Here is a 143,781-nt window from a genome sequence, read left to right as displayed (position 1 = left end):
AATCATAGAATTAGCTAGGTTGGAAAAGACCTACAAGATCATCCAGTCCAACCATCCACCTACCACCAATAACCCCACTAAACTGTGTCTCTCAATACAACACCTAAACGTTTCTTGAACAGCTCCAGGGACAGTGACTCAACAACCTCCCTGGGCAGCCCATTCCAGTGCCTGACCACTCTTTCAGAAAAGTAATATTTCCTAAAGAAAAGTAGTATTTCCTAAGAAAATGTTTCAGGGGATGTTCTTGGATTATCTGGATGTGGAATACACAATGAATGATATGGAGATTTACACAGGCTTTCTGTTCTGTTAAATATTTTTTATTTTCTAAGAATAGCAACATGTCAGTTCACTGTTGGAGATAATGCTAGTCTCCATCTTCAGAAAATACTGCAGGATCCAGTCTACCATAACTTAAAATAACGGTAGTCTTCTCTGTTAAATGAGAGCTGTACAGGACTTACTCATAAATGCAAAGCTTAGAAGTAATTCAGTGAACTTTAGTTAATGTGTATCTCTGAAACAACCTAATTCTTGGCTCCACAGGAGAAGTATATGTTAACCTCCCAAGTCTTGCTCCATCAGTGTGGAAGAACCGTAGATAGAGTCATTTGTATGATATTACTTCCATATGACAGATGAAGTGCTTTGCATAGCATCCACTTATGATGTTACAAACTGCTTAATTGTTTGTTTCCCTGTACTTCCAATGAGGTCAGCCCTTGTTTATTCTACATGCAGAACCCCTTTAGCAAGTTTATGTGAATCTGTGTGGTAGGATGAGATCATTTGTTAGCTAGAAGTCAACTAAGCAGTGTTATTTTGCTAGAGAAAACAAATCTATATACTTACTACTATACATTTGTGGAATTTATTGGCACCTCTACTTCAGACTAGAGTTCTGATTACACTAAAAGCTTGAAGCATACTTAGTTCAATTGAAGCTTTTCTCATTAAAACCTGAATGCTATGGCTCAAGCCTTAGGTGTTTATTAGAACACTTTTCAGTGTTCAGCTCTAAATTACCAAACAGCATTTTTATCTATATGCTTTATTTTATATTTACTTTTCAATCATCTGCATATTAACATTTGATTAGCAACCACTTGTTTAAGAGAGCATATCAGGTTATGTGGCTGAAGATAACAAAGCCTGTTTTCCGTAGAGGCTTTCAGACTAGAGGCTACACAGATGTGCCTGAGTTAAAAGGATATCACTGTCTACTCTGAGAAGTGTAGATGATTTCTGTATTTAGAGAAAACTCATCTGAAGCATCATAAAATAAAATGTACGGAAAGTATAATATTCCATAATTAAGATTTCTAATGAATTGCCTTGTTAATCCATACAGCGTATGCATGTCACAAAATTTTCCTGGCTTAATTAGTGCACTTGCTGATTATGTTTATTTCCTGATGTACACACTGATTAAGCATTGTCCATACACTGAGGCTTGAAACAGGATCAGTCAACAAAATACTACCTAGTTGTTCAACTGGAGACTCAGAATGCAAATAGATCAACTTATGTAAAATTAAATTAGTTCTAATAGAACCCATTTTGACTGAGCAGCTGGTGACACATTATAAACAGAATTGTCTTGTTATGTGAAATAAAGGGCTTCTGCTAACAGATGCTTATATACTTTTAAGCCACATAAAATGTCTTAGTATGCTTAAGGTCTGAAGTTAAAGTCAGAAAATAAATTCTGGTCTTGTCAGGTAACACTTCTGCACTTGGTCTTAGCATTACTATTTAAATGTAGGGTCAGCCAGCCCTTTGCAATGCTCTGTACGGAAACTTAAGAGTGCAAAACTATTCAGTCATTAGTCTCACAGCCAGTATATTAAACATGGTCTCCTTAATAAGCACTTTCTGTTTTCTCTATTAAGAAGATTTTTGAAAAAACAGTTAAGCTGTTGGTACTGTCTCTTAAAACAGTAATTGTTTTGTTCTTTTAGTAGAAGGTGGCTGTTTTATCTGTATTATTCTTTGGGAACATCATTGTAGACTGGCTGTAACACTCAAACTAACCATTAAAAGTTAGTGGTGTACTGTTCCTGGTAAATACTTGGCAATGAAAAGAACTTTTTTTCCTTGGAATGATGTTAGCAACACTGAAATGGTTGAGGTCTCAGTGACAGGCCTTTTCTTAGTGACATAAGGTCTGATGGACTGTATAAATGAGGTAGATGTGTTTTTAACTCCACCATGTACAGTTTATTTGCAGAAAGTTTAAGCCTCAAATACAAAGAGCAGAATAATTTCAATAGATCTCAGTATTAAGCAAATGACTGTCATTTAAAGGCTGGATGTGCATTTTTTTCTTTCAATGGATTCACTCTGATCATAGATTTATTTGAATATGACTTTTTGTGAAGACATTCTATTGGAACTTATGTCTCTTGTTCTTGCTCTGTGTTTGAGTCTGCTTATGCCACCAGAATTGCTGTCTTTAGCAGACACTACCATGCAAATTAATGCACAGGAATGGTTTAAAACATCATGAAACTAGTCATATCTTTAGTAATTGAATTAGGAAAACAATCAAATGCTCAATTTTTACTCCATTCTGGGTATGCTTGTGATCTTGTTTTGTTTTTCTGAAACTGGCAACTGCTATGCAGAATTAACAATATTGACTGATCTATCCACAACCTGGAAGTTTTCTTCTGGCCTTACTCAATTCTAATTTAATATCAGTGGACTGTATGGAGATAGATGCCCACGGAGCTTAAACTGTAATGTTTTAGACAATTTTTGCAGAACGTAGACCAGTATAGATAGTTATAAATCTTAATAATTTAATTCTTACTATCGTTTGAGTAAATGAGTGATAAATGTTGATTCAAAGGATTGCATTTGTACTTTATTATTTTCTGAATGCAAGGCTGAATTATGAAGATGTGGATTTTCAACAAGTTTGAGTCTTACTCTATGCTTGTTTTTTTTTTTTTAAACCTGTAAGATACATTAGATTCCCATTTAAATAATATTATCTGAATGGATATACATTTATTCAGCTATCTACTTTGTGCATTTTGTTTGAAAAGTGAAAATGACTATTTATCCTTATAGTTTGTGTCAGTCTGTTTTTTTTACTGAAATGGGAAGTCGGTGTGAAACATATATAATCAGATGATGATTTTCTTTTCACTAGATGAAATTATATTTCATATACATTAGAAAAAGCGTTGAAAAAGTGTGTATAGAATTGATTTATCAAAAAATATGGTTCATATATGTTTTATGGCTAATGAATACTCTTTCGCATCTTTATTCACACACAGATCTGAAGAGAAAAATAATTCTTACTGCTTGTTCAAGACCCACTATATATATATATTCTTACTTTGTGCACCTAAATCAGAATGAAAATATTCTTCCCATATATTAAAAAATGTGTGATTCTAGTTTTCTTCACCTTAAGTGCACTGTTCTCAATAGTGTGAAATGATACACAATTATTTTCTGAATTTTATTTTTGATCAGTAATATTCTTGTTTTCAGTTTTGTAGTATATAAGTTTACAGTGAAAGACAATAGTCATGACTACATGCTAACAAATTAGATATGTTATGTAACAGTAGTGTTGGGAGACATTTAATCTTGAATCAGGTCTCAAAATGCAGTGTAGACCATCTTTCAGACCTCTTAGGTTCTAAAATCTTTTGAAATTCTGCTCTCAGATATCGTTATTTTTGCCCTGTGTCCCTAAATAGGTGAAAACCTTTATGTTCTGTAGGTTTGCTTCTAAGTACAGTAATCTCTTAAATATAATGCCATTATGAAAGGCTCTTACATTCATAAGGATTCTATGACCTATCAGTATAATGAAAGCATTTTAATGTGTTTGAATCACTAATTATGGGCATAACATAACTACTATCTTGATTGGCTTTTGCATATGTAAATAGCGATGGAGTGCAAGATATGAATGGATTTGCATCCACATAAAAGTTTTGGAGACTACAGCATATGTTTGGTTTTATATGCACTTAAATCTTTCTCCATCATTGTACGTATTATAAAATCTCATTTATTTGCACTTTCTTGAAAATATTGGGGAAAAAAATGTAACTTTAAATATTTGAAAAATAATTTAAATTTTTACATACATAATCACGTACTTTTACTTGCTGTTGACTTTATTTTTCAGCAGCCTTTATTAGTGAAGTATCCAGCAAAATAAAAAGCTTTTAATGCTAGTGAAGCCTGTGTACAATAGAAACAGTGGCTAATAATCTCATACCTGAGCACTAGTTATTATGATCAGTTTACATTCCTACCATTATCTTTGTGGTCTCCCCCATTTTATGCCCAGAAAGAGGAGAAACAGCCAGCATTCATTCCAGACTGAAGTTTAAACAGCCAAAAATCATTATACCGTTAAGTAAGAAAAAAATACAAAGCGAGAAAACTAAATCCAAATATGTTTAAATTACTGCTTTATCCTGTATGGCCTTTTCATGTGATTGTTAAAAAAAAAAAAAAAGAACACAGTGAAATAAATTAGGATCACAGCTCTGTCAAAGTGCAAAAGTTCATATTTTTACCCCATTGCTAAAATGTGTCAACAGCAAAATGTTAGTGCGCTAGATCAAAATTAAAACCACATGAATAGAAATATCAAACTTCATGCTCAAAAGAACTAAGAAAGTTCCGGAGACACAACCTTAATTTAAAGAAGCAAAATTACAAGAAGTCATGCAGAGCAGCATTCTCCTCCTCTCCATGGAAATGTGCAGCTCTTTATTATGGAAAGGCAGTAGCCCATCTATAGTTAGGGTTGCATTATAAAGCCAACTTCCATTATAAAGCCCTATTTTACCCCCCTGTAACTTTGACTTGAAAAACTGGAATACAAATTGCCATATTTTATCCAAAAGAAAAGAAGAATAGATGAAGATTTTTGATTGTTTGATAAGGTGGGAGAATTAGGTTTTATTTTTTCTTTTCTTGTGTGAAATTGGGGGAAAAAATTGTTTAATTGTTAAAAAATTTAAGTTGCTAGGAAAAACACTACCCTGATCCAAAATTTTTACTGTATCTGTTGTTATCATACCTGCTCTTATTTGTTGAAACAATTTACAAATTATTTAGCAAAACACTCTAATCATGTACATATATATATGATATATCTATGAAGAGGGTTGGGCCTAGATTTTGTTTTGGTGATGGGCCTATTTTTCTCTTGAAGATGACAGTAGAGATAGTCTACTTGTTACTTCTATAGACATAGAATTAGGAATTCTGATTGAATAGTTTCAAAAGCAATTCACATCTGGTAGTGAGGTATATATTCATCTCAAAGTGAAGTATAAAATATATATTGATGTACTTAGAGTTTTTAAGTAAGTGTTTAATTACTACAGCTCTTCAAATATTCTTTGTTGAAATTCCCAGCACAGAGGGAATGAGTGAGTGTTAAAGACTGTTTTTGGAAGGCTAGAAGAAAATAAATACTTGCTTACTCAGGGCTACTGACTGCAGTTTAGAGACTGCTTAATGACACTGTGGTGAACACTAGCCACTCCCAGCATTCAGTCTAATTTATCATGCTTGGCTCATTTCCTAGGATTAGGTCCAGAATAGCCTCTGGCCATGTAGGCTGTTCAACAAACTGTGTAAGAAAAGAAAGAGAGCAGGGTCCATGGAAACATACTTCCCTCCTCTTTCAGATAGTTGTTATCCCATTCTGTATCTAAGCATTTTAAATTCTTTATGATTAAAGACCTGGCATTCTTGCAGAGCTATTTAATTCACTGAGGAAATATACATATACATATATATATATATATACACACATATGTTGTTCTCTCTTAACTTTGTGTTAGCCATTTAGCAAAGGTCTCTAGTATTGTTTATTCTATTCAAGTAATATCTTCAGTATGTGATAGAATAAGGTTTTTCTCCCTTAAAGACTTAGTTGTATTGTGTATAAACTGCTGCTTATATGTGTGCATGTGCATATATGTATAAGGGGTGAGTTTGCATATAGATACGTAAAACCTGAGATTATTTTGCAGACTGCTATTTATAGTGATTTGGATAGCCCAAAGTTTGTTGTGTACTGTGTTGCAGTATTAAATACTATAATTATCTGGTGTATTAGAATGGCATATTTCAATGCTGACAAGATGCATCAGAAGGTAAATTTAGAACAAATTGTGACAATATACACACAATATATGATACACATTTGAATGTGACTTCTGGTTTTCCTTATGCAATGCTTAAATTGCCCAAATGCTACCACCTCTTTGAACGTACTATAACAACATTACACAAATGGAATATTATCAAAAACATAAAAACCTAAGCTTTAGAGATTTCAACAATCAATAAAATCTGACGATGCTTTAACAGTGCAATAGAAAATCTGTACTGGGAAGATAGTTCCCCTGAAAAAATCAGACTGTTTTCAGTAGGATATTTCTGTAAAATAAATCGTAAAAATTTAGAAGCAGCAGGAAAATTATTAGCCCTGTGCCGAATAACTTGAGAGTGAAAAAAGGGAAAAGATGCCAATATTTTCTGTGTTTGTATCCACACAAGATATCTTTAAAAAATTCTTTTTTAACCAGCTGACTTTTCATTATGATAATGTCCAGACCCTTTTGAATTTTGCTTTGCTGTTCAGATTTCTTAAAACCAAGCAACACAAAATTCACTATTTCTGCGGTGTAATTAGGACTTTCTTGATAATTTGGATGATAGGTATGTAAAGCATATAGGTGAGTGTGAGAACTGAAAACAATATGCAGGACTTCCCTGAAGGAAGCCAGTGTCAAGGATCACGTAAGATATTACTGACAATACCTCTTTGTATATGTTGCTGAGAGAGAAGCAGAAGAGGTTGCTTAGGTACTTTCCTAAGACATAGCTATCAGAATAAAAAAGGTCTGAAGAACCACAGGTGGAAGGCAAGGGAGATCTGGGGACAAGAATTTGGGTTGAAAGACTGGCATTCAACAGATGAGTGTTTACCTGTGACTTCTTTAATTTGGAGAACTATAGTACGTGAGCAAAACAAAGAAAGGCAGGGGCTTGCCTGCAAATGAGTACAGATTAGAGAAGGGAGGTTTTTCTCCCAGAGAGAATTGGAATGCTCCTACTAGGAGGATCATAGATGAGCTTGAGTAAAAAAGCTGTAAGGAAGTATATGAGAGGAGATGAGGGAAAGACACATTTGTCACAGAGCAGGATATTTCTATGACTGTGTTGAGTCTTGTACTCCTCAAAATTGAATGAATGGTGAGATAAATGAGCTTCACATTGAGATTCTTAGGATTCATTTGCTCTGCTGGAAATAATGATTTTTCCCAAACAAAATTTAGTTTGATCATAGAATCACAGAATCATCATGGTTGGAAAAGACCTCTAAGATCATCCAGTCCAACTAACTAACTACCAATGTTTTCCACTAAACTATGTCCCTCAGTACAACATCTAAACATTCCTTGAACAACTTCAGGGACGGTGACTCCACCACCTCCCTGGGCAGCCCATTCCAGTGCCTGACCACTCTCTCAGTGAAGAAGTATTTCCTGACATCCAACCTGATTCTCCCCTTGTGCAACACTCAAGTTGCGCCTTTCCCTCTAGTCCTATTGCTAGTCACATGGGAGAAGAGGCCGACTGCCACCTCACCACAATCTCCCTTCAGGCAGTTATAGAGAGCAATAAGGTCTCCCCTGAGCCTTCTCTTCTCCAGTCTGAACAATCCCAGCTCCCTCAGCCACTCATCATAAGACTTGTGCTTCAGACCCCTCACAGCTTTGTTGCCTTTCTCTGGACATGCTTGCTCCAGGGCCTCAATGTCTTTCTTGCAGTGAGGGGCCCAAAACTGAACACAGTACTTGAGGCGCGGCCTCACCAGGACTGAGTACAGAAGGATGATCACTTCCGTGCTCCTGCTGGCTGCACTATTTCTGACACAAGTTAGGACACCATTGACCTTCTTGGCCACCTGGGCACACTGCTTGCTCACGTTCAGCTGAGTGTCATCTAATACTACAAATGCTACAAATACTCCAGTTTTCAGGTAACTCTTGAAGTGACAGAGGTGTCATTTTTACTTTTAACCACATTTGCTATGGTATGTGAAAGATAGGAATTACATATACAGATAGAAATATATATCATTGGATCATAAACAGTTTTTTTTGAGTTGAGATGTAGAATAGCTTGAAAATTACTAACTTATGACAAGATCTGGCATGGTAACTTGAAAGAATTTTTCCAGATGACCAGCTATTTAATCTCAAATGAAAATCTGGTAGCTTTCATGATAGAAAGTTTCTTACTACAACAGCAATATGATTATTGCATCGTTGTTTATGCATTTAATAATACAATGATAGGAGAAATATGTGTTTGAGGGTTTTTTTCAATTAGCAGCAAGAGCTGAGAAAATGTGTTGATCTTAATATTTAGCTGTATTATGGTATTTCTTTGATAGGCTTAATCCATATTTGACATCACCTGCATCTAATTTTTGGGGCTTATTAAATAACTGTTTTCAGTAACTTATTAAAGCTATATATTAAAGTAAATAAGACTACAAAGAGAAAAATATTTTCATTTCTCAGTTTTAGTTCAGTCTGAATTGAAAAAGTTGTAACTCAAAACAAGGGCATTTTAATCTCCCTTTCAGTGAGGTACAATCCCAACAACAAAGCCCATTAAGGGTAAAATTTAAATATTCCTTAAATTAACAGTTGTCCACAATCCTTTGAGTATTTGTATGGAAAGCCTAAGAGATCTGTGTTTGAGCACCTGTACTAAGAGGCTTTAAGAAGACTCACCTGAAATGCATGTTTCCAGTGATAGAATCTGCTGGCAGAAAAGTAAGGCTCCAAAATTCCTTGACTTTCTCTGGCGAAGGTGGCCAGGGAGAAAACATAATCCTTTTGTCACTTCAGTGAATGAACTAATTCATAGAAGACATACTGAAAGCCTTAACCAGAATTCTGAAAGCCAGTGTATCATTTTCTTTAGACAAATCATTCTGTTACTAATGGTTGGTTAAGTATATTTTATTCTTCATCCTTTTTATTCCTCTAAGTTGAAACTTTTGAAGTAGTATGTTGTACAAACATGGTAAATATCTTTTCAAAACATCATTTCTAAATTAAATGCTTAATGACTTGTAGTATTGCCTCTACATATATATCTGGCAGTTTTCTTCAGCATGAACCTATTAACATTACTCACTCTAGTTTTTTTTTCAACCAGGCATTACATGACTTTGGCAACTTTGGCAGTGTTGTCTATAATGACTCTGCACTTGGTTCTTGATGATGCCCATGTGTGCAATGAATTTACTGGCACCAGCAGAGAATATTTCATATCCTTATCTCTTCATGAAGAATCAAGGTTTTATCTTCCATATTGCTTGTTATCAGTATGTCTCAAGTAATCTCTTTGATTTCTTTGATACCTCTCAATTTCCAGAATGCTCAGTTATGACTCTGCTCTGCTAGTAGCTGTTTTTAAATATAGAAATATATTTGTTATTTTGAAGTTCTGTTGAAGTTTCTTTATAATTGTATTTTCACTGTTTATTTTTCCCCTCAAAGTCTGTCTTAGGGATATCCATTTTGTTATATAGGGTGTTTTGGGTTTTTTTAAATGGATTTTTAATATTGTTTTGCAATATGTAGGACTGCAGAGAGTATATCTATATATTTTTGCAGAGGAATTAAAACTTTGTCTTTTTTTTACTGTAGCAATCTCTTCTTCATTACTGTGAAGATAAACTATATTCAAGGAAAATGAATGATTTTTTTTTAAATGCTATTCAGTACAGTATTCATTATAGTAGTTTAAAGTTTTGTTCTCTTTTTGAAATTTCCTCTGAACTCAAGCAGCAGCCAAGTAACTGCTGTATGGTCTGCAAGTAAGTTTTGTCTCTCAGTCTTTGCAGTGGCCTGTTTGGTATTTTACAACCATTAATTTACCATTTATTTTATTCTCTTTCAAGAGAATTTTACTTGTTAAATTATAAAATCTTGTAGCTGAGGATTCGTGTAAGACTTGTACAATTTCTTGCAGCTGCAAGTCTGAATGGTAGCTACTGCATATTGCAATATGCACTCATGATTCTGTATCAAGTCATCATTCTCCCATTAGATTTCACTGTTTCTAAAGTGAGGAGTTTGGGACATAAGTCAACTCTTTCTTTATCCTTTTCTTGTTATTCTTGTAAACTTGGAACACCCCGTTGATTAGAGAGTCAAAATAGAATGATGGATTCAGATTTATTTTAAAAACTTTAATATAACTAACTATATCCACAGTATATATGTTGTTTTAAAAATATATAGTCAGTGCAAACAATGCTCTCTTTGCCAGTACGTATTTGTTTACTGGATTGTAGGCTGTGCATAAAACAAAGTTGTGTTAAATGTGAACTTGATTAGGACTGATTTAATAACAAGGATAATTTTTTCTTACTTATGTGTCTTGGTGGAATTTAAGAAATATCTTCCAAAGCCTTTTTCAGCAAGCAGTTTTGAATATGTATGTCACTACAATTACACAGATAAGAATCAAACAGGAAAAGGTAATCTGTAAATACATATCCCATACTTGTCCATTGATGTGAGAGGATCTGAATAGTTTTGTTAAACAAGCTGTAACTTTAAGACGAATGAGACAGTTCACAACACAGAACTATACTTAATGGTGGAAAATATAGAGACAGTGACCTAAATGACAGTCTCACTCAATGATCAATTAGGGCCATGCACAGCAGATAAAAAAAAAAAAAAAAAAAAAAAAAAAAAAAAAAAAAAAAAAAAAAAAAAAAAAAAAAAAAACTAGAAAAAAAGACTCCATCTGGTTCTGAAGGCAGTGGCCAGACCCATAAATAACACAAGCTGTCAGGAAAACATCATTCCTATAGTACTCTGTGTATTGGCTTTCCAATTATAGATCCACTGCAAGGAACCTCAGGGCTTTGCATAGGTTTGTACCACACTTATGTCCTCAGCTCACTGTAACAGCTACATTCCTGAGTTATTTCCAAATTATCAAAGTAAAGAATGAAAAGTACAGAAGAACATAAACGTATACGTTCTAGAACCTCATTATACCCATGCACACACACATACAAATTAACAATAAAAATAAGAGCCCTAAGGCTTTAATTTTGGCTGAGATTTTCTAAAAGCGTAAAAGAAAACTCATCAGGAACATTATATTTGGCGATGTAGACACAAACTCCACACTAATACAAGGTAAAGATGAACAGTAGTCTTCACTTTACATTTGTTTGTATTTTATGTACTTCTATTGGTGGCTAGTAGTGGAGAATACTAAATATAGAAAATAAACACTTCTGTTTTCCATTTGGTTAAAACAGCCATATATTAGTTTTTATAGTTGGAAAGATGATTTAGTACTGAACTTTCAGTTACTGGTAGCTTCTGTTGCTAGGTCAGAAGGTGTGCTGTACAAACAGTGTAATAAGTACACTGTACAAACATATAATAAATAGGTCTAGAAGTTTAGAATAGTAAGTTTAAAATATAAAAATGTAATATATGGAAGTTTTACCTTTGTAGAAATTAACTATTGGAAATGCTGATACTGAACACAAGCAATGAAGTGGTGTTGAGCCCTGCCAAAACAAGGGGAGGATCCACAAGTTTGGCACTGCCTCTGGAGTTTCCTATTACTTACTTCAGTTGTATCACCAGCCCAGTTTTCTCTCAGAGGGTGTAGTGCTCGTCTCTGGCTTCAAATCTGCACGCGCCACTTGTTCAAGGTGTAGGGACTCCAATTTCATTAATTTTGAGACATATTCTCAAGCAATGTGTAGAAAGCTTCTTTGGTCCGTTTCTGTGCTATACCTCCAGCACACAACGGACAATATATTGTCTAGACTATTTCATCAGTTGTACCTAATTCTCCCCTCTACTGCAGAGGGAGACAAAGGAATCTCCATTTCTCTAAAATGTTCCCTGGGGAAAAGGACAAAAGACACATACTGTATATGTGTATTTCTGTATATACAGTTTCTTAGTTTAACATGACTGAACTTTATTTCTGAATAATCAAACGGTTATTCACATACTCAAAATATTAAGGAACAAGAAAGTAGTGGCACATACAGAGTGTAGCAGGGGCTTTGAATATTTTGTTTGTTCAGAGGTTAGATGGTGATCCTCAGTCCTTTCTGTTAAACTGTTGAAGATAAATAGCAAATTGCTGCATTTATTTCTTCTTCCTTGTTTGTGTTTGGAAGACGACACACAGAAAATTCACTTTGAAACATTTCCTTAAAGGCACATGCTAAATCCCTATGGAGAAATTCACAGCCTGAAGAGAGCCTTGTGCTCGCGTTTGATAGTGACAGATAGCAGTGGAAGCACAGTAGTCGCTGCTCTGAACTAAGAGACCATTATGTGTGCAACTCACATTGAGATCATTGCAGAATAAGGCTCCCCCCAGCCCCACCCAGAAGTGTGGCTGCCTTTGTAATTTTAATTGGTCTGTGTTTGTGGAGTGGGGCCTCTATTTACTTATGGCTTGGGGCTTGTGTTTACCAAGCCTGGTGGAGGCCAAGTGTCATATCACTGAAGCTTAGTTCCTGCAAGCTCTCCTGATATATCTTGAGGCACTTTTCTTTTCAGTATCTGTGCCTGTCTAATTCGCGAGCTTCTGTGAAACAAGCGCAGGAGGGTACAAGGCCTACAGGGAGGAATTACACCTAATTACTCAAATAATTGCTAGGCTGTTGCCTTCTTAGTCACTGAAAATAATTTCCAGGTCCCTGGCTTTTATAGATAGTCTTCTAGAGGCAGGAGGACACAGCCCCCTTTTTAACTCAGCCCATTCACTCACAAAATCAGAACACTCGAGCCTGCAAAATTAATAAGCACCACTTCCATTACATATATTTTAGGTTGTTGTTGCCGTGGCGATAAAGTCAGGGACATTGAATCTCCTCTGTTGAGCCATTGTTATCATCCCTGGCCATCTGCTGCAGAGGAGTGATATTCCATCTCATTTGCATGATGACTGATATATGGGAGGTTTGGAAGGACATATGCCACAGCAATCATGTGATGAAAATTAAAGTGAAAGTTTTGGGCCCAGAGCCGAAAAAAATCTGTGTATGCGCATGAGGCTGTTGATGTGCAAATGTGAATCATATTGAGAAGGTTTGAATAGGGAGGTGTGACGTAAAGAGGGGACACAAACGCAGGTGCTTATCTCTAGGCAGTCAAAGGCACTGGATGTCATATCATGGGAACTACCTTTCAAAGGCACAGCTTTAGTGCACAGTTCAGCACACAAGGGAGGAGAAACATATAAGTTTTGGAAACAAAAATAAAGTAAGTTTAACAACTTTTTCACAGTATTCTGAACCCGTTTATGTTAAAGCAACTTGTACTATTAGTAACTTTCTGTCTTTTCTATGGTTTGTGCTTTTATTTTGCAAAAAAAAAAAAAATTAAAATAAAAAAAATCCTGTCCATATATCAATGTTGAAAGCTTGAGAGATTTGTACTAAGAAGTTTGACAGTTTTTACTCAATGTTTAAAATGCTCTCTGCAAACTTTTCTTTTTGTTTAAATGACACTAATGCTGTTTCTTACACAATGTATGCTTGGTCATTATCTTAAATGCTATTTTGGGCCTCAATTAAAAAATAGCTACTTGTAACTGCTTTGAGAAAGCTTTCTGAACAAAATGTCATGGTGTAATTGCATTTATACTGCCTCAGTAAAGCCTTTGTTCATATACATTTTAGAATTGTGCAAATTTGCAGCTCTGGCTATTTAATTTGAGGAAACGATCACAAGGACACTTTTCCTCTCATTTTGAAAAGTTATCGAACTTAAATACTAACACTGAAAAAAAAATGAAGTGAGAAAAACGAGACGAGAGAGAAAGACAGTGGTGCCAGTATAGGGACTGTTCGATAGCTGCAGGTTCACTTGCAGATATGTATGACAAACCAAATAGGTTTCTCATGACATTTTAGGAAGCTTTAAAATCCTGCATAATGTTTCCAAAATGAAGATTGTTGATCACTGTATTTAACAGCATTACTCTAAATGAAAAAGGGTCTTTCAAAGTGTGACATTTAAGTCCTTTAAATTATTTGGAATTCAGAGTGTGAATTGAGAGCTTCTGATTAAAAAAGCGAATGCTGTACACTTTAGAATGAATGTCTCTGTCAGGAAAATCTTTAGAAAGTTAAATGACAGTAATATCAGGCAAGGCTGAAGAATGAAATGGACCTTCTGGGACAACGTTTTGCAGGATGATTTTTATGAAATAGCATTTGGTGCTAGAGAAAGTCTGCTTAACGCTCTGATCAGCAATAGCTCTCTCTCTGACTTTCTTTTGTCTTTAACAAAGCACTTAGTTCAGATGTTTGTCTTTCTTCATATGTAAATAACAAGACAATCTTTTGCAAGATGCTGTGAATTTTTCATCTAAAAGATTATAAAAACACAAATCCAAGATTTTATCCTTAAACTGCGTGGGGTGAACTTTGTCAGTTAAAGATCCTTTTTTGGAGTTGAAACAACCATTTATTATCTCTTTTGTCAATGAAATTAGTTGAGTTAATTGCGTAGATGCGTCTTCTTTGGTTTGGCTATGAAACGGTTTTGCAATTCTTGGGGAAAATTACAGCATTTGTGATTAAAGCTTTCACTGTGGCAAAAGCATATTTCTGCTATAAGGTGGCTAACAAGTAATCCAGATTCAAAATTAGGAATTTCTAAAAAAACACTTTGCCTCCTAAGTTTGGAGCATTTTATTTTTACTTGTAAATATCATCTGTGTATTATAGTACTTTCATGCCTGCAGGCTAAGATTACCAGTCTTCTTTTTTTTCTTGTCCTTCTAAATATTCAATTACTCAATGGTAATTATTATTATGTGGCCTTCTTGGCTTACTACAATATTAGATTAATATAGATTTCTTGTGCCAAATTAGCGGAAATCACTGTTATACACAAGAACAGGTCACTTTTTTTAGTTTTATTTACTTTGTTGAATAACAGGAAGACTTTTACATCACGAGGCTTTATTCTTGAGACTTTTAATATGTCTTTAGAGCTAAGAGGGAGAGGATGTATTTTTGCTTTGATTTTTCTTGTGTCAATTTCTAATTGACCCAACTTAGTTCTTTCAAAGATCTATAAACAGAGACTTTTGTGAATGAAGTCACAGTTACAGTCTCCTTGTCTCTGGTTATTGTTTCAGAGATGTGTAGTAGAGCTAAGAAAACTGAAAATGAAAGAAAAGGAGCTGTCCAGGGTACTGCAGCTGATGAACAAATATATCCAGTTATTATACAGGAAAAAAAAAATTATTCAGTAGAGTTACAGAGAACTGCCATCATTTGCTACTGTACTTTTTCTTTCTTTTTTTTTTTCTGTTTGAAAACTAGATAAATCTTACACTGAAGTTAACTGTAAGAAAAATGTGTTCGAAAAACTTGTTTCAGGGGCATGTCAAGTTTCCGTGAACAGCACAAACTCTTTCAAAAATTGTTTATTTACGCTAAATTTTTATTCTAAGTTTTTTTTTTCTCTCCAAGTTATAGACAATACAATTTTTCAGGTCTAAATTAATGTTTGAATATAACACAAATGGTTTCTATGGTAGTGTTGCAACATAAACAAAACAAACAATGACAACAACAACAAAAAAAAACAGACCCCAATCTTGCATTACTTGATTGCTTTTGAAATGAATTCTTGTCCTTACGTGACCTGAAATGTGTGGTTACAAAGCTATAGAAATCCAAACGATCATATTTGTTTGATATGAAATGAAAAAAATAGTTAAATTGAAAGTTTAACATCATGAAATTCAAAATCCCAAGCGGTATATAAACATTAAAAGAAACTTTGGACTGCTAATCCTAGGAAATGAGTTTTATGGATTGAATTCAACAAGGCTTCAGAAATGGTTCCATCTGCTGCCTAGCAGCTGGTGAAAGGATAAATTTAATTCATTAATTCATTTGGAAAAAAGGATCCAAGTAGTAAAGACTTCATTGCTCATAATGCACATAGGTGGAAATCAAAACTGAAATTAGGTCCAGTATCATCTTTGATAATGAGTAGCATTTTCTTTGTTATTTTTGTAATGATCTTGATCGTGCAGTTGACAGTATATCAACTATGTGCTGTTAGCTGTTATTTTTATGTATCAAAAACTTGAGAAAGCACAACTCCTCTTCCAAAAGTAATATCCCTACTTTTGGAGTTATAGATGATGTAGGTTTAAAAAGCTGGAATGTTTCACAGAAGAAATATTGTTGTCTCTACGAATATTTACAACTTCTTTCTTATTTAGTCAGTTTATAAATAAAGGTACCATTGTAATTAGAAAATCAGCGTATTCACAGTTAAATCATAATAAAAGTCCAAATTCAGATTGCCAAATACACAGAAATTATTGTTTTCCTTTACTTTTTCATTTGAGTAACAAGTTTCATCTTTGTTTTCTTTCCTGTCTCCACCTATTGTATATATATATTCACAATTAGAGCTAAGAACTTATATACAAGCAATAGGGAAAAAAATGTAAGTTAAATACTGAGAAATAGCAATATTGAAATATCCAGGGTTTTAAAAGGCAAAATTAATTGGACACATGCTTCAATAATAACATTTTTTCTAAGTCCAAGATATAAAGTTATCCAACTCGACACAAACTCAACTCCAGATACACTTTTTTAAAAAAAGCATTTGCCGCTACTTCTTTTAATCTAAATGACAACCAGTGAGTGCAAGTTATCTAAGGTCTTTGAACCTTGAGGTAATCAAGCAACCCTAGTGAGGGCTCTTGTTCACCTACTACCAGGCACACAGGTAAGTGTGCCCCTCATTACTTTCAGATAGATTCACAGGACTGAGGAACCTGTTATCCTGAAGCCAGCTAAATATCCTCCAGTGCCTATTTTCAACGTTTCTGCTAGAGATGATGATTTCATGAATGATATTTGGCTTTTCTTGTTTCCTCTGTAGCCCATAGCTCACTGTGGTGGGTTTGTTGGATTTACTATAAAGGTTCTGTTCGCACCCTGTGGGTTGGGTTAAGAATTAGGATTTATGCATTTACTTCTACTGTTGCATTGTTTATACAGCTTTGGTTTAGTTTTGATCCTTTTTTTTTTGCCTTTGAGGCTCTTCCACAGTGTCAGCTGCTGACTGATAGTAGGAGAACGGCCTCATGGTGTGAATGAAAGGGACCTAGCGGTTGGTAAACAGAGATAAGGAATAAATAGAGCACAGGCAAAAGGAGATAGTTCTGTGGGAGCCCAGATTGCCGCCAGTCTGTTCAAGTGAGATGCAGTGCCTGTCCTTTTCCCAGATTAAATTAGTGTGCGAAATCTCCAGTGACCTCCTCCCCTTCTCCCCATACTCTTTAGCCAAGCTGAACAGCCTCTGCTGTAAAGTATTCATTTTATCCAGGGACAAGTTGGACAATAGAACTCTCCCTGTTACTTATGGACAGCTGTCGTCATTCATAGGGCTTTTCAGCATTTCATTTTTCAGAGGAGTTAAAAGGGTTTTACCTTGTAACTGACGAGAGGTTAGAAATGCAAAGAAGCCAGCCCTGAGGTTGCTCGTAGTAAGTAAGTTAATAAATAAACATCATCCCCCCCCACACATATCCCCTCCCCAATGTGTGAAAGGCTGTGTATTTTGTTAGCGCTGCTCTTCTTATTTAAAGGGGTTTAATTGTGATAACATGATTACACTGAAGCATGAACTGCATGGAGATATTAACAAATAGAGACACAGCGATGTACAGGGCCCCCAAGGTTTCCCCAAATTAAAGGTGACCAGTGCAAACCCAGTGAGTACCCCTTTCCTTTCTTTGCCCTTGCTTTTGCCTGCATCTCCTATCACTTTATTACCTGCAAATAACTCCCAGGGAAGAGTAAACCCTCATGAGATACCTCTGTGGTCCTGTATTTTTTTAGTGATTTACTGCAAATATATTCAGCATTTTGACTGATTAAATAGACCTTCGGCAACCTTGAGGGTCACTGTGTAGAGTATGTACATAGAAAATGCATCAGCCCATTGTACCCTGGCAGCTAATGAGATTGGTCGTTAAGTAAATGACACAAAGCCTACAAAAAAAGCTTAGCAGCTCACTAGAGTATCACAGAGTGTCCCTGCACACCACACAACGACACAAACAGTGGACTAACCTAGCCCACCCCTGCTTTATTCTACATCACTGCTTCCCTGATGTCAGCGTGAGAGGCAGAACAAAGGCTAAAAGGCACACGGTAAGTCAGTCTGACAATTATGCCCTAGGGAGAAAGTAGAGCAAATCTTAGCCTAACCGTGGGGTTGAAAGTCCGTTTCTAGACAAGTAGGTCATAATGAACGGATTTTTTTCCTTGTCACTTCATGAAGGGGAGAAAAATGTCTCTGGAATCAAGGCTGTGTTTGTATCTTGTTTGTTTGTTTCCTTTTCTCTCTGTCTTGTTTGCCAGCTTAGAAAAGTTTCTGGAATTCTGAAAGTAAAGTGAAACCATATGTATGTGAACTGGAAATTGTAGTTATAGTATAATGAAATATTCTTTGTAAGAACTGTCACACAATAAGCACCACCTCAGATGTACATTAACATCTGATGAACTTTACAGACCAAAAGTTTCTTTTTTACTACTCTGTAAAAATCAGCTGAAAATGTTAAATGCAACAATACATATTTCTGTCCACTACCCAGCTACTTACTCCCCCGATACAGTTTTTAGAACTATGCAGATATAAATGAATTACTGTATTACTATCTATTTTTATTAATAGTTCTTTTTTATGATTTTTGTATGTTATCTCTCAATGTTGTCTTTACGCGAGAAGAAATTAAAGAAAGAATTGAAGATCTATCATTAAACTTTTATACAGTCATTACTTATTTCCCTTGCACAGCAGAGTAATATTCATCTGATATCTTATAATTGTAGGTGTCTGTGTATCCAATGATAAAATCTTTCCTAGCAGTGTTTCAGTTTAGTATTTCAGGACCCTTTATTTTGCTGAAAAATGGCAACAGGAAGTTGCCAGAAAGTCTTGTTTGCATTGCTAAAATGTTTCTGTCTGCTTTGTACTTTGGAGGCTCAGGGGGGTGTTAGGTTCAAAATATTATATTATTACAATATGCCTGTCTGAATTAAGTAATGTTTTTTCTTCACCACCTCCACTAAAATAAATAAATAAATAAATAGTAGTTACAGTAATAAAAAAGAAAACAATACCCAAACCTGAAAAACATATAAAAATAATGTTTTAAGAATACATTCTTAAATGCCGACGGTTAAAGAAGGTTCAGATATCAGCTTATGCTACAGTTCTTTTTTGTTGTTATCATTTTAATTTTAATTATTTTTGAAGTCTTATTTAATTTGTGAAAACATTTGCCAATATATGTTTATATAGACTTGCCAGGATAACCTGTTCACTTAATTATAACTCTTCATAGGTCACAGAAATCAATTCACTACAACATGTCTCTTACCCAGGGACATACTTTTTACTGCATGGATAAAAGAAGTAACATTACAGCCTATAGAAATTAAGATCAAATATGATATTTTAACATGTGCACTTGGTGATTCCTTGCAAAGATATGTATCCGTTTATGAGCCCACTTATGCATATTTATATAAACAGTGGATATCTGCAGTTTACTGAAACTCAATATATGCTAAGTAATAATTATTTCTGCTTTTTGTACTTCTCAGTATTTCCAACTTAGGAAATTTAATGAGGAAGCAAACACACACCAGTAAAATTGTGAGTTTGCTTTTATTTTTCATGTGTATATTTGAGGTGTATGCTTCTGAGCAACATGTTTTCCTTATGCTATCTTAGAAAGTGAGATACATCAGAAAACAAACCTGCTTTCTCAGCTAAGTCTTATATTTCACACCTAATTGTTAGATCTGCTGAGATTTTGCAAGCTATAGGGCTAGGAAAGTTTTGTTTTGAACTTTGCTAATTGTTATTAAGTTTTCAATTCATTTTAAGATATATGATTTGCGTTCATTTTAGCTCAGGTGCATCACTACAGCTTATGCAGATGGACACATCCTTATCACACCATCATCATGCTTTTTACATATCTGTGAAGGAGAATAAGGCCTATTTAATATTTGAGTATTTATTGTAATAACAAGCAAGTTCAGCTGTCCTTTATCGCATTAAAAGTAGAGTCATTTCATAGGGCTAACGCACATGTAGCACAGATACAAAATTAATAATATTACTTTAATCTGACAGGTTGAGCCGCAGTAGTTTTCAGTAGTTTTTGATACTTCATAAATTTTTCCCTTGTCTGTCATTTCTTTTGTACAGCTGAGAGAAAAGGCAAAGAAATCTTGATTTATGTCAACTAATGCTGTTCACCTGATCTCCCCCAGAACTATGTAACACACTACATTTTTAAAACTACTTTTCAACATAGACTTTTTGGACTTTATAAGCTGATATGAGGCCTTTTCTCTTTGCGTTCAGTTCCAGGAAACACCTGTGTCAGTTATGTGTATGGATCTGAGAAACTTTGAGACATTACACAGTTGATTTGAATAATTCTAATTCTTTTTTTTTTTTTTTTCAAAAAAAAAAAGTTTAGTTTTTAGTTATTTAAACATGAATCCTGAGGTATCTGGTATTCCTGATAATCAAGTATGTCCAAGGTCAGTGATAAACTGTTGTCCTGAAGGCTTGGCTTTATCACTCCCAAATAAAACATAGTAAATAACATGCAGAGTATACTTTATATTCTGCTACGTCCATATCTATTTGAAATGTCTAGACCAAAATGTCTGTTACTTGAACTGATTAATTTTGGAACCAGGTCATTTCTTGTAGTTTATGTGTGCGCATAGTTGTAGATTATTAAAAACTACATAAGCAGAATTAGTGCTTCTGAATTTTAATAATCTTGAATCACTTTGGACTGAAGATACTATTTAATTAATGATTAAAAAAAGATTCTCTTCCTCTTAACTTTTTTTAATAGTTACATAAAATCTCTTTGGAGGAGAATTACTCACATTTATGTTCATCAAAGTCTTTTAATAACACTAGCAAGTTTAAAATTCCTAAATGAGAGATTCCTCGTTCATGAAAGCTGATAACCTAACTGCGAAAGTTACTTTACAGTGGAAATTGGGCTTACCTTTCTGAGTAGGTGAACATTACAAAACATTTGTACACATGAGTGATCCCACTGAGATCGATGGCTCATTTCAATATACTAAAGCAGGTGTATAAGTGTTTTGAGCATGAGGAGTGTATTGATTTTCTTAATAGATTCAGGTAACATTTGCTAGTTCATTTTTCAGATTTGGCTTCAAACACTAACTTCTTCCTCCATGAAGAAACTTGCTTTTCATTTAAGATGTGTATCTGAACTCTGCTCCATAAAGTATTAGGAAAAAAATGCTTTAGAACTTTTCCAAAATATCATTTCGTTTGAGCATTGGAGATCCCAATTTCTTAATAGTGTTTCTTCAGGTGATAGTGAGAGTTGTGAGGTAAGTTCCTTAAAACTCAACAGACAATTTGACACCTTAATTATTCCCCCTGACACTTAGAGCACATGTACAGCAGCTGGATTGGCACAACAAAGTAGTAATGGCTCCAAAGGCACCGTTATGGACGATCAGGTCAATAATCCTTATGCTAAGAAGGATTTACATGCTACAGAGTAATGGCTCTGTCATTTCTGAAGTAAAAATACACTTTTTATGAGCACTGAAATACTGTTTTGCACTCTTTGCATCAGAGATTCTATGGTGGTTTAAAAAAACCCAAAAACTAGCACATGTTCTTCAAGTAAAATTTTGCATTAAACAGTTGAACAAAATGATGTTAAAATACTGTAAGTAGGCAGCTACAGTAACCCAAAAGGAGGGTTTTTTGAAAATGTACTTAGGATTGTTTTCAAATCTTTTCTTCTTTGCTGTATCAGAATAGTATAGGATATTCTTAAACATCATGTCATCGAGTAGCATTTTTATGATGCAGTCTAGAAAAAGCTTGGGTTTAGGGAGACTTTTGCTTGTTTTTCTTGTTCAGTGTTTTTACTGTCTGACTTTCTCCTACTTCAGACAGAACTTTAACACAGTCTAATACATTCAGCGTAGATCTTATTACAATTGTAAGCTTCAAAGTAAGGACAGAGGCTGTGATTTTTGTATTAATTTATTTTCTTTTAAATTGTGACCAAGCAAAAGCCCACACACTAAATGAATTTCACAGATTTTGGGAAAATTCTTTTTCCTCATTAACAATGCGGTCAACTCAACCTCAAGATATGGAAAGCCACCAAATAATAAACTGAAAGAACTACCATAGCAATAAAAATGAAGAGAGGGGATAGACATGGCATTTTCATTTTATCTGTAACATTTTATAAAATTAAACACCATTTTTAAGTACGAGTCTGATGGGAATCATCCTATATATAAGCATTAGGCATTAATGAACAAAGTGCAACTGAAGACATAAATCACTCTAAATAACACTGACACTTTGTCAAAAGAAACAAACATATTTCAGGTTGAAGTGTATGGTCATGTTCTTTATGGATAGCCTTTCCCATTATTTTTGTGAGAGACAATGGTGTCTACAAAAAGGGTTAAAGAAAATGCATTCTGTTGCATCTGCTTACTAAATCCCTTACTTTAGTAGAAATTCAAATTTTGTAAAGATTATTCGTTTTATTGATGCATATAATTATAATCACAAGCCATCTGCTGATTTGGCAGGCATGGTTAAAATTCTCTAACTCTCATAACCTTTCAAGTACAGTGCCCTTGGGACTCTATTTCACTTTTATATTTTGGAAAACATGTAGGGACAAACAAGAGAGGTCATCTGCCGAAAGTCAGACCTGTAAAACATTAAAAGAATAAAGATTCTGATAAATGTTCTTGTTTTAATAGCAAAGAAAGTATTTTCTATTTTATTTCTGACTTCAGGAAGGATTATACCGGTTTCCATCATGCACTTTGGGAATTTGAATTTTTTCTAGGGATTAAAGCTCTCTCCTAACACTCTAGGTTCCAAGTCTAAACTAAAAGAACAAATATTGTTCAGTTTGTTTGTCACAGGTGAATTAAACATATTTGACCTTGGCCCTAATTTTTCTTTTTTAAGCCATTTCCATTGCATTTCTATTTGAAATGTTTTAACAAACGCTATTCTCTCTCTCTTTTTTGATCTTGATCACACTGATTTTCATAGAGAGGCGCCTATTACATAGTTAGCTTTTCCAATGAAGTTCAAAGAGCATTTTAATTTTGAGGGCTACACATAAACCAGGCATAAAATGAGTGTCTAACATTCTTTTTATGCCTGAATTTTTATGAGCCTACCATCAACTGGTGGTCAGCCACAATTACAAATATTTGGACTTTTTTGCATAAGAAGTAGCCTTATTCTCCATTTTCTTACGTTCTTCGTCCCATTTAGCCAAGCTATCCATTTTATACTTGATTTTTTTTTTTTTTTTTTGATCACACAGTGTTAACTTTGCTTCTTCTAGCAGTAAACATCCATGAGTGGAAAAAAGATATTTAGGAAATCTTTTATATCATAATTTAAAAATATTACTTTTCATCAAGTTACGGGATATTGTCTATGCTCTGAGTTAGGGAAAAGGGCATTTTAGAGAGAAAATACATAAAGATGGGAAAAGTTGCATCAGAATGGGATTGTCCAGTGACTTCCTGATATTAGCAGAAGGTAAAAGACAATCATCTGTCAACAGAACTGTCTTGCTTAATTCTGTATTGACGTGTACCCTGCAGGAACAAAAGATGCAACTCTCACTTCTATCTAATTAGTGTGTCTGAAGGCCTGTATACAGCATGCGTGCTGCTTTACTCCTTTTGGAGGTTTGATTCTCACCCCACACCCTCATTATGACAAGCAGGAGGGAAATGCACATGTTTGAAAGTGTCTTCACAGCTGAAACTAGGGAAACAGGCCGAGAGTAGCTCTGGTTTATTTCACAACCAATTAAGTATGACATCTGTTGAAACTCAGGAAATAAGTCTCCCTTCCCCCTGTTCATATACTTACTTAAATTGCCAGCCTTTTGTTTGGATATGGTGAATTTTACTTAAAAGATTTTGTTGCTTTGGAGAAAATACATAAAAAAAACAACAACACAGAAAGGCTTTTTTTTAACTAAGGTTTCACAAAGTACATGTGAAAAAGCTTTGCTTTGGCACTCATGGATCAAGCAAATGATTGTGATAATAATTCTTTCCTTAAACACTCACTTTACATGCTGAAAAAAGGGCATGTTTGTGGCAGGCAATGTAGGCACAATAACATTTTCACTTTTGAAAATCTGGCTCCTGTTGTTGGCTCCCAAAGGCAAGCAAGAGTTGCTAGAAGGAATTTGGATTTAACTTTCTTTAATTTTGTGGTTCAAAACTTGGCACTGAAGAGAAGACACCAAACAGAACAGGACATGTGACATTACGGATGGTTAAAAAATAATTAAATGCAGAGCTGCTGTCATTGGTGCCATCAAGTATACAACAGTTTATAATACACCAAGCAAAAAAACACTGGTAAGCTTAAATAGCAAACTCAGACTTAAGTCATATTACTATAAAGTGAGAATAGTTCAAGCTGAAAGATGCTTCCTGTTTATCAGACACCAATCCATGTGATGTCTTTACTTATGAGAAATCTTATTTCTTATTTCATAAAATATTGTCCAATACAAACATTAAAAATATGATATTTCTGTCCACACCAACTCTTAGAGTTCAGTTTCTTTCTACTGTGCTTAAAAATTGATTGCACTCGTTCTTCTATACCTTGATAAAGAAATACCTGCCATATCATGCTGATATTTTTCTTTCTTTCCCTCTTTACTGTCACACTGAAACCACACTGCTCATACCAAAGCTGTGGCTTTCTCTATTTTACATTGTTTTATTTGTTCCTTTGCCAGTTCTTTCCTACAAGGACTGACACATTCCTGAAGGATAGTCCCCTACTTTATTTCTTTAGTTTTTTTTCATCTCTGTTTTATATTACTTCTCAGAACCACATAGCATGAGTGTTATATAAGTTTTAAGATGCTGCTCAGCAATTGTCATAGGTCCCTTGGTTAGGAATCCTCTAGTGAAATGTCAATGTGAGGAGTGTAAGTGTCTAGACCTAAGCCAGTCATCCACACTGCCTTTAGTGAAAAAAAAAAAAGAAAGAGATTTCTTGGATGCAATTAATCTCACCCTGGAGTAGACGTGTGAAACAAACAAGATGTATCACACATCTACATAGCAACAGAAACACATGCAGATTGTCTACAGGCTACCTAGAGACTATGGGAACTGAGTGGTCAGTACCTCAGAAATATATATCTGCATTTCAGGCATGTAAAGTTAGAGAAGTGTATCCTGTTGTTCCTCTCCAGCATTCAGACTGGACTGGATTTCTTCATATTTGACGTCTCTGTGTAAACTTACTTCTCTCCCAAGTTTCTCCCAATCCTGAGACAGTGATTAGAGTAATATGTTATACCATTTTTTTTCTTGCATATATGCAGCATCAATGAAAATGAAATTTGGTGTGTACTCAGATATAAATGGAGTAGAATAACTAAATTAAAAATCGCTATGCAGTTCAGAGAAACAAATTTTGCCCCTGAAAAGTCACATTTATAAAAGTGGAGGAACCAATTCTCTACCTTATTTTTAGAAGTAATTACTTCTCTTTTCAAAAATAATTACTTTTTTCAAAAGTAATTCTTAAAAATTAATGAACTTAAAGAAATATACAATAGAAATTTCTACACTAAACTAGTTAGATTTCTTAAATACTGAAGAATTTCCAGATCTTTCTCTTTTTGAAGAATTTCAAGGTTGTTTCTCAAGCTTTGAGATATTAGAAGTGTAGATTAGATCACGGTTTTGCACTGTTTCTGTGGGTAATTATCATACAGTGTTTCTCATGCTGTCATAAAACTATAAGTAAGGTCTCATTTCAAAACTTCATTTGCTGTGCATGCATTGGATAGATCAACATTTTTTGGGTATGTTTGAAGAAATTTGATGAAACACATTTTGATTTCTAGAGAATTATATATCATACCCATAGCTTAAGCATAAAGGCATGAGGTTTTCTAGATCTTTTTAAATCTTTGTTCTTTAAAGTTCTACGTACAGATTTTCAAAGTTTCTTCAGATGAAGGCAAAGTAATTAAATTGTATTACTACATTTAAACTACTGAGAACTCCATCAGGATTCAGAGCTGTATGGAGCTTCACCAAACTGTGCTAATGCTTATGTAGTGGATGGTCACTACAGGGTATATCTATACAGAATCTTATGGGATAGTATGTGGCCTTTCCCAACATTGCCTTAAAACATACTATGGCATTTGAAGCATGGAGACACAGCCCTCTGACAGTCTTTTGCCTTTTTGTACTATTCTCCTGAGGGGAGGAAACACAGAGTAATAAAACTTACCACAAGATTAGGTTGAGATTGATCTAATTTTATAACAATGATTTTTATTTTTTTATTGAAGGGTTAGTAAATGTGTATCTCCAGTAACATCTCCATAGATAGAACCAACATCAATGGCAACTGCACCCAAAATTATGGGCATATAAAGTTCAATATGTTATAAATTGACACACATATAACAACTGATGTTAGACTGATTTAACATTTATTCTGAAAAGCTTACCTTATTCAAATGTACTCTTTTTAGAGTTTTCTTCCAAACAGTCAGCATTTTAGTGGGCGTGATTAAAAGGTATCCCCTTAGATACTTGATTTTGAATAGCATGGGAGAATAAATGGCTTTAAGTTCCAACATTATTTATAGTAATAACAGTATTATACCAATTACTTTTATTGTTTTTAGTGTGAACAATAGTTGCTACTATTTTGTGATGACAGGGAATAATACTGTAATATTGCAGGTGTAAGTTGCTTTCAATAAAAAATGACAGACTTCAAAAGGCAAATTCAGCATACACCCTTCAGGTCATACAGCTTGCTTCACCATTTATGTGTGGGATTTCTGGTATTTATTTTGTTAGTTGCATGACCTGTCTTTAAAGTTAGAAGATATATGGCTCTTTTGGTAATATTTAAAAAGTAAACTCAAGTTTTTAAGTGGGAACTCTACAGAAGATACTGGGATTTCTGGCCTTTTTCAGGGAGACATTTGGGGTGTCTCCTCCCTCCTGAGCCTCCAGAGAGATCCCCTTCAGTAACTCTGTCATTAACACAACAGGCACTTCAGAGAAACTATTCTAGAATCCTAGCTGCTTCAGTGTACCACTGAAAAAAAAAAAAGTTTACTTCTAAAAGAGAGCTAGTAAGCTCTGTTACTGACAGAGCTCATTAGGCAGATTGCATCTCAGGAAAGGAAGAAACTCACTCCAAGGGCTTAGATTTTCCCATTCACTAAACGGAGACAAGTGGTTCTGAGTTTTCTTGCTTGTGGATGAAGATGTAATGGAAGAAGGAATCATTTCTTGAGCAGAGGAAGATTCTAGGACAAAAAGAGCATTACAGACTAACAGTAACATTTTCCCTGTCCCAGTGGTCAGAGATTTGTCTTGAGAGAACATAGGTTTCTGTGAATCATAAAGCTAATATAGTTAATACAGCTCTGGGAAATTCACTTTCATGTAAAATTCCATAACTAAGCAAGAGAGTTTGTTCTAATAAAGCAATAAAAAACTATATGCCTTTTAAAAGATTGTACCCACATAGCTTATATATTTTCATTGCTCAGAGTGTCCAAGGTTGCCAGTACAGCTTGTATAGCTTAAGGCACCTGGACGAAGGGATGTTTCTTTACAGCAGTGTTCAAAGAAAAGTACATTACTCATTTTCCAGATGATTTTCCAAGTGATCCCTTGGAATCCCACGGTTCTTTTGCCTTGGCAAGTTTATCGTATTTTGAGCTACCAACCCTGCAAGGTTAACCTGGACCTGGACAAGTTTAATTTTCTTCCACCATCACCATATTCAGAAGATGATATTCCTATCTTAGATTTTACAAGTACTGTCATTTTATACAATAGCTAACAAGGAATCTTCATGAACAGGCCTGTCGCAGATACAACTTTAAGAAACTGAGTTAATTTTCACATAACTTGTACTGTTATGTTCCTTTCGTGTCTTATGAAAATTAATTTTCTCTGCTAATACCTTCTGATCTTACCACAAGAAAATCTTCACAGATCAGGGCAACCATTGTAAAGACAATTTTAGAATAGATAGAATCACATTTTGAAGACCATGCCAATGTAGAGTCCTGCCCTCAGTTACGTGAAAATCAACAGCAAGCATTTCTAATTGATGGCACAAACAGGATTTGAACTTTGGAAGTTCTGTTACAGTGCCCCACAGATTTGTTGACCGCTCATTGTAGCAAAAAAGAATAACTTTAGTGACTACATGCAGGCGCTTGCTGCTGTGGTGGAGAGCCCGGCATCCTTACTTCCTTGACAGTAAAAGGAATCTAGATGCCTGTCTCCTCTCTGTTATTAAAGCTAGCTTTTCTAAATATCACCTGAGGTTTATACAGTCCTTAAAGAAGATGTATAAAAGTGATGTATTAGGATCGTCCTTGATCTTACACAGCTATAAAGTATATATCCTTTTCATCCCACCTACAAAATGATGTGTTCTATTTACTTGATATTGAATTGCCTTCTAGAATTATGTAAAAACATTAGCAGGAGGTTATTGAAAGCCTTAAATAATTATCTCATTAGGTTTTGACATAATAATAATACAAACTCTTTCCTTAAGCCCATTAGTTTTTGCACTATTATCTGTTTAAAACAGTACTTTATAATGTTTCCAGTCCATAGAGAAGCAAGTTGTAAATAAACATTCTTACCCCCAAATTAGATAGAACTAGCTAGGTAGTGGAATAGATATAATCTTCGTTGTACAGTCTATTATTCAATATTTTTTTAAAAAAAATGATTTTTTATTATTTTTTGTGTTCTTTGATTTCAGTTCTTGGTGATTAATTCAGCAGCCTTGAGAACACAATGTCAGCCTGAGAAGTAGGGTTGTTTCCATGAAACGAGACATGGAAATGGAAGATTTAGGTAATTTTTTTAAACTGCTTTGCAAATTCTTTGCACAACAAACCTCACCAATGTGTAAACAGGGCTCTAGCTACTGTGTTTGTCCACAGCTAGAGCTACAGATGAACACAGTGTGGTTGTGTGATGACAGGAACAGCTGACTCATTAGTAGAGAGCAGTGAAAGGTAATTAACCCTGGGAAAAGTACAGCTGCCATGCGAGCTGTTCCTTTCTGTAGGATCTGATTAGAAATTAGTGTTAAACCACTGATTCTTTAAAAAAATGTCATTGATAATTCACTTTCCCTCTCAGGTGTGGCCCCTAAAAGGGGCCTAGAGTAGAACTAGTGTACAAAAGGTCTTCTATCTAAAAAGGCTTTTTTTTTTCTGAGACAAGCGCACACCTGTTTGGCCACTTCTGGAGTTTTCTTAACTATGGATATTCAAAACCCCAGTTTTGAATATTCCAAATTTCTAGGCAATACAGAGAACATATTGTCAAAATGACTTAAAGTATAGCATTATTGTTTGCTATAATGTACTTCTTAGTGAGTCTGATTACATATATGTCATAGCTACTACTTCTCATATCAGGACATAATTATGATGCAAAATGATGCAGACCTCCTGAAAAAAAAAATATCTCCTGGGGTAAAGTTAGCTAAGCACATGAAAAAAGGATTGTGGCTTATGAGCAAAAGTAGCTCCCCATCCCACTCCATTTTCTGAGTGTGGCTTTTGATATGACAGCAGAAGAGACAGAAGCCATGATTTGACATGACATCCAAACAACAACCCAGCCTGTTGCGTACATATTCATACACCTGATACAAGCCTACTTATCAAAAATGACAGAACTAGCAACTAAAATAGAAAAATTTCATTAATATGCTGTGGAAATTTCTACCATACTGTTTATTATGCTCCCATTCAGACCAGGATGGGGTTTTGAGCAACCTGGTCTAGTGGGAAGTGTCCCTGCCCATCGCATGGGGGTTGGAACTAAATGATCTTAAAGGTACCTTCCAACCCAAACCATTCTATGATTCTATGATTATTTCACAGAATTGCAGGAGTTGGAAGGGACCTCAAGTGATCATCAAGTCCAACAATTTATAGCAATTGTTTCCAAAAGAATTTTGATCATCTTATTTTGTAAGATCTTTGGTCAGCATTGTATCTTTTTATACCTGTGCAATTAATGCCAAGTGTATGTGAATGTTTCTACTTGTAACTACTGTATATTATTGAGGTTCATTAAGAATATTCTGATTATTTTCAGTGGAGCCAGGCTTACACTAGGGAGTCTGAAGGGAAACTGTTCAAAGTAATCAAATGTGTAAGACATCTCTCCACAGGAAGATTTATTTTCAACTTATTCAAGTCAAATTCACTGCAATAGGGTAAATAGTGGATGGCTGTTATTTAACCAATGTAAAATAACAATAAAAATTTATGCTTCTGTAGTGTCATTTTTAACTCAATATTCTTTTGTGTTACAATTAGACATTTTTTACCATGTATCTAGCATGCTCATAGTCAAAGAAATTTTTCTCTTGTAGTTTCTTTTAAAGGAAATACAATGCTTGCTGGTTACAATATTTGAAACCAGCATTACCACAAATATATTTATATGTATATACAAGTGCTGTTCCAAAAGTAATGCCTCTTATTTTATTATGTTGGCCTGTGATGTCAGAGGCAGCTGTAGGTCGTATGGCAATAGAGGTTGTACCTTCCCACCAGTATTCCATTACATTTTGTTGCCATGTGACAGATGGCAGCAGAGAGGCAGTCTGACAAAATAGCATCTGACATGGAACTGAGTTCCTCCACGCAAAAAAAATTACAACCATTGATATTCATCAAAGTTTGCTGAATATCTGTGGAGATCAAACAGTGGATGTGAGCACAGTGAGGTGATCGGTGGTGTGTTTCAGCAGTAGGGAGAGTGATGTGAAGGACAAGCCATGTTCTAGATGGTCATGCACAGCTTTCACACCATTAAGTGAAGGATGTCTTGATCAGCTCATCTGTGTGAATCAGCTAATGGTGGTGGCTATGCTGAAAAATAGTATTTTGTAACTGTAAATTTATACTATAAAATAGTGTTATTGTGCTCTTTGTACCTGCTCTAGTTTCTATGGAAATAAGTAGGAGGTATTACTTTCAGGGTGACCTATGTTTACACACCTTATTGATATTTTCAGCATTAAGAACAAAAACATTCAAAGCAAAAAATATTTTTAGATTAATTTTCTCTTTAAAAGAAAATAAGTGAAACAGATTTATAAGGCAAAACCTTGACATGCCAAGAGTAGAGTTACTTTTGTATAGCCTAATTAAGAGATGAGCGACCCAAAATATGTTTTAAATTGTATTGCCATTCATCACGCATTACCTAGTAGGCATTCTTCTTGGAATTGTCCTTTATCTGTTCAATTGTTTTCAGTAAAAAAGCTTGAAGAGAAAGAGAAAACATTTTTTTCTTGGAAAATCCCAAATAATAGTGTACACTTGAAGTATCAGGTTGAGTTTCAGAGGAAGTGAAAGCATCAGCAAGCTATTAAATTGATGAATGCATGAAGATGAAAATAATATTCACTACCTTAAAGTATGGTTAGTAATGCACAACAGCACTTCGTGGCACTCTGTATCGTTATCCTCATTTAGCTGACAGGTTAAGAGACTTGCTGAAGGTCACAGAATAGATCAGTGGCAGAGGTAAGAAAAGTGAATTTCAGAATCTCTTGTTGTTGTTTTTAGTTCTTTTTTTTTTTTAATTTGTACAATTATGGTGCCTTATGTTTATGTCTGTGACAGAAAACAGATGTCAGTGTATGAAATAACCTTCACCTCAATGTAGAATCATGAAAGGCCCCCAAAAGAGAATTTCAGCTGCTGCTCCTGATATCACTGACCTCTTGATATATCTGATTGAGCACTCTTTTCCTTGCTCTACAGACTTGATCCAAACTTCCACTGGGTGAAACCTTTTCAGTTTGGAAGCCTGTCCCAGTGTTCATTTCACATGTACACTTCTGTATTTGTCAAATATTAGTCAGTGGTTTTGAATGTTCTTTCTTCTTAGAATTTCAAGGTGGTATTTTTTTTTTTCTTTTCTTTTTTTTCTGTGCTGGTCAGTAAGCTCCCAAGATCGTCAGGGCAATGCAGTAGTGCAAGCAAGTCCTATTATCTTGAACAGTTAGGGTCATTACAAGTCTTTTAGATGGTGGCAGACTGTACTTCACATGGCACTCTTGTAGTTAATGAACATATGTGATTTGCATGTCGAGGGAAGGCACACTTCCCTTTGTGTGACTTTCCCTTTCCTGGGACATGTCTGTCATGCCTAATGAAGAGAGCTTGTTTAGAAAGGGGACGATGAATGCATAGGTTAGCAGAATGGTAGTTGCATTTCTTTTTATAAAAATACATTGTATTTTTAGATTCATTGTTCCATTTGACTCCATGTCAGAGAACACTCAATGAGCTAATTAGCCATGCATTTTGTCCAGCATAAGAATTGTGATGCCCTAATTCTAGCTGTTAAATCAATCCCATAAAATTTGGACAGAGCAGTCAGAAATCACAGGGAAGGAACATAGCAACATAGATTAAGCCCATAAGTGCTTGAGAAGTGACCACTTTGTCTAAACCTAATCAACTCCAGCACTTCTGTAGATTCAGTAGAATCCCATCAATTCCTAACTAGCTTGCTTGAAACCATGTATTGTACAAGGACTGTAACAGTGGTCCCTAAACAGCAGGCGTGTAGCTGGACCAAAATCTTCCTGGTGTTGGAGGAGACTGTAACAGAGTAATTAAAACAGTACGATTTTGCTGCTCTTAGTTACACTGATCTGTGTGCTCAGGAGTCTCACTCTGGCCTCAGGCCTGCAGCTACTAAGCTCCTCTTCAGTGAGCGGAGCATGGTCATCCCTCGCTGAGCCAGTGGCTGTCCCCCTGCACAGTACCTCACCACAGAGATGACTCCATGCAGGAAAAGTCATCCAGGCTGTAAAAGAGTAAACATGTTTTAAAATGAAATAAACCCCGTGTTCCAGAATCAATGACGCATGCTCTTTGAACTTTCTTTTAAAATTGCTCTGAAATCATAAGGTTGTTATGGTGTGTTTTTACTCCAAATAATGCGTATCATTGTAACACAAGCCTTGAAGTTAAGTGGCTACTTTAATGAAATATAGTTGCCATAGCTACCGCAGGGGAACAGAGAATAACTTTTAGTTCTTTTGAAGCTATGAATTAGTTTAAAAAGAGGAAAAGGAATAAACAAGCATGCAGAAGTTTATTATTCAGTGTTTCATGCCTGATCAACTCTAAAAAAGAACTCTCCCTAGACTAGGACATTAACATTTTCCAGCTGAAATCTGTAATTGCTCATCAACAAACACAAAATCACATTTCAGCTCCTCAGTACGTCTGTTTCCATTTTTTTTTTCCTGAGTCAGAGAAGAAACAGATTTTTCCAAAGTTCTGCTTTCAGCATTTTGTTAATAACTGACAGCATTTTGGTTGCTAAAAAATGACATCCTAACGGGAACAATGCATGGCTAACCACAACTCATGAAATCGACAGTCTAACTTATTATTTGTTATAAGCACTGTCTTAAGTCTGATGGGAGGAAAATGGGAATTTATCATAGTGAAGATGTCTTCCAGGACCGGTCTCATTGTTTTTCAGTTTCACATTGAGATGTGCTCTATCCCTGAAGTGTTAATGGAGGTCACTGTTGTTGCTCTCCTTTACTGTGTCAAAGCAAGGGAGTTTCTCCATAGTTAACTACTGAGAAACAAAATGATGCTCCTTCCAGTATATCACCTTCAGCTTATAAGCCTCGAGAACAGCAGTGATTAACAGGACTTTTACAAAGTTTCTGTGTAGTTACAAGGACAGCTTCAATCTTCTGTCATTTTTTTGCATTAGCTATGATTATGCTTTTACCACCAAAATGCATTTATTTTAAAGGTAACAATACAGAGTCAGAGAATAGCTTATGTTTCATCTATATTTATCAGCACTCACTGTACATTTGTGTCTTCATTACCAGGAAATATTAAGGGACATTGTGCCATCTATTCCTGTTTACAGTTTATTATGCAGAGATAGGAAACACTTAGCATGTAAAATGAATGTAGAAATTATTCCTGGATAGAAACACGGACATTTCCCACTCGTTGGCTCTTTCTCCTCCATCACCGGATCAGAGTGTAATTGTCAGTAATCAGGCCTGCTTGCTGCTGATAAAACCACTCTGAATGCTAGCAGCCTTCTTTGTGTGATGACTCAATTATTCCAGAAGTGCCTCATCAAATCTGCCCCATCAGCTGGGCTAATAAATAAGGAGAAGAAACTGGCCCCCCAAAGCAAATTATAAATCCATTTGCATTAACCATTTCGCTGGTCCATGATCTAGGCAGAAATAAGCATGGCAGATTGTGTTAAGCTTATTTGAATATGTTTATAATGTTTACAGCATGCAACCTTTTTTTTCTTTTTCTTTTTTTTTTTCTTTTTTTTTTCACGAGGTGTTGGAATTATCGGTCATGAATAGCATCTAAATGCAGTTATGTTAATTACAGAAAAGCCTCAGGCATCTTTGAGGGATAGTTTGTTGCTTAAATCAGGTGAAAGTTAAACCCTTCTGCAAGGTGAAATGCAATCTTGCATGTGGCATTGGAATTACTGCTATGTTTAAAACAGAGGAAGGATGAAAGGGATGTATTTTTACGGGTAGTGGAAGGACAACTGAAAGTATTATAAGGCTGTATTGCACATGAGCTCCTGTGCATCTCAGGGTAGAACTAAGTAAGATAAAGTTTAGTCTTATAGTTGGGAAAGAAAATGCAGTACTGTAAGCACCTACAATCCTGATTCTCATCCCCTCACACTCAGTAAAACAAGTGTAAAGAGGAGTACACTGCCCCAAGGAAATTGCTTTCTGAAGCTCAAACCATTAAAAAAAACACCTGTCCAAGTAGTTCCCTTCTGATTTCCAAGGCTTCCCATGCCTACTCCAGTGCAACATCTAAAGACTGAATGAAATTCATTTGTTTACTTATGTGCTGAACATTACGCCTGTGTTTAAGTGTCTCACTGAGATGACCCATAAATCTGAGCAGAACCTAATGTGTGAAGTTATGTACTTCGCCCTGTATAAGCTGAAGATCTGACTGCAGTCAAGAGCTCAATATATATTTTCTTTTTGTAATGGCATCTTTTGTTTTCAGATATTTTCTCAAATACTAAATATTATATATTGAGAAAGAGAAATCATTGTCCCTGTAGAAAACACAAAAAATGTTCTGAGGTCATAGTGGTTAGCCCACTTAATTTTGTTTCCTTAGCTACTACTTCCATTCTGACTTAACAAATCACAAACTGTTGTGCTTGCTCATTTTCATATTTTTAATATATCAACTAGTGATGTGATAAATGAGAGAAAATCAAATTCATCTGCTGGAAGTTATATCCGTTGTATTAAAAAAAAGTTGTTCAAGGTCTTTTACAGATGTTGTACGCTTTTTTTTATACTGCAGGGCTGACAGAGAAAACATCCTCAGACTCCTGGTGACATAATTTTTAACTGTATGATATGTTTTTTCTCATTATTAAATTTTCAGGAATTCTCTAGTAATCTGACCGCAATGAGTGGACTTTTGCTCATAGCCAATGGGTCAATGAGAATGGTTGTTTGAAGGGATTTCTCACACATGTATGTGATAGTGAGGGTCCAAATCATGGTTCTCATCAACATGCTGGTATGACTCATGGATAATAGTAGGTTAACACTTCAGAATCAGTACAAAATCACGTTGCACTAGAAATGGCTATAAACCAAAGAATGAATTGCAAAGATTCCAGGTGACTTGACTGAATCATTACATTGGCAAATCAAAGAACTCATAGATTCCATTTTGGTGGGTTTATGAAGTTTATCATTCTAGTTGAAATGAGGTGCTGTTTGAAGGAAGAGGACATTCACATCCTTCAACCTGCATGAGAGTTGAAGACTAGGCAACAGTTATCATCTGTAAATCACAGGTATTTTTCTTTCTCAATTCTTTATTAAAATAGGTGAATGAATTCATGCACACTGTGAATAGATTGGGCCTACATCAGCGTATGTATGGTCCTAAGGGGAATGATCCCTTCAAAGAACCTTGGTTGACAAATACATAAATTATTTCTGTATGAGAACCATCAACAACAATCCTACCATCAAAGATGCCAATAGCCTAGATATAAGGTTTTTGTGGCCTGTTGAGGCTGAGATCTTCATTTTCCAGCCCTCGTTCCACTCATTGCTTTGCTCTTTATTCTCCATTCTCTGCTATACCTCAAAATTTGTCCCATGGTCAATTTTATAATGGATAAAATATACTTTAAAAAAGCATTTTTCAACAACATATTGTGTATGACTTAGTCGTAAATCAAATCTAACTTTTCCAAAATGTATTTCATACCTGAAGCATCAGATCCCTACGCTGTATCACTGTATTTGAAAAGTATGTTGCTTCTTGGCGTGTGGACAGGGATGACACACAGTTTATATTCCGTTTGGGGTATGTCACATCCCATGACACAGAATAATCTGACACAGCCTGTTTATAACATGACAGATGCATGACATTGTATTAGAGTTTTTATGAAACACTGTATCTTCAAATCTGGGTACTCACCCACGAATCGGCTGTACACTTGCCAGCACCCTGTTACATGAAAGGAAGAGAAAACAGCATATTTAAACTTACTAACCAATAACTTCTGCTTTAATTAAACAAGAAGAGAGGTCAAGTTTTTTGCTTTATATAAAGTCTTGCTTTTGTCCTTCTATAATGCTTTGCTTTTCAAAGATAGCTGAAGTTGCATATGTGCATACAAGGCAGATGGGAGTAAAATAGCAAATGGCACTTCTGCATGTAGTTTTCCAGCACAATTTTAAACCCTCCTCTCCAGCCCTGACCTATCCTGACTCATTTTCTTAAAAAGAAGACTTTCAATGTATTAGTTTATTATGTAAAGTTAAATGCAAAAAGTTCTGTATATTTTCCTGTCCTTTGTGCACTTTTCCAAGTGGATCTCAGCTGTGCTGTCTTAACTCTCGCTCCCTTAGGATGAGAAACAGCAGATGGGGTTAGGGCAGAGGGCTGATGCTTCTGACAGCAAACGGCCTGGTTGTTGAGTGGAAGCTGTGAGCGTCAGGAAGCTCCTTTTCCCCAGAGAACCAACAAACCACTGAAGAAAGTTGAAAATGAGCCCTTTGAGAAACGCTATTAAAAGTAGTAAAAAATCGCAATTGTGCAGATGATGTGCTGCTGTGTGGTTATTCGGATGCTAATGAGTTTGACATTAGGGAACTCAAAGGGTTTACAGCTACTCCCTTATGTGATTTAGTTCTTTATTGGCAATCTTTGAGAAAATAAATGAAAAATATATTGCTAATAAATGCATAACATGATAGGATTTTAGACCAAAACCTGCTAAGTTTTAGGCTTTAGAAAATGCTTTGTTCACCATTGTAGCTACTCTCAGAGGTCTTTTATTTTAGGGTTAGTGTATTTTGAACAAAGGCAAGACAAGGCAGGTAGATAGTGATAGCTTTAATACTCCTTTTGTGTTGCTTTTTTTCCTTTTTTTTCTTGTGAACGTTGAAAGAGAATAACTGGGAAAGAGGGCTTTGAGGGGTAAACAGCATCATTTTCCAGCAACATATTGGCTAAAAAACTGCTTTAAAGATCTTCTCAGTACTAGGCTGTTTTGTTCTGTTTTTTTCTTCCCCCTTCATCATGTTGCATCTGTTGTCTGTTTTGCTACTTGGTAAAAGCTTATTTATTTTAATTAAAAGTTATTGATGGGATTCAAATAATATTCTATCTACTGAGACTCAAGCTGAATTTAGTCACTCACTAAACTGTAGCCTCCCTGAGAATCCATTTAGAGTGAGGCTTTCCAATTTCGGAAAGGCAACATTACAAGTTTTACTGGCTAAGCTTCATTGGGTATCATTAAACAAATAGTTAAACTTTCACCTTGAAGTTCCAAAAGTTTATCTGCAAACTTTCTCATTAATCTATAAATGGAATAGATTAATCTGTAATTGGAATAGGTAGAATGAATTAGATATATCTTACTAAATATACTAGATACTATTTGAAAGCTACCCATAAAATTGTAAGTAAAATTTTATAATTTGATTATTGAAGGCAGGAGTGATGCTAATATAAAGTCTCTGTGTAATAACTAATTGCTGACAGATTTTATCAAGTTGCAAGTGCATTCAACTTTCTTTAAGGGTTAGAATGGTGTGGTTGTTCCTTATTTCTGAATACAAGGTTCTTGGTACTGTACACTCAGATAAAAATGTCAGCTCTTTTTCTCTTGCCGTTATTGTTAATTTAGCGGGAGTTTCCTTAAAGAAAGTAATAAATAGTAAGAATGGAGCAAAGTCAAAGAAATCCCATGTTTGGTTACAGTGAGAATGCTGTCAGTCTGCCCAACTTTAAACATTGATATTCAAAGCAAAATAAATAGATTAAAAAAAAACAAACAATGGTTTTATTTCTGTCATTATTAAAATAATTTAGAATGCTTATCATTTATTTCATATCATGTACCAAACCATTCTACACAGTTGATGGGGTACTGGTGCAGAAAAACAATTTGACTTCTGATTTCTACATAGAAACGGTGGTTTTCTGTCTGCGTGTTATGAAAAACTTAAGGTCTAAGTGATAAACTATTGGAGAAGGCATAAACCATATTTAAAAAGTACCATGAAAAAAGTAAAATTTTGTTATTTCTACTTGTTAAAAATGTCATGTGCCTGTGCCACATTTTTTGTGAAAAAAAGAAAAAACAGAAAAAAAAATGATTCTTTCCATGTTTAATATGAAAAGCATCCTGTTTCATCTGTTTTCCTTAGTATAGCTGGTTTTTGGTTTTCTTTTTCAGAGAATGAATTTCAGAAATATCTGTTAAATCGGGCAAGACATCTTGGGAAGAGCGAACCTGGTCCTTTGGAATCTGCACATATTTTCACCCGGAAACACGCAAAGGTGGGATAACTTCTTTAAAAGAATGAATCTGAATCAAAATGCATCTCCAAAGAAATTCTAGATTACTTTGTAGTGTTTTGTGCAATGTGTCTGTATTTCTTTCACAGCATCTGCTGCTTTAAGAACAGTAATTTTAGGAATCAGGTAAAAAAATAATAAACAGTTGAAAAAGATGGAAACTTTTGTAAGTATGTAGAAATTCTATTTTTTTATTTATGAACTATGTTTCTTAAAATTAAATGCCAGCAAGAACACGAATACCTTTGGATCTATATGACTCCAAAAGTAAGAACACTGCTTAAATTTAATCTGAAGAATACTTTATTTGTGTTTTTTTTTTTTAATGAATACATATTGCTTTTTTTTTTTTTTTACTACACATTTGCTGAAAGGTCTTTAGGTGTCAAGGCAACTCTTTTATTTTCTTTTCTGTTTGAATATTGACACTTTCTTCACTAGGAAGAAAAATGATATTTAGTACACAGTAGCCTAGGAAATAATTACAAGACATTGAAGTGAATTGGAAATAAAAAAAAAAAAACAGGAAACAAGCCCCCAGAAACTAGGATCATCTTATGCCAACCTGCATTTCACCATGGTATTCTATATAATTTTTCTCTAAATTTAAAAAGCTAGCAGTTGCCCCTAATTTCATAAAGCTGTAACTCTGCCCTCTAAAGCCTTGGTAAAGCAGACTAATAGAAATACTTGGCACACATTGGTTACCTAAGGGAATAATAGAACTATTTGCTGTAGTCGTTTGGCAAAAGGACATAAACATATGGCTTTGGTTTATGTTCAGCACTGCCAGTTGTGCAAAGTTGCATGGATGAAGTATACAACAGCAGTGACAACTCAGAAATCAGAAGTGAGAATCAAAATAAATCATACTCATTACAAAGTTATTCAGGCTTGTCTCTGACTTAAGGTTTATTTTGCCACTGCATGTTTTCAAATAGTGATTTCAACATTGAAACATTATCTGCATTTCAAAATTATGTATACCCTGCAGCCAGTTGTTGATAATTTATGTTGTACTTTAAGGTTTGCATTCAATAGATGTACTTGCTCATTTTATTTCCCAAGAAATGAATACATGTGACCTAATTATTTCCATGACATTCAACTTCCTCTGATAGAAATCATGAATAGCATTGTGTAAACTAAAGCAAAAGTTTCAAAAATTTCGAAAATAAAGATGGGATGACTACTTTTGTAAGATTAATCAATATCAAACAACAAGGTTTATTTTCAGTAGTAGTCTTAAAGAACATCCACTTTGTTTTTCTCCTTTCTGGCTATCAACACATGATTAAAAGAAAAGAAGAACATGTAACTTTAAGCCACAGTACAAATAATGTTCCTGAAAATTCTGTCTTCATATCTTCTATTCTTTTTCACTTCCAATAATCAGAATATATAATCTTTCTCTAGAAGTTGCTATATTTGTGCTTTGCATTTTCTTCTTGCTCTGTAATTATCACTATCAGTCTTTAGAGAATTCTTAATATAAAAAAAATGAAAGCTATCTTAGAGTGACAGAAAAATGCACTTAGCACACATATATACACAGACAATTGAATGCTGCTCTGTACTTCCAGATAGGCTGTAGGAAATCTTTTGCTTTATGATACTAAAAAAAAATATTTTTATTTATGACAATATTTCCTTTTATTGTGTTAGATTCTTGAATAAGTTGTTGAAAAGAAATAGTAAAATGTGGCTACTAACAGCATTAAAAAAATTTGCTGTAATGGTATTATCTGTTGTCAGGAGAGACACACACTGTGTCATGTCACCTTGGAGTACAGGTACAGCACAGAGATATTTGCAGTGCACAGGTCTGACTTCAGTTTTGAAGTCTGTGGCTTTAGAACTAAGGACAGGTTTGTGTGCCTTACAAGTCATCATTCTTTTTCTGACTAAGTTCATTAGTCTAATGATAGATGTAGACGTTACCTCTATACAAACATACGTAGATTACAAACAACAGAAAGTAGAGAAAAGCTCTTCTTCTTTTCAGAGCTCTCAAAATCAGCAAAGTTTTGTCATTGAGAAGGCGCCTTCCACATTTCCTTTTTGAAAATCGAACATAACTTTTTGTTGGAAAATCACAGGAAAATGTCAACTTTATACACCTTACCTCCAGCTAAACTGGTGATTTAGTTACACCAAAGGAAAGTGGCCACTCCAGGATCATGAAATGCGCTTAGGTGAAGTCACTCATGCTCGTCCAAAGAGCAGAGCAGAAATTAGAAAACGCTCTTTTAGGAAGGTCCATTTCACACTTACATGTATCAGTAGCATTGTCCTCACAGCATCAGCTATTTCACAGTAATGTGCTGTAAAGCTATCCTACCAAGACAGAAGTAACAATTTTGGTTCTGAAATTGAGAATTAAAAATGTGGAAGTAAATTGAAATAATTACTTTTATTATTATTATTATTATTAACATTTATTGCACATGCCCTGTTTCAGTTGTCATATTCTTGGATTCCATTGTATCAGTGCATGCGCGTGTGAACAGACTCTGGGCACACACAAAAAAAAACAAACTCAGAGCCAAATTCTGATTCTCTCTCTCAGGGTATTTTCAGGTGTTGCTTTTGAGACTTCTTATTGCAGTGTAAATAAAAGTAACATTTGGTTTTTGCAGCCAGGACCTCTTAAATAGTTTGCTGAGAATGTATGATTGATGCTTTTTCACCAGTAAATTCATCTGGGGAACATGAACACGCTGTAGCAGTCACATAGTGAGTTACTTTAATTTCAGCCAAGCAGAATTTGCGGTATCGTCAGTGACTCCAGTCCACTTAATGGGATCTAGTTACTGACTTACCTTTCTGTCTCAACCAAAAATGAAGGAAGGAGAGAGGGACTATCATACTGAAATTCACAAAATCAGACAGAAAGCATTCATAAACAGTGAAATTTGTCAGAACGTGCTTTTAGGAAAGGCATTCAACATTAACATCTACAATAAATTTCCAAATCACAGAAATATGGCATAACTGAAGGAACTCCAAGGCAGGCAGGCACTTATTTTTTAGCTGACTTTCCTAATGATTTAGGACTGTATATCTGCTAACTCTCTTTTTGTCTCTGTGTTTCTGACTATTATCTCCCACTAATTATTTTGAGTCCATTAGCCAGTTTCAGCTAAATTTGAAAAGAAAGTGCTTAGATGAATCTAAATCCTGTCATATCAGAGAATCTACTTATAAGATCATAGAAACTAGCTATATGATATAGTGGAATTAGTTCCACAGTTCATAGAATTCCTTGTTGTCATTATTGGATTTATTTCTACTTGTGAGTCTTGCCACTAAAAAATATGGGAATGCAATTCTCAATAAAAAATTCCTGGCTATCACTTAGATATTATTCTGATGGATAAAAACATTTGCAGGAGGACGTCACGTATGGATTTTTTGCAGACAAGAACAATCTATCTCTGATGACTGTTTGTCTCAAGACAGCATGTGTACTGGTAGGTAGGGCTGACCATCCCTGAATTTGAAAGCATGAATCACCATCCAGAATCCTTCAAATCTTTCCAGGACACAGCAGTAATAAGATATATCTCTCAAATTCAAACCCAATAGCAATTCCTTCATAAAAAAAAATAAATAAACAGGCAGAATTTCTTATTCAGTTTAACACTTTTATTGTTCCAAGGATGTTTAAAAGTTTGAAGCTGATACTTCTTGCTGACTTTCCGTGGCTGCAATTTCATGTAAAACAATCGCTATGCAGATAAAAATCAGAAATCAGAAACTCTGTTCTTTTTTTTTTAATGTCATGAAATCTCTGAAAAAAAAAACAATTAAAAAAGAATAACGTATTTACATTTTGAGAATTTTGATGACATACAGTATTCAGTTATTTTTCTATAAGTTTAAAGCTAATGATGCGTGGGACTTTCGTAAGTTGTTTTTATGCAATATAGGCATGATAATTCTTTTAGTATGTGGCTTGCAGTGGGCTAAACAGCACAATAAATTTTAGAGTTGAGTTGATTAAACATCTCTCATAATTTCAAATTATTGCAAGGAAAGAAAATCAATAGAAAAATCACCTACATTGATTTTATTGTTGGTTTTCACTCATTGTTCAGTTTTTAAATATTCATCACAATGTAACATGCTATTTAGACCAAAGTAACTGCTGTTCAGTAGGAGCAGTGGACACTTTCTGTTTCATAATTAAAAGAGCAGCACTGTGATTGGTGTGGTATTTATTATGAAATGATGACAAAGGAGTACCAGTGGTTTTAATAGTTTTAGCTTACAGGAGCTGTTGTTAATTTTGCCTGTAGAGTTGCAGGTGAAATAATGCACAGTGGATAAATAGTCTATATTGGTTTAACTGAACATAATATATAGTGTGTTCTGGAGTTGTTTGTCTCAATAGACTATAGTAATCAAAAGTAATGAACCTATTATGTGCAGGACCTTGGAGAGCATAGAATGGCAGTAAAAGTGTGGCACATAAAAGGTTTATTAAAGGAAATTAAAGTCCATCATTGCCACACCTGCTCCCCTATTATAAGTCTATGGCAGGTCAGTGCCTTCAATCACAACTCTGCATCAGAGAACAGAGCCATGTTTCCCATTACCATTGCAGTTGCATTGCTAAAACTCATCCTCCAGGTTTTAAGCATAGTGACAACTAAAGGCTGCCAGCAGCACTACTATGTAAACACAAACCACTTGTGTTACTTCCCTGCTAATAATCAAGATCAGATGTAAATTTAAACAGAGAAAAGATAACATTATCTGAGTTTGAGATGCATTTCAATCAATTTATACTTTCATTTCAGATATCACTAACCTGGGTTCTAGAATTAGACTTCTTCAAGTACACGAATAGCCTTTTCAAATACTTGTGTTCTCTCCTGCAAATAGGTATTTTGATTCCCGTTGTTGCATATGATGTGAAACCACAGCAAAAAGGAAAAAAACAGGAAAACAGAGAAATGTTTTCTAACCTCTAGCAAGGCTGACTTTATTCTTTCTTTCTCAGGACAAATTTGTCAGATTCTGCAATGCTCATTCAGATTAGACCTTCAGAACATCTCAGTTATCTGAGTCATGAAAAGCTAAAAATAAAGCATCCTCAGATCTTCAAACTCTATATATAGAAACAGGCAGAAACAGCATCCTGCATCTTCCCTCTGTGGGGCAAATCAATACTACTGATCCTCGGGAAAAAAAAAAAAAAAAAGAGTGAAATAATGGAGAGGGTCTGTCCACATAGCTTTTTGTCTTGCCACCTTTTGCAGGAAAAAAATTCACAGTTGTCAGGCACAAACAACTTCTGGTACCCACAGAATCTAGCTACCTATTGCCTGAAAGAGTTACATAAATCATATGCTGATGTATGTGGTTGTTCCTGCATATTGATCTGTGGAAAGTTGGATCATTACCATTTCACAAACGGAAACTGAGATTAAAAGCAAAGATAGATAGTAAGATACTACCATAATAATAAGAAGAATTACAGAGTTCCTGCTGCTTTGCCTAGACAAAAATTCCTCATGACAGATTCTTCCACACGCCTCCGTGGACGTACTCAACATTACATGGTTATGCAATCTGCTGTATACCACTGCAGCTCTTCATGAAATCTTAATCCCTTTGAATTTCAGAGGTTTGTAATAAAATCCATGGATTGAAAACCTGCCCCTACAATTATGGGTCTGGGCCAGATCCAAGACCAGAAGGTACATATTTCCACTGCTGGTTTAGATGTAGCCAAAAGTGTAAAAGTGTCATGCAAACAGCCATTCTTGCAAGGTCTCTCTTATTTCAGTTAGAAATCTGGTGGCAGCAGCTCATCCTTTTTTTTTTTTTTTTTTTTTTTTTTTTTTTTTTTTTTTTTACTGTGAAATACAAACCTCATGTTATGTTCCCCCAAAGACTCATACACATCTGTAATGGTTTCTTTCACCAAAAAATCTATGAGAAGTGTTTAAGCAATGAAGTGTTGCCAAACTGGACATAGGTAATAGCAGTCAAGCAAGAGGGTTTCATGCTCTAAGCATGAAGTGGTCAGACACAGGTTCGATTGCAGCTATTCTGATATGCTTCAGTTACAACAGTTATGTAGGATGAGGGTAGGCACCAGGGTTTCTGGGACCTTTTCTTCCAGGAGGTGGATGCTGAAAGCAGCAGTCACACAACATTGCCATTTCTAACCTTATGCCTTCAGCTAACACCTGTAGACCTCGTCATTAAACCTTAAAGAGTCACTCATTACCATCACTTTATTAAACAAATCTGTGCCATTAAAGGTATCTCCTAGGTATTTACTAGATATTCACAGATGGCTTTTTATCTCTTTGACAAGATTAATAAGGCATGATTATTCTTCTTTCTATTACTGTCTAGCCTTTGGAAATGTGAAAAAAAAGCACTGGAGAAATTTTTTCTCAATGGCAAAATGAATGAATTAAAGACTTTGTGTTAATATTACAGATGGATGCAGATGGGGAAAATAAAAAGCTGCGCACACGCTCAAAAGGAACCAAGGGTGAGTTAGCAAGCACATTCCACGACCCTGTGCCCAGCACACCATGAAATACGATAGTTCTGTGCACAGTCCGTAATGTGCAATAAGAGAGTGTGTAGCTTCCTTAGGGTTGGTTTTTTAATCAAGGCAGGACACAGACTGCTGACATTAAGAGGCATGATGTTATTAGCTATGGCTTAAAGAAAAGCAGAAAAAAAACCTACTGTATAGTATTTTCTTTGAGCTATTTCTAATGAAAATAAAGCTTATATGTTTTATTATGCAAACGTACATTTTCCATAGGGAGTAGAGATAGACAATGTTGGATGGATTCTTTCAAAATAACATACCAAACTTTGTCTCAGCCAAATGAATGTTACTCTGCCTATTGTCATTAATTATCAGTAAATTACCTGTGTAAATGACCCAGAAGTAAATTTACTTTAATCAAAAGGTGCAGATGTATTCAATACAGGAGAACCCTGTGCTTTTTTAAAGAGCTGGTACCTGTGTTTGATTTTGCAAAGTTATGACAGAGTTGTATTTCCAAGCTATTCCTCTCTTTTTGTAAGGAACAGATGGAAATGCAATACTGAGAGATAAACAGGCCCTTAATGATCTCAACATCTGGAAAACATGATTGACTAGCAATACAGTCCTTTCAGGAGAATAACTTTTTATATTAATTCATAACACTCTTTGTGACTCTTGATAATGATTGAAGAATTGAGATATGTAAAAATAAATGTCAAAGATTTGCCTTCCCTGCAAGCATTTTTGCTTATGACTGTTTTCAGAAGCATGAAGTATCCATCTTTCAATCTGATTTTAAAGGCAATTTTGCACTGTTGTTAGTATTGTAAAAAAGAAGGACTAGTTTGATTAATTGACATAACTTAGAAGTTCTAGGCGGTTAATATCATGCCTTCAGCTTGAAGCTGTAGTCAGAATGAAAAATTAAAATGTAGTTTGGCTTAGTTTTCTAGATTCAAATGACCAAAGGGATGTAACGTGCTAGACTCCACTGAGAAAATGACAGAGAGGATATGAGGTGGAATGCTACTCACTGCCCATAGATGAGGTGATAAGTACAAAAATGATAAAAATATCAGTTCTTTGAAGCATCTCTCAAAAATGTTCTCTGAAAGTAAAAAAGTAAAATCATAAATATTTCAGAAGTATTATAATAGAGGATTTAAAGTTACTGGATATTAAAGATACTGAGGAGGGAAGTTATTCAAACCTCAACATTAGAGTATATCTTCTCTGTAAAAGAGTCTCTCTCTGAGCTAACAGACAAATCAAATTAAATTGAGGATTTTATATTCATACTCTTTTCACTTAAGAAGATAATTACACCTTTTTAAAATTTATGGATTTTCTTTATATTTTTAATACACATGCACACACGTGTATATGAACCAGTAGTTCTCAAATGTTTTCCCAGAAGCAAAAAAACCCACAAAATCTGCCTGTGCAACATGAGAACCACCTGTTGGCTTTGCCAATATGCTGCATACCCTTGTGTGGGCAGGTATTTGTAAACACCCAGCCTTCGTCATTCGCAAATTTAATTAAAATTCAGAAAAAGCAGAGATTTCTTATGCTTTCAACAAACATGTGCCTTTCCTCCTATTTATTTTTTCTTATTATTTTTCTTTTTTTTTTCCAGTGAAGATTATGTTCCTAAAATAACTGTGAGAATTATATGTTCATTTAACATTTGCCACTGGTAGCTACAATCCTATGGTTAGCATGAAATAATCACCTGTGTTTTGATAGCTGTTCCTCAGTCATCAGATAGGCAGGTGCAAGGTCGCAGAAAGCACAAGTCTGGAAGTGTAAACTAATTCATTCTTTCCTTTTGCTTTTATTAACAGTTCAAGTGGACTCTATAGCTCAAGAGCTCAGGTAAGAACTCGTCATTTATTTTTTTCAATTTTATTTTCTGATTTTATCGATAAATTCATATCCAGGATATTGCTATAAAATAGAAAATCCAGAATGTGAAGACATTTAGCTTTGCTCTGACAAAAGAGTGTTCTGATGCAGATACACTTTTTAAATGCACAAAAAATAAAAGCAGAGTTTTGGGAATAATTATGCAAGCTTAATCAAACATAACGCAGAATTTGCAGGACTCCAGTGTGTTGTCTTTATCTGCAGCCTATGTCAAGGCACACAACAAAAAACTATGGCTTATGATCAGTCTTCAGTCTTATTTTTGTTGTAATAAATATAGTATTTTAACATCCGAACATTCCAAGAGACATAAACATTTATATGGTTTCTATTGGATGGCTTTTATAAAACTGATCGTCTCTGTATATTTCTGTAAAAATTCTAAATATGCTCATTTAGTACTTACTGAGTTTCAACATTTTTAGAGATAGCAGCAAGTACATTTCAAATTTGTGCAGAGAATGGCATTTCAGTCAAAACTATAGATTCCACAAGGATATACAGACCATCAATAATCTAGTAAAATTTGAATATTGCTTTCTAAATTTTATTAATATGGGCATCAGTTCATAATAGCTGGTCCAAGAGCATAAGAAAAATATTATGGAAAGACTGTTATATCTTCAGCACTCAATCTCCACAAAAAGAGCACGTAAGATTACATTCAAGTTTTCACTGATACAAATTCACTCCTTATTTCTCCTGAGAAAAATATTTACAGTAGATGCTAATCCCTAGAGTTATCCATCCAAACCACAAATACTGCACTATAAATACTGAAAACATTTTTACAAAAAGCTCTTAGAAGTTTTGCTCAAATTAATTTAACTTCTCATATTCAGTTTTCTTTATCACACGAAACTGAGCTGCATAGCAGGCATCTGAAGTATGTATCAGTGGATTCTTCTATCTAGGAAATAAAACCAGCATCACATGATTTATTTGATCAGTCAGAATGCCACTCTCTCTTAATATAGGGCATGAAATACTTAGAGGAAGTTTTTTTGCAGTTAAGAAATATGAGGGCTGGTCTGAACGTAATGTCTCCCATTTTATTATGTTGGCCCACAGTGTCAAGAGGCAGATTTTGGTGGTATGGCAGTAGAGGCTGAACCTTCCCACCAATATCCCATTACATTTTGTTGCCATGCAACAGTTGGCAGTAAAGGGGCAATCTGACAGAATGGCATCTGACATGGAAGTACGGATGAAGCAAAGGTGTGTCACTGAACTCCTCCATGCGGAAAAAAAATTACACCTATTGACATTCATTGGTGCTTTCTGAATATAGAGACCAAACAACTAATGGTGATGACTACGTTGAAAAGCAGTGCTTTGTAGCTGAGAATCTTTGCTATCAAATACGTTATTGTGCTCTTCGTATCCGTTGTCATTTCATGGAATTAAATAGGAAGAATTACTTCTAGAGCAACTTACATATAATATTTGAAAGTTTTGTTTTATAATAAAAATGAGGAAGTTGTAATCTTTTTATACATCTTCAGCAAGTGTAATGGTGAATCACTCATTCAGCTCTACGCTGAACCTCATTTTTCTGTATGGCTTCTGTTTCCTGAGATTTAGTGCTTCTCCTTTTTCCTCTGTTCATCCCTAATTTACACACCAGAAGGATGTATTAATCCAAAGAGGCAGTCATCCAAAAATGAGGATGGTCCATGTGTTCCTCAGAGAAAAATGTTTGAAAAATAGAGGATATGCAAGTTTCTGCAACATCAGAGAAGCTTTAATTCATGCATTATCAATTAATATAGGTTTTCCTAAGCAATTTTAGTTTTCTGTATGAAATACTTGTTTTAGGAACTACTATGTCACAGATTGCTTTTTCTGCCAGTAGTGTGGAATGCATCTGAAAAGAGAATACGGTGGTTTAAAACACTGAGTTAAGCATCCAAAAAGTCATTGTCTAGATGGTAACTTGGTATTTGCAATTTCTACAAGCCAAAATTTCATATTGTGTATCTCAGCAGTCAAATGGCTTTACTGACATGAGAGTCAACTTTTGTGTTTTTATTTGTGCATGAAAAATGAATCTGGAGGTGCAGGAGCTGCCTTTTGAAAACGTAGCCTTTGAACATATTCATATTACTCATACCTATATTATTATGGGAGAACTGTTGAATGTTCCTCAAGAAATAAAGAATGAAATGGTCTATTGTGTTCCCTGGATACAGATATTGGAACTACTGTCTTTTCTGACCAAGGTTCTAAACACTGTGTTGGATGAGAAATTTAAATCCATGCTTAATTAATTTCCCCTTTTCCCCTGGCTTATCCTATCTGACAAAGCACTTTTGCACTCCTTATTGAGTTTCTGTTACAAAGTGCCTTGGGATACTTCTACATGAAAGGCACTACATAAGCTTACATGCTCATATTGTATTATTATTAGTTTTGTAACATTGATTGGTTCTAGAGCATTTGTTAGCCTTTTCTTATTCTGCAAGTTTCACAAAAATAGAGAATGAAACAAATATAAAGTAAAACAAAGAGCTGCAATTACCAATTAAATTCAATAATGCATGAAAATGTATCTCAGCTACATTTCAAGGATTGCATTCTTGCTTGAATTCTTAATGGAATTCAACATTAAAAAAATAAAAGGTATTGATTTTAGGAAAGCAAAAATTTCACCAAGAAATCTGCCTAATGGTTTTGCTATTATCCATCTTTTCCTGAGAAATATGACCATCGTTCTGCTTAAAAATTAAGTTCTAAGACAAACAACAATTTCAGTTCCCAGGTGATTTGTTGTTGTTGTAGCTGTTATTCTGTTGAGTAAAATAACTAAATGTTCTCTTGCAGTGCGCTGAGTTTTTATAAGATAGTACTTTTCTTCCACCTACATTCCAACTATATACAACATTATTCCTATTTAAATGCCAAACTTGCTCTGATGTCATGTAATAATATGCCTTGAAGTATTTCAAATTTTAAAATCGTATAATTTTCTTCACACATAAATATTATTAATATTGTTGTCAGTAGTTCAGATTTATAAGACTTTTCTTCCTGTATCTACTGTATAGGTTATAGTGTTGAAGTGTAGTATGCTAAACTAATACGACACTAATAACCCTTCAGTACAGAACCATTCCTCCTGTCAGCCTTAATTATTTACTTACAAACTACATGGTTTGTACTTTTTCATACAGGAATGTAGTGCTTTGGTCATTCCATTGGTAGCTCAACAACACGCAAGAAGAGTTCAGTTTTTATCACAACCTAAGCATCACAAAACAGAACAAAATATAATGTGTGATAGAAATGAGTTCTGAAGCCAGGAGTTTTCTGTCTCATACATTCAAGTTTGAGTCTGACATTTTTCAGATGTAACATCTCTGTTGAACCCATCAACAAGAAGCAGAAAGAAGAGGTCTTCGCTTAGATTATTTATGGACCACTGAAAGGACCAGGACCTTCAGCTGTGCTAAGGATTAGAATGAAAACCAAAGGGAAGTGGGGAGTATTAGTATGATGCATTCTCATTACTGTGTTCTGTTTAACAGATGGGATACAGTATGATGAACCATCTGTAGGTTATGGAGTTGCATCTGGGTCAGACCAAAGAAGAGCAAATTGGATTGATCAAAGCATAGGATTACAAAAGCATGGATCAGTTTGGCCAGATCCATATCTGAATAGAAGGAGTTTGGTTTCAGGTTAGACACAGGTGAGAACAAGTCTTTCTGGCTTCTGTCCCTAATGATGAAAGAAGACTCCACCATACACTTGTGCTTCAAGTCATGGAGAACATACCTGCTTTCTGGTGACTATAGTTACACTTCCTGTTACTCTTTCCCTTACTATCAATAGTGTTAGAACATTTCTTCAAAAGGACAATTTCTTTAAAAGTAAGAAAAGTTAATTTTTACCTGGAGCCCTTGTTTCATATGTGAGACATTTTAGATATTCAGATTGCTTGAAACGTTCAATGTTAAAAAAATATAGATATGAATATCTTGAGTGCTTTACCAGTAAGATGACAGAGCAGAGCTGCCTTGGATGTCTCTTTGGTAGAAGAAATAACTACATTACCAGCTAATGTACTTATTTATTTTGCAATTTGGAATGTTTCACTGTTTTTGTCTAAGTACTGATAGATGGTATGTACCATGCTATATCTGAAATCTAATTTCAGACAGCAATGGCATGAAGATAGAGAGTTTGAAACATCAAAGAAGATTTGGCCACTCAGGAAGTTTGTAACATGAACAAAAAATGCCTAGCTGCATTTAAAAAGGAATGACTCACTGATAACTCTTTTTGTGAGCATCAGAAAATAAGCAGTTTTTATTAAAAGAATGTCTGTTAGATTACCTCAGAAAGAAGTGAAACCTCTACTTAGATGATGGAAGGAGAAGTGGGCACGTGAGATAAAATCATACAAAAAGGCTGAAAGACTGTCCTCAGTAAGAACTGCAATCATGATTGATTTGTGTAGCTATCACCCTTGCAGCACTGTTATCCCAAAGAACTGCCAAAAAGTGAAACACTGACAGAGAAAGCCATTTGTTCCTAGCCTGTATGTAAAAAACTCTCAGGATTCTCCTTAGTTTTTGGCTTCTGGTTCCACAGAAGTTGCTAGTGGACTTATATTTTTGGAACCCACTATGATAAAGCACAGTTCTGTTGGAGCATGTCCAGAGAAGGGCCACAAAAAAGATCCATGGAATGGAATACCTCTCCTATGAGGACATGCTGAGAGCTGGGGCTGTTCAGCCTAGAGAAGAGAAGGCGGCAAGGTTACCTGATAGTGGTCTTTCAGTATCTAAAGGGGAGCTACAGGAAAGAAGGGGACAGACTCTTTAGCAGGGTCGGTGGTGATAGAACAAGGGGAAATGGCTTCAAGCTCAAGGAGGGTAGATTTAGGTTAGATATAAGGAAAAAAATTTTTACAGTGAAGGTGGCGAGGCACTGGAACAGGTTGCCCAGTGATGTGGTGAATGCCCTGTCCCTGGAGACTTTCAAGGAGAGGCTGGATAAGGCCCTGGGTGGCCTGATCTAGCTGTGGTGTCCCTGTTCATAGCAGGGAAGCTGGACTAGACGGCCTTCAGAGGTCCCTTCCAACTCTAAGGACTCTATGATTCTATGATCCAATCATCACAGCATTTGATCTCAGACAAAAGTAAAGTCCATATCATGCTGGTTTTATTGATAACTGATTTTCAATTAAACAATAAGCATATACATTAATAACATCTATTCCCAGGCTCTAGTATCAGAGTTAAAGATACTTACTGTTTTCCCTACAGCTTGGAAAAGAAAATTCCCCCCTGCCCCTTGTAAACATTTAAATGACAATGAGTCTTTGCAACTGTTAACCTCGGCTTCTTATTGTATGACTTCTGGCATAATAAAGGTCGTAGTGCTGTCATCAACTGTATTTTCTTCAATTAAAAGTAAATTTTATTTCTTATTCTTTTATTATAGCATTGTTATGTTATCAAGGAATTCAGACTACCATTCTAGTCAGTGTTTTCCTCAAAGAACCTGTGGAAAACTGTTCTTTACTAAGGAAAAATTATTTTGTAATTGATGTTTAATGGAAAATATTGAACAGTTAAACATAAACAAACACTGAACAATCTGTATGTAGTACTGTTTAGAGTGAGGCAAAAGCAAGTACATGATGGTCACAGATCTAATAAAATATTAGTGCTGAAATTCACCTGTTCTTATAATTATACCCTGTACAATAACTGTTCTTATCATGATAAATAAAACTTTATGGGGCCGGCAAGCCTAATATCCTCCCATGTTTTTCCTTCATCTTCTAGTCCCACTTTGAGAAGCCACCAAATTGTGAATTGTGCTTTTTCACTTTTTCCTCTCCCTATGCCTTTATCTAATCTTCCTCTCTTCTCTCTTTCCCTGTGCTCTGATGAGTTTATGGACCCCAGGATTTTTGCCCTTTTTGTAGCCCCCATGTGCTTTCGTACTTTAGTATCGAATTGGTCTTTCAGTACTGTTACGTCGTATCAATTAAGCAAAAACATTAGCATGGGAATAAATTCAAAATTCAAATATTTTCCACCTTAGTTTTTCCACTTTCAAATGTTCAGGTAAGAGAGTTATGGCTTGCCTTAAGTGTTTGGAACTGGTGTATAATGAACACCAAATATTTTTTTTCTATTGAAGTTCTTTAAATGAAACTATAAGTTGTAATAGAACATTAATTCAAAAAATATTACCCTTGTTTTAGTGAAGAGAAATTAAGGGGTTTGGTTCTGAATGAGACAAGTAATGACGTTACCATTTTACAGGTAATCCTGAGATTGATAGTTATTTTACTTGACTGTTTACTGAACTGTTCTCAATAACCATTAATGTAGCTGAAATAGGAACTGTATCTTCTATTTCCTTTTATATGGCAATGGCTGGAGTTGTTCATTACAATGAATCATTTGCCTAAGTTATGTAGCTATTAAAACCTTTTGATTTATGCACTGTGACCTCTACTTTTTCTTCTGTATTTATTTAAAATTCACATTTCATGTTCTCTTTTAATGTCTACTATGCCCATTTCTAGCCAGCACCTGTAGTATCAATATCTTTTCTTGCATTAACATGACATTTTATTTGGGTGTAGTTCTACTCTTTTTCTCCTTAAAGTCTCAATTTGATATAAAAACTACAGTGTGTAATTAGTTTCAGTGTATATCTTTATGAAATTGTTAGTTTTACAATATGTGGCAAATCCGCACCACTTTAACTGTGGCTGCTAGACTGGCAGGCAGTTATTTGCAGGTTTTTTCTACCTGAGAGATTCTTTGCTAGGTTAAGTGGTGCCAATCAAGGCCAGGCTGGATGGGGTCCTGGGCAGCCTCATCCAGTGGGTGGCAACCCTGCACAAGATAGGGGTGTGGGAACTAAGGTCTTTAAGGTTCCTTCCAACCCAAGCAGTTCTATGATCCTATGATTCTGTGATTCTATGATTTTGTAATGTTCCTTGCTTTGAACGAAAAATTTTAGGTTATTTAATGTATTCCTGGAGACATTATCTATGCCATCACAACTTCAGTGTCGTAAGCACACAGTAAATTTTATCCTCCTAACCACATACTAGAATTTCAAGTTGTGTACGTCTTAATGCTTTCTGTTGAGTGACAGAATGTATCAGAACATTATAGTCCCAAGTGGTTGTTTCCTCTTGTGGCAGGTCTATTTTCTTTGGATGACCACAAGCTGTATAGGGAATGAAATGTCAGCCACTGACTTCTGCCTCACATATATCAATCATGAGTTAAATATTATTACTAGCTGCATTGCTCTGTATAACTGATGTCAAGGGTGGATTCAGCCAAGAAAAAGCAAGCCAAAACAGACTACATGCAGGCAGGAGACAGCAAAGAAGGGAAAAGAATAAAGACAGGAGCCTCCTATGTTAAACAGTCTCTGACAATGAATTACTCAGGATCCCATTGTCTGTTGTCCCCCCCCCCCCCCCCAAAAAAAAAAAAAAAGAAAGAAAGAAAAAAGAAGAAAGTCTTATCTTCTTTTAAATCTCTAACCAAACTGAACGAGTATGCTTGCTTTTTATTTACAAGTTTATGGCAGTTAGCAGGCTGACCATTCACATGTAAGGCTTTCTGGATCCAGAGATTCTATGGATGATCTGTAGTTTTACCTATGAACTTAATCTGTTCTAAGCTAAATTCTTGGCCTTGGTCCAACTGAAATTTATTGACCTACTGAACAGAGACAGATTGAGTGACTAAATGAAAAAGGGAGTAGGAAGACTGGATTTGGCGCAACTCTGAGGCAGTCATTCAGATCACTGAGTTTAAGAATTTCTTGAGTTCCAGTAAATAAAAAATAAGTTTTCTCCAAACTGTCTTTTAATAAACATAACTTACCTGTTGTTAAAGGGTCCAAACCTATGTCTCAGCTGCATAGAATTCTTGAACTATGAGCATTAGAATAAAATCTTGAAGTAGCCATTCATTTCTTTACATATTTAAATAAGGATACTAAGATGTGATTCATTATGATCCTACAAGCTTTCAAACTGGAACTTGAAACTCAGAAAAGAGAACTGGAATCTGTGCTGTCCTCTGAGTTGTGTTTTCTGTGGAGAGAATCATACTGAAATTGCAAACTGTAGTTTAAAAAAAGAGAGATTTAAAGAAAAAATGTGATTTATTGAACATGATAATTCCATTTTAAGTTCTTATTCTAATCAAAATGTGCCTATTGCAGCCTGAAATCCTTGTCTTTTAGCCTCAGGCATCGCATGGTTAGACTTCACCATAACTACATGCCTTTTCCGATGTTATTGCTAACTTACCATCACTCCACTCTTAACGTGCTTCATTTTATTTGCACAATCATTTCACAGTCCAGTTGTTCTCTTTGGTCAGGTGGCCTATAACATTTAGTTTACTGTCTGAAACATCTCCAAGCTCAGTATATAATGACTCAACACAATTAGCCATTTCTCCCCAGCCTCTTTTCATGGTGGCTAATAAATCCTCTTTTATCAACAAGGCTGTGGCAACTCTTTTGCTTTTCTTATATCTTTTAAAAATAAAATATATCTTTCAATATCATCTTCCACCCAGCTTTCAATTATGATATAATATTTTCTCCACTTTATTATCTGTCTAGTTCTGTGACATTTTTTCCTAGATGAATCTTTAATTTGTGTATATAGACAGACACTTTAATATCCTAAAGTTACTGAGCTTATTTTGCTCATATTAGTGTTCATAAATATGAATTCCCCTTTTATCTTTCTTCTCATCTATTCCTCATGTGCTTTCCTTTCATCTTGGCCCAGCTCTGGAGTGAACTTTTCACAACTCTGACATTTGAGAAAAAGAGCATTGCCCATGTATGGCAGTTACCTTTTCTATTTATGGAATGCCCTTTAACCCTGGAATGATTGCTACAATGCACAGGAACAAGCCCTGTCCCTTTCACAAATGCAGCTTGTAAGCCAAATGTTTTGGTTTCTATGGCTTTGTTAGAGACAGAAAGAGGTGAAATGCATTTTTGTGTTGTGTGTTATAATTAAAAATATGAAACATTTCTATTTTATTATTATCTTTGTCATGCTAGTTCTGAGCTTTTATCACCGCTTCAATGATATCAATTCACCAGATCTAAATGACAAGCTAGTTGTTTATTAGCTTGATCTCTTCCTATTTTAATGCTTAAAAATGTTGATGGAAGGAAATTACTCTTACCTGTTGAATTCTATTCCAAAAGATTTTTCAGCAGTTCTCATCTAGGGCTTTTTCTGGTCTCAGGCTGTCAGTGAATTGTAGCTCATCCTCTGATTACAGTTTTCTCAGTTGCACATTCTTACTCCTTGAAGTTCTTCACTAGACAATGTGTTGCCACCTCTAACTTGTAAAGCAAGCAGTTTTTTTCTGTTCATGTGTAATTTTCGCACATCTCAAAATTCACAAATATTTCTTACTTTTATTTTTGTAGGTAGGTAGAATGGTCTTTTCCTATAACCTGTGTTCCAGCACATTCCACTATTCAGTAAGAAATCCAGTGACTTACAAAACATCTTTTAAGTGTGCTATCACATCCCCAGAGTAGAATAACATTTATAAATTTTAGCATGAAGCATCAGAATGCAATGCTGTATAAATTTTGAGAATGTATGTAGTTCATAAAACAGACACAGTACAGGGATATCTCCTTTCAGCTTTCCAATATTTAAAGGGAGTTTACAAACATGAGAGAAATCAATTTTTTACATGGGTAAATAGTGATAGGACAAGGAGGAATGGTTTTAAACTAAAGCAGAGGAGATTTAGATTAGATGTCAGGGGGAATTTTTCGGCTGAGAAAGTTGTGAGGTGCTGGCACAGGCTGCCCAGGGAATCTGTGGATGCCCCATTCCTGGAGGTGTTTAAGGCCAGGTTGGATGGAGCCCTGGGTAATCTGATCTAGTACTTGAGCTAGAGGTAGGCAACCATGCCTGTGGCAGAGGAGTTGGAATGTGATGATCCTTGAGGTCCCCTCCAACCCAAACCATTCTGTGATTCTATGATGATCTTTTGAAGAATTTGATTTGAAGAGTTCAGAGATGGTGTGAATTCATTACTCTTCTCTTGAGCTGTCAGTCTCACTGATGAAAAACATCTCATTGAGAATATTCCTTGATAAATAAACACATAAATAAACAAATAAGTGATTGATCAAGAAGTCCTTATTCAATAGAAAAAGTCATTTTTAATGTCCTTTGATTGACTTTGCATAGTTTACTAGCTGGCACCTATAAGGATATTAGAGTGGAATATTGTAAATGGAATTACTATTTAATTTTTATTTTTCCAAGGGTATAAAACTTGTATGTTTTTATATTCCATTAAAATTGATGCAGTTTACTTTCTTCCATTAGAAAATTATGTTCTCTCTCTATTTGTAAAATCTAAAAGTAACCTATGTCACTTAAAATTATCTTCTATCAAGTTTTCTGAATTTAGGATTTGTCTTTGTATATAATCAGAATATATGGACTCTCTAATGTTCAGTAAGTAATTTCGTGGCATTGAAAACAACATCCTAGCCTTTGGATAATGAATAGTTTGTGCAGACTTGACTGATGTTGTGGCTTTTTAGTCTTTATGCGAACTCTAACTTCTGACTATGATGAGACAGTGTCATAATTGTCTTTCTGCCTCCTCTCATTGTTAGAGCAACCTGAACTGAGAATATTAACACTCTCACTCCAACTAGGTTATAAAATTTACACACAGTCTCTGCAAACAGTGAGGATTACTTAAGGAAACAGAACAAAAATCTGACTGACTTAATCTGAAAACAAAAAAGATAATTGTATTATAGTCACATTACACCTTCCTCCTCAAGCACTAATGTCTATCTGTAGATGCTGTAATTTACAGTATTTGGGTCTTCAGTTGCAGTGATGAGACAACCTGTGCTGTGTTTCTTTCAAGTCCAATATTGCAGATCCTTTCAGGAACCTCCAGCATTCTTAGTTGCTGTAAACAATTACATCAATGTCATTTCAATCAACATATAATCATTCCCTTCAAGTATCCAGTGCTAGTCATTTCTCCTGATTATCATCAGCTTATATGGAGCTCAGGATTTTTTGTTTGAATTTGAGGGATTAGAGACATATAGTTGTAGCCTAATCCCTTGGGAGCCACAAGGCAGTTAGTTAGAATCCAACTCATCTCTTTCTTAGGTAACTAGAAGATGTAGAAAAAGACTAAGTTAGGGAGACATTCAGGATTTCTATTCCTTTTCAGTACCTCTACAGCCTTAAAATTCTTAGAAGAAAATCCAACTGTGACAAACATTTGTAAGCTATAGGTTCAGCTGTGAGTAATGTGTTCCTGAATCCTAGGATATCAGCTTTTCCCACCTGTAAAAAATTAGAAGTATTTGACACAGTGTCATGGGATACCTGGAAGTCTGTGAACAAACTTGATCAAGCCCTAAAGAAGCCAAAAATATCTTTACTCACAATCTAATTAATGAGTAGCTAGGATAACCTTCTCCTTTTTCTGCTAGTGTGAAGTTAAAGGATTCTGCAGATCAGAAGAGATTATATCCTTTAACTGGAATTCAGTAGTCTTATGTTTACTTTTATAGCATAGCTAAGTTATCAGTCAAAAGGTAACTCATTTTAAGAATTCAATTATTTTCTCCACAATGTGAAATGTTCCATTAATTATTCTCACAAAATTGCATGAAGAGCCAAATCCTTGAACAGTATTAGACAATACATGAACATTCCTTGATATTCAAAGATGGTTATTTTCTGTCCTAATGCTAAGGAGCATACGTGAGAAGAAGTGTGTTCTGTTCTTATTATTTTAGATGGCATCCATTATAGACAGTAGTAAGCACTAGTTATGAAGCTAAATGTACCCCTGGTTTTAGCCACTATGGCAATTCTTATGTCTGTTATCATGCTTTACCAACCTGCAGGCTGCTTTGAATAATAAAAAAGAAAAAATCCCCCAGAGGTCTGGAAATCTTGCCAACAGATTAATGACAAAAATCTTTGCTGGCTACAAAGTGATTAAAGGTCAGGTTAAAGGTCTGACATACACATCACTTAGATGAACCAATTACAAAAAAAGATGGACATGACAATTTGACAATGTTCAGTATTAGGAAAAGCTATATGTTGTGAGGATTGCTCTCTCTTCTGATGCATTGCTTTGTGGATGCAAACCAGTGTACCACTGGTAACGGTGTTTGTCTCAATACATGCAAGTAGGTCTCCTATGCCTTAGGTATCAACTTTTTGGATCCTACTCTATACTGTAACACAAGATTGTTTTTGCTAGCTGAGTCAATGACTAAAAAAAAATAAGATTAAAAATCTGTTCATTATAACTAGTGCTAAAATTATTTATTATTCATAAAATATAAGTATATAAGTTAAAATAAAATGTAAGTTCGGGGAAGAAGTATGCATTGACTTTGGGCTCATGACAAAAAGAACTTCTCTGGGTTTATGAGCCTCGGATTACCAAATAACCTTGACAGCTGAATCAGTGTTCCATGACAACAAGCAAGCCATTGATAAATAGCAAGAAAACTATTAGACATTGAATTTATGAGATGAGTAATAGAGAAGCTAAATTATAGGTTTACCATTTGAAAAACTACAGCTTGACAAATCTGTGGTAACGTATGTGTGTGTGTATGTGTGAATGCACAGAGAGAAATGGAAACTTTTTAAGACAGGGAAAAAATCAACATGCCATGGATGTTACAAAGGCACAAATATATTATTTTCATAATAGTTAAATTCACAGTGTCCATTATGAAGAAATTAATCATGTGCAAGTGATTGAAAAAGCTACAACTTGTGAAGTTGTTTTCCTGGTTTTATTCTCATTTTTACTTTTAAGCTCTGTGATGTAGAAAAAAAAGGGGAATTTCTGGTAAGTGGTAAATCTCCGAACTGCCAATTGCAAACTAGTAGATTCCATTTAAAGTCAAAACCTGAAGTCTAAAGAGTCACCACCAAAAGCAAGAGCATATAATGCTGGAGTTGAAAAACCTCTTCTTGGCCCATGGAAAGTCATTTGCTTTTCGTAGGAAAGAAGCAAGAATTTTTTTTTTATCCTCCTGTAATCAGAATGAAAGGTATCAGGAATTATTTTAAGTAAGGTCGAATTTTATGTAGTCACTTATTTTAAATAATGGGAGCTATTCAGGAAAGCTGAATGAGTTCATGTACAGAAACAGGTATGATAAGAACAAGATAACAGGAAACCTTCTAACAGGACTGATGATCTTCCAGGCAGATCTCTAAGTTTTCTGTTCTGAGAGTGGTGAAGCAATTTTTGATTTACTGCAGTAAATTATGAGAGCAAAATTGAGGACAAAGTTTGATCAAAACAGATCTTGAAGTTACTTTTGCTTCAGAAAGCTGCTCCATTGTGATCCAAAAGAGCACATAGGGTACTGTGGGATCCTATGAGTAACCTTAAACAAGCTGTTGCTGCTCCTGCCAGACTGTAATAGTTATAGTTAAGTGGCATTCTCGTGCTCTTGTTTCTCAAAGCAGGACTGCAGGTGGCAGGTGGCAGCAGTACTCTAGGGCTCGTCTGTGGTCTGCAAATGTCCGAGTTTGGATGTCTTTCATGGTGAAACACCAGTGGGTTGACAGCTAACATTGAGTTCCTAGAAAAATATTGTAGGTAGTGAGCAAGGATAAAGCAATCACCTTCTATTCTGATTATTTTTTTCCTTACCTTGACTGGAAGATACACAATAGTCAGACAAGTTAAAGGATTAGTGCTGAAGAGCTAGATGAAGTCCTGTGACCTGTGTTAAAGAGGACAGCATACTAGATGATCTAATTGGATCTTCTGTTCTAAAAATCTATTAATTATGCTTGTGTAAGAAACAGCTGAAGCTTTGTCAAAGGAGAATTAAACACTGGAAATTCATATTGTCCAAATACTGTTACAGTAGCTACTGAAGATAAATTTGGAGCTTGACAAATAAATGAAGGAGATTCAAAGGCAAACTTAGTGAAGGTTTTGGTTAATAAAGCAATTGTGTGTGAAGGGTATTCAAACATTTGTCATTTATTCATTTTGCCTGAACCAGCATGAATGGTACTGTCATTCACAAATATTAATTAAGAAACATTTGACTGTACTTTTTTAGAAACTAATTATGCATATTTGTCTGTCCTACATCCATCTCTGACGTCTGTTATACGGCCATCATTTCTAATGGGACACTCAAACTCTGTTGTGATTCTGACCTTTAATATGGTATTCATGTTTTCCACTATTTGTAAACAGAGAAATAACTGAGAAGTCTTAGTATATTCAACCACAGATGGTAGTTAGTGTCCAGTAATGCTAATGCCCATAGCATTTTAGCTTTCAGATGATCATGAATATCCGCTGCGTTTAAGGTGCTCATGGTAGAATTGTAACATTCCTCTCAAACTGCAGATCATCATATTTCCATGTCCTTCATGTTTGCAATGATGGATTGCCAAAAAGATGCTTAGCCAAAAATGGGTATCTTTTTAAACAAAATGTTGAAGTTAGTCATATGCTTTCATCCAAAACAATCAGAACCTGAGCCAATTTAGTGCACATAAGATACCTTGGAAGGATTAATTTATGCTGTAGAGCTTGTAATATGTTTAACCAATAGGAGGTATCTGCACACATGGATTTTTTTTTTTTTTTGCAAATCTTGCAGCTAAGTCAGCGAGCCAAATGCAAAATCTAGCACCTAAGGGCATCTTGTAGATTTGTAATGCACCCTGGGGGTGCCTAGGGTTGAGAAACCATTGAGTGGATTACAAAGACTGATATAGTTATTTTTTCATCGCTGACAAACATAATATGAATGTGATCATTCATACTGCATAAATTTCTTAGAATACTGTGTATGGGAGAACAATAAAACTCCACAATATCACTTACCCAAAAAGTTATTTTAAAGAGTGAGTTGAAGGTTTGAGCCTCTTCAGTAAGGTACGGCATAATGTAACATCATTATGTATACCACACAGATCAGATGCATGGTGGGAAAAGGTGTGTTAAATTTCTTTAGAAGCAAATTAATATGCAGATCAATATTTAGGTCTTGTAGGAGCTGAAAGAAATATGTCAAATCTGCTAAAAATCTTCCTCACTAAAAATCAGTCATCTCATGTCAGTCGTACAAAAGTTAAATATTTGGACAAGGCCTTTTCCAGGGGATGGTTTGCACAATTTATCACAAGTAACTAGCTTTTAGTGGGATGAATAGCCCTCTATTGGAACCTCTTTCCGGAGTCTTTACAGAGACCTAAGAAGATCCTAAACCAGCCACTTATGGCTGAAGTTAATGAAATGAAACCAACGCTCGGGACTGATATTGAGAGACTCCTACTGAAAAAAATTCTGAACATGCAGTGTCTTTCAAATATGTTAGGTGGTTGAACTGCATGCTATGACTAAAATTGAATTCAGGAGATGTGGTTGGTTTTTCAGCTTACGTGAGTATGTGGAAAGGACTGGCTCAAAGCAAAGGAATGAAAAATATGATCTCTCACCTGTAATATTACTATGATTGTATCTAATATGTGTTGTATTTTCTGGTCATACACAATACCTGTTTGGGTCAAAGTCTCCTTTTTTCCCCAACATGGTTTTATAATAAACAGCTTTGCCATGTTTCTGCCTATAGAAATGACAAGGAAGCTTGTTCAAAAAGGTTGCACAAAGCAACAACAAATATACGTAAGAAGACACAATCTACAGACCTGGGAATAACAAGAAATTGGCATGTTCCAACTCACTGGCACATTCCAAGATGATGCTGCAATTCTGTTAGCACAGGCAGATATGGAGAGTTGCATTAAAGAGGGAAGCATTGCACAGCCTGAATGGGGCCTGATGATTGCATACGATATACAAATCCAAAAACAAAATTAGACATTAAAAGTATAAAATGTATTACATTCCTCCACCCCAATTCTGTGTGGATGTTTTTAGTCAACATCAAAGATAATAAAATCAAACATTAAGTCACACAATAACATGCTTATCTTAAACTTGAATGTTAACCAGTTATCAAAAAAAGAATGAATAAAATGTCTGCGGTCAACACCACATAGTGCACAAGCAAATATCCATCCTAGTGTAAAGACAGTGGAGCTAAAGTATATTGTAGTATAACTGGTGGTATATTTTTCCCATTAGCTGTTTTTTATGGGTTATCAGCCCAGCCTACATCTTTCTTCATCCCTGCCTGGGTGTATTTATTTTACTGCAGAGCTTGGATTAACATATGATTACTTAAGATTAAGCATGTTGAATTATGGGTGCTTTAGTTTTGTCTTCCTCTTCATTCCCCTTCCCCCAGAGAGATTTTGGCAGCATTCAGAAGAATTGTAAATTTGTCAGCATCCTGAAAACTTTGCGTACGTGAGCTAAAATTAAATATCCGCTAAACACAACTTGCTGCAACTGTAAGTGAATTGGTATTTTGTCAGTCCTCTCCTGTATACATGAAATGTAAACTAGAGGATAATTGAAGTTTTTTAACCAGTTTATCCCTCGCTTCTCTCACTTTTTTCTCTGTCATTGCCCATATCATTGCAGTGCCTACAAATGCTCCATGGCTAAGAGAAAAGCTGAAGAACAGATTTCAGGTGTTCCTGTCAACAAAAGGAAGTCTCTGTTAATGAAGCCTCGCCACTACAGTCCCAGCCTGGAATGCAAAGAGGAAAATGAAGACAGGACAGATTTACAGGAGGATGTCAGTGTCCTCGATAGCAGTTCAATTCCAGGTAATCATGTAATGGCAGCTCCACTCAAACCTGAATTCCACAGAACAGGAGCTATGAAACATTGTTTTCAGAAAGGCTGCAGAATGTGTTTGGCTTGTAATGGAGTTGGAATCGTGCATTTCTAACTAGGTTTAACCACCCAATTATTTTGTACAAACTCCTCCTAGGGTCTAGTAAATGCTTTGTAGGTCACACTGAGAGACAACTACTGCAGCAGGTCAGATATGGAGCAGCATCTGCTTCTACACTAGCTCTGTCAGAGAACAAGGTTAAGCCCACCACAGATAAAAACACATTTATGAAGAGCAGATTTTCACTGGTATACATAGAGCTCTTAGGAAAAAAAAATGCTTAGCAAAACATTGTTGACTTTAACATTTAGCAAAGCAATTTCATGCATGTGACTGCTACGTGTGTTCTGATTAACACAGTTATTAGACTCAGCACTTTTATCCTTGTGATTTAAACTCTGCTAAGCCAGACACATCTGACAATTTATTGAAACTTCTACAATGTGTATGCCACAAAAAAATGGAAGAGCATAGAGATACAGAAAGATATAGCTATAGTTTGTCTTTATGGCTCTTTTTTTGTAGTATGTTTATATATCCGTATATATATATATTCAAGATGAACAGTTAACATCAAACTAAATTGGCTGTTGTGTATCTGTTTAAATAGTAGTGCACAAGTTGATAATCAGGGAAGTGAGGAGAAATCAGTGGATTATATACTGCACTGTTTTAAAGGGAAGAGTCATCATTAGATTGCAACAGTCAAGATAAAAGGAAAGGGATTTGGCACTGGGAAATTAGTAATCATAGCTACTATGAAAACAGAATACAGAATGAACTTATATTTTACTCAGTTGTTCGTTACTACAGAAGTTTAAAGGTAATTTGTTTTCCTCTCCCATTATTAAGTTTCTTGTACAAACTTTTCAAATATTTTGGAAGGGAGCAGAGAAATGAGGTTAAGAATTTAGATCTTTATTCACTCTAAATAGATTTTTTTTAAGAGGAAAATAACTCGCCCACATTTTCTACATATGACAGCTACATATATGTATAAACAGAAGAACACAACTACTATCTTTCAGATTAGAGTCAAATCCTTGTTCTACTTAAATTAGTGGAGAAATATCTTGTTTCTGCCTGTTGTCACCCCTTAGTCTCCTAGGAGTCTCTTTCAGAGATTACGCATCCCACTGGTTTGAAGGTGTAGAAGGGAGCTCCCGCTTCAACAGAACATTAATTAGTAAGGTGATACCTAATGTCTCTGACTTCTAGGTGTCATTACTCCCCTCCTCTCCCTTCCTCTCCTCTCTTTTTTTTTTAAAGATAAATACACTATATTTAATTTATCTAGTATGGATTCAGCCTGGTTCCTGGAAATCTGAAGCTGCCCTCAGTAGTTTGTTTTTCTTTTCCTTATGTCTTTCTTCTGCACAGCTTGAAGAACTCACTTGAAAGGAAAGTATTTTGATGATTATAGAGGTAGAACTTGTGCCATATACAGATGAACATAACTTATGTAATTTTTTTTTTTTAAAAAGGGCAAGTGTTGAGCCAGACCATAGTCATGAATGTAGTAGAACCCTATTTGCACCCAGTAATTCAGTTATGAGAAAACAAATTTATTTCAAATAGGTGAATTTGATACATATTCTTGCAATCGCTTTTCTCACTGATAATGCAATCTATACCTTTTGAATTAATTTTACCAGTTAAAGTATCTATGAACAAACTTCAGCTAGAACATAAAAATGATTGGATATTTAGGTTTACTTTTAATTTCTTACTGGAATATTGCTAATTTTATTGTGAACTTTTCATTCTTGTTGGTTCTCCTGTTAATGCTTCAGTTCGTGTATTGATGCGACTGTAAACTGAGTTCTGATTATTTTTAAATTAAATGTACAGTCTATAAAGTGAAAAGCAAAGCACAGACATCTGAGTCATTAAAACCAGTTAACACATTTTTTAACATTGCATTTGTAAAATTCCTCATTTTAATGTCAATCATGATGGTTTAAGGAGCGATCACCTAAGTTATGATGCCTCTGTATTATTTTTCATCTTTCATCTAGAAAAATAATTGAAAATACCTACTATCATGAAACTTGTTTATTTATTTCTATTTTTATTTCTGAATAATGAGGAGAACTAACTTCTTACTTTTTGAAATGACTCATTGATGTTAATGTGTCATTTTCCAAATGGCAAAGAGCAAATAGTAAAACCCATTTGATTAAGTTTGTTATAGAGCCAAATGATCATTCTTACTTGCTGAGATGTGAAGACAACAGACTTCTTTATTCAGAATACTGCAATGTGTGTGGTACCAGAACAGCTGCTAAAAAGTTACACTAAGGATTACAGACTTTTTTTAAAACACAACTTCATGCACACAGCGCACAAGGCCACCTCTCCCTGCATGAGCCCAATTTTCTGAAGAATAATAAGAATTAATCAATATTTTCTTTTAACATATAACAAACAGTTGAACCAAACAATTATGTAAACTGGAAATGACCCAAAATGCTAACAGTTTGGCAGCAGTAAAGTGAAATGCATTGTGGTGCACATGTGCATTTTTGTCCCCCTTTTCCCCTCCACAATAATCTGCACTTAATAGGAATATTTTAAACTATGTAGCTAAGCAACAGAGGTAATTGTTGCTTTCTAGAGCTTTTGTTAGGCACTCTAACACAGCCCAAATATGCATAATTAGGTATAATGTCTATAAATCATTATTGTACACATGTGGGTAGTTAAGTGGATTGAGAGAATAGTTCAATGAATTGGACATATTCACTGAAAATGCTTTTTATTTGTTTTCTGTAGTTCATAATACTTTAAAATTATCATAACCCTTTACACTTTCTCTTAATAGCTCACTGTGTTATGGAGAGAAACTTCATTTGCATTTTAGACTATGCCTAATTTATTATTTAAACCTGGAGTTCTCCTGATTCGGGAATGAACAGACACATCTTGGGAAATAGTCTGTGCTTGTTTATTCATTCTCCTTTCTAGGAAGTAAAATGTTAAATTTTTCAGTTTATGTTGAATAGATCCCAACAAAAGAATGTACCCTATAATCAGCATTATTGAAGGGGCTAGTGTTGTGACTAAATTCTTCCCTTCATCCAAAAATGCTTTTAGTTACTATGGCAATATTTACTTGATCCTGGCAAACCAGTGTTGATTTTAGAGAGATAATTACCAGAAAGGAAGATGATGGAGATGTATTTTTGAGTGTCCTTGTCAGAGGAAATGTTTATAAAAAAATTAAATGAGATACAAAAGGCATATTGTCTTCCACACTGTCCACCTCTCCTACATGCAGCCTCTGTTACCATCTGCCTGCTGCTTTTCTTCTGAAGAAAGATGTTTATAAAGACAGGATGCACTTCAGTGGTGTCTTTAACAAGCCCTTTATGAGTCTGTACATAACAACCATTTCTGTTTGCCTGTGCATGACCTGATCTATCACTTAATGTGGCAGTTGCAATGGTGACCAGGAGCTTGCCCTTAGTGAAGTATGGATGTCTGTTTCCTTCAAGGTCTTTCACAGGGCTAAAAAAGTAATTAGGGTGTATTTTGAGAAAATATTTAGGAATCTTAGATGAAGGGAAAGTGAAAATGGATTTTAGAGGAATTTTTAAATGTGTGTTTGTATTTGCATATGTTTATGTGTATATGATATAGATTCTGCATATTTAGTATCTATGTGTGTGTATATATGTAGCACATTATATATATACAAATATCTGTGAAGGCGTATGTTGTAAGACAGTATATTTCTTTACCAACAGCAAAAAGTAGCAATAATGAAATAATGATATAAGGCAGATACAATTTTAGAAGGGCTTTTCCTGATGCTACAAGTAGTTATTTCAAATACAGCATTGGTGAATTCAATAATTTAAGGGTACCTTTTAGTACAGAAATGGAAATTTTTAAGTTAATACCTTCATATCACTTCTAAAAGATGCAAAAAGTTTGTCTCACATGTTTTTCTCTTTCTATTTTCTTATGCAGAGGAAAGGACTGCAAAACCATCTGAGGAAACCCCTCATTCGGGTGGGCAGGAAAATTCCAGTCCAAGAAAAGATAACTACACCAGTTACCAAGATGCCATGGCCAAATCTTTGATGAACAGTGGAAAAATTGCAAAAGATGCACCCAGTCAAGCAGTGGCAGAAAATCTTAATGATAGTGGCATTCAATCCTTAAAAACAGAAAGTGATGACACTGATGAATGTTACATGATTGACTCAGCTGAAGGAAAAGAAAAGACTGTTATTTCTGACCCAAAATATTGTTCATCTGAGGAAAATGAAAGTAACTCTGAAATTATGGATAATGAGTGGGACAGTTCCTCAAATTTCTCAGAAGAAACTAGTGTAAAGCCCCATGTAACTCAGAAATATGTTGCAGAGTGTAATCAACCTAGCATCTTGGAAGTCCCAGAAATTAAGAAGGAGGAGGTAGAATTTGACCCTTGTGAAACACTTTGTGATTCAGAAGCAGAGCTAAGAGCACCCCAGGAGTCTCACCCAGATTCTTTTGAGAAGAGAATTCAGAATGTGTTCCCTGAAAGTGAAGAAGATGACAACGAGTGCCTGTCAGAAACCACGGAAATGTCGGTTGAGCTGGACAAAGCAAAAGGGAACTTGAGTTTGCTAGAAGAAGCAATAGCTCTGCAGGCAGAGCAAGGGCATGTGTTTCACAGCACCTACAAGGAACTGGATAGGTTTCTCCTGGAGCATCTAGCAGGGGAGAGGAGACAAACCAAAGTTATTGACGTTGGTGGGAGACAGTTATTTAGCAACAAACGTAAGGAAGTACTTTTGGCTGTTCTTACTGGCTTAAGTATTTATCCTGTGTCTGATAGAGGACTCTGAGCTAGGTTTTATAGAAACAGTAAAGAATCTGGAATTTAGCTGGTAATTTTGCTAATTATGTACCTTCACACTAGTGCCTTACGTCTGACCAGGTTAAACACTGGGTACTTGGCTTCCTGCCAAACCACAATGTGAAATGATCAGTAATGGCTACTAAAAGGGCTGTGTAGCTGGCACTGACACTCCTCCTCCTTCTCCTCCTCCTCTGCCTCCTCCTCCAAAGAGTGCAAATACATACCTCCTGAATTTCAGCAGCCAAAAAAGAAGGCATTAAAACAGTGCTTAAGGATAGGTTAGAGTGAAAAATTGGCCTCTTACAAACATATCACCTAATTCCTGAGCCACGTGTTTTCTGAGCTCTGTCTACTTCACGTATCAACATTACATTCTACTACAGCCAGCACATCAGAGCCAGGAAAGCACACGTGTGCTCTTCTGCCTCATTCACCATCAGTAGAATTACCAGTAAGTTCCAAAATCTTTATTGCTTCTGGTGCTGTGTGACATCCTACAAAACTGCAGGAACATTGTTCCATCTTCTATATCTAACTAGGCTTCCAAAATTGGAGATTTAAAAGATCCAGGTTTGATTTGTAAACTGGGTTGTCTGACATGAAAATCCTTGACTGATGGTAATTACAGAACATAGAAATATGTCATTTTATAAGCACATTTTCTGCTGTAGTAAGTAGCAATATATTAGTCTATCCTTTGACCTTTCCTTCTTGGCTTCTAAATATGGCAAAGCCACCCTAGCATAGCTGCATTTTCTGCTTTTGTTAAACAAATGGATTTGGTGTTTCTAGAGTTATTTTAGGGTAACTCTTCAGACTGGCACTGTAGATTCCGTATAGATGATGTTGTGGCATTTGCAAATATTATAGTTATTTAGTTATCTAAAGCATTTAGTCTATAAGATAACTTTCATTTTTTTCAATATTTGCAACTATACTATATTTTGTATTGCTTTCAGGCTGAAAATACATGCCATGCATCTCATTCTTCTGTCTTTCCATTAACATATTGTAAGCTGTATGTGCAAGGTATTGGTCTACCTCCTTGCAAAACTACATTTACCTTTATTTGTTCAGATGACTGTGAAATATACAGAAATTTTGCAGGTACATTTTTTTACCCCGAGATCAGGTTTGTTCACTCTGATTCACACTGGAGTCAATGTGACTTTCTCACAGCTCACAAAGAAAGGACAAGTGATGGTAAGCATGGCAAAATTTGGCCCTTCCTGATTTACCTCATATTATCATTAGCAGTAGTTTTCAGGTGAGTTCAGTGGTTACGTTCATACAGGAACAAATTGAACCATCTTCAGGCTGGATAAACACTGTATGATTTTAGTCAATGTAGCATCAGGCACAGATTCTTTTTTTATACTTTTTTTTCACATAAATAACTGTTTTTTTATTTCTAGTGCTGAAAATCCACCATCAAATCCATCAGCTCTTAATTTTCTTTCTTGGATGCTACATCAGAAGAACATGGCTTAAATTTACATTTTTCTATCTTTTTAATGATAAAGCTTTCCAATTACTGCAGGAAAAATTAAATCATATTTTAGGGTCTCTCTTTATTCTCTGTCCACTACTGCAGTACTTTCCATTTGCAGTTATTCTAAAAAGCATGTGGTCTCCTGTTGATGCTCATTCTATTTGCTTTCCTCCCCGATTTTTAATTTTTTGTTTTTTACCTAAAGTCTTGCCAGGAAGTTTAACCCTCAGCTGTCTCTGGCGATCCTGCTGCTGAGCGCATCCTACCTCGCGGTCCAACAAAATGAGCTTGAAGAAGGCTGCTCCCTGTGCTGGCTGCAGCTGTTTTCTCCCCCAGCGCCGAATGCTGTTGGCAGCCAATCACAGATTGAGCTAAAACCATCCTCAGCAATTTATGCAGCCACTTCCTGCAGATTTCTCACAAGAGATTTTCTGGACCAGAATTCATTCCTTTCTCGCCCAGACTTCTGATCCTGCATTGGAAATCAAATAAAGGCTTTTTGACCAGAGCTTCTTGCACAGTTCTAGGTGCTTGAAACAAAAATTGGGATTGCGCTGTGGCTATTGCAGAGTGGTAGCTCTGGGGCTGGGCTGAGACCTCCTCTTTGAAAGGGTATCGGCTGCTCCATGCTTTCACTGTCATTGTGGTCTATTCCACAATGCAGCATTGCCATGTGTACCAGAGGGAGCTGCTTGCCTTGCCTCTCAAATGTAAAGTGGCATGTATTCAGTTTCCTAACAAAGGACCTACAGCCTAGAGATCTGCGATATTTAAGGAATGGCTTCTGGTTGAAATGCTTTTTTGTTTTTGTTTGTTTGTTTCACACCTCATCTTTTATTTGGTTGTCCCAGCTTCCTGCAGTCTGACATTATCAGAGTAAAAATTGTTTTTGTTGTTTGTTTGTTTGTTTGTTTTAATTTATTTATTCCTTTATAGATCTTGCTGTTGGCTGATGCTGCCAGTTTTCTGGCTTATTGGATTGTGGCTTCTGTCTTGTTTTAAGCTCTGATTGGAATAAATGACACTGCAATCCTAAAGCTATATAGTTTACCAAATAAATGGCTTACTAGGAGTGAGGAGCCACTGGTTTAAGGACACAGTCTGTGAAAACCTAAAGAGATGCTGAAATTACTTAAGCCTGTGTTAAAACTTTTTGTAGGAGTTATGTCTGAAGATCAAAAGAGCAATTATCGTCCTGCTAAGTGCACTCAGCTGAGTGCAGGCAGGGTCTAAAACCAATCAAAATCCTTGTCTGATTTCTTTGCAGACTCACCCAGGCCTGAAAAGAGAGAAACCAAATGTCCCATCCCAGGATGTGACGGCACAGGGCACGTGACTGGGCTCTACCCCCATCACCGCAGTCTCTCAGGCTGTCCTCACAAAGTTAGAGTGCCACTAGAAAGTGAGTATCGTCGCCCAGAAGTCTAGAGTAACTGGATCTGGACTAGTACTGCAGGTAGCATGTGTTCTTGCTGGAAAGGAAACCCACTTTTTCTGAGTGAGATTGCAAAATGGGTCTGAGAGCTGTCATCCAGCTCTTGGTCATTCCCACTTCCTGCACTCATGATATTCAAGCTCTGGTTAGCATCATTACAAATAGCAATAGACTCCTCAGATGGCCTGGGAAGACCAAGATCAGAGCCAAACTGTCCCCATTCTACTGGAAGACTAGCACACAGTAGCCTTATGAATCTTGAGGATCTTTCTTGCCTGTGTCTTTCCAAAAGGCACACAGCACAGAGATTACCTGTCCACTTCAGAGCTTTAACTTGGTTTGGTTTCCTGTAACCACTCACCATGGCTGCTGCCTTCACATCACTAGCAACTTAGAGTCCTGGGCATGACTATCCAGAGATGTTTCCAGTACCCTTCTTACCACTGAGCTCAATGAGATTACTTCCATCAGCACATCCCAGTGTTGGTCCACAGCAAGTCCCTCTCCTAGAGCTGTATCATGCTAATATTTGTGTGGCTAGTCTAGCCTGAATTTCCCTCTTTATTTCTAACTGTACTGATTTGTTACACTGGTATGCGTGTGTGTAATCTTGCAATGTGATGCAATGAAGTGTTGCATAATAAACCAAAATATAATGTGAAATTTTGTTTAAGTAACCTAGGTAGTCAGATTGTTTTCTGCAGTAGCATGCAAGACAGTAAATTAAAAGGATACCTGACAGAACAAATCATTTGACTGAACAATCAGTTCATTCAAGGGGTAATGAAGACGTGAGAAAAGACATACAAAGATGTTTTCTGCTTGACACAAACATATGTCTCACTCTTAGTAAAGATGGTTCACATTGCAGCACATAAGAAATGTGCATGCAACAGGTTGTAATCCCTGCTGAGAGCGTAAATTGCTGCTTGGGGGATGACCAGTTGATCAAAAGTAGATTCAGAACAGAGCAGACGATCAGAAGATATCAGGATTCTAAAGGACGCCCTTGGAACAGATCATTTTACATAGTGGAAGGCGTGAAAATCCTTTCTGTACCTGAGAGCTCTCCCTTCCTGGGCCAGAGAGGACTACAGTTTAAGTACCCCAAACATGGTTCTCAGGGGTTTTCTATAGCCTCACTTTTTTCATTTACTGTGTTAGTGGTGTGTGAACCAGAGGGCCTAACATCCCTGCTGAATTCCACCTTTGCTCTTCTGAAGTCGCTAGAAAAAATGATTTGCATGTTGGAAGCCACACTACAACCAAGTAGCGGTAAAATGGTCTGTCTTGGAGACACTGGTCTTGCTGCATTGCTTCTTTTCTTCTTTTGAGGCCACAATATGACAGAATTGAGAATCTTCTGAGTCTGAATAAGAAATATTCTTATTTTTTAACATGTATGTTTTTCAGTTATGTATGTTATCAATTGTTTTTCTTCCTTAGTTCTTGCCATGCATGAAAATGTTTTAAAGTGCCCCACTCCAGGATGCACTGGAAGAGGACATGTCAACAGCAATCGCAACACGCACAGAAGGTAGTTCAGAGCAGTTGCTGCCTGCTCTAAATCTGACATGTACTAATGAATAAATTGATGGTCATGCCTTGGAATTGGATGCTATACACTCTACTGCAGAATGCCTATGAACAAGATTAGTCTGTATTATTTATAACAGAACAAGTGTGTTTAATTTAATTATATAAAAAATGGCTTCAGCACTGTAGATAGCAGATTACACTAGTCTTTTTCACAGATGAGTATTCAAACTGTAGTATCACTATAGTGTTCATGGTGAAACACCATAATATAAAAGTAGGAATGAACGTATACATTATTAACGCTACAGCTAGAAATCCCAATGGAAAACAAAGCCTTTTTGTTTTGTACTACATGCATAGTAGTCCTTGGCAGAAATTAACTATGTAATGCTTCAGCAAAACATGAAATTATATGGGCAACACTTTAGAATCTCTGTAAAAGCAAACTCCATTCATTAGTTTCAGGAATGTCATCTTCCTGCTTGGAACACCCTTCTCTGTTTAACTTTCTGCCTGCAGGGAGAAAGTAAAACTGAGGAAGGCTTTCCAGACAGGCAGCTGGGGAATCACAGCTGGGCTGCAGGTGAGGCAGAGAGCTGAAGCCACTCTTGTCAGCATGGCTCCTGTGAACACTGCTTTCTGCTGGCAGGCAGCAAACCAAAATATGCCATTATAGTTCTTATAAAGGGCCATTCCTCTGGAAGAATATGTTGTCTATCTAATGATCAAACTTGGGGCAAAAAATTGTCAAAAAAATCTTGGCTGACTTGAATTTTTGTGGGATTTTCTTTTTTGCTTGATTGATTTTGGTTAATTGGTTATAGTAAAAGGGCAACAAAATCAAGTATTACCATACCATGTTACCGTCTCTGATGCACAAAGGTAGCATCGAGGAACCATTAAATATTTTCTCAATGTTTTACCTGTTTTAAATCCTCGGTCATCTTAGCAGCACATCGGGTGTATCATAAGCAAACCATGAATAGGGTAAGAAAGCATCGTTTAATGTAATAAAGAAAATAGAGAAAAATAAATATAAGAAAAGAAAGCTCAGCCAGAAATGGCAAAATGTGCACTTTGGTAAAAGCCATTGTTTACATACAGCTATTTTTTCCCCAAATCCACTTTCTTTGTAATCATTAGGAAGTTTACACCTATGAATTAGCTCATAAAGTATAAAAAAAACTTATTGTGACTTGCCAGCCACAAAATGTTAAAGCTCAATGCTGGAAAAATCCTACATGATTCAGTTTCCATATACATCATCTCTAATATGCAGATTTCACAGTTTTGCAAATGAATCAGGCTTTAAAGGGCAGCTCCTATTCCCATAGATGCACAGGGTCCCAGAGAAATTTGAAGCCATTGGTTTTCACAGCACATTTCTCTTACTTAAAACTTCATTTTAAGGTTTTTTTGTTCTTGTTTCTCTCCTTCACCTTGTTTTTAAACAGCCTTTCTGGTTGTCCAATTGCTGCAGCTGAAAAGTTGGCAATGTCCCAGGAAAAAAACCAGCTCGAGTCTCCAAAAGCAGGGCAGTGCCATGATCAGACTCACAGGTAGGAGCCTACAAGATCTAGTCTGCTCAAAGTATTCTGCACAAACTCTATCAATCATTCCTCAGGTTTTTCACTCTTGTTTGGGTCCTAGCTACAGAGGTATTTCAGTTTTGCAAAATGAAGTTCTGTGAAAGTAAATAACTTGACTGTACCTCGAAATTGTCAAGTAGCATTCTGCTGGCCATTGTGAGTGTGGCTGACACTAAAGACAATAGACATACGTTTCAAAAAGCAATTCAATTTCTTCTACTAAATCTTACTTCAGCACAAGTATCCTAATGGGTGATTCTCAGACGTCTTTTTCCTGTAAACAAAATCTGCTATCTTTGCTGAAATGTAGTAAATAATTTCCTTTGCTGCAACATTTTGGCCACTGAAACATTATTAAAGATCTTTTTGAAGTTATTGCACTTCTAGCAGCAGAGAGCTAATTTGTTTTGTGATTCTTTTCAGAGGTATCTTTCAGTGATCCCAAGTAGTGGGTTGTATTGCCGATGCAGTTATCTGAAAGAGTTGAGAACTCTGCTCTGTCAGTTTCCCCACTGTTGATTAATTCATGTTATGAGTTTCTTTATTTGAAGTTTATTGATTTAATTAGTTTATTTTTTATACAATGGCATCAAAAAAAGAGAAAACATTTTTTATTGTGATTGTATTTTGTTCAGAGTTATATGGACCCTACAGACATGCATAATTTGCACATCATTGGCACCACGACCATTACAACCTATTATATTCAGGTCTATTTGGGGACACTTTAATTTGTGGATTATTGACATGATCAGCTCTAATGGTTCCTTCAGAGCCATTATAGAATATTATGTCCATGTGTCTGCCAACTGCACGTGCCTTAACTCTACATATGAAAAGTCCTTAGGAAATTACTAAAGACAAGTAGTTACTGAACAGTAACTAAATGGAATAACACACTGTAAATCATTCTTCCCAAATAGCAGAAGCAATTATTTTGGATCATCTTGTACTAAATTTATACCATTATCATTTACAGTAAAGTGAGAATAATAGTGATCCATAAAAATACAAGTCCTTTGTGACTTACAAAAATCCAGATAATTTTTAGAAAAATAAAGGAAACACAGTGGTACAGAAGTAAATTGGTATCTTCTTTGTAAATCTCCTGCAGCATTGCTAGAGAATACTGGATATTTTTACATGTATGGCTTTGAACTTGTATGAAGACAAAATACTCTGACTGCTAGGTCAGCCACCATACTTAGATTTCTTTCTTGTATGCATCTACCAGTAGGTTTCACATGTGAAAACACCATACTTTCTGGTACTAGGATTGTCTCCTATTCTTCAGTAAAATATTATTTAAATATATTATATATTATTTAAATATATTCTTGTTTTGCTATTCTTGTCTTTCTCATTCTTTTCCTCCTTCTCTCTGCAGCACAAATTTAACTAAGCAGCTTGAGGTAGTTCAGTATAATTACAGAACTTCACAGTCAGTCAATTCCTCCAGAACCACCCTCACAAAAGAAAAGGAGAAGTTTGGGAAAGTACCATTTGATTATGCCAGCTTTGATGCACAAGTCTTTGGCAAACGCACAATGGCACCCGTAGTGCAAGGGCGAAAAACACCACAGTTCCTTGAATGTAAGTTTGAAAATCCACTATATTTTGGGAAACAGGTTTTTTTTGTTGTTGTTGTTTCTTGCTCTGCTTTCAAATTTACAGAATTCAAAATGTCTTTGTAGGAAGCATCTTTAACTATTTGTAGCCAAAATGCTAAATATAATCACTATTTGCTAAATATATACTGCTAGATTGCTAAATATGATCACTATAAGGTTTAATTTTTTGATGTTTCTTTGAAAAGCAATTATCAGATGAACAGGAGAGTGAAAAAATGAATGATTTTCATATTATCTGTTGGCTTCCTTCTTGGCTAAATTGTGATATTCATGTTATAGTATGCTGCCATGAGAAGTCCCATAGAACATGTCATCACAAGACTCTATGAACTGTAGTATAATAAAATTTCAGTTTTATTCAGTTATATTATTATTCAGTTTTAAAAGATAGTTCAGATACTTTTTAGCTGCACCCATACACAAATTCTTCCTCCTAGACCATGTCCTTCAGCTGCATTACTTTCAGGCCTGAATTTAATTCATTTTGATTTCTAATATTTCTGTACTACGTCATATTTGTAGTGCAGACATATCGAATGCATCAAATCATTATCAAGAGGCTCCTGCTTGCATCACTTGCAGATTTGCTAATGTAATGTTCTGTAGAAATGAGATGCCACAGTGTGAATAGTGATTATTTATTGCGGATACAATTTCACAATTTGCATGGAAAACTTCAGCAAGATTCTGCTGCATAATTGACCATTATAAAAAACTCTTTTGTTTCAAGAAACAGTTTAGTTTCCACAAGAATAATGGGAAAAAAACAATTTAATTGCACCATATATGAGTATAGAAGAAAACAGATCCAAAGTTATGTGACAGAAGTCTCTCATGCATGACAAAAAAAAAAATTAGTAAAAGAAAACCAAAAAAGGAAATTTCATCTAACTTAAAGAAAGGAAGGAGAACATTCATAGTAAGGTGAACAGAAAAGCAGAGTTTTAAAAAATGTACATACATATATACAACATAATACTTCTAAGAATATATTATATATATTTATGCATATTTATAAAACATGTTTATTTGTGCAAGTACCTGAACAGGTCTATATATGTAAATATAATATATGTATGTAGGAACCTATGTATTTTTGTATATATGTATATATATATATATATATATATATATAAATACCTCATTTAAAATTACAAATGAAAAGCAGATATTTATCTGGACTAGAAAATAGGCTTCTTCAGATGTAAGCAAATATGTGCATTGCCAGCTTTTTGGGTGGCAGGTTTTTCAATTTTGTTTGTAAAATTGAATACTCCCTATTAGCTGTCTCTTTGCACAGATGCATGTCTATTTCACAGGTTCATCTCAAGGAAAAAATGATTGAAATGTTTTTATACAAATGCAAATCCATACATATGCAATTTCTGTATAATGTATATCAGGACTGAAGTTTATGGCCTGTTGTTCTTACAAAGATTGCAGTGTACAGCTATTATTTTAATGGAAAGGTGAAAGTAAAAGAGCAGGTGAGTGTTTTAGCTGTGCAGATGCATAAAAGTTGGCAGTAAGAAGCTGTGATTTACAGACTGGTTCAATGTCCTATGTAAATATGTAGCTTGCCAGAACCACATCATTAGTCCTCTGTGGATTCTGCATTTATAAACTTGATTTGTTGACAAAATGTGTATCCATCATAGCCTGCTTTTTTTTCTTTTCTTTTTTTGTCTGTTAGGGTGGCTGATAGAAAAAACACCTTACTTGTTAAAAATAATATTAAATTAGCTATAGTAACTGCTGAAAATGAAGACCCTCTTACTTGTTCTATAGTTTCATAGAGGGGTGGATACATCTTTTTTCATTTGTAATGGAGGAGAGCTGAATCACGCAGCTCTTATGTTTTGCTCTACTGAGCTGCCCCCAGTATTTAGAAAAACCAAACATGACATTGAACTACAGTCAGTGCACATAAACAACTGTTTCTTCTACAGCATCCCAAGTTTGAGGAAAGATGAGTTCTTGAATGTCTTCTGTAGGTCTTTTCATTGAAATGCACTCAGCCAAAGCTTTACTTCCAGATCCTTGGGGCTGAGATCTTTATGCAGTGAGCAGTTTGCTATATGCAGCAATGTTCTCGGTGTATCTGGGTGCAGGCTGAGAAATTGGATTTTGCGTGCTTTGTAGGACACTGTGAGAGCTACAGACAAAATAAATGACTGTTGCTTACTAAGAACTGAGATCATGATGCTGTCTTTTCCCTGCAACAGTTAATGACATCTCAAACTCCAAAATACAGAAAAAGGAATAGATTTCTTTCTACCTGTTTTGGAGTAAGTGTTGGTGATGGAGGAGAAAACGAACCACAAAAGCCACTTTTGTCCATGAAAGTGCCTTTCTGTTCACCTGTTGGTTCTTCATTTTAAGTGACCTCTTTGTGTCTACTGAATCTGCATATTATTCCAAATGATAGTCAGCATAAAGAGGTCAGCTAAGACCACTTTTATTCTGAATATTCATTGTTGATACTTTTTGTGTTGTTGTTTTTTTTCTTCACTTGTTATTTTGTTGTAGGGAAGGGGATATTTGGGTTTTGGGTTATTTTGTTGCTGTTTTGGTTTTTTTTGGAATTCTCTAAAAGGTAGACTCAAATTACAGAAAGTTTCCGGAGAAACAGGACTGCCTATTACTAGCAGGTAATGCTCTTATATGATGGTTGCAGTTTATTCAAGAGCCTGATGTTGTTCTCCTTACTCATATAAACAAAGCCATGTAAATAACAGGTATTCATTTAAGTAGGGTAAGCAATGTTGTTTTAGCTAAGACTGGACAAGTCACCAGTGTTTCTTCACTCAATATACCTCCAAGGGGAAGCCTTCACAAGGATATATTTACATTGCATTTTCCTACCATTGTCATCAGATCAAATTTGATAATGCGTTAATCCTTGTTCAGTCTTTCCTTAGACATCATTGTGTTTAATGCCTGACTAAGGAATGAAAAAATTCTGAGTAAATGTCTCAGATGCTTTGTTGAAAGATGTGTATACAGGAAAGTTATATTTCTGGTAAAAATTAAATTTTCATGTTTCTGAAGCCACTTATACAGTAAACCTTTAAAGTCAGTAAGAAACTGATTGTTTTAAATGTATTCTCTGAATATTTTAATGTATGAAATTGTGGTCTGAGAAACAAGACTATTTTGTGGAAAGAAATCACATATATGCAATTGCTAATCAAATCTCTCTTCAACAGCAAAGCATTTTTCAAATCCAGTGAAATTTTCTAATCGACTGCCTAGTGCTAGCGCCCACACACAGAGCCCTTGCCATGCCAACTCTTATAGCTACGGTCAATGTAGTGAAGACACCCACATAGCAGCAGCTGCTGCTATCCTGAACCTTTCCACCCGCTGCAGGGAAGCAGCAGAGATCCTCTCCAACAAACCACAGAGTCTGTCTGCCAAGGTAGGGTAGTCCAAGAACCTGGAGGGTGTGCTAGCTACTGAACTGTGCGAATAAACTGTCTTTTATGTTAGTGACTGCATTAAATCCCCAAAAAGAAGGCTTCTGTTTGCATGCTCTTTTGAAGAGGCAGAAAAAATCAGTAATGTAGTGACCATTTATTCATTAAAAATGAATAAATAGCAGGAATTATGATTTTACTCTTTTCATATTTAAGCCCTAAATGCAGGGAGGGAGTTTTGTGGAGGGAATAAGAAAGAAGGATATATGAAATCCAGCAACAATCTGTGTTGGATAGTTAGATATGTTAGATGTAGATATGTTTAAAAAAGAAATTTTCCTCCCTCTGAAATCTGCCATAAACAATTGTTTTGGAAGCTGTTAAAAAAAAAAGCCAACAAAAATGTGATTAATCAAGGTGATATTTTGCTTGCAATGAAACAGGACTAAATCTATTGAGTCTGCTGTATTCTGAGCTCATTTGACAGTTTGACAAGGTGTAGAGAGATAAATAACAACTGACTTGGATAAAATGCTTGTTTCTGCTGGTGAGAGAGGAGAATCAGACCCACAGTATTTGGAGATAGATAATTTGGGCAAGTCTGTCATAATGGAATGCTGCCTAATCTCGTAGATGTTTGTGTGGCTTTCATGTTTTGGTTTCTGCTCTGCGTTTCCTCACAGATCTTTATGATTTACAAATGGTACTGTGTGAGCTATGAGCCTTATTTTCTGTGCCATTACATGGTATTATAATGCTGATGAAAATAGACAAGATTTTCTTCTGATGGCTGTGCTTGTGGGAGCATGGTTATTTGTTATTTGCATTAAAGTTACATGTGCTCCATTACAACGATACTTTTGAAAGCTCTGTGTAGATGAGGAATTGCCATTACAAGAACTTGAGAAGAAATCATTGGGGAGTGAAAAGAGGAGTATTTATTATATCATAAATTATCAGGTGTGTTTCTGCTACGGGACTCGAAGTCTTGATATGCATTCCAAATGACTAATGATTGTTACACTGTAAGTCTCAGGCTGGGTAGAGGTGGCTTCTATAGCTGTTGGTCTACAAATTTTGTTGGGCCTCTGTTCACTATTGCTAAGAGACTATCTGTTATTGTTTGAGGGGAAACACTTATTTTATCACAAACGTGACACCTTGTCAGGCGTCACAATCCATTCTCCTTTGCATAGCAGTATCTCATACTTTTCTGACTTTTATTTCCATTTGTGGAGTCTTGAATCTTGAAACCAGCACTGGGAGGTGCCACAGGGTATACATTTCAGTGTGTCTATATGCATTCTCCATGATTTAGATATTATCTACCCCAAATATTGCACATGAAACCTTTCTTAGGTGACAGGTCTATCCCTGACAGCTGCTGCAGAGAGGACCTTCCTCTGATCTTCCATAGAGACTTCTAGCAGGAAAATGGAAACTGATGCCAATGGCTGGATTACATTGCTGCCGCAGCCTTTGGCTGACCTCAGCAATACAACTTTCTTGCCAGAGAAGAGCAGTAAAGGGACCAGACATAAACCAAAGATTTTCTCCTCCATACCTGCTTCACAGTTGCCAAATAATGAGGAAGGTTTGAATGGAAGTGAATGTAGCAGTAACGATACAGAAGGACACTTGGGGCACATAACTTACTACTTTTTCACAGCTAGGAATCCAACCTAAAAGAAAATCACCTGCATACCTTGCTATCTGCCTGCATCCACTTTTGCCAGACTTTCTGGAGGGCATACTGCTACAAAACATCTGACAGAAGAATCAGAATTAGCTTCTGGCTAGAACACAGGCAAGTAAGCCCCAAACAGATTTGGTGGCCAAAACCACACAAACTGTTTTTATTTGGTTTTGGCTATTTATTACTTTCAGAACTCAAGCAGAAATTGCAGAAATAAGTCTCTAGAAAATTCTTTTCTGTGTAGATGTTTTTTTATGTTAAAATATGAAACATGTATGAGGCTATACCTAAAAGATACGACCATCTATTTGTCAGTGTTTCTGAATTCTTTTGTGGCTTGTGTTGCTCACAAAGGTAGATTTTTTAATGATAGAATATCATATATTTTAGCTCATCAAAAACGTCTCCTGAGGACTTTTTCAGTGTTGGGACTCAAATAATTCGCCATAAGCAGATGACTACGGATTTAACGATTTATTCTTCCTGTTATTGACAGGAAGAATAGACATTCACCAGATCTGAAAATACTTGAGTAGGGTGGCTGTGTTTAGAGCTCCATAGTATCATACCTCTGAACCCTGACCTTGCCACATCACTTTGTTCCTTGCCAAAGAGGATGCGATTAGCATCATTCTTACTTTAGCACATCAAAGCCCCTGACTTGTAAAGGTCTTTGCTATTACATGAGCACCATGCAGCCTTTCACCAATCCAAGCCAGAACCCTTGCAAATGGGAGCCAGAGTGATAGAGCAAGGGCCAATGGGACCACAGAGGATATGGTAGGAAACCATAGTACCATAGTTCCAAGTACATCTGTAATAGTCAGATCTGTAAAATATTGTGCTTCTAAGTTTTAAAAGCAAACTTGAACTTCAATCATTTTAAACAATTGTCATTTTCTTGTTTTCTCTCAAGGTGCATTGTCCCAAATTTTAGTTACTGACCTCCAAGGACTTGTAATTTTTCAGTGAGAGTTGGACATTTTAACTTGAATATTCACTACTTTTCTGCAAGTATGAATATATAATACTTAAATGAGAGACTTTTTTTTCACTGCAAAGTTTCAATTGTTATTAATTCAATGGACTTTCAATTTTATTAGGAAATGCTCTCATATTCTCTACATATCAGTTCAAATGGAAGAATCCAAGGCAAAAAAAAAAAAAAAAAAGAAGTGTAGCAAGGGTAGAGAAATCTTTTTACACATTAGCACTGCTGTTGGTAAAAAGAACTTCACAAAGAGAATTGACATAAGAAGGTAATTTGCCATATATTCCTATATAAAAATTCTTAATTTATAAATTAAACATGTTAAAGAATACTTTTATTCTTAAATGGGCAATAAGATGGATCCTAAGCTTTCCCTGTGAAATCTCTATTAGCTGTGTGCAATATACTAAGATAATCAAATACTTGATTATATCACATTTAAAACAGGTAATACCACATTAACTTACAGTATCTAAACCATTCAGTTTCAGAGGTGCAGACACCAGTAAGCTGTTCCCCTGATTATACTGATCAGCCAATTCTCGTGTGGTCTATATGCCAAACCAATACACTGGTCTCCATTTTATTTCCGGCTTATGTCGCTTCTTTCAACTCCTATTGAAGGAAACAGAAGGACTCCCCTTGGACACTTATCCTGCAGTTTCTAGCACAGCACAAGAATCTACATTATCATAACATCCATTCACTATTTACAGCCCTCACCACATTCACATCTCACAGAGGTAGTTGCAAGCAATGCAGTTTAACTGTATCCCCATCACTACTGCTTGCCAAACATTTTGTTGAATGTTTTGGTGTTTTTCCCACCTGTTTAGACAAAATGGCATATGCATGCTATGTCTTGAAAGAAAACAAAAAATGACACTTGCTAAAAATATTTAAAGTTCAAATTCTGTTTTTGAACAAAATTATGTCATCTCTACATTCTTGGATATTGATGGTGATAATTACATCAATTATTTCAACAATGTAGTTAGTACTTAACATGTTTGTCAGGCATTCCTTTATTCCAAATACCTTAAAACCTAAATACAGAGTGAAAAATCAGCCAAGAATATCACTAGGTTCCATCCTGTTATACTGCTGTGCATGTTGCTCCTTGAGTAAGTTCTTGGCTGCCTTTATTTAATTTGTGAATTGCTCTGGGCTGAAACTGTGACTTCATTTGTGTCTCAAATATCGCTGGGCAGCTACAAGTTTTCCTGCTTTGCCTCTGTATTTTAATTTGCTCCACAATAATTCAATTGTTTAAACTTACATCTGAGGTACGCATGCATTTATTCTTATTGTTTGTGAATAGAAAAAAAAAATTTCAGGTGGAGTTGAACTAAGAATAGCATTCATACACATGGCAAGGTGTTAGTTCCTAATGCTAGAACTGAATCGCCCTTTTGAGCTTTCTGAACCAGACTGAACTGCTAGTGGGAAAGCAAAATCATTGATAATGTCGTTTCTTTGGACTTATTTACTATTAAGAGCTATGACTTATGCCAACCAAAGAGTACATAAAACTCTTATATATAATGACACAATCTCCCTTAGGTCACAGTTTGAAATAAGGTTCATAGAGACACAATAATTCACTCTTTCTGATTCATCTATGAGATAAAGCTTAACTTGTAATCGTTACTTGAGACAAATTGCAACGTATTAAATGTTTTGAGCTATCAAATGAACCAAAAACATATGATATAATGCAGTAATAATTTATGAAAAAAACAAAGAAACGAAAAAACTCCTGCCTTTATTATCTTGGCTTATATACTTGAGTTCCAAGACAAGATTAAATAATGTACTAGATAATACTTTGTAATACTTATGCCATAAAATGAAGCAGAGTGAAAAAGCCTGACTTTAAAGTATAAAGCACTTGAAGAAGATAGAGACCATTTCTTAGTCTAATTTAATGTTAGTCTTCCATCCATTTTAGATGGATATTCTTCATAGAGTACTACCTATACCTTATATTTTTCGCAGTATAGATCCTGGAATAAAGAAAACATGCTTCAGTCTTTTTTTCTCTCATTTTTCCTTCTGAACTCCTTTTTCCAGCTGCTTGCAAAACCTGTGGGAATGATTGCACTATCACTGATGTGGGAGCAGATAAGGAGTAACGTGAATTTAATTACTGTAGGTCTCCTCTCACCCTTATTGATTTTTCTTCATTGCTTCAGTGGATTTTTTTCCTAGTTTACATCAGTGTAACTGTAAATGAGAAAAAAACAGATTCCAAAAATTCACCCATCTGTAAACTAATATGTTAGGAAATAATAAGATACATTTGCATCTTTATTTTACTTAAATTTTAAAGGAGAAGTCAGAAAATATACATTGTTTTCTGTAGGTGCATTTAAATATGTAATTAAAAATAGATAAATATAGGACAGTTCCTGTTCATCCTAGAGTCAACAGATCTTGCCTTCTCTGAGGAGAGCACAACCTTTACAACTCTGAGATAAGCATAGTAAGTGCCATTTTCTGTCAGCACGCCACAGCACTGCTTTAGCATTTTTGCCATTTTTGTCTTTTTAGTTCCATTTTAAAAGCAACGTAAAAATAAATGTGGTAAAACAAGCAAAGTAGACATATTGAGAGGAGGGTGGGATGAGAATAGGAATGAAAACTGGAGCTGTAGTTCTGACCATCATCTCTCTGCCATTTGGAGTTTGCTATGAATGTAGCAAAGCGATAGCTATTTTATACTGTTCTGAATAAAAACCCATGCTGTAAACGTGCGATACATCCTGTGATGGGCAAAAGGGGATATTTTTCCATGACTATATTTAATAGCTGTGTGCATCTGTGAGCTCACTTAAACCCCATCTGTACTCTACTTCACAAAAACACAACCCAGCCTTTCCTGATCAGAATTAGGTGCGCTGGACAACACAGCTTCTACGAGAATTTCAGGGAACTGCTGATATCTAAATATCTACGTTAGTAAAATATTCTCCTTACCACTCAAAGCTCTTGTTTTGGCTAATGGTAGCTATTTCTCAGGGGCTATATGTTTCCCGATATTCTCCTGTGTACAGTTTCATCAAGGAGGGAACCTTGAATGCTTTTGGTCCCTTTTGTTGCCATTGTTGCCTTCTGAGTAGCTGGTATTTTGTCAGTGACAGAGAATCTGCACTATTTATGGGTTTTGCACTATAAAACTACTGCAGCCCAGTCACATGGCTTCCTTTTCTAAGCCATCTGTCACAGAGGTCTGGAATTTTATGTGAATGTTGGTTGTGCAGACTTAACCCAAGTTTTTTTATTACGAAAAATGTCAGCAACTACAATATTTAGCATTTTACTTTACATTGGTCATTAAACTTGATTACTGTAGCTCTGTTTCATCGCTATAGTTACATATCAACTCTGAAGCCAAAAAACACTGGGGCGATCATGGCAGAGCTGAACTGTCAGATCCTGGAGTGTGAACTTGGCACTGATATAGTTAATATCTTGGATTTTTGTAACTAAGGTTTATTAATGCTGGTATAAAAATGTATTTGATATTATACAGATGGCATAAGATGTTGTGGATACTAAGTTATTATCCAGGATAAGCTGCACTGTCAAATTCGGGGCTTAAAACTATCACAGGAGATTAAACTATTTACTAAAAAGGGGCAGAAAGATATAACCAAAGCGTCTTAGTATGAACATATTAGAAGTGTATTTACTTCCCATAAATATAATAAAACATCTCTTTAAGCTGTTTGATTGAAAATGTGAACTTTGTCATGCAGACGAAGCAAATATAAGTGTCTGAGTTTCTGAACTGGGGACAAGCAGATGGCTTGGTATGCTTCAGTCTAGGTGTGCATCTGTCGCAGGCCCATGGATACAAAATGGAAACAGGATCCCCAAGTAAGGAGAGATCACTGGGCCTGAAATTTAAATCTTCTACCAAAATTTTCCTTGTGATTAAAAATATTTCATCAGATGTATTTCACCTTTAAATGAGTCACTACTGACAGTGGTAGAAGACAAAGCTACATGAAGGAAGCTCGTGCCTTGAGTCCAGCTGACTTTGTCATGTCACACTTTCAGCACAGAGGAAAAATTCTCTGCTTTATCATAACTGTTTTTAAGATCCTTAAGTAAGCATAAGTTTGGTTGCCCTATCTTTAACCATAAAGTGACAGACTAATCTCAAGTAATAGTTAATGAGAAAAAAGAGGAGTTTCGCTCTGTTGGTGTCTCATCTTTTCCTAAGAAAGAGATCAAAGTGAAATGGAAAAACTTGCACCCTGGACATATCTGTCTCTTTTCTATTTACAACAAAGGATCTAAGTGATTCAATTATGGCACAAGCTTACCTTTTATTTATTCAGAGTAAGAAGGCTAGATGTGGGCTAATATGACTATCTCCTAAGTTACCCAGCACCTAACACACCTAGCCTCAAATTCCCAAGTGGCTTCTGAGCTTTGTGGTGATGGAAATAGAAAATAGTATTGATGAAAACAACAGAAGAAGGACTCATCAGCATTAAATATAGCATTCAACATGAGTACTACTTCGTATGACCTTGTCATTTATCTCTGTAGTCTCTGTATATTTTCCAACTTCTTCAGGTTAACATGTACAACTAGGCTACCAAGTATTCTTTCAGAAGGCACTTTTTTTACCTCTTCTGCTACTTGATTTAATAACTGCTGTCAGTAGTGAGGACCAGTCCTACCCATATCTAAACACTATGTCAATATGCAGTGTTGCTCCCTGCTTAAGACATACATATTAATTCCAGACATTATTCCTGTATTTGAAATAGTAAGAGCAAAGGAACAAAAAATCCCAGCTATACAAAGGACACCTTGGGCAATTATCTGTAGACAAGAATTGCAGTGGCCACAAAGCTCACAGTGGTAAAATCACCAGTAGGTCACTAGTTATCTGTCCATGAGGATAGGACAAGGAAGCAGTATCTCATCAGTGAGTGGCAGCAAGAATTTTTTCATCTTCTTAGGATCCTTTGGGATCCTTTAGGATGATGTGGGCATGCAAAAGCCTACTTAGGCCTATGTCCAGAAGCAGAAAGGGCTCAGGGTTAGCCCTCACAACATGACCATGAGGTGAAATTTTTTGTTGCATCTATCAATAAGCTGTACTTTCAGGAGCTTTTTGTCATTCCAAGAAGAGGAGATTTTACTGTGGAAGGCAGAATAGTGAGCTTTTCTTCTTTGATTCTCCTCGTATAGCTAAGCAGCACTTGCCCCTTCATATGAGTAGGAACTGCCCTAAGAGATTCTCCCAGCCTGGAAAGAGAAGTTGGGTCTCTTTCCAAACTGCATACTCCCCTGCAATGAGAGGCTGCTGCTTGCTGTACTTCCCAAAGTAGCAAAGGCTTTCTTAACTCACATTGGAGGTCTCCATCAAGGAGATTCTTCCAAAGATTCTTCTGTCTACTGCTCTCTATGCAGACCTTGTTTTGTGGGAAAACTTTAAAAGGTGATTTCCAACTCAGATTATGATTAAGATATTAATATATGAAAAAATCTCATACTGTGTTTCTTTTAGGCATATTTCTTACCCCTCCTTCTCTCCCCCATGATGCAGATGTAATATTTCTGGGGTGTGGGGGGAAGGGAGCATATGTAATAATAATGCTGGCGATGACCTAAACAGTGCATTAATGCTTTTAACTGTGAATTGGGGTCATAGTTTTCTGTAAGAGTGAAAAGATCAAGAAGATTTAAAGCTAAACTTTTTTTAAATAAAACTAGATTTAGAGTGTATAGGCTATGGTTTAGAGACATCTTATTTAAATTCTACTTACAATGTTTAAGCTGAGATGCAGGGACACCATTACTGAAGCTACTCTTAAGTCTGCCTAAGAGTTGGACATTAACTGATATAAATCGAAAAGCTGGTTTTAGATTCAGATAAATTTAAATAAAAGCATGCATTTATACTTATCCTTTAAAAGCACCACATGTTTATGTTGCAGCCTCACCATGTCCGTATTTAAGCATGTCTCTGTTTCCTGTTGTGTGTCAGGGAGCTGAGATAGAAGTGGATGAAAATGGCACTCTGGATTTGAGCATGAAAAAGAACCGAAGCCAAGACAAAGTTACACCTCTCACTTCTTCCAGTACAGTACTTCCCACTCCTTCCTCTTCTCCTTTCAAAACAAGCAGCATCCTGGTAAATGCAGCCTTCTACCAGGCTCTTTGTGAGCAAGAAGGCTGGGATACACCAATAAACTACAGCAAGACACATGGCAAGAAAGAAGAAAAAGAGGTATTTTTTTTCAGTTTCTGAGTGATTTTTTTTCCAATGGATGAGTAGTCAGATAATGGTATTTCAATAAATCTCTGCCAGTGAGCCTTAGATCTCACATGTGAGTCTGTTGGTTCAGAATCCCATCTGAGAGCATAAATTCAGAAATAAAAAATTGTTAGAAATTCTGAAGGTTTTTGTTACAAGCAGCACAAAAGTATATGTGTGCAATTTCCGCTGATAGCGATGAGTTTTATTCCATAAGAAAACGGAAAAATGTAAGAGTACATACAAATGTCTTCTCTTTTCAACCTATCTTAGGAAAGGTAGTAAGTCAAACTTGAAAACATAGAAGAAGCAGCAAGATGTCCAACAAAAATTTCAGTAAATGCTTTTATTTAGTAACTTTGCACCTTTCATAACTACTCTTCTAGACTCCTCCTCCCAACTTGATAATGATCATGATTTTGGTTTTGTTTATTTATCATAGGGATTTATCCCATGTTGGCAACATGGCAGCATGGTCTTCTATTGTTTTTCTCTCCTTCTATTTGACAAGATTTGGCTTTCAGTCATTTTTGTTTTGTTTTGTTATTTTTCTTTTTCTTGAATCTGGCCGTCAGGGTATGAGTTACTTGAATTTTTCTTAAGTAAGGAAGGAATCATAAGCACATTTTAAGTCTAATTAGCCAAAAATCTTGCTAATTAACATAAACAAGCCTGAGTGATAACTTTCTGAAGTAGAATATGTTTCAATTTGAAGTTTTTTATTTGCCTTCAAATACATTTCCTTCCTATTCTTTTATATTGAATAAAACATTTGAACATTTTAATTATTAGAAAATTATCTTTTCTTCAAATATCAAAACCGATACTGTAGGAAGACATACAGAGCGGTAAAGCTGTTAGAGTTGAGGTTAGGAGATTCACACTTAGAGGTCCAAAAATACCAGGAAATAAAAGTTAAGTCAGTTGTATGAACAAAAATCTGTCGGGATTGGGTAGAGTTCTGCCATAATGAGACAATTTGTGCTACGGTGGATTGTTTCTTGGAGGCAGGATTGTCTTGAAGAGCACACTGCTGACAACTCTATGGAGTTGATTGTGCTCTCTTCCTCAGCCACAGGGCTCTGGGAACATGTATCAGTGCTCTGGAGTGAATTTCACACAAGACAGTAGGCTGAGGGCCCCAGCTTTGAGAAAACTGCCTTGCTGCAGGAGATCAATTGATGCCGCAGACTTGGCAGGGGCCTGTTCTGTTGCTCCTCCCTGCAGCAACTGAGGATCAGAAAAGGAGCTATGGCAGAAGCACCTCCATGTGCCCCACTCTTGATGGACTTTCAGATAGCCAAGACATGTGTGTGGCAGCCTGCTTCACTCGGCACCAGCACAGGGAACTGGAGGCATCAGCACACTACACAAAACGACATAAAGATCACTGTTCAGGCACTCGTGCCCCTCACACTCTGTGCTTTGACACTGTATGGCTTGTTCCTAATTGAGGATCTGGACCCAGACCTCTGCTGTGAGCTTTTGCCATCCCAGGGAACATCAATGTGTCCAGTGATCTCAGGGCCAGAGGCTCTGTTTTGCAAATCTAAGACTGGCAGTTATCCTTATGCAAAGAAAATGACTGATTATATCTATTTCTAATTCATTGTTATCTGGTTCATATGCACAACAGTTGCTTAATTTTGGTGGTAATTTCCAGAAAATATTGTCTCTCTCTCTCTCAGTGAAATAGCCTGTCCAGATGCCCCCTTAAAAAAAAAATCTGAATTTGGAAAAAGCTCAAAATCACTCCAAAAGGAAAGCGCTGAGAAATAACTAGAGCTGTCAGTTAGTTCAACTGTCAGTTCTCCAAAGATTTCAGGGCTTAAAAATGTTAAAAGTGCCAGATGCTATTATCTGTTATTCATGTTACCATTATGTTCTGGTCTTTGCTGAAATCAATATAAACTTCCATCTGTACATTAATGGAGTTTCATTGCTTGCTTGCTTTCTGTAGTGTGCATGCGTGAATACACACATGCTCTGCAGAAAATAGTAGTGTTTGGATGGATTGGGCTGGTTTTCCTTTTAGTCTGGAATTCTTCAGAGTTTTAATAGCATTTAATTATAAATCCCATCAAATAGGAAAGGAAAAATTATACATACATTTAGCTGTCATCACCATCATTTAAAAGATCAAGAAGTAAGAAGCACTGAAGGTGTTTTCCCAAGGGTTTATCTCTCCATCTAAAGCAAAATCTCTGGAAATAGATGTGGTCCTTTGTGGGCTGCATATATTGACTCTAGGGCCAAGAAAGACAAAGTCTGGGTATTCTTCTGCTTGCATTCCTATTGCGAGGTCTTCCTTTTGCAGCTTCTACCCATCTGAAGGTTTCATGCTGCTTGAATAATGGTCTTTCACAAGATGCAAAGAAAATGCTGAGGAAATCACCTCTTTAAATATCTGTATGCTTCTCTCATTCCTTAGAAATAATTACTACTTTGGAGAATTTTTCAAAGGAGCACAACTATGAAGTTCTTGTAGGCTTTTCTGCATGTCTGTGTGTATAGCTGTTGGTTTAAAAATTTAAAAATCTTAGTCTGGAAAAGTTAATTTGGTAAATCCAGAATTAATTAAAAAAAAAAACAACATGATATGGATGTCATATACATTAAAAATATACATATAGATATACTTATGTGAACCTTTATCTTCCCATCTTATTTTTTTGAAATGATTCAGTGAATTAAATGAAATTGTGTATATCAATCTCAATGCTGTTGCTTTTTATCAAGTCCCAGTATGAAGAATTAATAACCAGTCCTCTCTGTGCAGTAGGTATCAACCAGTGACTTGATGAATATCTCACACACGGAAGTTTCTTGTCCAGCAATTGATCAAGAGATATCTTCCATTTGAGTTAAAGAACACAAGCTATAACTGAAAACATTAGGAAACCCTGCAGTGTGAACAGTTACAGGTACTCTTGTTGGCTGCAGGTGCATCCTGAGGATCACCATGCAGCTCAGGAGCCCAGTGGAATGCTGCAGTGGTCTTTCTTTCACTGTCAACACTGGGCTTCTCTCATTTGGACCACTGACAAGAGAAGGAAAAGGCTGATATGTACCCAATCTTCATACATTTTTAAGATTCATCCCATATATGTACTATGCAGAAACAGCATTGGTCCCACATTCAGTAATACAGACGTAGCCTGTTAGACTTAGCTGATAAAAAAAATGCACACAACTGATAAGTCAACCTTCTTCAACCTCCATTACATTACATTAAATGGAAAACCAACTTAGCTAGGGTTTCTGAAGTTATTTTGATATCTGAACCCTGCAGCTGTCAGGAGAAGATCACCAATTTGTTGTTCTTTTGGGAGCTTTTGATTTTATGGAGAGTTACAATAGTGATAGTCCTTGTAGAAGCTTTCATTTACATGTATGAAAGGAAGGCAGGTCAGAACACATGGAAAGACACAGTAATTAAATAAAACTCTCTTTCTGCAGCATTAAGGGAAAAAGCATCCCCATATGCCACTAGAATCAGAATTTAACTTCATGTTAGAAAAACAGTCTCTCAGGTTGCTTGAATCTGGAACAAAGCTGGAGTTCCTTTTTCCATTTTCAGTTTTTAGCTTCTTGGCTTCCATGTTTGGATGACTTTCAAGTATTTAGTATTTCTATGTGAACATTTTAGCAATGCTGATCTTTTCTTTAAAAAAAACCAAAAAAACAAAAAACCCTCTATTACTCCTTATGTGAAATTTTCCTTTAGAAATAAAATTCCAAGAGCCTGAAATATATCAGTTTACTTTTATATCTTAAACCATGACTTGTCAATTACTATGAAAGAGTGTTTAGAAAAGAAGACATGCATTTTTGCTTTCTACATTTTAACAGATGAGATTATTCCCAAACAAATGAACTCCACAAATATGGCTCCAAAAATCAGTAGTAATTGATATATCAATAATATGACATGAATTTCTATGTGTACGTATAGTGCGAGTTAGAGTAGGCAGTAGGTAGCCAGTAACAGAAAGCAGAAGGAAGTCAGATTGAAGATCCAGTCTCCAAACAGGCAAAGATGAGCTGCCAGAACTGACGACCATATGGAAGTTTTATCAGAAGAAACACCCCCGCAGAGCTTACAAGTCCCAGTAGGCAGAATCTCCATTTTCAGTCCAAATTCTTCTCAGCCCTCCACTATATGCTTAACAGTTCTGCAGACATCTCTGCCCCTCTGTCCTGGCACATGCATCAGCTGCACAAGATGCAGCACCAGAGCATCTACAGCACCAACCCTGAGAGTTTAGCAGAAGCTGAGAGGTTCTCCCCTTAACTGCAGGCAGCAGTGTCTGTTCCTACATGTGGTAATCTGAGGGTGCTACCTGCCTGAGTATCCGATTGAAGTCACAAATACAACATGAGTTCCCAGCAAGGATTTATAGAGATGTATTAATTGGTGCTAAGGGCTTTGGAGATTTCTTAAAAGATCCAATATCCACAGAGCATTACTCCAGAAAGGAAATACTTAAACTTCATAAAAATAGTAATAATTGAAGGCATTAATCCTCAAAACAGTATAAATGAAGAGACTTGAAATGATCAAAGTTTGGTTTTTTTTCAGAAAATGAAAATGTTATATCCAGTGGTCTGGATTTCCAAAATGCCTTCCCAGGAGAGTGAATATGCATGGTGCATACTATCCATCAAACAGCCTCGTAGCAATGATTATTTTAATCTACAAATAGTAGAAATCAATAACTACCCTTACTAGCCTGCTGCTAAGAAAATCTCAGTATTTTTTTCTCATGATTTTTATTCTATCAAGAATCTTGTCTTTGCATAAGACATCAAATCATCACTTTCTACCAACATAGAAAGTGTTGCATTTACATATTTTTATATACAATAGTTTTTTAATTTATGATTATAATTTTTAATTCACAATGTGGTACAATGGTTCTCACTTCAACTGTGTATAAAACACAATGAAGCACTTTCAAAGAAAAAGCTAGTATATAATTTCTGAAGTCTTGTTTAGCTCTATATTCAACAATCGCCTTAATTTGCTCTGCGTGTTTTTCTTTGGTCTTCATCATTGTTATATAAATGTAAGCCTGATTTTACCTATGTACATATTAAAACAGCATCTACCTTCAGAAATAATTTCATAAATATACAATTTGACATTTTAAAAAGTCTACCTACCAGTGCTTTGAATTATGATGCATTAAAGTTTCTTAATCACTCCTCTTGTGGCACTTTTTAAAATGTTTTACAAGACATTCAAGTTGTTTGTTGAATATGTAGAAGGCCTTGACGAGAGAAACCATTTGTCATATTCTCATCTAATATTTCAGAAAGATCCAGTGAGTTCTCCAGAAAACATGGAAGAAAAAAAGTATCCAGGGGATGTCTCCATACCAAGTCCTAAACCCAAACTCCATTCAAGAGATCTCAAAAAGGAACTCATCACGTGAGTCACAAAAAAATGCCATGTTTTCCTCTACCCTTCTAAAGACAGACTGAATTGTTTGTCCAAGTGCTGATTTGGAGTGCGTTTGAGGGAGATGAGCAGGGAGACTTTAATGACTGATCGCTGCAGGTAGGTCCTGCTGTAGGTCAGCACGGAGCTGAGACAAGGCAGAGGTAGGTCTGAGAGTCTGGACAGATTCAAGACTTATATTGTACTCTGTATCAGTCCTTATTCCTCATGTAGATAGGATAGATATGTTACCACAAATGGGCAGCTGCTATAAGTAGGCTGTGTTAATATTTATATAATTCAATCAACTTTATTTGGAAAGTCTTTGTTATAGTTCCACTTCCAAGGATTTGTGTAGAAGTGCAGGGAATTTTGCAGATATGAAACAAAGTTCAAAGGATAAAATGGACAGTGGATAGTGAGGAGCTGCTCCAGGGTTTTCTAACATGTAGGAAATCAGCTTAAGTACTTAATTTGCTTCCTTCAAAGCATTCTGTCATTCTGTCCTACTGAAAATCCACTGGACCCACAAATTCATACCCTGGGAGAATAGGCTGATGCTCTCTTTTCCCAGGAAAAGAGACTCACTTGCTTGGTTTTAAAGTCCAAAACTTTATAGTCAAAAACTGCAAAGAAATGAAGATAATTCTGTTAAATCTTTTTGCACACAACAGCTTGTTTCAGTTCAGAACAGTTTCAGTAAAATTGTCACAACCAAGTAGGTGTTTTGTGTCATTTGCGCAAGTAGGCTCTTCACAAAAGCCTACTGGATTCATGTCAACGATGATATCAATAGAGTAGGTTTTTTGCCATCCGGGATTGAGTAATCATTTATTCCACTTTTCTTTTTGTCCCCAGTACAAAGTAGGTCTCTCTAGACAAGTGGACACAATATTACTTAGTGATGATAGTCTATAATGTATCACTGCAGGCTCCTCCATAAATAAATGAGTCGCATCCCATCACCTTGTGTCCTGCTCCCCTGATTCAGTGGCACTGAATCAGTTAGATATGCCTCTGTCTTTAGAAATAACATTTCCCTGGGGCAAGCTTCTGTGAAGAGTGATTCTTTCACCTCATGCCGTGCAGCCTGCATGTTGTCTACTCTCCACATTGTATCTGTACTTGTAGTTCATGACCTAAATTGAAAGAGGTCGTGTTTGTTTTGCCTCCTCTTAAACAACTGCAGACAAAAATGCTCAGAGTTTATTTGCTGAAGACTCTAATGGCTTTTCTTTTGTAATATCTATTCCTTTGTGATATTGACCTGTTTTCGGATGTCTGTAAAATACTTTTCTAATCTCCTAAATAATAATTCTCCACAGTATTTACAAAAACAATGATAATCCAACAGTGGTTTTACTGTATTTTTTATCACATGGTGAGTAGAAAGAGCACCTAAAATGTAGCTGACTTGAAAATTAAATTAGGAATAGTTTTAATATATCAGCAGAATCTAGGGGCAATTATAGGGATCAGACTGCATTTCTGTGATCCCACTAGGCCTTGGAACTTGTACGGAACAATCCAATACAGGTGGCTCCATCATGAGGAAGTTTTCAAAATGACATAAGCACTTGCAGAGAAAAAAAAAAAAGACCCCATTATCTAACTTGCAGTGAACTGCTGTATGAATATCGGCTCATAAGATGTGCCTTCTATTTTTCCATGCTGATTCTCTTTACCAAAACTATACTGATGAGGTTGAAGTGGGCTGTGATATCTTGCTAAGGCTTTTTTACAGATTTGAAAAGTTCCTAGCATTCTGCCAGTTCAGAGAAAATATCCATGTGAGGATCTGCAGTATGCCTTACTCATGGAGCACTAGCTAAATGTTTCTGTACAGCTTCTGATTGCCTTTCTTAACCATGAGTCCAGTGAAACACGGCTATTTACAAGGTGACTGAAGGGCTGCTGTTATTGGTTTTAAAATATTGTAGAAGGGTATACTTAACTCACTTCTCATCTACCCCCAAATTGCATTTCTTGCCATTTTGGCCCTTTTGCAGAGGAATATATCCCAATTTGGTAAATGATCTCAGTTTTATGACTAAAGTTGAGCTGAGGAAAAAAATAAATTTTTCTCCAGGTCAAACATGCCTCCATATCTTTGCATAAAGGAAAAAATTCATTGTACTAAATGTACACCACTTTTATGCCACTTCTCATTTCAGCTGAGAAAAATCCCAGTAAAACACACTCATTCTGAACCTTAGCTAACACATTTTCTGTTCTGTAAGCAACCAAAGCATCTATTTCTCACTTAAGTCAGCAAATAATGATTGAATGCATTTCTAAAGAAGGTGCCTCATTTTAGCCAGAAGCTAAAGGAATGATTTGAGATATTGTTCTCAGGCCTGTGTTACACACAAGGTCAGATAAGAAATTTTACCTCTAGGTTTTACAAATTGCAGTTAAAAATTGATAGCAATAGTGAAAGTTTATTTTCAAGAACTTGAGGTTTAACTGAAAAATCTATGCAAAGCAAGGTGGTTTCACACATGCATAGATCAAAAAAAATAAGGTTTTGACTGATTTCCATGGTGGAAATAGGAATTTTTTTCAATCTATGCTTCAAGTAGTAATTGAAAACTAGAACTGTCGTGTAGATTTTGTTAGTTTTTTGTGGTGTCATGATGGTATTTGAGATGGGTTATGATGAATATGATTGCCCAGAGTATCACTGAATGGTAAGCTATGTGTTATATTATACATGCTCTAACCTCTCATTGCATCTTTGCATAGCTGTCCAACTCCAGGATGTGATGGTAGCGGTCATGTAACAGGAAACTATGCCTCACACCGCAGGTAAGAAACAACAGGAAATCCAAAGCAGGAAATAGAGCTACTTTTTTCAGCTGTCATTTAACCTTTTCTATACTAACCAGGGATAAGTATTCAAAAGTAATTTGCAGAAAATAATCCATACATAAAAGTGTCTGGTTTTTCCTGTTTTATATTTTGTAGAAGGTCTGGACTCAGTAGTCTGATGGATTTAGGCAGCATATGCTTATTACTCAAGCTGCATGACTTAGCAGAGACCTGTAGATAAGACATTTAGTAAAGTCTGCATTCCCCTAAGTGAACGAGCACTCTCTATACAGATGAGGTGTTGAATGGGATTTTAAATAAGGTTTCTGTAGATATATCTGCAAGTGGTTTTGAAATTCATAGAACTGCCAACACATTCTGTAGCTGCCAATTATTTCCTTCAGAATAGCCTACTGTCTACCTGGGGGTTGAAACAATAATTTCTTCTGTTTCCTTTCGAGAACAAGATGGAAGCAGCCACATGGACCGGACGCTCGACCTGCTCTTTATGTAGAAAGGGCTCTGCATAACACTGTATTGCCATGCAATGCTTTGCAGGGACTTAGAAAACTAGCCCTAACCATATATTTTTCCAGTAATTCAAGACTTCGAGTCTGGCATGGGTTGTTCCTCCTTTGTCAACAGCAAATATTTGAGGGTCTGTTTTCTTCCCATTTTAAGTCACAGATTTTATAAAGATTGTTGTTTTAAGAAAAATATATATATATTCTGTTTCAGTGAAACTTTCTATGCTGTATTTTTCAGTGTTTCTGGGTGCCCATTAGCTGACAAGACATTGAAATCCCTTATGGCTGCTAACTCTCAGGAGCTTAAGTAAGTATTACTAGTAATAAAAATGTAATTCTTACTTATCTTTGATCAACATGTTTCCCACATTAATTGAGTTGTTCATTTGAATTACTCTGAGCAATGAAGTATGAAATATTTCAGTGAAATTCACTTATTAGAACAGAGTTTATTTCTCTCAATTTGCCTTTCTTCTTTTTGGTATCCCTTCATTTTCATGAATTAGCCAGGACATGGAGAAAAATATTGTAAACACAAAGAGAGGCTTCTCTGACAGTATTTCCCATTCAGAAAGAAAGAGGAAATATTTAAAACATACTACTGATCAGAGAAGATAGAATAAATCTAAAAACTAGACCAGAACTCCTGCATATCATTTTTTATCATTCAATACATATACCAATAGTTTAATGTCACTGAAGCACACATCAAGTCACATGATTTTGTGCTGGCATAATTTTCACCATGAAATGTCACTTACAAAAGGACTGTGCGGGTTCTGCTATATAGACAGATGTATAGGGACATATGAATATTTCAAAAATCTGTAGTCAAGAGAGGCACTGGCAACCAGTCATCTAGTTATTGAATTGCCTTTGTCAATAAGGACGTGGGGAAGAGGAAAGGATAATTAGAGTTCTTTCATAGCTTTCTCTCTGCATCTTGTAAATTGGATCCTGTAATAGATGGCTTGGAAATCTCATGGATGCATGTAAAAAGAGAAGAATCTTGTGACTGTCCTTTCTGTCCTTTAGGTTCATCCCCAATCCAGATAGAAGAAAATAAAGTCCAACTATGTCACAGTTATGCTGTTAAAATGATATTTATGGCTGTACTGACTACACATAGGTTTGACTCAGTGTTTAGTCACAAGTTAGCTTACCTAGATCAAATGCTAATGGTCTCATGCTCTAGTCCAATAACATGAATTACAAAAAAAAAGTGAACTGATGGTAGCTTTGGAGGTGAACCTGCTACAGATGCATCAAAATGAGGGCCACTTCTATGGGCAACTGCTTGAAGCAGTTCTGAAATTTATTAGGCAAACTGACACATTGGCACAGTACTTCATTGAATCTCAAATGTATAAAATTTAGTTTTAGTCTCTTTTTAAAAGAGCAGCACAAGAAGCAGGGAACTGACTTGTGAAAATGCTGACAAATTTGAAATCATTTGCTGAGTCATATATATTTGTCCCTGCTTTTTCTGGCTTTCTGCCATACATAGACACTCACACAAATATTTTGAATAGTTGCTCTTCATGCAGCCCCTCCCCCCCCATATTCATGTGTGAATAAAGAAATTTGCATACCAATATGGTTATTTTTCCACTAAAGCTTCTAGAGTTTTGGTCATGCCATAAGGAAAGAGGAGCAACAGCATATGACTTAAATGACAAACTGCACATTGTACGCCATGTATAATAAGTGAGTTGTGAAAGACAAAGTCAAAGTTCATGAACATTTCACAGACAGAAATATGTTGCATAATGCACTTAGCATTTAATTTCAATTAGCTAGAAAAGAGCAAAAATCAAAATCTGTTCACAGACGATTTGCAAAAGGGAAAAGGGTGAAATAAAATTATTTTCCACAAATGTACCAACTTATTTTAGCTTCCTGCAAACATTATTCAGGTGAAATTTTAAACAAAATTCGGCTTTTGATAACAACTAAATGAAATCTTATGCTACTGGTATAGTATAGTGATATCAATAGTTAGTTTTAGTTCACAGAGATGAGAGCAAAGAGCATAAATGCTCATAGAATCAGGCCACCAAAGTACCCTCATGTAGTTAGGCGTGAAGATGAAAAAGCTGTGTATTTTTTCCAAATGTTATTCGTGTTTAATTTGCCAGAATCAAGATACGATTTGGCTTTAACTGTGAATCTCTAAGCCAGCAAAGATACAAGGCTTCCATGTGATCTACAGTTTGGAAATAAGGAATATCTATTCAAAAAGTGAACCTTTGAGTCAAATTCAAGAAATTTAATATCTGAGGATTCTCGCTGCACTGTGCAATATAAGATGGCTGAATTAAAATATACTAATGTTGATAATGACACATGTATTTTTAAGCTATAAAAGAGAGTTGTGATTTAGTTCACTTCTTCTCATTTCACCAAAGAGTTGCTTATCAAACCTTAAAGAAGTTTAAAAGTGTACTGTAGAAAAATATCTAATTAGAGTTCAGAAACTTTAGGAAGTAGGTAGGTAGTCCTATCCTCAGATTAGTTGCTCTAGAAGTTAAAGATCAATTACTAGAAGAGATTCTACCAGTTTGTCTCGGTAGATTCCATATACCAAGTTGATGTTATCCACATTCCATCAACAGCATGACATGTTCTAATCAGTACTTTTTTTAGTTGAGCTGCATGGGTTTGCCTTAGGTAAAGTTCCTATCCAGCCATCTCTTAGAGCTTTACAATCAGTAGAAGTATCAGAAGCAGTCCTAGCTCCTCAGCTGAGTGTTTCAATTGTATGTGAAATCGTAGTTTGTCTACCTAAAGATAGAACAACCTTGAAAAGGGGCACAAAATGGCAGGCACTCAATGCATGGTTACAAAAAATGCTGTGTGAAATCACTATGAGATTTGTTCTTAGAAAACAAACTTGATGAAGTGTAAGAGAATCTGTAATCTACACCCATTCAAGAGCTGACATCATTTAACTTAAGATTCTGAGGCCTCTGGCCCTCCAGCATAAATCTAATTTTCTTGGCTCTGCACAGTAATAACAGAGGGTAGCTCCCTAAGCTGGGACAGTTCAAACTCATCAGCCAGTTTAAAGCTGATCAAGATCCATAGCATTACTAAGTGAAAGTCAATACACTGTTGGTGTGTCTTGTATTGTGAAATTTCAAAATATTATTAAGATCTCACCTTCAAATCTTTAACACTCTTAACAATACTTTGAATTCCAACCTGGCTGTAAAGTCTAACTGCTACCCGGGGAAGCAAATGTAGATGGGGAGATTCAAAATTATCTCACTGTACTTTTATGACCATAACTCTCAGACTCATGATGTGAATATTTTCCATGAAGAGCTCTTGCTAGATTAAAATCTATGTCCAGTCTATACAGACAACTCTTCCATCTGTGATCATCTGATAAAACAAGTAGTCAAAATTAATACCCATAGTATTTGGCAGGTATTCTGGCTTTACTGGTGAGCATTCACGCATTCCAGACATCTGCCCTATCTGCCTGCTTCACATAACATTGTGCCCAATCCTTGTCCTATGCTCAGACAAGTCAGCCTTTAGCTGTACAGTCAAGCATATCTGGCACTCTGCAACCCACACCTCTACCTTTGCTGTCACTGTGAAACATACTGTTCTGCCTAAATATTTTTGTTCAGAAAACATCATCATGAAATGTTTTGAAATTGTTATTTAAAACAAACAAACAAAATAAACCGTTTTCATTTTCTTCAGCTGAAATTATTTGCCGAATTCTACTTGAATCAGTGAGTAAATTTGGTCATGTCCAAAAGAAAGACATTTTCAAACATTCAAAGATACAACTGCACACTTAGATGTGATACTACAATTATACATGTAGAAGTTTTCTGTGGCAGCGTACCAACAACCTGATCAAATCACCCATCTTCTCATCTCAGGAAAGTTTTAGTAACAGCTGAGATCCATAAGAGATTCCTTAATGGTTCAGTCAAGATTGGTTGGCACAAATCCTGTAATTCTGAAACTCTGTAAAAATCATAGCATTTAAAAGGCCTTTAGGGATGGTTAACATAACAACTTGGTGCTGTAGAACACAGAAATGTGGAAATGGCTGACACAACTTTTAAAAGTAAATATTTTGCTTATGCTCCTTTCTGTGTAGAGGCATGTTTCCCTAATAAAAACACACATACACAAATTCAATGACAAAATGACAACAAATGACAAAAAAAAAAAAAAATTAGTCTGAAAGACTGCTTCTCCAGCAGAAGGTGATATCAGGAAGGTCCTGCTCCCAAACCCACAGAAGTCAGTGGAAAGACCTACGGACTCCAGCAGACTTTGGGAGCGTACTTTTCATGTACTAATAGTTGCAGCACAGCCTACTGTCGCAGACCACCAGCAATGATACGTTAACAGGCAAATTGTTTCTTTTCATTGTATGGATATTTAGTACTAAACATTCATTCTAGAAAGGCTTCGATTTGTTGCACACACATACACACAAAACCCCTTAACTATGAGACATAAACATAATCCAATTGCCTAGCTGAATATCCAGCTGAATCTAGTGTTAAACAGATAGATATCCTGTTGTATAATTACAGTGCTGGGAATATACAAACTACTAAATTCAAATTCTGGCTATCACACTAACTCTATGAATGTCCAAAAGTAAAACTGTTTCTCTGCTTCTGTTTTTCCTTCTGTAAATACTGGCAAAGAGCTTATTTATAAAATATCAGAAGGATAACGAACAAATACATAGCAGTAAATTTACAAATAGATCTATATCAACCTGCTTTTTGTTTGTTTGTTTGTTTGGCTCTGTACAAGGAAAAATGTTTGGTGCAAACAGTGTTATGAATTGCTTAAATCCACATATCATATGCAATACATTTAACATTCCTTACTAAAATTCAATTATAAAAGAAAAACATGAAAGTATTTTGTGTGTTTAAAAAATAAAAGCAAGAACTAGCTTTAATTATTCAAATAAATCTATGTCGCGGAAGCTTTCTTCTACCCTAGCCAAAAAGCACCAAATGCATGTTACTTACTGCTATCTTTGAAGTTGTGTAAGCTCCCTGTATTATTCTATAGGTGCCCGACACCTGGTTGTGATGGCTCTGGACACGTGACCGGGAACTATGCATCACACAGAAGGTAGGGACTGTCCCATGATTTGAGACTGCAGCACTCAGGGTTATTGGCGAGCAGCAGCCTAAAGAGGTGGATTTTGTTCTGTGTGCTTCTTGCAGCTTATCTGGTTGTCCCCGTGCCAGGAAAGGTGGTATCAAAGTGACTCCTACCAAGGATGAAAAAGAAGACCCTGAACTTAAGTGAGTACAAATGTGTAAGTCAGCCAGTTGTGAAGGGGAAAAGTATAGTAAGAGCTGAGGGTGTGAAACATCACAGGAAATACCCAAGACACCTGAGAATATGCACAATAGCTGAAGCCAAACCAACTGCTTCAGCTTCTAGTGAAGCTGATCAAGTCCATCACTTCGGAGCTTGAACAGTGAGGAAGGCTTGTTGTATTTTCTTGTGTTATTCCTGTCGGTTTAAATAGATAGAATTTCACTTCAAGTGAAAACTGAAAATTCAGTGGATATTTACTGCATTCCTTACTTGAATGCAAGTTCCATTAAAATCAGTAATAACTGCCAGAATATAGATGTGAAGATTTAGTTTCACTCAGTATTGTTCTTACAGCTTGCTAATGATATATGAGAGACTGCGTAACACTGAAAGAGAAACTCAAAGAAAAAAAAATGCTAAACCTTTTCTCCTTTCTTTGCCAATGCTTTCAAGAAGCAATACAAGTCTTCCAGTAATATGGATCAGAATAAGTTTGAACGCAGCCTCCACTTCATGTCAAAAACATAGAGAAGAGAGAATGCTGATGTTTCATATACTTATAGATTGTGATTTATAGCCTATGATGGAATTTCAGTTTTCTTTTCTGGTAAAATATCATCTAAATGAATGCTTCCGTTTCTTAGGCTGCACAGCTTCATTTTACATTGCCTAATCTTAAAATTAGGTGAACCTTCATAACTCAGCTTGACATGATTTGGATGCTCAAATATAGTGCACCTCTGGGGATCGAGTGTTAATATACTGATGCAAAGTGACATAGGTAGCTGAACATATTTTCTCAGACTTCCTTGAGACTGCTTTCACCAGATGTCTCTAGTAAAAACCAGGGTTCTTTTGCTGTGTTTCTGTAGATGTCCAGTGATAGGCTGTGATGGCCAAGGTCACATATCAGGTAAATACACTTCTCATCGCACTGCTTCTGGTTGTCCTTTGGCTGCCAAGAGACAGAAGGAGAGTCCTGTCAATGGGTCTTCACTATCCTGGAAACTGAACAAACAAGAGCTGCCACACTGTCCTTTGCCAGGCTGCAACGGGCTGGGTCATGTTAATAATGTTTTTGTCACCCACAGAAGGTATAACTTTGTGTTTTCTTTTTCCTTTTTCCTTAACATTCCACTGTTGAATTGGCAACAAATGAGGTTATAGTCTGAATAAATTGTGCGGAAGTCATTTAAATAACAAGATAGTTTATATTGCAACTGAAGTAATATGGATCAGAACTTGATCCATAGCTTGCGAGAGTTGGGATCAACTTTTAACTCTTATTTTATGTTCCCCTTGCAATATGACTTCCCAAGGTCTTTTCTTCAGATTAACAGTTTCTATGTGATTTAAAATTTAATAAGAGTTCTGTCCTAGGCAAATATGGAGTTGGATCTGTGTATCTTTTATAGAAAATTCAAATATCATTGAAATGTCAACAAAAGGGATTAAGCAAGAGCAATGGCTGCATTTATTTCATCTTTTTACTAGTGGCAAACCTGTTTTCATAAACTTCATATTTAAATAGCTAGAACTACACAAAAAATTAAACACATAGAACTCATATGGATTACACAAGTTTGCAGTTACAATTTTACAAACAAAACTGTCCTTATGAAGTGGGAATCACATATATATCCAGTGACCAATAAATATCAGATTTTTATTTATTAGGGTAAAAACATTAATATCATTTGAATGTGTTCAATCAATATTACTCAAAGAATCTGTCTATAGAATCAGAAATATTACCTTGTAAACTTTGGTCTTCTGTGTCTAGTGGGAATTAAATGTCTGTTTTACACCTCCTTTTCCTTCTTTCTAACGTTCTGAATCAAGTTCTCTAATACAAGAATATCCAAGATGACCTGAGCAAATTCAGTCAGAGGAAGTTCAGCATGATTCAGCAAAATTGTGTGTTAAAATTTCATAGCCTGTGAAATTGGTTGCTCAAAGGTTCCCCCAGCAAGCTCCAATGCCAATGTCTCATCTATATGGTGGATGTAGTGGAATCTGACCATGCTGGGAATGCTAAGGGATAAATTCATTAAAGAGCTGTGAACTGCTTATATGCAAATTTACCTGTAACAGAAAAGAAACCTCCAAAGCAGTGGGTTTATCCATTGTTATCTTAAATTTATGAGCGGTATCCCAGGTAAGGTGTTTACATTACGACACTTCAGTAAGTTGGGGCTAATTAACTCCCATGATAGCTTCAAACCAATAACATAAAAAAGTCAGTTAGCTGGCTGCAACTCATACTCATGGATGACTCCTGTCCTATTTAAGGCTGGATCACTCTCGAGATCATATAACTAGTATAGTTTTATGATGTTAGATCATTTCTTAACACACTTGAAACCAACAAATCTCCCAGTGACTTTGAGACATTCTTCCAGTTACTCATCAGCTCTGGGCAGAGATCCAGACTGATATTCTAGAACTGGAAAACTAGCACGTTTAGCTAAGCAGGCAGGAAGCAAACTTAAACCTTCCAAAGTTTTTACTTATTTATTGACTTATTTATTTTCTTTGTAGAAACACCATGTCAAATAGGATTTTTATTCCACCAAATAATAATAATAATAAAATAAAAATAAATAAAAATAAAATAAAAATACTACTAGGAAAAGTTTTTCCTTCATTCCTTACTTGGTTGCATCTAAATACAAAGCCTTGTGCCAGTTCTTCAGCATGTGGTATTTCTTCTTTGTTATTTTTAAGACAGTGCAATTCATCTTAGCCCTTTAGTAGGCAATAAAAATTGTCTCAGATAATTACTAGCTGATGAAATTGTAAGCACTGAAATAGCAAAATATAATTTAATGGGAACAGTGGTTAAAAAGCAAACTGATTATATAATAGAGCCATTCAAAAAAGCTATTACAGTCTATAGGGTATACCCAGAGTTATTATTGTATTGATCATTACTACGTATCAACAAAATAATGCAATAGTTGTGTGCTGTGGAAATCAACCCATTAACGAATTTTTTTTTTTAAGAATGGTAAACTTGCCATTTTAAAGGACCATCTGCCACTCTCCTCTGAAGCATAATCACTCAATAAAAACAATAGAGTTTTTATTTGTTTATAAGTGATGTAACTTCAAGAATTCTGTAAATGCATCTTCACATAACTTTATAATACCTCCCAGTTCTCTTTTGATTATTCTGAAATATGCTTAAATGTTGTTTACTTCTTGGTTGAGATTTCTATTCCAATTTTCAGGCTGGAATATGCAGTTAAATAGCTCTTTATGAGTTATGTCATTCCCTGAAGCTATGATATAATGGAGATACTGATGTGACCTTAGATACAGAGGTCTGTCCAAGTGCACGATAATATTGCCTGAAAGTATTGCTGCCATTTTCAAGTGGGTGCTAATGTTTTTTTTCCTATCTGTTTCAGCCTATCTGGTTGTCCTCTGAATGCACAAGCCATAAAAAAGGGCAAAATTTCAGAAGAGTTAATGACTATCAAGCTTAAAGCAAGTGGTGGTAAGGAGATCTGTAAAAGACAATGACATTTATTCAGATAGAAGGGCCTGGACTCCCATTTATACTTAGGCTCCTTGATGCCATTCTGGCATTAATTCTCACTTCTTTCAGTTGTCTCTAGCAATAACTAAACTTGAATAACAAAATTCTTTTCATGAGAGATTATAAAATTCATCTCATTTACAGCATGGTAATTCAGCATTTGGGAGTGTGATCTCTTTTTATCTCAGAACATTTTTTTTTTAATTTGGAGATGCTTTTACTATTGTAATTAGTAATAAATTATTAGTTACAGGTCAGAAGAGCTAGCTGACATTGGCTAGTCATGAGACTAAAGCAGAAGAGAGAAAAATTTCATGCAGAAATTGACTCCTCTTCTTAACTTGAATACTGCATGGTTCTGTGCAGTGCTTTGAAAATTTTGCTAACCCATATAGTAAAAGTAAAGGAACAACTACCAAATAGATATAAGGGGAAATGTGTAGGAGTTTGCTTTCTTATACAACATGCTTTAGAAAGCTGGGCATTGAGCCAGGATGAAAGAAACTTGCCTTTATGCTTCTAATAGCTGAGCAAAACAGTTGTGTTACATTGGGCAAATGATTTTGCTTCCATGTGCATATCTGTCCACATTATCTGTGGGGGAGGAATTGCTACTGACAGATTTCCCAAGTTGGTTCCCTAACAGACTCAGTTCAGGGCTGTAGATTTTAAAGCAGAAACAGTCGTGGTACTTTTTCAAGGCAGAGTTGGTTTCAGAATGATAGAGAGCAGAAAGTCGGGCATGTATTGCCAGCAGACAGCTGCTCAGTATTTTTCAGAACAAGACTTTAACTAAAGATCCGAAGATATTTTTCTTCCCTACCTAATTTGTGGGGATGTAAGTGTCCTCCCTTCTTCTTCTTCTTCTTTTTTTTTTCTATAATGTTTTTCAGCTTTTGGTGTCATTCACATTTCACACACACCTAAAGCTGTGATTCTAGAAACTATTCCACATAGAGTTTTGCCCCCACAGATTTTCCTGAAAGATCAGAAGCACGTAAGGATGAGCTTATTAAAGTCAGCAGTTATACTATTGGAGATGTTACCCTAGAGTTTTCCCTGCAGATGAAGACTTGCTTTTACATTGCTTTTAAAACTAAAAAAAAAAAAAAAAAATTGTAAGTGCTCCCTCATATTTTATTATGTACTTTCCTCTTCCCTAGTATTTCTAGAAGTTTTTCCTTTCTCTGGCTAGTTTGTGGTTGCACATTAAGCTGGAAAAAAGAACTATGAAATACAAAAACTCAGCAATAATTTTGCCATAGATGTTTCAGCTCATATAAATGTTTTACAGCTAGAAAACAACTTTGACAGTAAATGCAAAGTAAGAAGCAAATTAGAGATCAATCATTTGATCAAAAGCCTGTTATCTTCCTCTTGCTCAGTAACAGATAGTGCTGTTTGTTACTCATACATCCATTTAGATGTGAACACCTTAAATCTGATATTGGTGTTTTCATACAGGTATTGAGAGTGATGAAGAAATCAGACATTTGGATGAAGAAATAAAAGAACTGAATGAATCCAATCTCAAAATTGAAGCTGACATGATGAAACTTCAAACCCAGGTATGACATCAAAGCCAAAGTTTTAGTTTTTCTTATGCTATGGTTAAAAGCAATAAATAAATGTTAAGTAAATTGTAAATTTCAGTGTAGGTATTTTTTCTGCACATGCTTTCCCTTCATTCTGTAGCATTTAAAAGTACAAAAATCCTGCAAGGCTATTTTGTTAAGTTTTTTTGTTTGCTTGTTTTCTGTAAATAAGTAGCAGGTTCCTGGGATTTGTTATGAAGATCTACTGAGTGATAGGTTGATGGCAGTTTAGAGCTAATCTTGGCGACCAGAGAAACCATGTTTACCAAACAAAATATTCGTTTTCCTTTGTTGACCAAACCTCTGTTAAGCTCACCACAGAGAATCCCATGACTGCTGTAAGAACACGGGCTAGGGAAGGCAGTGCCCTTTAGGAGTGCACTCTGACTCTTACTGCGTGTTGGTTTTGTTCTTTTGTACTTAAGGAAATCTCCCTAGCACAGTTCACTCACTGACAGTTACTCAAAAAATTTGAATTTTGCCTCCAGGCAACAACTGGTAAAGAACAGATGCCTCTTGCTAACTGGTAGAGCAGATTAGTTTGATGGGGAGCTGTGGAAAAGTCATTTACTGTCATTCTTTTGTAAACTGACAAGACGGCATTAGCCTCCAAGTGCTGAATGTGGTTCGACAGAGAATGTTCGTCCAGAGAGACCTCCGCATGCACTTGGGGGTTCACCTGGTTAAATCAGGTTGAAGCAAGAGCAAAACCTTGCTCAATATTTTAGGAACAATAAGATTTGAAGAGAATAATTGCTAAATAAGAACAGATCTGGTAACAGAATGTAAGTCTAAACTGATCCAGAACAGAGTGTAACCACACCCCTCTGTATTTGCAGAATGTTCTCAGTGCTGATTCATGCTGTTTTTATAATATCCAGAGCGTGTATAGTCTAAACATGGGTGAAGTTTATGCCACCTGCACTGAATTTAAATACACACTGTCTTCACGCTGAAAAGGTCGCAGGAATATCCATCCTGAACTGAATAGCAGAGTCTCTGGACACTGTTTTCAGTTCTGTTTGCACAGAGATGGTCTAATTTATGCAGCCAGCTTTCTCCTCTGAATTACTGAAGATTGAAGACAGTCTGACCAGCAAAGCCTGAACTACATCTGAAGCAATGTGTTTGCTACATGGCTTTGCTCTATCCCCTTTTAATCTCCCCAGGTCTGGAGTTAGGCTGCCGGGAGCACGCTCCAGAGGACAGGCCTCGGGGGTGCATGCAGGCAAACTGAGTTCCTCTCCCTGAGGGCAGCCTGGGTGTGTGACAAAGGAGACTAAACTGACCACAAGAAGAGATTTAAGCAGTGCAGAGAGGTGTCATCCTATTGAGGACAGAGTGGGCCTTACACTTGCAGATGTGCTGTAGCTCTGTGCCTTGCAGGGCCATGGGCAGCCATTGCAGAGGCCGCAGGGGGTGAAGCACAAGGCCCTGCCATTGTGGCCTTCAGTTTTTCAGCACAGCTTTTGACATATAAACCTTCACAGCTCAGTATGTGCCCTCAGCTCTCACGCAGAAATTATACCATTTCTCTACCTCAGGTACTTTTCATGCTGATTTTATAAACCTGGTGTTTCCATTCTGTTCCTCAGAGATCTCAGCAATCACATACTCAGCCTCTCAATTTCCTTCCCACTTGTTTTTTCTCCTATTGATTCCATCCCTCTTGTTAACCCAGGCAGCTCACAGCTCTACCCTCCACCTAGCAGTGAGGTAGGGAGGTAGCACAACAGCTAAAAGCTGTGTCGTGGCCATTGTGGCCAACGAGCAGGGGATGATTTAAGAGCAAGACAGCAATGCAAACATCAGCCTCCTTCCTTCCACCAACCCTGAGGCCACACTGTCCATCCCAGCGTGTCCCCTTTCTCCTTTGAGCTCATTTCCCTGCTCAAAGTGCTATCCAGTGCCTCATTGACACAGGGTTCCTGTGTGAACCCACAATAAAGTCTGTTGATTCAGAGTGAACACAAACTCCGCCTTGCTGTGATTGCTCTACAGAGAAGTTATATCCGTCCTTTAAAAAGCGCCCGAGTTTCAGACCCACAGTGGTCCCTCTCATGACAATATGACTGCCAGTTTGAGCTCAGCACTGCCAGAGTCCTGTTTGTGTGATTGTATATGTCTGTGTTTTGTAGATCACATCTATGGAGACCAACCTGAAAACAATAGAAGAAGAGAACAAACTCATAGAGCAGAACAACGAGAGCCTGTTGAAGGAGCTAGCTGGCTTAAGCCAAGCCCTCATCTCCAGCCTTGCTGACATTCAGCTTCCACAGATGGTAAGACCACAGCCAGTGGCTTCACACCTTCTTTGAGATTGTTTTGCCAGCACCTGAAGCAGATGAGCAAGCTCAGGGGCCGGTGGGAGCACTGTAGCTGCATTAACAGAGCTCTGCTTAGCCTAATTTACTCTGCAGAGATGCTGGATCTTGGACTCTGCTTGCTAACAGCCTCAGCAGCTTCCAGGACTGAGCCAACACTAGTATTTCTGCCCTGCACGAGCTTTTCCTCCATCCCTCCCTAGCTCGGTGTCCCCTGCTCAAGGTGTGAAAATTTCACACTGAGAATCTGTATTTACTCTTAGGTCAGAATTTTGACTGGTTTCACTGAACTCAGTGCTGTGATCCTTTTAGGGCTAACAGAGCTCTGCCTCTGAAAAACTCCATATTTTATATGTCATCCAAACACAGGCCAAATCTACCAAGGTAGTTAGGTCTCCAGAATTACAGTCCCCTTTCCCAGTCTCAACAAGGGCACTGGGAAATTAGGTAAAGACAGTTACAGAGATAAGGTCTCAGTGGAAAAGCAGTTTGTACTGAAGATAATATCTCAGAGCCTTTTCTTGCCTGGAATGTGCATAGATGCCCCAATGCACGAAAATCCCTCAATTATCTTGGATTACTAATGTGTTTATGACTTCTACCCAGTTGCCATGTCAATGCTTTTCTATGCTTTGGAGTTGGGTGTTTGTGTTCCTTTGGCCTTCATTTTATCTCCTACAATTATACTCTGTTTTGTCTTCATTTAGGGGCCAATCAGTGAGCAGAATTTCGAAGCATATGTAAATACACTCACAGACATGTACAGCAATCTGGAACGGGACTATTCCCCCGAATGCAAAGCTCTGCTGGAAAGTATCAAACAGGCAGTGAAGGGCATCCATGTGTAGGATGTGAAAGCTGCTGGGCAACAGAAATTACTTAACAGCAGTAAACTCCAGATGGATCAGTTAGGAGTTCATGTACTGCTAAGGGGTGTAGGTTGCCATGCTGCATTTCCAATTGCAACATTGCACTAATTTTTTCCCAGCTGACATAAAAAAAGAATAAAAACACAACAGACTATTTGTATTAACAGCAATGCACTCTGTTAGTATATTATATTTATTTCAGTACAATTCCTTTTTTTTCTTCTTTTGCACTCAGTTTTTGTAAAGTGAATGTAAAAAGTGTGTGTGACTATTTTTTATATTTTTTATTTATTTCTAATCAAAGAGTTGTTTTTTTTATCTTTTAACAGCATTTTTGCGGCCTGCCATATTTTTACAAATGTGTTTATTAATTTATTTTCCAATGGGATTTTAAATAGACTGAAAGTTATACTGTAAATTAAATAACTTGCTGGGTTTGTACAGGAAGAAAAAAAGCTATGAGAGTAACAAATGATGGAACTGTGGTTCTAGTTTTATTTTCCTCACATCCTGCTTTTTTATAATGGCTTTTTATCAAAAATGGGTTTGCAGTAACATGAGATGAGAAGATGCATGGACTGAGAAGATAAATGGTGCCCACTAGTGGGGAACTCGGGCTCTTAAAAGCACAGAATGCTGGAAAACAGTGTGTTAAAGAATACGTTAGCAATAATGAAATATAGCAATCAGCAAAGCACTTGACTTGGCTGTGTGATTTAGCCTATGCGAATGATATTTAAAATGTTTCAAGAGAACTTCAGATTTATTTTACCACTGCAGTTTTTTTCAGAGTTAGCTTACAGAGGGAAATGACAATTATCTCTAAACAAGAACGATGATTTGGTAGGCTGGTACTCTTTTAGTACGATGCATTGAGATTTTAACCAAGTGACCAGTATTGCTATGGATTTGGAACTGAAAAATGCAAACACATTCCAAGCTGAAGATTTTGTACATAACGAATCAAACACATCTCCCCTGAAATGGCATTCAATACTGGTTTGATCTTAACAGCAGTGAAGAAGGCAGCAGTCTGGAGAGGAAAATTACTCCAGCGCAGTGGTGTTGCCCTTCTCATTGAACGAACGGTAGCAGCACGGTGATTGGTTTCTCCCATCCTTATTCACCAAGACTAGTCTGATACTGGGTTGGTTGCCAGTCTTTCAGTAGGGTACCAGGCGCTACAGGACGCGCAGGCACAGGAGATGGGGACGCGCACCTGTTCAGAGCCGCTCATGCATGCCCCCCTCGCTGGTTAGCCTGCGCTTGGAGTTTCTGAATCCGTCAGAAATTAGCGGTTGCTATAACCGAGGCAATGTCTATTTCAGGGATTGTAAGTAATTAAGCATTGTTTCAGAAGTTTTTTTTATATTTATTTTTTTTAATAAAAAGGTATAAACAACCAGCTAAACTGCCTTTTTTGTATGCACACACACCTCATGTGCATATGTGCCTCAGTGTAAATGTATACATGGATCTAGCGTGCGTTTAATTTTTCCGTGCTATAATGAAAGTGTTTATTTTTATTAGCCTCATTTATATTTAGATTGAATATGATGGCATTCACAGGCTTGACATATACAATTATATTATTACTGTTCCTGCACAAAAGAGCTATTCAAAAGTGATTAAACTCTCATGCACTGTGGTCACTGTTCTGCATTAGGTGGAGCTTGCTTTTTTGTTTGAGAGTTGATTCAGCTCTCCAATCCTAGTTTAGACAGGGGGAAATGTATGTTCTTAGGAGCTGTGTTTATTTTTAAATCAGTTTTTCAAAAGCTACCATACGTGCTGTCTAATATAAATAGGAAGACACCAAACAAAAATTTGCTATTAAAGTTATTGTACTCGCTGGAAAAAAAAATAAATCAAAAAGCGAACATTTGTTATACTTGTTAAATGCATACAAAATGAGTTCACTCATTACAAAGACTAAAATTTAATTTACTAAATATTTTAACAAATTTGTTATATATTTTATTTAAGTAAAAAAAATCTCTTACCTATGTATTTATTATTATGATTTACTCTGGCTTCAGGTTAATTTATCTGTGTTTGGTTGTTTGCTCAGGATGTTCTGTGAAGTATGTTTGTATTTATTTGCCTCCCTTGTACTTGATGTGTTTTGTAATGTGCACTGATTTTTTTTCTTTTCATTCTTCTTTTGTTGTGTTTAAATGCATTTATGAGCTACACTGTAAATTAGATCTTTTGTAAAGAGCAATGATGTATGCATTTTTTAATTTGGAGTAGTTTGTATACTGTTTCTTCATACAATTAATATTTCTTACATCAAAGCAACAAAATTGTGTTCTGTGCTGTACATTTGGTGTATGGTAGGAAATAAAATTGATAATGAAACATTGCAGCAAGTTTGTTGGTTATTTTAGCCTCTAGATGCAGACTTGTATTACACATTCTTAACTGCACCTGGCACTGTACAATGTGTCAGATGTTTTACTTGCTTTGTGTACAAAACGTGTCATCCCTGTAAGTAAATTTCTGGTATAAATAATTTAATTAATGTTTTACTTTGACAATTTGAAATAAGGAGGAGAAGAGAGGAACTGCTTAAGAGATCCTTTTCATTTTTGAAGGAAAAAAAAAGAAAAAATGAAAAAAAAATAATCACTGCATTATTTATTGCATTCTTTTCTTGGCAGTTGTAGACATCATTTACACTGATAAAGTATGGGATTTGTGCTGACCTTTAACAGCTGCTAAATTATGTTTAAACATAAAAGCCATTGCAAAGTTTCCAGCAGTTTGGAACCACCCACTGTTCCAGTGCAATTTTCCCTGAGATTTGCAGTGTTTATACATTGCAGAAATAAAAATCTACTGCTTTTAGAAAGACGATATTTCCAGTATCGAATGGAGTTTCTTTTTTTACACTGCTAGTTGTACTGAAAACAAGCTATTTTCATTTAAGATTCATGCTGATGGCTTCAGGAACATTTCTTGTCTCAGATTCCAACTTCCCATGGATAGATCAAGAATAATTTTCTTCATAAATATGGCAAATCTAAAGCTGATAAATTAGTTGGTTGTTATGTATTTGAGTATATGGTGCTAGATAAGCCAAAATGAACTCTAGAAAAAATGATATGGTCAGCATTCAAATAGAGCAGATCAAGAATAATTATTCTGTAACTATGCCTGTAAAAGGCAGGGAAGTGCTTACTTCAGTAAAAATATGTAAATCCCATTGGTTGAATTAACTGGAATGGAATTGAAGTTCCAAATATCAAAGAGAAGAATAGTAAGTTCAGTCAAGATATGCTTGTCCTATCGGCTCTGGAGGTCTATATCCTGTCTCTTAACTGCTCATGCCAAAGATTTTTGAGACTATGCAGTGTCAAAATCAGATTCTGTTTTCCATTGCAATTATATTTCCAGTTACTAATTAAGCACCTCTTCTTTCCTGCTGGCTTATCCTATCTATCTAATTACATCATGGCTTTCCACTCAGAGACCCTTCATCCTACTCACGTTGTATCTTTTTTTTTTTTTTTTGATAAGGCTCAGATTTTCTTGATTGGAATTTGTGATCTTGCAATGATGAAAATTCAGGACAGAAGGCAGATCCTTCCTCTCTTCTTGTGCAATTTATTCTAACTTCCTTAGCATTTATCTCATAAAGTTTGCTTTATGATTTGTGCAGCTGCATTTCTTGGATGTTTCTAGGGGATCTGCAGCTGACAAAGTCCTTTGTTCATCTCGCTTGGTTTGCCATGGGATGATAGATAGATCTCCGTGTAGCTTCTGTGTAATGTAGGACAGTGACCCAGTTTCCGTACCTTTCAGTATCTCATTCTGGCTTGGTTTTCTTCTGTCTCTTTTGCTCTAGTGAGTCTTAGACAGCCAAGCTCACATATAATTTCATCAAGGATTAGCCTGATTTCCTGTCTGACTTCGTGGTACAAATTGCTTCAACTGCATTTTTGTTCATGACAAATGTTCCCACAGATATTGTCCAAGTAATTCTCAGGAATTTTCAGCTATGTGATAACACTTACTATTTAAACTGCTGTTTTTTTCCTCTGAAATTATTGCCGCATGAGATTTTTCCAAACTAGATCAGTAATCTTGGTGCCCAGTTTCAGATCTCTTTGAAGGGTCCTTGTTTTTAGAAGCTGGAGGCTCAGCTATTTTTGCCAAGCAGGGACTTTTCCAAATTCCCTTCTTCTAGCCAATCCAAATTACAGAGCATCCAAAAATTCTCAGCAGGTAACTGTACCCATCCCCAGTATTGAAGAGTAAAACATCTCTGATGTTACACCAAGCCTAATTCTAACTCTTACCAAACTCCTCTTTTAATGTCTACGCACAATGTTTTTAAAGTTCTGAAGGAAAACAAGAAGAAAAAACAAAGGACCAAATCTCATTCCTTATTTAACTGAAGATAGCATCTGTTCTAACAGTTCCCTGTCATTGTTACTGAAGTTGGAGCTGGGGCTTAAAGTCTATGGCATGCAATCTTCTTTAATTACAATCATACGTACAATTGCTGTGCACCCCCTCATTATTTCTGACACAATAAGCAAAATCTGGATTAGAAACCAGACTCCATGTTGATTTCAACTTTGTTGGAATGGAATCCATTTGATTCTTTAGAAGCGGGAAGAATTTAGTTACTTCAGGGGTGAATTGCCCAGAACTGGGAAACAATTATTTTCATCCTGATATCTGGTTAATGTATGTTAGGAAAGGTTTTAAAAAGCTTGTGAAAATCTACGGGGAAAACGTGTGTAAATCAAATTCCTTCAGAGAAAAGCACAGCACTATCTGCTCAGGTTGAAGAGCTTAGCTCTTTGCACACAAGTACTGCATGTGGGATTTCAGTGCTGACTACTGCAAGTGAAAGTCCTGTACATTCAGCAGTCCTGACGTGGAAATGGCAGCTTGGGAAACTATCCCTAGGGCTCAGCCTTTTCGGTAATATGGGCTGTATTTGATGAAATATATCTGCAACACCACACTGTATATCAAATGCCTCGATGGCAGTCATTATAAATAACTGTGATCCTATGTTTTTTTGGGACACTGAATGGTACCAGTGAAGTCATTCAAATCTACTGCATCCAGGTAAGTTCCTGTGCCCATGAGAAGTGGCTCGGCATTGTACTCTGCAGGCTCTGAACAAATCCCCACATTTGATTTAAAACTCCACTTTATCAGTACTTAGACACAGCCCATCATTTATGTTTTTCTCTTTTTATTCTTTTTCTCCTAAGGCGTTATCACAGTCTACGTTTTATTCCTATGACTGGTACATTTTTCTCTTGAATATATCTACCAGCCAGCACTGCTGCTCAGGCTGCAACTAAATTTTCAAAATGCAGAAACTGAGTTTCCAAACAACTGAAGCAAGGGCTATAAAAGCAGAAACACTTTTATTTGAGGTAATGCATCTCATATGGATTTTGTGAAAAATCAGCTGATTGCTACAAGAGTAAAATTATGATTCACTGTAAGAGGGAGCGGAGGGAAGCTCAGCTGCTCTGTGCTCTGCTTGGCAAGGACATGAAGAACAGCCCAGCCTGTCAGCAGCAGCCCATGCAAGCTCAGACGGAGAGCTGCACTTCTCGTGCCTAGTGTGGTGTCAAAGGATGTGAGCACTGCAAGTCTTACACATGAATGTAAATACTTGAGCTAGACAGGCAAGCAATGATTCTTGCTTTTGTGATCACTGTGACAGCAATACAGACAGGGCACAGAACATATGTTATAGAATCATAGAATTATTTTGAGTTAGAAGGGGCTCTTAGAAGTCTAGTCCAACTCTGCTGCAATGATCAGGGACACCTATTGCAACATCAGCTTACTCAGAGCCCCATCCACCCTGACCTTGAATGCTTCCAGGGATGGGACTTCCACCCCTCTGGGCAACCTGTTCCAGTGCCTCACCACTCTCATTGTGAAAAAATTCTTCCTTATATCCAGCCTAAATCTCCCCTCTTTTAGTTTGAACCGATGTCCCCCTTGTCCTATCACAACAGACCCTACTAAAGAGTCTGTCCCCTTCTTTCTTATAGCCCCCCTTTAGATACTGAAAGGCTGCTCTCAGGTCACCTTGGAGCCTTCCCTTCTCCAGGCTGATCAGCCCCAGCTTTCTCAGCCTGTCCTTGTAGGGGAGGTATTCCATCCCTTGAATTATTTGTATGGCCTTCCTCTGGATGCACTGCAACAGCTCCATGTTTCTGCATCCCTAAGAATCTACCAGGTGCCATGCTGCAACTCCTCTGCTCTGCGCAGAGCCACTCTGGCTTCCAAACATTAGTCTTTTCCTGTTTAGTCAAAAAAATACATAGATATATATATATATTCTTGGTCTTGCTATTGTGTCACAGCATAGAGAGAGCACAGAAGTGTAACACCGGAACTGCCAGCATGATCTCCTTCCTGGGCTGTATTACTGGTAGGACTGGTGGTGGGAAGGAATTCAGGCACTTGCTGTGAGCCTCTTCCCCACCCTGTGAGCACCCCCCACATGCAGCAGGCTGCAGTCACACTTTCCAGCATGTTCCCCTGCCCAGTCCTGGCCTTGGCCAGGCAGCCCTTCCTCTGCAAGAGGCTTAAATCTCCATTCCCCATCTTGGGAGCACTTGTGATGCCCTTTCTATACCCAGATTAGAGGACATTGTCGCAGCACGTATGAGGCCTCGCAGATAAGGTGCTGTATGAGCTCCAGCAGCATCCAAACACAACAGCGTGGCTTTTGCATCTAGCCTGTGGGATCAGAGTTTATTTCCCCAATGCAGGCAGCTTTGCACTGCCTTCCTGTTAATTAAAGTATTGATTACAATACCTCACTGTTTACACGCAAGATTTTGCATGGTCTTGGCCATTCACATGCAAATGAACTTGTAAGCCTTTCTGTGCCCTAAAATCTGCTGATGTCAGTCTTCCAATTCTAACTCCACAGTGTAGGACATGTGGCTTTCTATAGCTTAGCTTTGATGCCCCCAAGTCATATTATCTCAGTTCCAAGGTTCATTATGATAAATCTTTTGCTGGTTTTAAATCAAAAACTTTAATTGTACTGTACTTATTCAGCTTGGGTTTTGGCTCCTGAAGGCAGCAGTTTTAATTGCATCATTTGTATAGTGGCCCAATATGTTTTGGTGTGAAAAGTGCATTATCACGTTTAATTTTGTATTATTTTTCCCATATGTTTTAGTTACACTAAAACTTCAGACGAGGAGTGATGAGGCTTTGCCATTGCTCTCTCATTCTCTCCTCAGTGTTTTTTAATGAGCTACAACCACATCATTTTCTTTTGTTCTCACCGGTTGGAGTTTCAGAGAGCTGTTTATTTGTAGGGTAATTCTCGTATTTATGTAGAGCAAGGCATTAGACATTTTTATCCTCTACTTATTAACAAGCCAGATGGTACCGGCTGCTACCCACACAATTCCAATTATCAGATGGCAAACTGAAATATACGTGGGGCAAATTAGAAGATGTATATTAAAGAAGCATCATGGAGAATTGGCTTCTTGGAGATGTTGATTCACAAAGGAGTCCTAGCAATTAGGGTATGAAAGCCTACTGCTGAACATACAGCATTGGCCTGGGGCACATGTAGCCTCCAAAATTTTAATACTATCTCTCTTTGCCCTGTGGACTGAATACTTTTATTTGAAATGCAATTCAGTTCTTTCATCCTTTGGATTTTGTGCCGTCTTCAGAATAAGTTGTAGTTGGTACTACATACTTTCTACAAAGGTATTTCAGGAAGTTGTAGATGATCTGAAAATTAACATGACGTTTGTGCATCACCTCTCCTAATACACTCTCATGCACCTCAGTGATACAGGAATAGGCCTAACTCTGAAATACAGTATCCTGTGAAGTATTGTTATTTCAGGTCTCAAATTGACACAGAAATTACAATTTACACATGGAAGTTTTGCGTAAGGACAACCTTCAGCTTCAGATTTAAAAGGAGGTCTGGTCATGCTTATTATGTTTGATTTCGTGGTCTTCCAAAAATACCTTTAGTAAATGCAGAACTTAGAACAAGTCTTTACACAGCGTGAATCGCTACACCAGTGACACATGCTAATAACAAAGAATGAATGGCTTAATGAAAGGTTTTATGATGTCCAGGAGCCTCTCTAGGAAATATCTATTACTTTTACCCACCGATTCAAGCTGAAAGCACTAACCCAGACTGAACTGTGGAGAAATTGGTGTCTGCAGGTCAGACCAGCTAAAGGAAAAAGTTACTTAAGCTGATGTAATGTCTTTCTTCAAGTCCTTCCTTGCTCATATGAGATACTTTGTGGCAAATCATTGATGGCCTATGTAAGTGGATTTTACAAAAGTTATAATTTGAAGCATTTTGGATTGTGTCTGCTTCCTGTTTATAGTATCCAACCAAGTGAAAACCTTCTCTTTCAACAGATAATCTCATGATACCATGGAAAAGGCACTCTTGCAGCTATTCATGGCTCTAGCATCTGCAAACTACAGATTTGGGGGAAGTCTGAAAGCAAATATGCACAGTTTAAACACAATTTACATTTCAAACAGTTTACTATGTGCAAATAGTGCAAATTCTCACTCCTATTCATGCAGAAGTGAAAGATGTAAGCAGACATCTGCCTACCATTTGGTCACACAAGTGCATGAATCCACAACCGTGAAGGTGCTGGTGCTTCATCCATCTCACCTTCCACTTTTGAAATTAGAGAACTAATAACGTTCCTTTCATCTTTCTGTCAGCAGTAAGCTTGACCAAGATGTGCATTGGTCACTGGGATGCTCTAAATGAGATCCAAAGTGTAAATTGGTGACAAAACCACTAACAGTGTGTTAGGGCATTCAGACAGGCTTTTGTGCCTGGCCTGTCAGCAACAAAACAAAATAAAAATTATTGTCTACGGCTTGTTCAGTCAACACTCATTCTAGTGAAAGCACCTCATGGCCTTCTTAGTGTTAATGATTCTCCTCCAAAAGGTTTGGCATAGCAGAAAGATCCATGCAATTTTCATAGAGATTCAGTCCTTTAAATCAACAAGGCCAAAGCCTGATCTGATTTCTCAAAATAGGAAAGCCAGCATTGGATGAGATGCTTGAAGATCCCTGACATCCAAATTATTGTCAGGCCTGGATTGCACAGAAGTGGTTCAATAGCTGAACATCTGTGTACCCACTCACATATAGTTGCTGTTTCACCCACAAGCAGCTGTGGAGTAGACAGGCAAAATTCCCTACATGGTGATAATTATAGTGTGCATTACAAAGGAGGCATAGTCACAAGAGCATGCAATCAGCTTTTTTTTTTCCTTTTTTTTTTTTTTTTTTTTTTTTTTTGACTCTGGAACGGGGCAACCCTGCTAGATCCAAGACTAGTACACATAAAACAGGCTTCTCAGCCAAAATAGAGGAACATTTAGTCAGATCTGAACAAGACTGGAAAAATGACTTCCTGAGCAGAAAACTTTTTCTGAGGTAATTTTTGTCCAGTCTCATTTTTGCTTCTACACAAGCTATGATAAAGAACTACTTCAGGCACCCAAACTCTTCCAGAGACTGAAATATGATTGATTCTCTATGGATTTGCAATTTGCTTTTATATGCTTTTGTTGATAGCTGCATGTGCCTGTTCTGTCTTAGGAAGCACTAAGAATTAATGGCATTATCATTCCTTACTGTTGGGTTTGTGGTGAGTTGAGCCCCTTTGTCAGAGCTTGTGACCTTTCCATCTCTTGTGTCATTCTCTTTCATATCCTTTCACCTCCTGATCTTATGAGTGCTGTTGCAGCCAGGGAAAAAAAGAAATCTTACAATGACATTTTTCTCTCACCCGAGGCAAGCAGCCATGCACCACAGAAGACTATGAAGTGGAGCTTAAATGAGATAATAAGGTATTTAATTAACACATAAGCCTTGCATGTTTGTACAGGACTGTCTTTTCCATATACTCTATATCTATGAACTCAACTTCTTAATTGTTAGGAGCTGAAAGGCGCTTGAGTATGAAAACAGTGCCTTCCTTGTGTTAATTCTGATGCATTCAATTTGTGGTTTAAAGGTCTGGTTTTGGAATAGGAGTGGGCTGGAGTGACGTTTCAGGGGACACTCTCTGTCTGTGCAGCCAAGGAACACAGCCCCACCCTAGGAAAACCCAGAAGCCTGGACTGTGGTGGGCTGTGTACATCTCATGTGTCATAAAACATAAGAATTATGTCAAAGTACAAGAAGATTAAATTGTGTCTGAGTTCAAATCTCTTACTGTATTGTATCTGATTGGAAGAGGGTTATACTCTGGGTTTCTGGTACAGAAGTTAGAACACAACCAAAAAAATTCCACAATAAATTATTTCTTCTAAGCAGTAGTTCTATTTGTGCACTTACATGGCATTAGTGGCAGAGAAAATAGAAATCATGTTTACCCACTGCAGGTCTTGTTTTGGCAACTGAAGTATTCAGTAACTGCATCTTGTTCATTATGTACACGGGTTCCAAAATGTTACAGATTTTTCTCTTAGGGAGGATACAAGGCACAGCAAGATTTGTCAGGAAAGGAAAAATGATAGGTCACTCTATAAAAGCAAACCAGCTGTCAAGGTTTTGCTTGTTCCCTTAATAGGTAGCTGTGGAAAAGCATTGTTTGGATAGAATGATTGCAAATCTGGGATTGTGGCATGGCTCTATGTGCACCAGAGGAAAATTAAGGAAAGGCAGATTTAATTTAAAGGAAAAAGTACTTCAAAGGAAAACTCATTGGAAGAAGGGAGAATGGGAGCTGCAGAGTGGTAATGGCCAGATAGGAGGCATGGGTTGGGTGTGGTCTCAGGAGAACTGGTTCTTACTGAATTTAAATACAATTTTCTGACATAACCAGTACAGGTTCACACAGGCAACAGGCACCACTGGCAACGCTTGTTCCCTCTCCCTCCACAGGGAGATGGACAGGGCTGCACTGCCCAGGTTTGACACAGCTGGCAACCCCGAGCTTGTAGGCTGTGTAAGCACTTGGCAAAACACCAACAAAGATGGTGAGGGGTCTGGTGGGCAAGGTGTATGAGGAGCGGCTGAAGTTTGTTCAGCCCAGAGCGGAGGAGGCTGAGGGGAGGCCTCACGGCAGCCTGCAGCTCCTCACAGGGAGCAGAGGGGCAGCGCTGAGCTCTGCTCTCTGGTGACAGCGACAGGGCCCGAGGGAACGGCATGGAGCTGCGTCAGGGGAGGGGCAGCTGGGGGTTAGGGACAGGTTCTGCAGCAGAGAGTGGTCAAGCCCTGGAACAGGTTCCTAAAGGTAGCAGTCCTAGCCCCTAGCCACAAGCTGCCAAGGTTCAAGAAGTGTGCTTGGGAAACACTTTCAGACATAGGGTTTGATTTTGGGTGGTCCTGTGTAGAGTGAAGTATCGGACTTAATGACCCTCGCGGATCCCTGTTCTCTCTGCTGGTGGGAGCTGAGCATGGTCATGCTGCTGACTCTGTGGGAGCCGCTCTGGAGCCCACTGCCAAATCATCTCCTGTGCCTGTATCAAAACGCAACTGTGATCTCTGCAAGCAAGGCCAGTGCTGAGCTCTGGCATGGCGCTTCCTGGAGTTGTGATACAAGAGCACTGCTGCTGTGTGCACTAGCTGGCATCGCAGCTCCTCTTCCCAGGCCTGATGAAGATGAGCAGGAAGCATCCACACAAATTGGTGCATGCCACTTCTTTAATAATTCATGTATTTTTTGCTCTCTTCTATAGTTAATGAACCTCCCCCACTCTCAGCCTCATTCTCTCTCCCTCTCCCATTCAGTCAGTTTGTTGTCGTTTCATGTATCTAATCCATCTGTCACTCGATTATAGCTATCGAGCACCTGTTATGGATTTCTAGAGTTTCATTCAAGCTGTTGACAAGTTATTCACAAATTGGCCCTTGTCATACTGTCATCGTGTGGAGTGCACTTTAGTGAATTCTTTTGGGTACACAAAATAATGAACAGAAGACAGCAAGGCCTGTGAATTAAGCAGTTTCACGTTCCCAATATTTAAAGAACTGCTAACAGATTGGAAGTTTCTTGTTGGTGATATATTTTTCAAGCCCTTTTCTTAAAATATTTTGTCTTATCCATCCAGCCCCTTTTGCATGAACAATCACAACACAACTTGCTTGAGCTGTTGGGGCAAGCTATGCTGACAATGCTGCCTCATTTTCCAAAGCCCATGTTGCAGCTGTGACATGTTGATCCCTACTTCCTCTGTGCAGTCCTTGCTGCTGACTGTGTTGCACAGCAGGGAGAGCAGAAGGCTGGCTGGCCCTCCTGGGACACGAAGCTCCTTTCCTCAGGGAGCTGTTTGTTGTATTCTGCCCTGGAGGATGTCAAGCAGGATCTGGGTGACAAAGATGGTTATCTGAGAGTGAAACGCCTCTTGAAAGAAGAAGGCTCTTAAGATCAAAAACAGCTTAAGCTATGTCTGGAAAAATCCTTGTTTTTCCTTACAGAATGTTAAAAATCTCAGAACCAGAAGTCACAGAAATGAACAATTTTTCACACCATTTCTAATTCTGCTTCCACACCGTTGCTGTTACTCCTTACTGCTTAGGATTTCCTTTCTGCACCATTTACACACCTCTGGGCTTCTGCCTGTGCTCTGCTACCATTCTCCAAATGCTCTTGACAGTACAGATGGGTTTTGAGTGTGCAGTCAGGCCCTTGAAAGTCATACATTACCAGGATAACATGAGCCAAAAGAGAATTCTACAATATCTTCACAGAGCAATGTGTTGGTGGTAGAAAATAATGCATTTGCAAATAAAGACAAAGTGACTGATCTGTTTTCAGCTACAAAATGAGATATTTATGTGCAACTTGGCTGGAAATAAGTAAATGTAGTGCATGCTTACTGTATATTTAAATCTATTTTTCATCAATAAACATATGTACACTTTTCTAGGGAAGTCTGCAAATCCTTTGAATAAGATTGGAGCTTCAGTGTTTTGATTTTGAAGGGCAGACATTGAAGTTTAGCTACTGTCTAGTCCTGATGGGGTGTTAATAAAACATTGGAAAATCATCTGTCAATTGCAAAGGGGCTAAACAACTTCTGGTCACACTGTTAGCTTTCTACTGTTTAGGATTTCAGCGTTGTAGGATGTATTTTCCTTTGTGGCTTCCCATGGATTACAGCCGTGTGGTCATTGCTACCATAGACCAATAGGTGGCAGGACTCCAAAGCAAACAGACAGCGAAACGGTGGTGCATCACAGCGGAGCCTGACATGCAACGTGCAGCTGCCTCAACAGCGTAAGCCACGCTGAAGAGTTAACTCAGAAGGAAGATAAGTTCATTTTCAGGGTTTTTGAACAAGTTTATAATTATTCGGTGTTCAGTCTGTGAACTGTAGTTCAGATGCTCACAGAAAATAAATACCAACCAAATAAAATTAAGTTGCAGGGGAGTTAGGGAACGTTTGTAAAGACATTTTGGATTCTGAGGCTGCAGATAGACACCCATATCTCTTAAAGTTTGTAAGAGTCAGATTCCCAGAAATACTTAGGAACCTATTTTTTTACCTACTCAAGTTGATATGATGCTAATCACATTTAGGATTTTCAGTGTGAGCAGGTTATGAGAATAAATCCCATTTTTCAAAAACAATTCATTTCCTTCAAGCAAGATCGTAAGACCACATTAAGCACCTGAAGAGGCTTCACTGAGAGTTCTAAAACCATGTCACAGTGAAAACATCAATACAGTTCAGCAACAACACTTTCCTACATGCTGGTATTTGAGGCTTTCAAACCAATTTAATCACTACTTCAACACCACAGTAATGAACTGCTCTAACCCCTGCCTTAAATGGAGGTCCTGCAAGCGCTGATGCTGGGGTACTGAACTGAGTACCAAAAGATCCCTTTTATCTGTGACTTACCCTTTCCAGCACTGCCCTCAGCATGCTTGAAACATGCTGATTCCCAGGGCCAGAAAAATAAACAAAAAAAAATAAATTCCCCTGCTGCTGGATACAAGAAAAGCCCAACACCAAGCTATATGATGGCTGAGGGAGCTGGAGAGTAAGCTCAGCAGAGATGGCCTTCAAGTCAGGCAGAGGTTTTGACAACTGGAGCACAGGCTGCCTAAAGAGCTGCCTTGGCTGCAGTGCCCGAGTCCAGCAGAGCTCACAGCCAGGGAGCTGGAGTGAGAGGAGCCACCTCGACTGGCATCACATCAGTTGTTTGGACACATAAGCCCCATTCTTCACTCTAGCACTGTTGGCTAATAGAATCAGGCCCCTGCTCAGCTGTTTGCTTTAAAAAGCTGAAAATCTCTTTCTTATAAGCTTAAAACTCCTGTCCAGGGATCCCAAGCTGCGCTCAGGCAAGTTGGTGCTGGAATTCCAGGTTGTACTGCAATCCTCTGCCAAGCAGAGCTGAAAACCATCCATGTAAATCCCTTCAAATCCTAAGTCTTGTTGGATGCAATGAGGCTAGGCTAGGGGGGCTTAAATCACTTTTGAAAATGATGTGGGATCCTAAGTCACTAATGTATCTTTGAAATAATTTTCCCTTGCTCTTAAAAGGAGGTTGCTGGAAAGGAATTTCCTTCCAAAGTAGTACTGCTAACTTTGGGAAATTATTTCTGAAGTGTGCATGAATAGAAATTATTCACAGAAAGAAGGGTATCACCATCTGTCCAAATAAGAAGGAAGCAAAAAACAGGACCAAAACCATATTTCTGTTTGGGCTTTTCCAGTGAATCATGTTCAAATGAATAGGTTTTCATTGGATTTATTAAGAAACAAACAAACAAACACAACAACCAAAACACGCAAGTAGTACGTTCTTTTTAATATTTTTGAACATATAAAAACTACAGATTTTCTAAATGTATAATGAGGATATCTTGGCCCTTATATTTTTGTTACGGGTGTTCCTTCCTACTCTGAAATGAGTAATAGAGTGAATAGCTTTCTGAAAAAGAGAATATCCTCCCCAGAAGTAGCTGTTGAAGATCATTGACAGAACTGGATACATTTGGGTTGGATTCAGGCATTGATTACATCACTGAAAGGTCAAGTATCATGCAGTTGAAGTTACTGCATTTCCATAACATGCAGCTGTAATGGGGTTGGAGGCTGAGCAGAACACCTTGCCTTAGTATTGCTTACTTGCTTGCTCTCTTGAGCAAAAGCAACCTTTCCTTATTTATACATCTCTTCTGAATTCCTTTCTTCTAAGCAGCTCTCAATTGTTTTAAAACTGGGTACTTTCCTAAAAGTAATTTTGCCTCTTCTTCTGTCTGTGTGAATATCCTTTATGTACTGTCATCTCTAGCTGCCCCAAACTCTGCATCCAAACTTACATCTCTCTTCCCAGTTTTGTGGTTCCAATACCCCTTGAGAATATCACCTTTTGACACATTAGGAAAGCCATCGCAGCCAAAGCAGTGCTCTCTGTTCACTCCTGCAGACCACATGTCTTTCAATAACGCCAACCAGAGCTGCCTCTGGGCAGGGGAATCTGTAAGAAGGTCGGTAGTATAGAGCAAGAGGAAGAGTGAACAAGTACAAAGAAAACAATAGAAAAATTTCTTAGGTATTCTCCTGCTTTGAAGATTTACTCAGTCTTCCCTGTATGTCACCACTAAGAATCATTGGTCTAAGTTGTCTCTTCAATACAGACAGGCAGCTGTGGGGCTGGGGTGGCTTTATTACTGGCAGTTGTGCTCTTTCCTCCTTGACAAGTATAATCTCCTGCCACGTTTTGTTCCATTTGCTTCTCTCATTGCTAAAGGGATGCTTGGTCTCATAAAAGCTGACATGCCCTGAGAAACTCAGTGTATCCTTTGTTTTACAAAGCCTGAGCATGCACATTTCTGAACGCATGAAGTAGACGTTTGATTTTGCACAGAACAAAGGTACCCAGATTTCTTGTTAGGGAATACCTGTGGGAGGAAAAAAAAGAAGTCCTACTTGCCTTTTGACATGCACTACAAACTGCCTGAGTTGCTGAGAAATAGCTTATGTGTACAAAACAAAATGTGCCATGTCAGCTTTTTTCTTTAGCGATTAGCGAAGAGAAATCTGCTTTATTTTTGATAGTTTCCTCCCTTGAGACCAGAGAAAAAAAAACAACTCCAGATTCTATCCGTGTAAAGGTTCTAAAACACAAGTAAATATGTGTGTGTGTTCTTTTTTTTCTAGTCAATGGACAAAATTTAAAGCTCACATTAAGTAATCACTATTGTATGTGTGGACTACTTGCTCCTAAGTGCCTACAAAAATAATAAAAATCTCATTAGTGTTGGTGAACACTGAAATAACAGTACGCTGTGGTGCTTGTTTTACTCTCTTTCATTCTGCTACCAACTGCAGACTTAGATGGAGTGGTTGGTAATAATGCAAAATGTAGCAGCTGAGGATTAGTACTATTTTTTGTGCAGACAGCAGGATGGATCACTGCTTACAAATATATGTATGCATATATACATATATATGTACGCATATTATTTGAGCAACGTATGTTATGTGAGTATATATATTGATTTCTTTCATTGCTTTATAAATATATGTATATAACTACATAGATAAATAAAGTTATCAATTGTATCAGTTGTAGTATAGGTAACTGTAAACAGCTCCATGAATCGGACCTGAACAGCATGGAAAATTCTTAGCCCTTTTGACTTTGAGTGTATGACCAGTACTAAAACCCACATGAGAATGATGAATCAGGCTTGTCAGAGGAAGTTTTGACTCATTAGTGGGCCATGTACAATGAAAAATTGGCGTCATTTAAAGCTGCCATGTGAAGTTTTTATTCTAACTCAGTTGCATGAGAACACAACATTAACATCAGTCAAGTAATGGTAAAATTTTCTTTCAGTGACTTCTCATATGAAAAATCTGCATTTCTGAATACAACCCTTTGCAAAAAAGGCTTTCGTTCTATGTGTGTGTGACCTTTCGGCACATATAGGGTGATTTGCCATTAAAGGTTTTTTAGGGCTTTATTGGTGAGTGCAATTTTTTTTACTTTAATTTTCATGCTACTTTGCTTTTGACTATGCACCAGGGATATTTTCAGATTATTGATGACTGCACCATCTGGTTCTATTCTATTAATACCATTATAACAGAGTTTTCAAAACTCTTCCTCCTTCAGTTCAAACCTTTAGGCAACATATCTGTTCCACTGTTATGGCAGATACTCCAGAGTGAATGACCTTGTTTGTATTACACACGGACAGTATTTGCGTGTGTCTTAAGCAGAATTTCTACCTATACTTTCTGACAGTTGGGAATATGGGACTTCAAGGTAAGAGGATGGAGATAGATTTCAAGGTTAACTATCTCATGTTGACAACACATGAATCCATCTGGATTTTGCTGAGTGCAGAAATGTGCTGATTGGGAGTTTAGTGGAAATGACATTGTTGTAGTTTCACTCGGCAGGCAGGTCAGCATCACACAGTTGTTCACTCAAGAACTGGAAAAAAAGCAACAAAGTAGAACTTGTGGATTGAGGGAAAAACCATTTACTAAGACAGAACAGGAAGAAAAAAGAAAAACTATAATAGTAATAACAATAACATGTATTTACAAAACAAGTGATGCACAATGCAATTGCTCACCACCTGCTGACTGAGGCCCAGCCAGCCCCTGGGCAGGAGCTGCTCCCTCCACCTCAGACAACTCCTCACAATTTTAAAAGTTTTTTTGCATGATATCATATGGTATAACGTATCCTTTTGGCCAGTTTAAGTCAGGTGTCCTGGTTCTGTCCCCTGCCAGCTCCTTGTGCCTCCTCAGCCCCTCACACTGGCAGGGTAGTACAAGAAGCTGAAACATCCTTGGCTCTGTACGGCACTGCTCAGCAGCATCTAAAACATTGGTGTGTTATCAGCATTGTTTTTTCTTGCAAAGCCAAAACAAAGCATCATATCAACAGCTATGAAGAAAATCAACTCTGTCCCAGCTAAAACCAGGACAGACATGATCCAAGGACATCATCATGCCCAATATAAAGAGCTGTGAGTGGAAGTTCACCCTTAGATTTGCTGGTGGAGGTGGACATGGAGAAATTCTCTTTTGTTTGCGCATGTGGAAGACTTTCTGCTTAGCCTCTAATAGGTTGCTCAGAAAGCAGTGTGGAGAGTCTGGCTTGGGTTTTCTTCAAACTCTTTTCCTCATGGTTTCCAAGCACCATTCTGAGAGAAGTCTTCATATATTGCAGTACTCACTGCTTTTCTTTTAATACCAGCTTCAGCTGACCAACCTGCTTAGTTTTTAAGTTTTTGCTATGTTACATAATGTTTCCAGTGCTACTATCATATTTTAAAAAAAGATAATTCACAGAATTCATAAGAAACTTGGATAAAACTTTTGACAATGTATTTAGACTGCTTGCTTTACTTTCTTTTCAGTGGTAATAATGCACCAAGTGCATTTAACCATAGTATTATACTCCTTGGTACTGTGATGTTTTATTCACTTTTTTATTTTTCCTTACAATTAGTTCTTGAAAGTAAAAATTTGTTGACATAAAGCATTTTGAGAATATGGTGCTGAGGATCTGTGAATGTAAAACCAAAAGCTGGTTACAGAGTTAGCGAAAGTGAGTTGCAAATAGTGAATGTTCTGATTCTGCTGCTACACACATGCTAAAGAATATCTGAAAAAAAAACTAAGAAAAAATAACCCATTTTTTTGTGTGAAATTCATGAAGAGAGAAAATGATTAATTAAAACAGTAAATGTGCCATGAAAAGTTTGTCAGGCTGAACTCTGAACAAACAAAAATTGTGCAGTGATACTATGTCACCTGGATATATACATGTGGGTAAAGTTATCCAGAGATATAGCTAGCAGCCTTTCTAAGAGAGGTGACAGCAGGTCTTGAAACAAGGACATTTCTACTGAGTGAGCTTTAGGATGAAGTCCATTATCAGGGAACAGGAGGAAGCTTTACAAACTTTTATGCAGCTACAGTGGAGAAACAGTTGGCTAGAAACCTAGTATGCCGTCTTTGTGTGGGTTACGAACCCCTGACTATAATTCTTATGGAAATTATTTTTATCTCCTTCAGAGGGAAAATGTTTTGGAAACTCCCTGTGGGTTTCTCACACAGTTGGTTCATTGCATGGATTACTCCTGCAGTGTTTTGGGCTCCAACACTCTGAACTGAGCTGTGATTCTATATCTATCTGCATTTCTTTCTTTCACTGCTTTTTTATTTCTCCAACCCACATTTTTCCCCACTGGGAACTAAATTGTTTCATATTTTTCATTTGAAGCTAAGGCTCCTTAAATGACTTCCATTGAGTTTTTCCAAATCAGGTTCCATTAACAGAACAAAAATGAAAACAATTCCTGCTGTGACAAACCTTAAGAAATGGGTTGTGTAATGAAACAAGAGAATGCGTGATTGACAGTCAAGAATTCAGTTGGCTTTAGCCCATTTAACAAAGCCAGGATTCATATGAAAAAGAGATCAGCAACAAATTGACTTCCCCGTCCTTCTTAACATTATCAAACTATCAATTTTATGTACCAAGGTAAATAAAAAATCATGTTTAGGGCCATTGATAGTATATGCTGACAGTGAGGCAAAATGGGTAATATTCTTTCTTGGGGTTAAAATAGAAAAATTAACTTTAAAGCTACAGTTGCCAGCTCAGTGATTTCAGACTAGGGCACAATCAATAACAGGGATGGGAGAAGAATTATTATGGATATGGGAAAAAGTGCTAGGAATAGTAGACTACTAGAATAGTACTGTCATAGCAGAATACTAGGAATGGTAAAGGTGCCCAAGAATTTCTGTAAAATAATGGCACAGTGCCAGCTGGGCTCTTTAGTGCTGGCTTGCTGCCAGTGCTCGGGACACCAGAGGGGCCCTGCAGAGCCACTTTGGCACATGGCTCCTGCAGCAGCCAGTGCTTATGTGGAGAAGAAAGCTGACAGGTGTTGTTGAAGCACGGCACCTGCACAAGGAGCAATCACGTACTGCCCTGAACTTGACCTCACAGAACATGTATCATGATGGATTACGGTGCTAAGGGAAATGGAAGGTTCTTCAGGAACTGGACTTGATCTAGTGGGAATTAGGTAGTTTGGTTCACTTCATGCAAATTTGCTCTAATCTCTGACATCTAATGTCAGACACAGGCTGGCCCATGTGTCATGCAAGGCTCCCTACAGCTCCAGCAAGGATCCCAGCTAGTTCTGCATGTCTTCCTTGGATGTTCACCTCTCCAGATCTTCTAGGCTGTAAAGCACGAGGAGAAACAATAATTTTCTGAGTTATCAGCATGGGTATACTGCAGACACAGAGAGCAAATTTTGGTGGGCCATGTCCCTAAATGTGAAATACCATGTGAAATGGTAAAGGCACCTTGTCACTGTGCTGCTCTTTGTAGGAATGTGTTGGGAACCTCACTGCAAATGTTCTGGAGCTACAAAAATTATCTGTTTTAAACAGATCTGAATTCTTAGATTAAAAGCTGTGATTTCATGAAAGTCCGTCTTTGAGTTGATGCCTTAAATAGTCACTTAAAACTATTAAGAAACTATTATGTGGGTGGTAGTGGCTACTAGGTAACTGAAAATAGTTGTCTGGGCTTCATGAAAGTCCATAGCCCTTTAAATCTGTTATAATCTGTTAAAATGACCCACAACATAGTGTGTAGGATTTTTCAAGGCCACTTGAAAGTAGCTGATAATTTTTTTTACCAGATAAAGAATATAGTATTGCAAGTGGACATAATTGAATAGGAAAGGAATCATACCTGGAAGGTATGCACAGATTTGTCAGTCCTGGAGGATTCTAGAAAGGGTTTGCTGTCAGTACTACATCACTGTCCTGCAGCATGTTCTCATGTGTATGCAATCACAGATCTGCATAGCTTTCCTAGACAGTGAACACTTAAAATTGCCATAGATGTAGTAGGAGAAGAAAGCCTGCAGGATTTCAAAGAACAGGACTTTTCATTTCCATCCTCATGTAAGCTATTGTCTGCTATGTTGGGAGTGCTGGATCCTAGCATTCAGAGTCAGCCCTTCATTACCTCATACCTAAGGAGGAGAGAAGAAGTCTGACATGCACTGAAAATTCAGATTTTTTGGTTATTTTTTATTTTGGAATAAGAAGTGATTTTTTCAAGTCTCATCTTGCATGCTTTTGGCTAGAGGCAGGATCAGAACATTTTGATCTGGGAAAAGAGGAATTATGTTGCATTTTGGTGAGCTCGTGTAGATGGAACTTGTGTGTTTTTGTTAGTACTCTGTATGTTTTGTGTTGATAGAGCTTTTGGATACTTCTGGTCACAGATAACTGGCCCACAAGTTTTCTATCTTGAAAACAAAAATGTTCATGTCCCTCCTCATTCCCCTGGAAGTATTACTGCACTGATGAAAAAATAAGAAAACAGAAGGCCACAGAAGCCTGCGCTACCAGTAGCAGCATGTGTTCGTCTCAGTCTGGAGGATGTAACCTTAAAGAAAACTGCAGCACTTCCTTCTCAACCACCTATGCTAGCCTGACAGGAAACAGGACCAGTAATCAAAGGCAGGACTGCAAAAGGAAAATATTTGGGGACCACCAACCTAGATTATTAAAATACTTCTCTTGTTCCCTAATAATTGTATAGATACACTTTAAATTCAGCCTCGGAACCCTCTAGTTTGGTAGCCAGCTATCATAAGGGAGAAGATTTACGAGTAGTTTATAAAGTTTTGTATTAATGCTATGTGGGTAGCCATAAACTATGTATATTTCCATTTAGCCCTTCTAGTGTTTCTTGAGTCATGGAAGAGAGTGTTACTTTTCTTCAGGCCCTAATGTTTCATACACCTCTTTACCAAGGTTAATTAATATTACAAGATGGACTCATGCAGCCCTTGATTACAACAACAGCATATCATTCATACAACTGGACTACTACAGTTCTTCTCAGGGACCTACTCCACAATCCAATAGCACTATTAAAAACTGTTCCATAAACAGCCCCTCTATTGCCATTGCTCCATTTCACTGTAACAGGTTCCATAATTCTTTCGTCTCTAATTGACATTAAAATTTTTATAATGATACTGATTTTTGTCAGGCAACTGTACGAACTAGAGCCTTCAGCATAAATTATGGAAGAATTAGGATTAAATGAAAGCCTAACCAACAGGGAGGAAATCATTGTTCTTATAAGACCAATGTAGCTCAGCTGGCACTTTGATCTATAACACCTGCAGCATGAATAGAGGAAAAAAGTTTTGTCCTGAGCATATAGCATCGGGGGAGGAGGTGGTACTTTATAAAGGAGGTGTGCAGAGTCACCTGCATGCTCTGACCTCTATGCTTTGGCACTGCTTTTGCCGCGTCCTCTTATATTCCTACATAAATATGTTATTCTGTTTGTTCGGCTTTTTGTGGATGGTGGAGGGGGAAGGGGACAACATCCTCTATGCAAGGCTTTTCTCTCAAAAATCCAAATTGGCATAGTTAGGGTGAAGTGGAATCAAACTTATTGTTTGGATTTTAATAATAATCTGGGCAGGAGACAGCCACTGAACTGTACATGTAAAAGTGTTGCTTGGCACTAGAAGCAGAGCAGGAGTTGCCTTGAAAACTTCCAAGTCAAATAGGTTTGCAGCTATTTGTCATAAATATCTCCAGGATTAGAGAGGACTGTTTTAGGTATCAGGTTGGGATTTGGGAACCTTGAATTCTAACCAAGTCTTTCTGGAGGATTTCCTAAACCTCACAGCAGATATTTATTTCAACTAATTACAGACAATCTGTTCTGGAGAAAATGAGTATTAGTGCAGGACTGAAATGTAGTAGAAGACACATCTGAGTGTCTGTGAAACGTGCCCCTTTCTATAACATCATAAATTTCTTCTCATTATTTTGAAAGGAACCTGAAGTCACCCGATAACTTTCAAAATTCACAAAAATATAGCTTCTGGCAGTCAGCATCTTGTCTTTTTTTGATAACTTTCTAAAATTTTTTTTTCTGCTGATAAATATTAGCTCACCAAATGAAAACAAGGCAAACATAAGAATGCCCCTGTTTCAAGTGATTAGAGCAATCAAGTGGGTCCTGAAACCTTCAGGCTGCAGCATAGGATCTACAAAAAACCCATCCAATGGATCTGAAGATGTTAGCCTTATCTGCGGTATTACAACTGATGCTTCTTCACAGGTGTGCCTGCAAAGAAGGTCCAAACTTGTACTGCTTTTAAAGTCTCCACAAAGTAGAAAAACATATTGCTATAAAAATAGAAAACCTAAAATACCATTTGTTCTTGAAAAAAAAATAAATAAAAGACTAATAGAAATTAACTTTCACACCAGTAGTATAAATAAGGAAAGAGATCTAGAATTCTAGAGCAGTGTTTTATTTGTCTTGTATTTTAGTGTGCATATTTCATGGAATATCAAACAATTATTAAAGATAACAGTTGAATATACGGCAGCCTAATAATAATTTAGGACTGAATTTTGCAGAATCTTTACAAATCTCATCAGACTGTGTATTGTATTACTTTACACGAAATTCTCTTCAGCTGAGTTGACTTATAAGCACAAATAACTACTCTGAAGGAAGTGAAGCAATGAAGTTTAATGCAGGACATCTATGAATACAGTTAATTATTTGCTCAGACAAAAAAATTTGAGTGCTTCCTGCTAGAGGAACTAAGGGCTTCTAGTCATCATTAGGATAACAGCATACCATATACTACAAGTAGTCATATAATATGCAATCTTGTGACGATGAACTATAATGTCATGCTTGGGGAATAAAAGCTAATGTGCAACTGGGGAAAGTCACAAAGAGAAATAAAAAATAATAAAGCTTTAAGTTATGTGCAAAGAAGTTAGCTCCTTTGTTCTTTCTAATGTTCTCCATAGCCAGAAATGAACTTTTAAAGTACCATGTAAGGATTACCCACCTAGCATAAAACATTGGAATCTCATTTTTCTGTCCAAATTTCATCCTGAGTCTCCTGTCTTTAATAAACTAAACAGGCACAGAACTATTCTGTTATAAAGGCATTAAAAATGTTTATAAAAAGAAATTATGAAATATCTATAAGCTGTAGTTCAAATGCCATAGTGTATTAAGTTTATTTTGATCAATGAAAGATGTGTTCACTTCAGAAGTACAGTGCTAATAAGCTAAAAGCACTCATTTTTTGAGTAGTCAAGAATGGATAAAGACACATTTTACCACAAGACAGCAGAATTTCCTCAACACTCCTTGGCTGATCTGCAAAGTCCATCAACAAAAGTTGCATAGAGGTTGCCATCTTACCTTTAATACAGATCCTCAATCTCTCTCTTTCAAAAATATCCTGAAAATAACCTTCAACTTCTTTAAAACATAAAGCTTTGGCATTTTGGAGAAACTGTAATGAGCCAATAAACCCAATTTGGAGACTGGATAGTATCACATAAATTAATTTCCCTGTTAAATGATCAGAGTCACATCCACCTTTTTCACTACCATCTGCCTCACAACAAAGTTGGCACTGTACTCCTTTGAGAGGTGGACTGTAAAAGTGTCATTTAGAAAAGGCTTATTAACAAAATCCTTTCTAAGTTCCAATTTTCCTGTTCCAGAGTAATGATCACAGACAGCACATATATACCGTTAGTAGGAAGCACTCAAATGTCCATATGGCGTGAAGAGGAAAAAAAAAAAAAGCTTAGTAAATAGAATGCGTGTATGGTTCTGTGCAAATATTCACCTCCTTTTTTTTTTTTTTTTTTTTTTTAATTTGCCTAGGTATTTGGTCACAATGACTCTGCTAGTTTTCAGTTGTGTCTATGAAATACAGCACCTGACAGCTGGGGTATTTTCCATTCTTGCCTCTGGACCACATAATCAAGCATTTTGCCACACCTATAAAATGGTGCTGGAACAAACCACTTCTCCTCAGCTTGCTCTTATTTTTTTCCCCTCTGTCACCATTCCGGTATGTGACAGACATTTAAGGTAGCACCCTTGTCTGTCTCATTTCATTCCCCAGCACAGCCAGGTACTTGCCAACACTTTGAGAGAGTCTGATGGTGAGGAACATGCAGAGAAACAAATGCATGCTCCAACTCTATGCACAAAGTCTTTGCCACTTCCAAAATTCTCATTTCTAAGTTCTTAATTTCCAGGAGTGTTCCTAATCATAACAACCCAAAGCTCTAAGAGGGCCTTCCCTAACTGACTGTCATTGCCCAGTTTCACTGTGGGTAGATGTGGCACATATATCCTCCAGCCCTGAGGAGGAGGTGATGTTCAAGTGCAGGTGATGACTGCAGTCCCTCAGAAGCTTCTGGTGGAAAATGTCAGGGGACAGCCACAATGTAGCTGTTCTGTGGCAGCAGCTGCTGAGTACTCAGGCTTAGCCTGGAAATGCTCCTCACATACTGGCACCTCAGAACACCACCTGCAGCAGCAGACAGAGCAAGCTGCACCAGTACTCTCAGGAAGATTCTTTCAGATGATACGTGTAGGACAAACGGCTCCCTGAAACCTGTTTGAATCATAGAATCAAATAACTGTTTGAGTTGGAAGGGACCCTTAAAGGTTATCTAGTCCAACTCCTTTGCAATGATCAGGGACGCATACAGCTACATCAGGTTGCTCAGAGCCCTGTCCAGCCTGACCTTGAGTGTCTCCGGGGACAGGGCATCCTTGACCTCTCTGGGCAACCTGTGCCAGTACCTCATCACCCTTATTGTAAAAAAATTCTTCCTTATATCCAGTCTAAATTTCCCTTCTTTTAGTCTGAAACCATCTCCCCCTTTTCTGTCACGGCAGCCCCTACTAAAGAGTCTGTCCCCTTCCTTCTTACAGCCCCTCTTTAGATACTGAAAGGCCACTCTCAGCTCTCCCCAGAGCCTTCCCTTCTCCAGGTTGAACTGCCCCAGCTCTCTCAGCCTGTCCTTGTAGAGGAGGTGTTCCTTCCCTTGGATCATTTCTGTGGACTTGTTCTGGATCCACTCCAACAGGTCCATGTCTCTCCTGTTCTGAGGACTCCACATCTGGATGCAGTACTTCAAGTGAGGTCTCAGCAGTGTAGTGTAGAGGGTCAGGATCACCTCCCTCACCCTGCTGGCTGCGCTTGTTTTGATGCAGCTTAGGACATGGTTGGCTTTCTGGGCTGTGAGGGCACATGGCTGGCTCATGTCCAGCTTGCCATCCCCCAAGTCCTTTTCAGTCAGGCTGTGCTCTGTCCTTACATCCTCCGTCTTGCACTGGTAGTGGGGGTTGTCATGACCCCAGTACAAGACCTTGCACTTGGCTTTATTGAACCTCTTGAGGATTTCCTGGGCCCACTGCTTGAGCCTGTCTAGGTCTCTCTGGATGGTTTTCTCACACCCAATTTCTCTTGTTTGAGTTTGTCTGCTATTTCCTGTCTATTCTCTTTCCCTCACCACTTCAGCAGTTTTGCTTACTCTGTGTACAATGTGAAGCAAGCTTTCTTTGTGGTTTACTATGAAAACTCTTCTAGCTCGGTTTAGGCCATATGTTTACCAACTGTTTCAAAGCACAAAAACCTCCAAATGTGGTTTCTAGATTCAGACTTAGAAACATCATTCTTGATTTTTTTTACATGCTGTGGGTGGAGATACATAGAAACTAAGATGTTCTTTTTATTGAGAAGCCTGTAGTGAAGGTAGCAAATGTTTATATTCAGTTAGGGCCTATGACAGTGTGCTCACCTCCTGCCTCAACATCTTCCTCCAGACTGGCAGTTATTCCCAAGGCCTTGCTCATGTGGACAGTGAGGTGCCAAAGACTGCTCAGGACCGATAACTATCAAGGTGTCTCTAAGACAGATAATGATCACAACACAGTTTCAAACTGAGTGCTCAAAGAAATGATAGCAGATGCCTGGCTCAACTGCCAGTTGAGCATGTGCTAAATATCATGATTGTGAGTCAGTCATATTACCCCAAAAACAGTGAGAAGCCCAAGAGCCCCTCGAGCTCTCCTGCATGGCAGCAGATTGCACAACAGGATTTCCACTTGAGTAGGGATGCCTCTCAAGGTTATACCTGTGCAGAGAGCCTTTCCACCTTGACATTTAGATGCCTTGCCTACACAGATCCTCAGTAAACAACTATTCATTTTAAGCTTTGCTAAGGAAATGTTGGATTTATTGTGCACATCTAATCCTTTAGATATAAACCATTGACCAAGTCTGGGACTAGGAGTGAATTCAGCCACACTGAGGCTCCTCACTTCCTTGATTCAAAGAGTTTAGATTGCAAGGGGGTCAATGCTGAACCTCATGACTCAACAGAAGGGTCTCCCACATAGAATCATAGAATCATAGAATTAGCTAGGTTGGAAAAGACCTACAAGATCACCTAGTCCAACCATCCACCTACCACCAACATAACCCCACTAAACCAGGTCTCTCAACGCTATATCTAAACGTTTCTTGAACACCTCCAGGGACGGTGACTCAACCACCTCCCTGGGTGGTTTATAAATGTCTGTTTAACCCTAACCTCTATGCTGTTAATAATCAAGTGTATCCAGCCATTTTGAATCTTGTTAAATTGCTGTCTTCTTTGTTAAATCACTATATTATATTATATAAATAAATATAATCCTTGCTTCTCTGTTACAAGTGAAGGATATAGTATAGTGATTTCCAACCATGACAGTGCCTTTGATTTCCTTTTGCCAGTAAAGGGAAAAAAACAAAAACAAAAACAAAACAAAACAAAACAAAACAAAACAATAAAATGCAGTGACTGGAGAAATATGTTTTTCCTTGTAAAGAAAGTGAGTAAGAAGTTGAATGCTCAGGTAAAAAATGTGTAAATAAGTATTTCAAGATATGTACAAGAACAAGAACAGAATGTTACCAGTGTCATTTATTTTGCTGTAAATGATACTGTCTCTTCCTGGGCTGAGGTACCTCTGGGCCACAAGCACTCAGACAGACAGGGGAACAGTACTAACATAATGTACAATTATCATGCTACGTTGCTCTTGTTCACTACATCTCCTTCAGTTCTACCTTGTACAACACAACCAGCAGCTTTGGTTTATTTTCCAGAATAAGCCAAATTCTTAAATCCTCCTTTTTTTTTTTCTCCTTATCATTAACCATAAATTCTGATGTAGAAACAGGATTTTTTTTCTTGAACTACAATGATCTCTCCATTCAAAATAGGTGCCATAAGGACTGAGTTTTAAGAAATTGTTTTCTGTGAATCTAGTTAGCAACTTCAGATGTTCTGAGCAAGACAATGAGTATTAGTAGTTGCCTGAGTCAAACTTCACTTTGAAGACACTTTTAAAACCACACTATGTATTTCTGATCTGCTTTTCATCCTCAAAATGGAATCCAAATTACCTGAATGTAAATTAAAATTAGTGAACTATATGATCATAATGATCAAAAGCTAGATCACAGAATTATGAACAGTGTTTCTTTCAGATATCTTCTCAAATGTAGAAAGAAATGAAAACTTCCTCTCCTTTGAAATTAGTCCTGACAGTAGAACATATAGAATAATTAAGATATTACAATTTTTATGATCTTTTCTCAGGGTGTTCATCATCTGAAAATGCATTTCTGTTTAGGAGAAAGAACTATATTGTATGAAATATGATTTCTCTCACTTTCCATTTCCATATTCAACAGAAATTTCATCTTGATCAGGCTACTGGTTTTCTTCCTATTTAAAAATACACATTACAGAATATCCAAAAACTTTTTGGAATCTGGATGCTGAATGTCTTAAAATGCTGCAGTCCCCAAAGTACATGCATTTGCAGTATGGTAATAATAACAATAAAAGAAAATATATTTTCCAGGGTTTTGATGCTCATTTTGGATATATGAAACATTCTAGCAATACTTTATAAGTACTGCTTGCCTTGCCCTTGTTTCTTTTTTTTTTTTTTTTGAACATTCTACAGATATACTGCTGATATTCCATCCCTTTTGCAGGTTCAGAGCCACTTCACTGTCAATTAAAGCAAAAACGTTACTTACACAGTACATTAAAACACATATCAGCATATCTGAGATCTCAGCTTGTCAGGTGAGTACTAATCTGGCCAATTTTCCACCATGTATACGATCACAGAAAAAAACAGAAGCCTGCTAGTCTTTTGTACAGATAAGATTATGTACACAAGACACGAGGTTAGCATTATCACTGAAGAGCTGGAAGGGTGCACAGGCAGCAGAGCTGGCATGCACTGTGGGAGCGAAGTGCACAGATTGGCTGCATGCACCTCACGCAAGCATTGCTTTTCAGGTATTCACGAAGCAAGTGGAGAAGAAATAAATGTTGCCATTATTTTCTGTTAACTGCATGTTGAATGGCATTGTGTTTCAGCACTTGTGATCTCTCATCTCTGCATGAAGCCTCATCCCAGGCCTCATCCCCTGCCTGAAAGTGATAAGTTTTTTTTGTGTGATGCATCTGGACCTTGGGCGTGGTTAGCGGGCACGGTGGGGATGGGTTGATGGTAGGACTAGATAATCTCAGTAATCTTTTCCAGTCTTTACATTTCTATGATTCACATAAGGCTATTGTAACATGCTTTATTCGTGTACTACACTGGAAAAGATTGCTGATATTAACAGAAAAACTTTTTTGTTGACTTGCTTAAAAGCCAAAGCTAAACCTTTGAAATATCATCACTGTTTCTGTGTACACACTTTTGGCACAAATACAGAGTTGATTTTAGGGTAAATTATTTGGTATTCCACAGATGGAAATGAGTGTAGTCACTCCATGTTTTCAGCTGAATGGACAGAAATCTTCAAAGCTGCAGAGGCTACACAACAATATTTAATATGAGGTGCTTGAGGTGCACAGTCTTGCTCTAGAACATCAAGAAATCTTGCAAGGTTTATTAACCTGACCACAGCACCATGTGAAATGTGGCTGTGCTATTTCTCATTTTGCTCTGAGCATATCCAGACATGATACACTCTGGATAAGCACGTTTTGAAATAGAATTGTGAACAGAAAATACTCATCTGGAAGAAAAGCATAAAGAAAAAAAAAACATAATTCAAGTGATTTTGACACAGTCTAATGCTGTAGCACCAGCCATCAACGTCTAGGGGTACATTTTGGAGCTGTTTGGATGCTCATCCTGAATAAGCTGTAACGGCAAAGTAGGTCTGCCTAAGCCTCTTCCTTGGAAGTAATCATCTCAAAAAGTCAAAGAGCTTTTTTTTTTTTTTTAGGTATATATGCTAGTATTTTTCTCAGAACAGAAACCAGAAGAACATACTTTTATATCAGACCTCTCTCAGACCTTTGGAATGGATGATTTTTTTTCCCTCATCTTCTGTTTCAGCTGTGTTTCTGACCTGCTCTGCTCAGGAGTCCCTCACCAATATTTGCTGTGCTGGCTCCAGATGTTCAGTCTTCCCTTTTGTCTGCCCTTTCTTTCACTTAAGAAACCTTCCTCAGGGGAGGGCATGCCCAGGCATTTCTGATGAAGATGTTACCTCCAGGAAGAAGAGAAGAACTTGGTGGGCTGCAGCTAGGCCCAGACACTTCCTCTCTCCTCTGAAGTATAGAAATAAACTAACACAATGTAGCTGACCAGCTGTACCATCACAGTACACACTAGCACACCTCAGAGCTTCCTTCTCAGCTGCAGTGGAGGACAAAAGCATTGTGAGGCAGACTGTAAAAGCAAAAGCAAAATATAACTTGGTGGTGCCTGATCAGTATTTTAATTCTCCGTTCATGAAGTCTGTGAGTAGGTCCTGGATTACACCAGAGATGTAAGACACCAAAACTGAGTGCTACAGCTCATAACTTCAACTCAAAGTAAAGCAAATGAATGTAACTTTCAAAACATGTCAGAAACTACCTCCGCTTTACTGAGTGTTAGGACATGGTCTTAAGAACTGACAACAGTCTTCCATGGAGAGAGACTTCATCTGTATAAAGTTATGTTTTAACAGGTTAATTTAACCTGGATCAGGTGCATTAAATTCTTCAGGGTAAATTATGGGACTGGACATTTTCTCCTTCTATGCCTTGATTACAGCAAAGGTATCCAGGACTGAAAGCCATTTACCTGCCCCAGTTACAGAAGTGAGCTTGAACTGATCACACCTGTTAGAAGAAGAGGTAATGACTTTAAGTTGTCCCATCAGAGGTTCAGGTTGGATATTAGGAAAAATTTCTTCTCAGAAAGAGTGGTGAGGCATTGAAACAGGCTGCCCAGGGGAGTGGTAGAGTCACTGTCCCTTGAGATGTTCAAGAACCATGGAGACATGATAATGAGGGACGTGGTTAGTGGGCATGGTTGGGGATGAGCAGATGGCTGGACTAGACGATCTCAGAGGTCTTTTCCAGTCTTAATGGTTCTATGATTCCTGGTACAGGTAGGCCCTAAGGGGCAACACTAAATGCCATAGGACAGGCCTAAGCAGGAAAGGCATAAAGAAAGCAAAAAAAAAGGTTAAAGTCGACAGAAGACCAACCTTTAAACTGCTGGCAGTCTGCATACTCTTGTTAATATATATATTTTACTAGAATTGGAAGACTAAAGTTAGAGAGACACAAAATTAGTGAATATATCAACAATAATAGTCTGTAGATGAGTGTGAAGTGTGATGAACGTTCAGGGAAGGAGTTGCTCAGATACTGTCACCACTCAGAAAAAAAATGAAGCTTGTTTGGCTAAGTGGTAAAGATGGTGATTTTTGTGTGCATAGGATGATACGAAGTACTTCAGAACTCTAAAATCTTGTTTCCCTTAGTTTATTCAAGGTTTCATTGCCTTGAGAAGTTTCAGTGGTTTGTTTGTAAATACCTCACTTTCTGTTTTTATTTTTTTGAGGTGAAAGCTTGAATTTTGTGTAAGGCAAAGAAATCAGATAAAGGGCAATAAGACAGCCACTCTAAGGGCTCTGACAAGCTGAGACTGTTGTACATCTTTGTGG

General features: G+C 36.8%; 1 protein-coding gene across 1 annotated transcript; it reads left to right on the top strand.

Moving 5' to 3' along the window:
- On the top strand, positions 47,259-114,247 carry ST18 (ST18, C2H2C-type zinc finger). Its single transcript, XM_021387978.1, has 19 exons — positions 47,259-47,614; positions 64,258-64,445; positions 68,492-69,289; positions 72,131-72,265; positions 73,745-73,835; positions 75,292-75,396; positions 76,814-77,019; positions 80,267-80,478; positions 89,177-89,419; positions 94,765-94,880; positions 97,635-97,697; positions 98,466-98,534; positions 103,295-103,357; positions 103,453-103,533; positions 104,425-104,646; positions 106,966-107,054; positions 108,561-108,664; positions 110,830-110,973; positions 111,723-114,247. Exons 2-19 carry the CDS (start codon positions 64,274-64,276, stop codon positions 111,861-111,863), a joined length of 3,054 nt encoding a protein of 1,017 aa, XP_021243653.1. The 5' UTR covers positions 47,259-47,614; positions 64,258-64,273; the 3' UTR covers positions 111,864-114,247.

This window comes from Numida meleagris, chromosome 2 (genome assembly GCF_002078875.1).
Source record: "Numida meleagris isolate 19003 breed g44 Domestic line chromosome 2, NumMel1.0, whole genome shotgun sequence".
Lineage (NCBI taxonomy): Eukaryota > Metazoa > Chordata > Aves > Galliformes > Numididae > Numida > Numida meleagris.
This window is presented reverse-complemented; position numbering and strand designations above follow the sequence as displayed.

Bases quoted from the DNA above. Each gene is read 5' to 3' on its own strand.
- ST18 (XM_021387978.1), top strand. From the start codon at position 64,274: ATGGCTAAGAGAAAAGCTGAAGAACAGATTTCAGGTGTTCCTGTCAAC. The intron at 73,836-75,291 runs GTAGTTCAGAGC...GTTTTTAAACAG, and splicing joins AATCGCAACACGCACAGAAG to CCTTTCTGGTTGTCCAATTG. The intron at 103,534-104,424 runs GTGAGTACAAAT...GTGTTTCTGTAG, and splicing joins AAAGAAGACCCTGAACTTAA to ATGTCCAGTGATAGGCTGTG.